Below are 144,179 nucleotides of genomic sequence, written 5' to 3'. Positions count from 1 at the left end.
TGTACTTCGCTGTCAATTGACATTGATATATGTCAGTCTGCTGCACAGCTTCCGCCAGTCTATTTTAATGAGCCCCACATTTGTACCTAACCATACATTCTCAATTTTCACTGTAACTTTGAAGTCATTGTCAGCTACTATCCCAATATTAACATGAATAGACCAATTGGTGGTTACATGATACATACTGGGGAACAGTAACATCAGTTCAAAAGTTCAGTGCCACATAGTCATTTTCTACTAGTCATGTGAGTACACATCTGGTTGTGTTACATGACTGATCTATGAAGCCAATGCAAAATGTGAATGCTGCTAGGATCATATATGTTCGTATACTCCATTCAAATATTTAAAAGGGAAAAAAATCTGTTTTAGATGTAGGATGTTCACAAGTAATGTAGTTGACTACAGGCTGGTACGAGTACCTGGGTGGGGCACCTTCACATTCAACAGGTGACTGTGGTGCTCCAAGGAGATGTCGGACACCCAAATTGGAACAGGCCGTACTGTTTCATGTTGAAGGACATCCATCAACAGGTACACAAGCAATTGCACATGCAATGGATGTTCCTACCGGAACTATGTGATATGTTCTGCATGACCAACAACTACGTTCATACTATCTCCAATGGATACAGTCACTAACACCAGCTGATTTTGCACCATACCTTGAGTCCTGTATGCAGTTTTTGTGCCAGTGCATCAATAAGTCCCTCGTATTCCCATGGTACATTCTCTTTACAGATGAATGTAAATTTACTAGGGGGTTTTGATCTCATTTATCGAAACAGCTGTATCTGGGCAGACGGAAATACACATGCCTCGCATTTCCATTGGTTCCAACACAGATTTGGTATCAGTGTGTGGTTAGGTATTCGGGATGGTCATGAGATTAAACCACACGTTTCCAACCAAGGTCATGGGTCCCATCTAGTTGACCTTCCTACAGCAAGTTGGTTCAAATGGCTCTGAACACTATGCGACTTAACTTCTAAGGTCATCAGTCGCCTAGAACTTAGTACTAATTTAACCTAACTAACCTAAGGAAATGACACACATCCATACCCTAGGCAGGATTCGAACCCGCGACTGTAGCGGTCGCTCGGCTCCAGACTGTAGCGCCTAGAACTGCACCGCCCCTAAAGCAAGTATTGGGGGTGTTGTTGGATGCTATGCCATTGAACATCTGTCAAGAGATGCGGTTTCAGCATGATGGCGCATTCGCTTACCTTTCACATAATGTTTGGCAACAACTGGATCAGCGATTCGGTCATAGTTGGGTAGGCCATGATGAACAAGTCGCACAGCCTCCACAGTCACCAGATTTGACTCTACTGGACTTTTCCCTCTGGGCTCGAATGAAGTGTTTGGTTAATGAGAGTCCTTTAGAGACAGAAGATCTGGTCGCATGAGCTATGGCTGCTACTGGACAGATTCTAGAGAAACTGATAAAGTGTGTGTACCACTTACCATTCGCAGATACAGTTTGTGCACCGGACTTGGTGGTCGCCACATCGAACCTCATTTGTAGCTAATTAGAATGCTAACCCCTGTTTGAAACGGACATAAATAGTTTGTTTAAATGTAAACAACAGTGTTTGTGAAAACTGATTTAGCTCCCTTTTTGTTTCTTTGGTTATTAATGTGTGGAATTGTGAAACAAGTGATGTACTAGGTAACACCTAATAAATTACCTAGAAAATTGGTGGCATTATCAATATGTTTTTGAATAGTTGTAGCACAGTAATAGTACATTTCCTGATGTGGGTTCCAGTTCAAAATATTATCTATTCAGTTTCAGCTACAAGTCCTAGAAGTTTCTAATGGGAATTTTAGAATATCCTGTATTTAAGTGTAGTGACCATAGGAACTCTATGAAGGTGATTAGGACATGTACAGGTACATAATTATAGAGACTCGTTTCATGGCCGCGTTTTGTAGGTATTATCAAAATTTCACGGTTCTGTCCTCGTATGCTACAGATGCAGCAGTAAGGGTTCTTGGCCATTGCACTGGAGAATTATTACCTTATGTTCTTGTCATTACAAACAATTGATATGACATACCGATTACAGAGGAGGTTAAGGTTTGTAGAGAGGCATATAGTCAGTCATTTTTTACTGAGTCATTAGATGTGTCAGTGGAGTAGGAACGAAAAAATCGATAACAATCCTACGTCACAGCACATGCTCTGCAGTGGCTTACGGAATATGTATTTAGATATAAGCTCTTATTTGTAGACACCAGTAGCCTTTTGTGATTTACAGACGATTGGGTCTGAATATAACTGTTGAATCAAAAATAGCCGAAGAGACTTGCTACAGTTCTATTACGTGACTGACTGCAAATCACTAGAAGCAGTATCAGTGATAAAATATCCACACGTAAGCATTCGAGCGGTAGTGAATTTCTTCCACTATGTTAGTGTGCTATTTTTTTATGATTATGGTGCTCTATTTGTTGCCACTGACGGGTAGAACTAACTAATGAAATGGTGCTGATGGGATTTACAGAGAATTAGCACGGCTCTGTAACTTGGCTTGGGGTATCTAGAGCCAGTCTCCCTCGTCAAAATCAGGTACATGCAGATGCCATGTATGGAAGACTGGAAGACTCGTAAGAATAAGGAAATGGGGGGGGGGGGGGGAGGGGGAGTAGGCCAACTCTTACAAAAGGTAGCCAGAAATGTGATCTCGTTACCACTTCTTACTTCTTATAAGTTTTGTGAGCAAAAAGATTACTCCCTCTCACATATGTCTTGCGAAGTGACTCCAATGAAAATATTAAAGGCTGATATTAAGGTCTCTGCCGACAGACATTCAGCAGGAGAAGTTCCGTCTACTGTTTGCTCAATAAATAAGATACAACATTCGTCCGTGAGTTTTGTGTGCCTGTAAATGGACTGACATCTTAATACGTATACTAAGTTTACACTGTTGACTCGTAGATAAAGTCCTGTGAATAAAGTAACAGCATTGTTCTGCAGTTAAAAATTTTGATCGAGAGACAGACATTCATTTCAACCAACAAAAAAGAGCAAATGAATGTACCAACCAGCAACGAAGTCTGGTTCTAACGTATTTCTATTATATTTAAAGTCCGTTTAGTGATGATTATGTAATAAATGACGCTGAAGAAATAGCCTGAAGCAACATGTAGCATCAAGCTAAATAGACAAAGGTTTTTCGATGATTTGTGGAAGGAAATGTCAAATATTTCCAGTACATAGTTAACTTGTAATTTAGCATTTTCCTTTTAACATCTCAGTTATGAAATGTAATTACCTTAGTATGATAATAATTATCAATCCTGTGCTAGGTTGAAGTAGGTAAATAAAGTGCTGGGCTCAGAGTGGACTGGGTGGACCGTACACACACATTCTTCCGCGAGTGCACATTCTTCCGTGAGTTTGGTCTGTCTGTTAATGAGTAGACTGACATCTTAATAGGCAGACAATATTTACTTCGTCGACTCGTAGATAAAATACAATGAATAAAGTTATTGTATTACTCTGTAGCACAAAAAATTCTGACCAACAGACAGACATTCTTCCCGCACATCTTTCACGGATCTACATCTACGTGATTACTCCGCTATTCACAATTAAGTTGTCTCTCTACCCTTTCACACTCGAACGACACGCGGGAAAAACGAGCACTTAAATTTCTCTGTGCGAGCCTTGATTTCTCTTACTTTATCGTGATGATAATTTCTCCCTATGTAGGTGGGTGCCAACAGAATTTTTTCGCAATCGGAGGAGAAAACTGGTGATCGAAATTTCATGAGAAGATCCCGTCGCAACGAAAAACGCCTTTGTTTTAATGATTGCCACTCCGATTCACGTATCATGTCTGTGACACTATCTCCCCTATTTCGCGATAATACAAAACGAGCTGCCCTTCTGTGTACTTTTTCGATGTCATCCGTGAGTCCCACCAGATGCGGATCCCACACCGCACAGCAATACTCCAGGAAAGGGCGGACAAGCGTGGTGTAAACAATTTCTTTAGTAGACCTTTTGCGCCTTCTGAGTGTTCTGCCAATGAATCGCAGTCTTTGGTTTGCTATACCCGCAATATTATCTATGCGATCGTTCCAGTTTAGGTTATTTGTAATTGTAATCCCTAAATACCTTAGTTGAATTTACAGCCTTCAGATTTGTGTGACTTACCACGTAATCGAAATTTAGCTGATATCCTTTAGTACTCATGTGAATAACTTCACACTTTTCCTTATTCAGAGTCAATTGCCACTTTTCGCACCATACCGATATATTATCTAAATCATTTTGCAAGTCGTTTTGATCATCTCATGACTTTAAAAGACGGTAGATGACAGCATCATCTGCAAACAATCTAAGACGGCTACTCAGATTGTCTCCTATGTCGTTAATATAGATCAGGAACAATAAAGGCCATGTAACACTTCCTTGGGGAACGCCGGATATTTCTTCTGTTTTACTGGACGACTTTCCGTCTATTACTACGAACTGTGAACTTTCTGACAGGAAATCACGAATCCAGTCGCACAACGGAGGCGGTATTCCGTAGGCACACAGTTTGGTTAGAAGACGCTTGTGAGGAACGGTTTCGAAAGCCTTCTGGAAATTTAAAAATATGGAATAAATTTGACATCCCCTGTCGATAGCACTTATTACTTCATGAGTATAAAGGGTTAGTTGTGTTTCACAAGAACGATATTTTCTGAAACCGTACTATGTGTCAATAAATGGTTCCAAGCAGCAGACGAAAAAACTAAACATGCTTGACGACTCCTAGGATTGACAGTGTATATCTTCCGTAATTGAAGTGTAATCCCATCATATTTTGGTAATGTGTATGCTGTGCTTTACTGCAGTGACATTGGCAGGGCAGATAACTTATAAAAGCCTCGGTGCATGTCTTGTTACGGAGAAAAAATGTGTCAGCATGGTGAAGTATTAATAAAGTCTCATTTATATACCTAGGAGACACGTTACAATAAAAAATTCATTGAGTGTGTGGGGGTAATTAAGACTTGCAGCTCACTTACTGCGCTGTATAGCAGAGGCACGACATACACAGGCGCTGGACCTGTGGTATTTTTATTTTTTTATCACACTACCATAGACTAGGGGGGATGCCATTTGCATATGCAGCATGCTCGAATATGTAGTGTTAGAATATAGGAGGTGCATCACTGACTTTTTAATACAGATACGATCACTCGTAGAGCTGTATCACCGGACACATCACCTCTCTGCCCTCTGAGTGGCTGGGATGGGTATGCGGGTTGGGGGAGGTGGAGAGCGCAACCGTCAGTCAGGACAGTGCGGGCCTATACTCTTCTGTTTAACCACCTGTGGTGCCCAAAGCACATTGGAGCTGCCCAGCCTCAGCACAGCGGCGGATAGGGCTTCCAGTCGCCAGCTGTAGCGAGAGCGGGGCAGGCGGATGCACTTCGAATTCTTCGCGCGACGTCCAGTCGCATTGTTTTTTTTTTCAATTCCAAATAAAAAAAAGTACTTTTCATCTTTCTTCCACAGGCTTAGTGATATAGAGACAAGCTTTCTGCAGCGTTTGGTGCGGTGCAATAGGAAAACACTGTTCATAGAACGGAAGCTTTCTTTTTTTTGTTCTCTAATCACGTGCCTAGCTTTCTCACTACTGCTCTTATGTCGGTGGTAGTGGTGCAAGAGTGGAACATACTAGCGAAGTATATACCTTTCTCTGTAGAAACGTCCTCCCCGTTTTTCTTTGCTTTTTTTCAGTCCCAGTATAATCATACAGTGTTAGGGGTGCGCACAATTATATCACACACTCAAAGAGTGGGTGATAAATTCGTTTTAAGCGAAACGTAGGTCTGCTGCACATTTCTTGTTGTGGTGTATGGGTATCTGCAGAGAATATCGAAAAAATCGTAAAAAATATAAAAAGTGTTATATGTTGGTGTCCTCGCAGTGTATGAATTGTGGTTTTACTTGTTACACATTTAAAGTGCCATATTTAAGTGCATCTTCTTGAAAAAGTAGGCAGTTGCGGATTGCTCGAAAAAAGTCGATAAATTTTTACCTTTTTGTCTAAATACTGTATATAGCATTATATGTTTGCGATGATCTTTATCAAACATTAATGTTACATTTGTTACGTGTGTAAGGTATATTTACGTGCCTCGTTTACAAAAATAGGTAAAACTGTTAATGAAACACATATTTACATATATCTTCTCAAAAAACGGCCGGATATAGCACCGAAACAAATGTTTACTTGTACGCCTTTAAAGAATGGGGGAAATCGGTAAAACAGCAATGAAATGTGCGTCTTCTTAAAAAGTCAGTAAAAATTAGTCAGTAAACCGTAAAAAGCGTCATGTTCCAGAAAATAGCGCTTGGTGCTGAACATTCACAAAAACTAGGCCAATACCGCTGGGTGCTATACTTTGCTGGATGTTTGCAATTTCAGCCAGATATACTGATGATGCACCTGCTTCAGTGAAGTCTACATGAAGAGTGCCTTCCTTGGGATGCTGGGCGGACGATAAGAAGCAGTGGGGGAGGTGGTGGTGGGGGAACGACCAATAGCAGCAGCACAGTAGCGGTGGTGGTGGAAGGACGTCATTTTCTTACGCCATAAATTACCATGGTTGAAACTGACATTTATCACTTTGCGCTAAAACCATTTCAACACATGAGTATGGACGAAGCCATGGCCACATTTTGCCTATAAATTATGGTAATTATCATGACAGTTATTTCCCATTATTATATAGTAAATAAACAAAACGTGACCAAGCGAACGATTTGTTTACATAAGGGTTATTTAATTAAGCTAGCACAACTGGGTGGTTTGTTTACTTACGGAGAACAGTGGCCCCATTGCGCTAGAACTGGTACACACACATCACTTACAGAGTCTACTGAAGAGACACATGCAACAGTTGATGCTGATAGCCACCAAATAATGGATCATTCCACAGCTTCATTTGGCAATGCTAATAGCTCAAGAACTGTTCAAGAGTCTTAGAGCTCTCCTCCGCTCATCCACAGACCCGCAGCAATAAGAAAAGAAGTTAAAAAAACGTTCTTGAGTAACAGTTTCCTACAGGAACTCGTTAAAGAAAGGCGTGAGGAGCGACAAACTTTTTCCAATTTTACCATTTAAATAATGGAGCCGGAAACTGAGGACGGAACTAATGTCTTCTGAAAATCCATGGCTGCAACACTCAAAAAATTTAGACCCGACCTTATACACTAAGCCAAAAACCAAATATGCATAGTGTGATGAGTTTGGAAATCATAAACCGGAGATATCAAGGCTACGCCAACAACTTGACGTGTCGGTACAAAAACCGCACATCGTCACCTTTCTCCATCTGTCTCAAGTGTTGACAGTGAGCAAGACCCGGCATACAACCATAGAAGCTTCACTAGTGCAGACTTCGCGACCTACAATAAATGAAACATGCTTTCTGTGTTATGCTACGTAAGCTAGTATCGTTGTCTTTCTTCCTGCTACAATATATTTTATTTAGAGTACAGTCAGTCCCATTCTCTGCCTTCGGAAACAGTAAAAACTACACTTATATACATTTCGATTAGTGTGGAAGGAAAACAATCCAATACGATCCAGTAAGGTCAACATTTTGGTTATACGGAATAGAAGTTCGGCATATCAGCATTTATTCTACTGGAACAATGACACAACAGTATATCCAACAATCGAGGCTACGTCACATTGCCTGACAATTTATATTAACGTTACTTATTAACGAGAAAATCACCTGAATGTAACTGCATGTCTTTCTGCTGGTGTAGTTGGTTTCGCCACTGGGTTACAGGAATTACTTCTTAGGTTGTCTTCAATCGACGAAATAACGTAATGAAACTACGTAGGTGGGAACCTGAAAAATGCCTTAAACTTGTTCACATAGCTGACCAAATTTTTTGTTACTAAAATTTTATACCCTACTTCTTCTTCATGATGTAAGAACATATATCTGACTGCTTTGCGCTTCCTGAGTACTGTTCCCAATAACATGAAGTCTTGCTCCTCTTCCCTAACTTCCATGTACTATCTGAGAGCCAAAATTAACAGCTTTGTAGGTCGAGCACTGCGCTGCGTGGTTGGCCCTCACTGCCTGTGCTACTACTGTAACGCCGCAGGCAACCGCATCTGGCAAAAAGTTACTCGCACCTCGCTGGAACACGAGTCGCGTCAATGAATGACAAATCCAAAAAACAGTGAAAATAAATTCAGATCTTTTGGAACCTTTTTCTCACTTTCACTCCCCACAAAAAATGTAAAGGGAAAAAGTTTGTTGCTTAATACATTTCGATTGTTGCTTTGGTAAAAGTTCCGCGTCAGATGTGAGATTTTAATTTATTACTTCACTATTACTGATTCTATTGGCCAGAAAGTTTTCAGACTTTATTGTCATATACTATTGTTTTGTGTTGTACGACACATAGTTTACGAGATTGGCATAATAAATATTGAGTAGCATGAAAAATCGACTTTTCTTAATAGCTTAAATATTTCAATAGCGAAAAATTTTCATTGTATTAAAAAATGTGCCACGAGATAGACCTATTATCACTCTATCATATCCTGTTGCCGCCCCTCGCCTAGAAAAATGTTTCACGCAGCCTTGTCCTGCGGGCCCGCATCCGGACAGCGGTAGACGCAATTGTAATCGGCAGCATTCTGAGTTACATTTCCGCACCTAGAAAGACGCAATGTAACATTCTCAAGGTTGTGCCTCCACTAACGTACAGGCGGGGACTGTATGTCTTCAACAAAGTGCTGGAAAAATCCGTGTCGCATCGCTAAGATCCGCTCGTGTGTAACCATCTAATTTTGTAAATACTCCCTGCGGAAATTATGTAACTTGCTTGCAACTCTCCAATCTCTTTGTCTTCTCCAAACCGCTCCGAACGCCGAATATTTAGAGCATTTCAGCTGAGAAACTTTCCTGCAGTTTCCGCCAACTTGACCACATACAAGCAGTGTAGTTGTGATTCTGATACTTGTGTCCTGGTACAACGCTACATTACACAACTGTCCAGTTAAGATTAGAACAACTGAATATGTAAAGATGCAGGGCATATGAATGAACACTACTAAATGCAGTTCACCGACCACCAGCGTTTTTGATTTTTTTTTTTTTTTACTGGGTTGTATGACTACGAGGGTTGAAACTTCAATAGAGGCAACTATTTATTTACAATTCGTACAAAATAGATACGTGGTTCAAAGTTTTACTGACCTTCAAAGTAGTCACCAGCATTGTATAGCCTATAACCCGTTGCCAGCGATGTGGAAGTCGTAGGATACTCTTAGCAGTGCCAGTTGTGTTGACAGTTCGAGCTGCGCGGTCTATTGCCCAACGAATTTGTAGCAGTTTTGAAGCGAATGCCGGGAAGTGTTTCCTTCAATTTAGAAATCGAGTTGAAATTACAAGGGCTTAAGTCAGGGGAGTGCAGTAGGTGGTATAACACTTAGCAGCCCCATCAGTCAAATAAATCAGTAATAGCATGCACAGTACGTGCTTCAGCATTGTCGTGCAAAATGATGGTCAGGTCCTGCAGAAAGTGTCATCACTTCTGCCTCTATGCTGTTCATTTTTGGAACACAACCTACGACCAGGTTAGAGACAGAGGTGATGACACTTTCTGCAGGACCTGACCATCATTTTGCAAGACAATGCTCACGCACGTACAGTGGAAGCTGTTACTGATTTGTTTTACTGATGGGGCTGCTAAGTGTTATACCACTAACTGTGCTCCCCTGACTTAAGCCCTCGTAAGTTCAACTCGATTACAAAACTGAAGGAAACAATTCATGGCATTCGCTTCAGAACTGCTACAAATTCGTCGGGCAACAGACCGCGCCGCTCGAAGTGTCAACACAGCTGGCAATGCTAAGAGTATCCTACGACATCCACATCGCTGGCAACGCGTTATATACTATGCTGGTGACCACTTTGAAGGTCAGTAAAACTTTGAAACACGTATCTATTTGGTACGAGCTGTAAATAAATAGTTGCCACTATAATAGTTCCAACCCTCGAAATCAGAATACCAAACACAAGGTGACGAAATTTTGATGCTACTGTTCTCATACTAAATAGATTCCACAGGGCCCAAGCCGAACATATTCCGATAGGCGTTTTCAATCAGAGAAAATGTTCAATTTATTGTTCCACAAAACTTGCTATAGGTGTTGTTTTGCCTATGCACCCTGTATCTTGTTCCTTTCACACTTCCTACAGATACACTCAAAGCTAGTTCTGTTCTGAGAGTGTGTCCCAATTTCTATGGAAGTGGGGGCTTCTGAGAGCTTCTGTCAATTAAATGGAGTAAGCTGAAAAACGATATAGGCCTGTTTAGCATGATGGGTGCGAACATGTTTCGTCTGTTACGTCCATGAATCTTCCTTTCGAATTTTTGACACTATTAGATAAGGGAAAAGAAAATTCTTCTGCTGTTATTAAACAAAACTACTTTTCACTACTCTGTACATGGTGCCGGTGGTCAATAGTGAATGCGTAGGATGTCAAGCTATCCACGTGTAAAGTGCATTTTGTTGACGGATTTGAAAGTGACTCGTCCCACATCATTATAATACGTGACGTATATAATCTGTGATAGGCCTGTAAATGAAACATTGGCGTTTGGACCAACTGGTAACGGAGCAAACCTCCCATTCTCGAGGTTACAGTTTCAAACCTACCAGTATTTCTCGAGTACGGCTGGTTTCTGAAAGACCGCTTATGATATGATCTACCTATGGCTTATAATTATTACATCCCATGCAGGTATTTGAGATACAATTGAAGAAACGATTTAAGAAAGTGTTAATTACAGTACCACAAAGACCTATAAGGTTTGTCTAGTGACTAGTTAAGTTCTATTACCAGTATGCACAAACTTTGAGTATTGTTCGACTACACAAATGCGGTATAAGGAGGAAAACACAATTTTGACTGTTAATGAAATTGGTAATTAAAATCATGTAATGTGTTGTAAGTGGTAGGTTTCTGCTATGGAGTGCAGACTCCCAATAATGACCATCCCGTTTATGCTTAAAAGGTAACGAAACAGAACGTTCTTACAAGTTTACTTTCCAATAGATTTTGCTAGTAATCCATCTCGAAAACATTTTTTTATTGTTTCTTTGTTTGCTGTAAAGGTATTGCGAACCGTAAAAAATAAACTGATGAGACGTGAAAGTTTGACTCTAAAATCTTTGTAGATCTTGAAACGATGTGTAAGCTCATAAACTTTGATTAGGAAACTTCTGCTACCTTATTTGAAAGAAGCTAATACCGTACCGGTACTCTGCTTTATTGTAATTTATTATAGCGTAAGTCTAACTCAACGTCATTTTTTTTTAAGAAGATGCCTGTTGATTTACTACTACTACGCGCAAGTACAACGTAAGTCGGCTCTGGTTACATTTTTATATTGCCTGCGTCCTTTTTATGATTATTTTTTTAACAAGTCACTTCCCACAAGATTCACAGAGCAAGTGGAAGTTTTTGTGAGTTTTAAGGACTTCGTAGCTAGCGATTTTTTGCGAAATGCGGTACCTTGTCAGACTAACGTTAATTCACATGTAGTTCATTAGCGGCGTACTGCATATTGGTATCACGGAGAGGCAATAATTTCGTTGCTTCAGAGATAGTATCTAGCTTCAGAGGCAGTGGACGAAATTTGACCAAAAAAATGGGACAAGATTGGTCTTCAGAAATGTGGTCACAGCACCATCGGTCACACAGAAATACTGAGTGCATGTGGATAAGATTTAGGTTTGTTTAGAGCAGAGTGAGAATCTTTAATGATTTTCTATGTGCGTAAAGGTTCTAATTCTAGACTTCTTCCCAGGAACTTCGTGTTGGAAGCGAAGGGATACTGTGTTCCTGAACTTCCAGTGGAAAGAGAAAATCTTCCTGGTCAGTCTCTAACAACTTGCAGGAAATGCCAAATAAGAATGGAAGGTATCCATAGTTTTGCCAGGGAAAACCACCTCAAAGCACTGGATCTGTATCGGCACAGCGACTCAGTGTGGCTCCTGTGAGAAGACAACTTCCTCTCAAGCCAGCAGTAGGATGCAAGATGTGCTGGGAATGCGTAGTGAGAAACGTATGGTGGAGGGAGAACAGACAGAACCTTCCGCACCAAAAGAGAACCGCAAATAATTTCTTGACATCTGTATGTATCATTTTCACCACATCTAGTCAGTGTGAAAGAGTGCTTATCTAATGATATTCCACGACTCTTTAATACTGGTACGTGAAATGTGAAGAATTTTCTCAACCCAGAAATCTGCTCTCCACCTCATTTGTATCTTCTACCAAGGAATAATTGAAGTAACCAGCTTAATTTTATGACCTTGATGAATCCATTTTCTATTTGGTCTGTCATTGTGTAATACATTTTTCTTCTCCAGCAATAACAAGTACTCTGAATGCCATTGGATTTTCTGGACGTGTTTTTTTTATTTGTTTATAAATTCTGTCATAAGATCTAGACGTTTACAAGATTTCTAATTGTTTTTCTTATTGTATCACGCAGTCCTAGTGACAGGGGTAATCATTTCTGTAAGTAGGACATTGCCTTTGTTCTGATATTTTACTAGTATGCTGGAAATACTTCAGATAATTCCATAACTGTAACTGTAACGTAGAGTATGTTTCCGATTTACAATCATTTCTTAATCTTGTAAGTATCCTTAATTTTATCAGCCATTCACAATAAAAATTAAATTTAGATGAACTGCATTTACAACATTGCAGTTCAAGACATAAAATTAATTTTCATGGGCCCTATGCTGCCTAATCCAAGGTTCACATTAAATCTTAAATTCTTGTACAAAGTTAGTTTATAGACTTCCAGCATGCAAAAAGAACGAACTTGGCTGAGTGTAAATCCAAAAGAAAACTAAGATCATATATTACTGACCATTATTTCTATAAACTGTTTGATCAATTTGACGTAGTACCCCTGTCGTTAGATTGATAACACACAACAATCCAATTAAAACGAATATCAGAAGTAAATAAACATCAGCTTCCTTCAATGTAGCATCTTTTCTTGTGTTTATATTATCTTTGTTTATTGTCATTGTAAGAATGTGTACAGTTTACTAGATTAATGCTAGTTAATTGTCAATACAGCAGCAAACGGAAATAGACTTTCTTAAATATGTAACTCAAAATGTATAATGTGCCTAATGCTACTCCATTTTATGTACTATTGAATGTAATGTGAGAGTGCATGTCTAAAATTAATGTTTTTTCTGATTTTAGTTAGTATCAAAATTTTTGTGACCTTGCCTGTGACAGCCAGTGTACTGAATATTGCATCTTAAAATATATGACTTATGAATGAAATTTTTCTATTATGAAGCAAAGCTACTACCTAAGATTATAAAATCAGAGTTAATCTGCACATATCTACAGTTTTGAACAGTTCTGTAGAACAAACTAAACAAACATTTCTACTGGCTACTACTTTGGTCATTTTCTTATACTCACTCCAGTTTTTTGTTTGTGCTAAGATCCTTTATTGTTGTATGTGTTCCTAGTTAGTAATAACTGTAACAGTCCTCTTCTGACTTTGTATTTAAATTTCTCTCTTCACTTCAAATTAACCTGCACTTTACTGTTTCCAAGTTATAATGTATTACGATAGCCATTAAGCCTCTCTCTCTCTCTCTTTCTTTCTTCACACACACACACAAACTCACACATGAATATGTACATAGATCAGTAACAGTTCGTAATATGAGACACATGATCGATGATAGAAGCGGTAGCTATAGAATAATTTTACAATCAATCTCAGTTATTGGTGCCACATATTTTACCAACAGTATTTCATTTAAATATATTATACAGATTCGCTGTTAAAACCTGTCAGAATCTCTCTAATGCTCTCAATTTATATCCACATGGCAATCAAGAAACTTCTCACTCAGCAGTTAGGAAATAGAATTTTGATGAGGACAAGGTCCACACCCTTTGTGAAACTTTTAATGAAGTTATTTCGCCTTAGACTGGTGAAATGTTATTTATTGCAACTGCAACTTTTACACATGGTTGTCAAGATTTGTGGTATAGTGCCCACCCACTCAACTACATAAAGTTGTGACTTCCGGGAACATAGTTCCCAACTGTGTAAAACCAAATACATGTGGTGCTACAAATCTACTTACTGTTCCATATACCAAGTGAGCACATGAGAGAAAGCTGATATAGTAATGCCAGTTAAAAGCTTTATGTTGCTGAGTGGGTCCTATTATCTCACAATGATTGACAATCACCATTTGTCAAAATTCCCATCACAATAACTAATATTTTAACAGTGTCAGCAGAATGACTTCATATGGAGATATAAAACAATTTAATTAGTAAGTAATGTGTTTTTTTTATTTCCAGCTGCTGATTTTTATTAATCTGCTCTTCAGCTATAAGTTTATTTGTCCATCTTTATGAATGCAAAATATTATGGTATCATACATTTTTTTAACTTGAAATTTACTTCCTACACATTTTTCAGAAACTTATGAAGATACAAAATCAGTTGCTATAATTCATGCTTTTGCGTTAGTATTTGTGTTTCTTATGGATCAGTTTGTTGTCTTTTGCCTGTGTAAACTCATCTAGGACTTTTTGAAGCAAAATTAAGGGACTTCAGTGATGAAAAAAATGCGAAGATAGCAAAAACTGTTTTTATGTCTTTGCACTCTTTATGTCACATCTCCTATGAAATGTAAATATGCTGGTCCAAAAATAATCGTGTCTTTGAACAGGGCTCTACATTGGGTCACATTAGTGTTTACTGCTTGAATTTTTATAATAATTATATGGTTTTGCTGAATTATGCAAATAATTTATCCCTTAAAACAACAAGAAAAGAAGATATATGCAAGATATACAGTATTGGTACTTTCTGTTTCCAGTTCAAAGTATTTAGTCTAGTTTAGTTTGCTGACATCAATCAGTATTACCTCTGCAGTTACATTTAGTTTATGACCATTAGTATTTACTCTGTTGTAAGGAAAGTTCTGGAAGATTGCAAAAAATTAAGAGTGAAGGAGCTCACTCACTGAACCCACTGAATAACAGAAGTGGTGGGTGGTGAGTGAATGACAGGCACCTTAAAAAGAATGAACACTTTACCAGCTTTCACACACAGACACACACACACACACACACACACACACACACACACACCCGTACACACATATCTGTTTACCTTTACAACTACATTGTGCTGGCAGAACACACGAAAGTGGAGGGAGTGCAGTTCAACATATTATGTACTAGGATGAGATATTGAGTCAGATGGACTGGGAACAGAGAGAAAGATGTGGGAAGTGGTTGGAGGGGGTAGGTGGAATAGCTGTTGGCCTAGAGGGAGGCAGCAGATGTGAGAGAGAAAAGTGTGAGGAAGAGGCATCAGTTTCCTGGGCACCAGAGCAGGTGAAGTTATGCAGCTCATAATGACAATGTTGTGGAGGCATGGATCGGAAGGGGGTTACAGGACATAGCACAGACTGTTGAGGAGAGGGTGTGGGCTGTGTGTATTAGAGGGGATTGAGGCCAGGTGGATTGAGGAAGCAAAGAACCTATTTTAAGAATAAGAATGGAAACATATACTCGTTGGAGTACATGTAGGAACTCTACCATGATAGGGATAAACTTAATTTCGACCTACAGTTTGGCACGTGGTGACAGGATGGCTCTAACTAGTGCTGTCTGGCTGGCCATGATAATACTGACGGCTGTACTTTGCTCTGCTGCAGCAGTGGAATGTGCAGGTGAGTCACATACAGTGCCACATGGACAGTACACTACAGCAGCCAGCCTTCCAGTAAGGTAATAGCCCTAATCTCTAAATGATTACCAGGCATACAAAGTGTACAATAATATAATTTTAAAGCTTAACTGATGAGACCTAGTGAAACCTAATACTGGGAAAGTTACACATTAATTTGTCTTGGAAACTGAGAGAACCTCTAGTAGGGAAATGCACTTGTAATACTATGTGTCACTAAGATGTTGAGTAACAAAAATAATATCCAAAACTGATTTTAAATCCCTTTTAGTACTGAATTTTTATTGTGTTGCTGTTTATCAATGTTACATTCAGTAATTATTAGTTGCAGCTAAGATCAGAATGTCACATTCTTGCATTTACATTAGTATCTGGTGATGATTAAGTTACATGTATATTACACTATTCATAAAGTGAAATAAATTAGCCAGTCAGAGTGGCTGTGCAGCCTGGAACTGCGTGACTGCCACGGTCGCAGGTTAGAATCCTGCCTCGGGCGTGGAAGTGTGTGATGTTCGTAGGTTAGTTAGGTTTGAGTAGTTCAAAGTTCTGGGGGACTGATGACCTCAGTAGTTAAGTCCCATAGTGCTCAGAGCCATTTGAACCATTTGAAATAAATTTTTATGGATGACACATATGTTTATTACGTATTTTTGGTCTAAAATCAGTAATTTACTATCGAAGTAGAGAACTTATCCCACACTTTTCTTAAAGTCTGAGATGCATAATAATGTACTGGGATATAATAAAGCAATTACTCCATAACTGAGGCCTGCATTGCACAGAACTTGAAAGAAAAATGTTGGCAATAGCTATGAATCATGTTAAAAAATGTGGTTACTGCCCTCTAATACAGGGATTGATATACCAGACATTAAATACTGTTTTTGAGCAGGATGACTTCCTGATAGTCATACCAACACTTCTCAAAAAGAGGTACAATTCAGTTCACTTCAATCTCATTATTCACCTGTTAAAGCGTTGTTATTAAGCTATTTTTAAACGTGTACAAGTGTTATAAATAAAAGTGTTGTTAAATTAGTGGAAGTGTTAGTGAAGTATAAAATAAGATTAAACGGCGTAAGAAGCGTACTTTTCTTCTCGCTCCTGTAGCACGAATCCCAGGCCCAACTTCACGCGCGCAGTGAGCAGTGAATTAAACTTATATGTAAACGTTTCCAGTTGGTATAAATATAATATAAGTGTTGTTACATTTGTGGAAGTGTTAGTGAAGATTAAACGGTGTAAGAAGTTTATTTATATCTGCCTGAATAGTTTCTATGGTCCTTTGCTTACGTTTTAGTCAGTACTTAAATCAGTTTATACGATTTATGTTTTTACCATGAGTGAGAAGTGTGTCACATGCCGCAGGATCGTTAGTTCCGGGGTATGGTGTGATGGGTGCTGTAGTTTCTTCCATTGGGGCGAATGTAGTTGCGTGGGAAATGGGGACATAAATGAGGCTCACCAGTGGTTTTTTAAGATCTCTAGTAGAGATAGGAAAATACTGGAGGAGGAAGGGAAAATTGCAGCTCTTCAAGCTGACCTAGACAAGGCAAGGGAGGATCTGGAAACGTTGAAGAGGGAGAAGGGTGAACAGATGTGGGAAGTGGCAATAGGTAATAGGGGCAACAGGCAAAGCAGAGCATCAGACAGCTTTGTCATAAATCCTGAAAAAAGATTTGATCTGTTGCCTCAATCAGAATCGGATGAGCCTCATGTAGCTGAAGCTGTAGAAAGGGCACTACAAGTTTTCAAGGACGTGAAAAACGTAGGGAAGTTTGTAAAGAGAAAGAAAGTTCAGTTGTTAGGTAGTTCCCATGGTAGAGGTGTTGGCCAACTACTGCAGGAAAATCTAGGTCCACAGTACCACGTCACAAACTTTTTCAAGCCTACTGCAGATCTAGGTCAGGTAACAGTGGATGTAGGTTCTTTATGCAAGGATTTTACAAAGGAGGATGTCGTGGTTATAGTGGGTGGTCCGTGAAATAGCATTGACAGAGGCTCTGAATATTCCATAGAGAGTGACCTGGTAAAGATAGCATCAGCAATGAAGCATACCAGTGTGTGGTTTGTGTCTGTTTTGAGACGCCATGATCGGCCTCATTTGAACTCTTCCATAGGGTGGGTGAACTTGGAGTTGGAGTGGCAGCTTTGGAAGGATATAGGGTCCCATATTGGTTTGATTCCTGTGGATGCTATCAATAGGTGGGACTACACTAGGCATGGTCTTCACCTCAGTAGGAAAGGGAAGGGAAAACTATTTGGGTTGATTGCAGAAAACGTAAGGTGGGACAGTGTCACAAGTAGTAAAATACCAATGGTCGCAGGTGTCAGAGGGATGCGTTGTTTAGGATACGGAAGGGGGAAAATAAAAGGGTTTTAAGAGAGATTGGCAGACACACTTAGTTTGAGAAAACAGATGAACAGGAGTCAGAATTAAGCCTACAGCCTCCATTTAAACAATGTTTAACAGAAAGTAATCAGTAACTGCCAGTTCATCTTTGCCAAACCAGTTATAATCCCATTAGTATGAAGTATCAGTTATCTTTATTACACCAGAACATTCTGTGACACAGAAATAAAGTTGATGAACTACTCATTTGTATCGATGAAATGAATTCATCTAACCAGATTGACACAATCTGCCTCTCTGAACATCAAGTGACCACTGGTATAGATATGTTAGACATTTCAGGATTTAAGCTAACTTCCTACTTCTGCAGAGTAGATATGGATGGAGGAGTAGTTGCCACATTTATTAAAAACTGCCATAAATTCAAGAATGTTAACATTAATAACTTCTGTTCAGAGCAGCATCTAGAAGCATATGCAACAGAAGTAGAGTTCCATAACAGATCCTATATAATAGTAACTATTTACCGAGAACCTGCAGGGAATTATAATCTATTCATAAATCATCTAGAAGCTCTTTTGGGTTATTTAACAGGAAGAAACAAAGAAATTTTGATTGCTGGGGACTTTAATACAGATTTTCTAATGCAATCTTGCAGTAAACATTTACTGCAGTTAGTAATGTTGTTTTTCAATCTAACTTACACTGTAAACTTTCCAATTAGGATCACTAAATCCTCATGGACAACCATTGATAACATTTTTATAGACAAAGCAAAGGAACAAAATCATATCTTAAAACCTGTTATAAATGGACTATCAAATCATGACACACAGCTCCTTCTTTTAGTTAATTCTAAGCAGATTATCAAGACTGCTAAATCTGAGTACAGGAGAGAAGTCAATCAACAAAAAATTGAGTGTTTCAGAAAACTGCTCAAAGATATGAACTGGAAAGATGTTTATAGTGCTCATGACATGAATGAAAAATATAACACATTCATGAACAATGTCAGTACAACGTTTGAAAACTGTTTTCTTCTAAAAGTTACTCAAATTAAACAGAAGTCTATAATAAAACCATGGATTACACAAAGAATAAAGGTTTCCCTTTTTTTAAGAAAAAAAAGGAAAATGTATCTGTCAACCAAGAAGAGCTCCAATGCTGATGATTTAGCTAAATTCAAGGAATACTGTAAAATATTTTAAAAAAGAAAGTAATTCAGACATCTAAACAAATGCACTACGAGAAGAAGATAGCAATGTCAGGGAACAAAATAAAAACAATATTGGATATAGTGAAAGACGAGACTGGTAGAACCAGAAAGGAACAGGAGCAAATAGCACCAAGGGTAGATGACACATTAATAACCGATGGGCATAGTATGGCAAATCTATTTAACAAGTACTTTATATCCGTTACTGATAGAATGGGATTGTCAGGATCAGTAAATATCTGAAACTAGCCTTTACAAATAGCTTCAGGTACATGAATATGTCACTCACTTCACCAAAAGAATTGTTATTTATTTATTTCATGTTCTGTAGATCTCGTATTGTGAGAACGTCACATGAGATGTGGAATGCGTCAAACATACAAAACAATGAACATACAAAAAGATACAAAACAGTCTTCATTAAATATATAAGAAAATGTTCTACATAACTTCTTATAGTTAATACAAAGTTTAGAGGAAAAACAGATATTGTACATATAACAGCAGATTTCTTTGAGAATACAAAATTTCATGTTTTAATTTGGAGAAAAATTGCAAGCACATTTTCTATCTAAATGCTATTTCCCTTTCTGCATCATAAAACACTTCTAATGTATAAACAGACATTTAAAAATATTCCTTTAGTTTTGACTTAAAAAGAGATTCATTTTCTTTTAAACATATTATCTGGTCAGGGAGATGGTTAAAAATTTTATTTCCTGGCAATTTCACACCTCTCTGAACAACTGTCAGGTTCTTAAGTTCACAATGAGGATTTTCTTTCCCTCTTGTATTATATTTGTGATAGTTCTTATTTGACGGAAATCGTGCAGGGTTCTTAATTACAAAACACATGAGCGAATATATGTACTGGAATACAATGGTCATTATTTGCAGATTTTTGAAAAGGTTACGGGAAGATGTCCTAGGAGGTACTCTGCACATAATTCTAATAGCGCTTTTCTGGGCCACAAAAATTTTCTTTGCCAAAGCTAAATTTCCCCAGAAGATAATTCCGTAACACATAACAGAGTGAAAATACTCATAGTATGCGGACTTCATAGTGGTTAAATCTCCAATGGAAGACATCACTCTGATAGCATACATAGCCTAGCTCAATTTTTAAGAGTCTCTTGTATATGGAAGGATCAGTTCATTTTGCTGTCAATATGTACTCCAAGAAATTTACACACATTCATTCTTTTTATTGGTTGATTTCCACATGTTATATTTATTTCTGTCACTTATAATTACATCTTTAAAAGCAAAGCATTCTAGTGGTTTCGATGAAATATCAGTCAAGTTAATTAAGGCATGTTCTTGTGAGTTGAGTACAGTTCTAAGTTACTTGTGTAACCAGCCAATTAATTATAACTGGGACATTTCCTGACTGGCTAAAATATGCAGATGTTATGCCTCTATTCAAGAAAGGGGATAAAGAGATACCATCAAACTACAGACCGAGTTCGCTTTTTCCAGCATTCTTAAAAATTTTGGAAAAAATAATGTACAGGCAGCTTCACAACCATCTGACAACAAATGACGTATTATCAAGAACACAGATTGGATTCCTGAAGGGTTCTGATATCGAGAAGGTTATTTACACCTAGACTGAAAATGTACTTAATTCATTAAATAACACGTTACAAGCAGCAAGTATTTTCTGTGATTTGTCAAAGGCATTCAATTGTGTGAACCACAACATCCTTTTAAATAAATTAGAATTCTATGGTGTCACTGGCAGTGCTGCAAAATGGTTCACGCCATACCTCGCTAACAGGAAACAAAGGGTGTCAGTGCAAGGGACTAGTGAATTAAGTCATCAATCATCATCAGAATGGGATGATATTACATGTGGTGTCCCACAAAGATCCATTTTAGGACCAATGCTTTTCTTGTGTACATTAATGATCTGTCATCAGTTTCACTGACATAAGCTGAGTTCGTTTTATTTGCAGATGACACAAGTATTGGAATAAATAGTATTTCGAGTGTAGTTCTAGAAAGATCTGCTAATGATATTTTGATGGATATTAATAAATGGTTTAAAGCCAACTCACTGACATTAAACTTCAAAAAGAGTCACTATATGCAGAACCTGTAAGAGGTTTCCACCCAGCATATGCATAAAGTATGAAGAAGAGCAGATAGAAAAGGTTGAAATTCTTAATTTCCTGGGATTACAACTTGATAATAAAGTCAGTTGGGAGGAGCACACCACAGAACTCCAGAAACGCCTTAACAAACCTGTATTTGCAATTCGAGTCTTAGCAGACATACGCAACATAATAATGAAAAAGCTTGCATACTTTGTCTACTTTCATTCCATAATGTCATATGGTATAATATTTTGGGGTAATTCTTCAAGTCAAACAAAAGTTATCAGAGTTAAAAAGCGTGTAATACCTATTATTTGTGGAGTAAATTCACAGACGTCCTGTAGAAACCTCTTCAAATTACTGGGTATACTAACTACTGCCTCTCAGTATATCTACTCCTTAATGAAATTTGTCCTAAATAATATATCTCTTTTTCCAACAAACAGATCAGTTCATACATACAATCCCAGGAACAAAAATGATCTGCACAAGGACTTAAAAACATTTACTTTAGTTCAAAAAGGGTCCGCTACTCACGAACACTCGTCTTCAATAATTTGCCAGACAACGTAAAACATTTAGTTACAAATAAAGATCAGTTTAAAAGAAGCGTGAAAGACTTACTAGTGGCCAACTCCTTCTACTACTTTGGCGAATTTTTTAATAGAAACAAATGATGTATTGTATACATTCATACTATTAGCACTGTTATTTCAGCTTTTTTAAAAAAATTGAGATGTTCCACATCCACGAGGATCTCCTCACCACGGATCTATGGAATGAAAAACTAATGTAATCTAATCTACATTGGATGAATATGACCAATTCATAGCCTCGGGTATTTAAAATTTAATTTCATTTGTTTTCTTTGCTTACATACTTATATATAAATACAATAATCTAAAACCAGTATAAGTACATAACTTTACTTTTTCAAAAACAGATATTCTTCAGTGTTTGTAAAAGGCATGTGTTATTAAAAACTGTTTCAGTTCTACTCTGAAGTATTTTGGTTTGATAACACTTTTATAGTAAAGCGCTTTTTTGTGGGTGTCTTTGTGAAAATCATCTGTGTTTCTGATATCGTAGATATGAACCAGCTTATGGTGAGCTTTTCAGGAAGCCCACATATTCATAAATGTATAATGTAGGAAGTGTTCTTATTTGAAATTATTTAAATATTTCCCTGCATGGCTTCTACAGGGGGCCCCATGCATTATTATAAATTTCCACTTTTGAATTTCGAAAGTTGTTTTGCAGTGTCTGTATTTCTGCAGAAGGTCAGACCATGTCTAAGCTTGTTGTTTATATAAACATAATACCAACCCAACAATGAATCAATGATTCAAGCCGCAGCTGTCCTGAAGCATTCTTTAAGCATAACAGCAATTGCTTAGTTTTTTATTCAAAACTTATAGATCCTTCTTCCAACTCAATTGACTGTTCACCTACATGCCTAGAAATATTGTGTATGAAGCTTGTGCAATAGCATAGTTCCACAACTCGACTTTACCCTGTTTCTAGCTTTATCTGAAATATATTCTTTGAATCATTTAAAGGCCAGTCAATGGACCCCATTACAGTCTAGTTTCATGAGCACTAATTCATGGCTGATTAGATCAAAAGCTTTGGATAAATCGAAGAATATCCAACAGCTTAATCCATTTACATCCAAGACATTTAGGACCATTTTCATGAATTGAAATACTGCTGTTTCTGTTGATCAGTTCTTCCTAAAACCGTTGTGAGTAATAACACATATCTTATTTTACTTCAGGAAGTCAACTAGCCTTTCATATTTTAGTCTGTCTGTTACTTTAGGAAAACCTAATGATAGTGGAACTGGTCTCTAATAGTGGAACTGGTCTGGTCTCTAATTATTTATGACTGTTGTACTATCATTTTTGTAGAGTGATTTTAATGTTGATAACATTAGTGTTAATGGAAAGACCCTTATCCTGAAAGATGTATCAATAACTCCAGTTACCGCTGATGGAACTATATTTGTTTACCGTGTCTGTAATTGTATCATTACAACCAGACATTCTATTTCTTAACTTATTAATAACATTTCTCTTCTCAGATTCTGTTACTGGGTACAGAAACATTATTTCTTCGCCAGTTGGATTTTGTTGTTTGAATTGAACATACTTTTAATTAGGTTTGGTGTAATATTCACATATTATTTTTGACTATATCAACAATCTGTTATTCTTCTGTTACTTTACTCTCCCTTTTGAATTTGAAGTTATTGGTTGTGTTTTTACATTTTCTTATGCTATTGTTTACAACTTTCCAAATTCATTTTGATTTATAAAACTTTCCCATAGACCCTCCAATATTTTCCATTGCACACTTTTATTGTTGCATTCATTGTGGCATGTCTGCTTAGGTTTGTAAGGGTGACCACTGATGTTTCAATCCCTCATGTTACCCATGTATTTGACCTCTCATTGACTTTGATTCTTTCTAATAGGAATTCCAAATCATAGCAATATTTGTAATCAGTGAAAAAGATTTCATACTTCTTGTCTACATCTTACCAATGCACCTATTTTAGCATACAATTACACACCCTTATGTTTTTATCATTAACAAGTCTATATATTTTTAGTGACTGTACATTCCTTATTGTTCTCACTTGTTATCATAATTTTTGAATTTATGTGATCAGAAAAGCCAATATCTTTTACTTTTATGGTACAGTTACAGTCTCGGTCATTGGTAAACATCTGATATAGTGTTGTTTTGGAGCCATCCTAATATCTGGTAATTTCCTGCAAAATTTATTGCTTGTTTATGAGATAAACAGATTTAATGATTATACCTTTTTCCCATTACTTTTGTTAAAATTAATGTTAAAGTTATCAAGCAGTGTTATGCATTTGGACCTACTTCACAATTCATTTCAAACATCATTTATATAATGTAAGAATAGGATATAGTCATCTGAGTCATTATTTCATATAACCACTTAGCTATAATATCTCATACAGACTAATTCTAAACTTTTATTAATAAGGTTCAGCTACAGGCAGTAATTTCACAGTAACTCCCACCACCTAAGGTCCTAAGCTGTATAGATATGGTTGTTTTCTGTTACAAAAGTGAAACAATTTTAAATGGTACAAAAATGTAGCAGAATAAAAGTATGAATTGTGCGCAAATTTTGATTCATTTCTGTCACATGAGTTCTGAATCTATGGTTCAAATCATTTGTCTTTAGCCAACAAAACATGCCTTCATTTAGTATGCAATAATTAATGATACTTCTCCACCCATTGTCTTTGCTGACATGAGACAACAGCAACACTTGACATTGATGGGAGACATGTGTATGAATACAATAAATTGTGATACACATGCACATTTCATACACTAATAATCAGCTGATTTTTAGACATAAAACATCAATTGTATATGCAAGGTCAATAAGTGACCTACTCCAGTAAACTAGAAACCATTCACATAATGTTTCAGTAAAATATAGATCGTTCACACAATATAATCTTGGCACTATCATAACTTTGCTGGTAATTTTCTGATTTATTTGATATCAGACACATTAGATAGATTTTCATGTGTGATTAGCTATGTGGAGATCCAGTGCTCTGTTTTGTGGTGATTTACATGACGGCACATCAGACTGTATCACTCTTACTGTTTCTTTAAATGAACGAGTTGACACTCAAGAAACCAGTAATATTCCAACAGTGAAACTGTGGACTGACAAATTTGTACTACACAACTGAGTGTTAAACTTACTGTTCACAGATACTGCACAGATGAAGAGTTCTACACTTGTAGTATGAACCAGACATATTTTAATGTATTCTTAAATGGAGGATTGTAACTGATCAATAATATGGCAGATGTGTAGGACACTTCTCCTTTGAGGTGTTGCAGGCACTTGACTGTTACACATCCTTTTGTCAAGAACAGATCATATCTACCTCAATCTGAAGAACACCACTGCTCCTAACATCAGCAACCAATGGCAGCAACAAGTTGATAACAAAGAGTGCTGTCAGTTTTCATACATTGCAACAGTGTACAGACACGCTGCTGTGCAGTTAATCACTCACTAATTCAATTATGGACAACAGAAGTGAGCAGGCTTACCATCCATAAAGACCTTCTTCCCCCTATTTTGTACAGAATCCGCAGACCTACTCATTTACCTGTTCTCGCTGGAAATCACAGTGAAATGGGATGGCAATGGATGCAGAAATTTCAGCATAGGGTGCTAAAAATCATAAAGAAAGTTCATTGATGGAGCACAATGGTGGTGGGGTACAAGTATATAAATAGCAACTTGTATCTCGCTTGCCAATGGGCCACTGTTTGGACTAATAGTATAGGTAGTGTCATTTGTGTTTGAGGAGAGTAGTGTTTCATCAAAACATCAAATGTATATGAACAAATTTCTATGGATAGGAGCTATTTGGGATAATATTTCTTAGTTACAGCCCTCAGTTTTCTCTTCATTCATCTGTAGGTCCGTCTGTATCATCACTCTTGGCATTCTTGCAATAATGTATCAATATCATCTGCATGTGCCACCACCTGAAATGATTTGTACAGGATATACACTCTTGTGTTTTGTTATCTTGTCCTAGGCTATATCACACAGAATGAAGACTAATGCTTGCTCCATTTTTTGTAATCACCTCACTTGATAACATAATTATGCATTTTAATTTGACTTTTTGTGTTTTACATATTGACTTTCATTAAGGAATCAGTGTATCAGGAATGCTTAAGTCTTCCATTGCTGTATACATTTCCCTTCTGTCAATTCTGTCATATGCTCATGTGAAGTCTAGAAAGAGATGACGTTTATCGGTTCTAAATTCTTTGCATTTTTCTGGTGTTTTGTTTATTGTGGAGATCTTACCAGTAGTTTTCTTTCTTGACAAAAATAACACTGATACTCACCAACAGAATTTTCAACATAGTGTGTAAGCCTATTGAAAAGGATGTTGCAGAACATTATACTAGCTATAAGTAATAGGCAAATTCCCCTTAGTTAGAGCACACCATAGTATCACCTTCCTTGTGTATTGGCCATATGATACCTAAGTTCCAATCTTCAGGGATACTTTCATGTATCAAAATCTTAACTACAAGCTTGTGGAAAAGTATGAGAAATTCCTTACCACATTTTATTGTGTTCTGCTTATATCAGGTCCATCCCTGGGCCCTTATTATTCTTCAGCTTCCACTGCTACCTTCATTTCTTCAGAAGTTGCTACAGGTTCCTCTGTGCCTGGATATTGTATTCAGAGAGGGTAAGATCTTTAGGTTCTCAGCTGTACCATCTTTCAGCAGTTTGTCAAAGTATTGAGCCCATCTTCTACATATTGATTCATCACTCCTAAAAGTTGAACTATCTGTATTTCTGCATAAATTCATCCTCAGCTGGGAATCCTTTTGGCTCTTATTTAATGTCTGATACAAGCCTTCACTCTGTTCATCCATTTTAGGTGTTCCATTGCTTCCAGTTCTTTCCTTTCATACTCACTTTTTTCCTTTTTGTGCAGCCTCCTTTCTTCTCTCCTTGCTATTCATTAACCTACTACAGATCTTCATGTGTGGTTTACATGATGCATTCTGCTGTAGGCTTTATTTTTAAATTCTGTTACTAGTGTACACTCTTCATCAAACCAGCCACTGTGTATGGCCCAATCTACTCTCTCTAGACCTTCATCGGGAGTTACTGGAAGGTTGTCTTTTAGGGTCTTCTACATTTCCTCGATATTCTCACTGTCGCGAAAATGTACTGGCTCTTCCTTGAGTAGGACAGAGAATCTTTGAGCAGACTCAGACTCCTTGAGCTTATCAATATGGAACTGTATTGCACGAGACCCATGTACCTTCCTTGCATTAGATATTCAACTTCTGATTGTTGATATTGTGAGTTAATGGTCAGAGTCAACATTAGCACTCAAGTAACTTGTAACATCCATTAGATTGAACAGACGTCTTGCATCTATTAGGAGATGGTCATCTTGATTAAAAGTATTCTCATATGGGTACTGCCCACAAGCATATTTCTTGAAGAAACAAAGTGTACAGATCTGATTCCATTGTCTTTTAATTTTTAGCTACTGTCAGCTGCTTTAATGTAGTGCAGGCCTTTCTGCACCTAACTCACCACCAGTCTGATACACTTGTAGCAAAACCATTTGTTTTATTCTCTATAGATGCAACTGTAGAGATAAAATCTTCCTGTAAAGAGATTTTTGTACATCTTTTTCTAAATATGAATCGCATTTCTTAGTAAATGGTTCCATGTTGGTAAATGATAGGTAGAGGAAGTAGATTTGTAGGAAATTTTATGTTGGGTGTTAAACTGGGCAAACCTGTTGTGCTTCATGGTAGGCACAGATAGTCTGCTCACAACTGGATTTATGGTATCTTTCATTTCTATTTTCGTTTTGGCCAATAACAACTCAAACAGTACAGAGATATTAACAAGTCCCAGTGAAAGTCAATGTCATAATTTAAGTCACTGTTAGTACAAAAGTAGTGGAATTGTTGTATTTGATGTATTAAGCTCACTAGACAACTACACTGTCTCTATTTTGGCAGCTGCCATACCTTACTCACATCAAAGTGAATGGCACATCTGGAGTGAGAAGTAATCCTTTGACCAGCAAGCTTAGGAACTTGTTAATTTTTTCATGAATAGGAATTACCTTACAAACCTAGTCTGCAAACTTATTGTATTGATTGGAAATGAGAAACATCATACTCACAAGACTTCCCACGCCTTCTATACAAATGAAACTCCATCAGTTGATCATGGCATGAAAGGTGCAAGAAATTTTCTTTCCCAGAGAGCTGGTCTCTTCATTTTTATACAAACTGGTTTTGTTGCATTATGGACACACTAATAAAATATTCTGACCATCGACCTACAGGCATGAATTTCCAGGAAACACAGAATTTTCTATGTGAACACTGCCCTGTAGTTGTAGAATTGTTGTGAATAATTTTGAAAGTCACCAGAAGAGCAAAGTGTTCTGAACATTATCACAATAAATGTTATGTATTCTTTGACACTGGGAGACTATTGTGGAAGCTTATTATTTTTCATTTTCACAACACATGTTGGTGACGAGCATATAGTTATCACCTTCTCTGAAGATACAGAAAACTCTCCATCTGCTGCAGAATATATCTACAACATACAACTGTGAAATCTTAAAAAAACATTTTGAGCACTGTCATTAAAGTCACCATGATGGTAAAACTGTCCAGATTAATATTTCTGACTGTAACAGACTATTTTTATCATAAATCACTCCATTGAATATCTTGAATTTTGCCAAAAATGTTTACTTGCTTCTTGGGGATCACCAGTGCAGATTTCAGGTAGGTGGCTAGCAAGACTGAATCTCTGTCTTTCAAAATAACTGTTCACATTCTCTCATTCCCAAGACCACTTTTCTTATTTCTTGATTATGATTGCATTATGGAAAGTTTCTGTATTTATTTGTTGAAGTGCTATCGTTTTTTATAGATAAATTCTCAGACCAGGTACATTTATTTTATCAATCACCTTAATAAATTTCAGTTTTTTCCATTAATACATTTTCATATTCAATTCAGTAGGAAATTCACCTTTCATATACACACAACACAGCTTGATGACAAAGTGCATAAGAATCAGCATACTAATGCAGTTTTGTAATTGAATCCTCAGTAATTCCCAGGAGTTTGTATGACACTTATCGCTTCTTTCATCTGCCTTAATTAATGATAGATGTTTAAACTTTAGACACATCTCAAACTGGATGATTTATTTATTACTCAGAAATATAGTAAGCTCTTTTCACAGGAAGAATAAATTCTTCAGCACTCTAGTAAAGTTATATCAGCTAAATTGATAATGGTAGATATAGACCATGGTATCCCGTTCACTTAACTATGATGAAGGTTTTAATATATTAATAACTGAGATACTTGGAGCTTATCATGTTTTTGATTATCATCTCCAAAGCGTTTACATCACTGAGATTTAATCACATTTAGCACTATTTTTTGTGAGATCGATGGTGTATAAGATGGCAGGCAAACCTATATCTTTCATTTTTGTTTTAATTTGTTCAGTTAAATGTGTAATTGAGCTATTCATAAATAGAACACCTCCCCTAATATTGAAAGCCAACATCCCTCCCTGTTGACGAAACCCTTGTGGAGTTCTTAAGGGAATAATAGCTGCTTGTCCCACATAACTGGCATCGTGCTTCTGTACAGTAAATAAGGACAAAGAAGAAGTTTCTACATTTGTAAAAGACTGTGGCACACTTAACAACATTGATGTTGATAAATCTCGCTTAACATGGCATTTAAAAGTGTGAGCATTGGAAGTAGGCTTTCACAAGAATTTTCTAATAATAATAATAACAGCAAATTGAATGCGTAAACAAAATTTCAACATCCATATAAATCACTTTGAAGCTCAATTGTTCAATTTATCAGATATGAACAAGTGATAATGGTCATTGGTGATTTTAATATACATTACCTAAAAATTTATTTTTGTAAGAATTTATTGCAATTTGTAACATTATCATTCAATTCCATTCACATTGTAAATATTGCTAATATGGCAGCTAACTGCACCAGAGCAGCCATTTATATACAGCTCTTTGAAAGATGTGTCAGAATAGTTGATTAGGAAACACATTAGGTTGTAAGTTTCCAAGAAATCAACAGAAAGTATCATAAAGCAACTAAAAATAGTTTTAATACAGTTATGCAGTCTTAAATGGAGAACTCTTGTTTGTAGCGACTTTTAAAGTGATACTCTGTCAGATAGTGTTCAGATAAGTTGCCTAGAGTTGTTGGCACTTGGCTCTGGATTGTTTTCAACGGTAACATTTACTTTCAGGATTAAAGGGCATAGCGCAACAGCCATAGATAATCTCTGTTGCATCCAACAACCTGCTCTGAATTAGCTGACTATGATGGCCAAATTTTAACAATGAAATATGCTGACCCACTATGTAAAGATTGTAGAAGAAATATATTGCATTGTCGAATCCTGAGCTAGGGCCTGATCGTAGCAATCAGAGGGGAGTTATGTGAAGAAGGCCAGGGAGAGATTTGTAAGACAGTCAGTAGCGAAAGAAATTTTACTTATTTTAAAAATATTCCTAGAGCACTTTGAAATTTCTTTTTCCCTAAAGAAATAGGGGCAGAATCAAACGTAACAAAGGATAAAGGACAGATAACTTACTTATTTTGTATTAGAAAGAGAGATTGCTAACTAATTCAGGATCAAGACTTAAAATTCCATTACCAGTGGTGTTGAAAAGCCTCCATTCAGTTATTAAAATAGCAATACTCATGTAACATGCTGAACAAACTGAAAACTCCAGGAATAAAACTAAAACTAGTTGATACATTAATAAACAAAAACAAAAAAAGCAGTCCCCATGAAATTGAGTCCACAGCAAATAGATCTGACAGAAATGGTGACTTTTCTAATCAAAGACCACTAATTTCAATGACTGCTTCCTCGCAGTGGCAGGGGACATTTTACACACTAATAAACAAGTAAATATAGATATATTAGATTTATTGGTATGAACACTGCATGTTCCACCAACAGATATTAGTTTCAAAATACAATTCTTGAGAGGATTGCAAAATTCATCAGACTACTAAAAAATAGGAATTGTAATGGTATGATGGTGTTTCTTGCAGAATACTAAACTCTTGTGCTGGTTAGCTATGAGTGGCCTACAGTTTTCTTTGTAATTAGTCAGTAAATCTGGGCATATTTACTGATATATTTAAATATGCTGTAGTAACAGTCATCTATAAAAACAGAGATAAATGGACTATCTCAAATTACAGTTGTCTTTTATTTCTTCCAGTCTTCTAATAAATATTTAAGAAAGTGGAATATGTTCATATATTTAACTGAACAGAACTTGTTAGCTGTCTCTCAGTTTGGCTTTCGTAAACAATTTTACCCTGAGAGATCGATCCAAGACCTGGTAAAACAGAGTTAAGAAAAGAAAATATCTAACTGATTTCTTGTGAGTTGGTTGTGTAGATAACAAAATTCTACTTGGTAAACTGACATGTTTATGGCTTTGATGACACCACACTTTCATTGATAGAGTCTTATGTTCATTGCACAAATCAGAAGGTCTTGTTTACAGTCTGTATCACAAGAATGAAACTAACCTCAAAATTAGAAAACAAAGTGCAGCTCATAAATTACAATGTTTCCTGATGATGTGTGTATGCTAATGAAGGATTCATACTGAACTGTAGAGGATACAACTCAGATGTTGCCTGAAAATGCCTAAAGATAGTTCACAGCTAACCTTTTTGTGTCTCATTCTTACAAAGGCACCTATTTTGTAATTTCAAACAAGCAATAATGGCCTGGTGACATCTATAGCTGCCCTCGGCAGTCATATCCTAAACAAAACACACTGTGTAAAATTGGATAGCAAGTTAAAATGTCTCCCTTGTAGGCAAAGCAAGTGGTTGACAGCAATTCACTGGCAGAGTACTACAGAAATGCAATCAGTCTACAGAGGAGACTGTAAATAAAACATTTGTGCGATCCATCCTAGAATATTGTTCAGGTGTGTTGGACCCATACTCAACAAGATTAACAGGTGATATTGAACAGATAAAAGGAAGACCAGCATGGATGGTAGCATTTCAGGTTTGTTCATCTCATGGGAGAATGCAATAAAGAAGCTGAAAGAGCTGAACTCACAGAAACTTGTAGATAGACACACGTTATCATATGAAAACCTATGCATACAGCTTATAGAAGCCATTTGAAGTGTTGAATCAAGAAATACACTCCTGGAAATTGAAATAAGAACACCGTGAATTCATTGTCCCAGGAAGGGGAAACTTTATTGACACATTCCTGGGGTCAGATACATCACATGATCACATTGATAGAACCACAGGCACATAGACACAGGCAACAGAGCATGCACAATGTCGGTGCTAGTACAGTGTATATCCACCTTTCGCAGCAATGCAGGCTGCTATTCTCCCATGGAGACGATCGTAGAGATGCTGGATGTAGTCCTGTGGAACGGCTTGCCATGCCATTTCCACCTGGCGCCTCAGTTGGACCAGGGTTCGTGGTGGACGTGCAGACCGCGTGAGACGACGCTTCATCCAGTCCCAAACATGTTCAATGGGGGACAGATCCGGAGATCTTGCTGGCCAGGGTAGTTGACTTACACCTTCTAGAGCACGTTGGGTGGCACGGTATACATGCGGACGTGCATTGTCCTGTTGGAAAAGCAAGTTCACTTGCCGGTCTAGGAATGGTAGAACGATGGGTTCGATGACGGTTTGGATATACCGTGCACTATTCAGCGTCCCCTCGACGATCACCAGAGGTGTACGGCCAGTGTAGGAGATCGCTCCCCACACCATGATGCCGGGTGTTGTCCCTGTGTGCCTCGGTCGTATGCAGTCCTGATTGTGGCGCTCACCTGCACGGCGCCAAACACGCATACGACCATCATTGGCACCAAGGCAGAAGCGACTCTCATCGCTGAAGACGACATGTCTCCATTCGTCCCTCCATTCACGCCTGTCGCGACACCACTGGAGGCGGGCTGCACGATGTTGGGGCGTGAGCGTAAGACGGCCTAACGGTGTGCGGGACCGTAGCCCAGCTTCATGGAGACGGTTGCGAATGGACCTCGCCGATACCCCAGGAGCAACAGTGTCCCTAATTTTCTGGGAAGTGGCGGTGCGGTCCCCTACGGGACTGCGTAGGATCCTACGGTCTTGTCGTGCATCCGTGCGTCGCTGCAGTCCGGTCCCAGGTCGACGGGCACGTGCACCTTCCGCTGACCACTGGCGACAACATCGATGTACTGTGGAGACCTCACGCCCCACTTGTTGAGCTATTCGGCGGTACGTCCACCCGGCCTCCCGCATGCCCACTATACGCCCTCGCTCAAAGTCCGTTAACTGCACATACGGTTCACGTCCTCGCTGTCACGGCATGCTACCAGTGTTAAAGACTACGATGGAGCTCCGTATGCCACGGCAAACTGGCTGACACTGACGGCTGCGGTGCACAAATGCTGCGCAGCTAGCGCCATTCGACGGCCAACACCGCGGTTCCTGGTGTGTCTGCTGTGCCGTGCGTGTGATAGTTGCTTGTACAGCCCTCTCACAGTGTCTGGAGCAAGTATGGTGGGTCTGACACACCGGTGTCAATGTGTTCTTTCTTCCATTTTCAGGAGTGTATATTACAATCTCTTGTGTATTACTCCCATAGGGAATGTAAAGACAAGATTATGCTAATTACATCATACACAGGAACATTTAAGCAATCATTCTCCCCACAATCCATACATAAGAGAAATGGAACAAAGGCCTAATAAGTCAAATAATAGGAGGTACCATTTGCCATATGCTTCACTGTGCTTTTCAGAGTACACATGGAGTATAGCTGTAGATGTTCAGAACAGAGTCAATGCATAGATAAACTAATCAAGAAGACTAGTTCAGCACATTTTTTCCCTTTGAAGCATGTCTCATTGTGTTGTCCCGTATACAAGAGTATTAGCATGTTTTCACTTACTGTTGTCTCAAGGAATTATCATGCAAAAGAAAATTAATAAGAGACTTCATTAGAACTCTGACACAAATTATCTGATTTGAGAACTGAAATGTTCTGTTAGCTACATGGCAAGAAGTAGTGAGTCCAAATGGCAAGAAGTAGTGAGAATTGTAAAGCTGTATGACTGGCAGTAATCTACTCTGAATAATGTTTTACAATTGCAAATATATCAGTTATACATAACCATTTTCTTGGAAAAATATCAATATCATCCTTTTATAGGGGATACATACAGCTAAATGTAATCACTGAGGATGCTGCAGCTTTTTTCTAAAAAGTACAGCTTTCTTTCTAGTTTATTTGACTAAATTTTAGTAGCATAAGCATTAATAACATTAAATAATGCAGTAATAGTTAGTTAGTAACATGCTCCATGTATCATTTGTATTTTTCTTGTATCAAAATGCTGTGAGATGAGTCAGTGTATGGGATATATACGAGAAAACTGATCTTTGGAGCAAGCGGTGCGCGCGCTTTCGGAGCTCTGGCAAAAGTTAAGTGTTCAGTAATAGAATAATATTAAACTTAGTGTAAATTATATTTTAGATAGTTAAATTAACGTCTGTGTTAGACTGTGTATTGAAGGTTTCGAGAATATTAGCGTATTTTACTCGTAAAGAAGGTTTTACTTAACGGCTGGTTTTCGTCAGTGTTTGTAGACGTAAATTTCGTGCGTGTGTAGACCTCTTATTATTACTTAACTTTGCGCCTATAATCTTAAATACTTCTTTGGTCAATAATTAAAGACTTTTTATCGTCGGATTGTAGATTATTCAAACTTATTTGTTCATAGACTTTCCATTTGGCGTTTGTTTACTTTCAGGTAACGATTGTTTAAATTCACGTAGCTCGTTAGATTACATCCATTGTAGGTTCATTATCTTACTGATTTAAGAATTTAGTTTGTTGTATTAAGAGATCATTGTTTAAATTTTATTACTGTACATTGCCATGAGTACTAAGTGTGGAAGCTGCCGTAGGAAGATAGAATCGGGTGTGGTATGTGGGGGATGTGGGGGTGTTTTTCACTGGGGCTCATGTAGCGGGAAATTTGTCGAGATTATGCTTTTCGCTCTCCCATGGAACTGTAGGTTCTGTAGTATAGAAAAAAGTTTCGTACAACAGGAGGAAAAGATGTGTGCCCTTCAGGCTGAACTAGATTCGGTAAAAACTGAATTAGCTAAGTTAAAGGGGGAAAAAGACTGCGGGAAATGAGAATTGGTAACAAGGAAATCTCGAAAAGGGACCAGCCATGTAGATGTTGTCGAAGTTCCAGTTGTGAATAGATTCTCCTTGTTACCTGAAGTAGGAAGGGAGGAGCCAAAAACAGGAGTAGTTGAAAGTAGGGTGCAGCAGACTACTAAAATTGGTAACAGCATTAGGTCGGGAAAATCTAGTAATAGGAAAAGAAAAGTCTTGCTGCTAGGTAGCAGTCATGGGAGGGGTGTAGGCCAACTAGTGCAGGAGAAATTAGGAGCAGATTACCAGGTTACGAGTTTGTTTAAGCCAAGTGCTAGGCTTAGCCAGGTGATAGAAGACATAGGACCACTCTGTAGGGACTTTGACTAGAATGATGAGGTGATAGTAATAGGTGGGGCAGGAAACAGCCTGGCTAAGGATAGGAATTATGATATTAAGAGTGACCTGGATAAAATAGGAGCTGCAACAGGATGTACGAATGTGGGTTTTGGTGAGGTATTGCAGCGTTACGATCAGCCCTCGCTTAACCCTCCTGTGTGGTGAGTTAACAGAGAGTTGAGCGAGCAGCTGCTGGACTGTGGAAAAAGACACATTTATACAGTGCCTGTTGGTAGCATTGGGAGATGGGGATACACTCGACATGGCCTGCACCTAAATAGTCTAGGGAAGGATAGATTAGCTGATTTAATTGTAGGTCGTCTAAAGGGGGCACTAGCACTCAAGGCAAAACACCTGTGACCCGAAAGGCCATAGGGGCACCTCTTTTAGGTTGAACAAGATGTCCAGACAGGCAGCTCTTAAAGGTAAAAAAATAAATGGTTCGAATAAAGGTAGAGGAAACAGTTGTGTTCATATATTTCACCAAAATATCAGGGGATTCAGGAACAAAATAGACGAACTAATAATTTGTTTTGAGAATATTAAAAATACAACAGAAGTTGATGTGCTGTGCCTGTCTGAACATCATATAACTACACAAATAGAAAATGTAAATATTAATGGGTATAAACTAGCAACTTATTTTTGTAGAGACAATATGGAGAATGGAGGAGCTGCCATTTATGTTAAGGGGGAACATGGTTTTAAAAACATAGAAACTGTAAAATTCTGTGTAGAACAGCACATTGAAGTATGCGCTTGTGAGCTTGAATTGGACAGTAGTAAATTCATAATTGTGACTGTGTATAGGTCCCCACTTGGAAATTTTCAAATGTTTCTTAAAAACCTAGATCTCTTGCTGCGTTATCTGTCAGAAAAAGGAAAACACATTATCATTTATGGAGATTTTAACGTAGATTTTCTTAAACACTCAAGCAAGAAGAACGACCTTGAACTATTACTTTGCTCTTACAATCTGACATCAGTCATTGATTTTCCTACTCGTATTGTATAAGACAGTAGCACCCTGATAGATAACATTTTCATAGACCAAGATAAATTAAAAGAAGTAAGCACCTATCCTATTAAGAAAGGGCTTTCTGATCACAATGCACAGCTACTTTCTATTCATGACTTTGCTCCATACAGTAATGTGAAAAAAAACAAACAAAATAATACACCCAATTAACCATATAACAATTCAACAATTTAAGGGAAGCTTGAAATGAGTAGATTGGGAGGATGTTTATCGGGAACCTGATGCAAATGTTAAATTTAACTTATTCCATGATAAACTTGTGGGTATATTTGAAAGCAGTTTTCCTAAGAAATTAGTGAATCATAATTCAAATAAACTTGATAAAAAACAATGGCTGACTAAAGGGATTAAAATTTCTTGTAGCCGGAAATGGGAACTATACCAAGACACTGGAATAAGTCGAGATGAAGAAAAGCTCAACCATTATAAGAAATATTGTAATATACTAAGGAAAGTTATAAAAAAATCCAGAAGTATGTGTATCAAGTCGGAGATTAGCACCTCTGATGACAAAGTTAAAACAATATGGAATATCGTTAAAAGGGAAACAGGGCAACCAAGGTCACAGGACAACAGTATTACTGTTAAGCACAATGAAAAGCTTATAAATGAAAAATCACAGGTTGAAAATATTTTTAATAATCATTTTATAAATGTAGTGGAAAATATAGGCACTAGCTGCATTCCCGATGCAAACAAATTAAATTGAAATCCTACCCATCTCACTGTCTGAAATTAAGAAAATAATAAATTCACTTAAGAATAAAAACTCACATGGAACTGATGGTCTCTCCAATAGAATACTAAAATCTTGTCCACACCTGATAAGTCGAGTTTTTAGCCACATATGTAATAGCTCATTGAATCAGGGAATATTTCCTGACAAATTGAAATATGCCATAGTTAAACCCTTGTATAAAAAAAGGTGACAAGACATACGTCATCAATTATCGTCCTATTTCACTTCTGACATCCTTCTCAAAAGTGTTTGAAAAAGTAATGTACTCAAGAGTAACTTTACACATCAGTGGGAATAACGTTTTAACAAAATGTCAGTTCGGTTTTCATAAAGGTTTTTCAACAGATAGTGCTATACATGCTTTCACTGATCAAATTTTAAATGCTCTGGATAGTAGAACATCACCAATTGGGATTTTCTGTGATCTCTCTAAGGCTTTTGATCGTGTGGATCATGAAATCCTCTTAGATAAGCTGAAGTACTATGGAATGAACGGTTTAGTACACAGATGGTTCACTTCATATTTAACTGGTAGAATGCAGAAGGTTGAAACAGTAAACCCACATAGTACACAAAGGGCATCAGATTATTCAGACTGGGGATGTATCAAGAATGGGGTAGCACAGGGTTCTGTCTTGGGGCCTTTATTGTTTTTAATATATGTTAATGACTTACCTAATTATATTCATGAAGATGCAAACTTGGTTCTCTTTTCAGATGACACAAGTATTGTAATCAAGCCTAAAAAGCAAGAATCAGCTGAGGAAAATGCAAATAATGTTTTTCAAAGAGTTATTAGGTGGTTTTCCACAAATGGACTTTCATTGAACTTTGAAAAAACACTGTACATACAGTTCAGTACAGGGAAAGGCATAACACCGGAAATAAATATAGAGTGTGGGGGAAAATCTTTAGCTAAAGCAGATTGTTCAAAATTTCTGGGTGTCTGTATTGATCAGAATTTAAACTGGAAGACACACATTGACAATCTACTGAAACGATTGAGCTCAGCTACCTATGCTATTAGTGTCATTGCAAATTTTGGAGACAAGCATATCAGTAAGTTAGCTTACCATGCATATTTTCATTCGTTGCTTTCTTACGGAGTCATCTTTTGGGGCAATTCATCACTAAGAAAGAACGTATTTATTGCACAAAAACGTGTTATCAGAATAATGTCTGGGGCTCATCCAAGATCATCTTGTAGACAATTATTTAAAGAATTAGGGATATTGCCAGTAGCTTCACAATATATATACAGCCTAATGAAATTTGTTGTTAGTAACCCAGATCACTTCAGAATTGACAGCACAGTCCACAGCTACAATACTAGGAGACAGGGTGACCTTCACTACCGTTCATTGAATTTGACATTGGCACAAAAGGGGGTGAATTATACTGCCACAAAGATTTTTGGTCACTTGCCAAACAATATCAAAAGTCTGACAGACAACCAATCGGCATTCAAACGTAAGTTAAGGGAATTTCTGAATGACAACTCCTTCTACTCCATAGATGAATTTTTAGACATAGGCTAAAGAAATACAGTAAGTATTAACAATTGTACCGTATATAAGACTAACAAAGATTATTTGGGATAAATGAATCTTTTGTACTTTGACACGTTCCGCATCATTACGAAAGAATCGTGTTCATGATCCATGGAACAAGTAATATAACTAACTAACTAACTAACTAACGATTAGTGTCAATATATTATTTTATAATCCTACTCATACAACTACATTCAAAACCAGGAATTTTTATTTTCCTCCTTTCTTTAAAAATACTGCCAGAGTTAACATAAAAATTTGTCCATGGAATAGAAAGAGTTGTCCAAAATAAATAATTTTGGATAGGATTTAAAGCTTCCATCAGACATTTTGTGTTATTGGGCAGATGATCAAAAGTGTTTGTTGCTGCATATTCAACTCTTTTCTGAGACATTGACAGCTTTATTAATGGATAAAGAAGGTAATTTTTTCCTCTAGTGTTGAAGTTTTGAACATCACTGTTTATCTCAAATTGTGATCGATTAGTTATAGTGAGGTGACAAAAGTCATGGAGAAGTGATATGCACTTATAAAGATGGCAGTACTATCATGTATACAAGATATAAAAGTGCAGTGCTTTGGTGTAGCTGTCATTTCTACTCAGGTAACTCATGTCAAAGATTTCCAATGTGATTATGACTGCATGATGGAAATTATTAGGGAATTCGGTATTCCAAGATCCACGGTGACAAGAGTGTTTTAAGTATACCAAATTTCAGGCATTATGTCTCACCAAGGACAACGCACTGGCCAACAGACTTCACTTAATGACAGAGCTGTGACATGAGCATAGAGTTGTCTGTGTCATCAGACAAGTAACACAGCTTGAAGTAACTGCAGCAATCAATGTGGGAAACCATTAGGACAGTGCAGCAAAATTGGTATTAATAGTCTATGGCAGCTGAGTGCCTTTGTTAACACGTGACATCACCTGTGGCACCCTTCCCGGGGTCATGACCATATTGGTTGGACCATAGAACACTGACCAGCTGTGGACTGGTCAGAAGAGTCTCAATTTCAGTTGGTAAGAACTGATGGCAGAATTCAACGACCTCATGAAGCCAAGGAGCCAAGTTGAACAAGGCACTCTGCAAGCTGATGTTGGCTCCATAATGGTATGGTCTCTGGTTCAACTGGACTGATCATTGACTCGAAATGGTTATTTTCAGCTACTTGGAGACCATTTGTAGCCATTCATGTACTTGATATTCCCAAACATTTTTATGGGTAACACTGCACCAAGTCACCAGGTGACAACTGTTTGCAATTAAGTTGAAGAACATTCCAGACAGTTTAAGTGAATGATATGGCTATCTGGACCACCCAACGTGAATCCTATTGAACATTTGTGGGACAGAACTGAGAGGTCAGTTCATGCACAAAATCCTACACTGGCAACACTTTCGCAGTTATGGATGGCTATAGAGGCAGTATGGCTCAACATTTCTGAAGGAGACTTTGAGCGACTTTTTTTAGTCCATGTCATCTGTCATACAACATTTATGATGGGACTGAGAATTTATGGCATTGAGGACACATCATGTTATCTTAGATGAAGACTCATCAACAGAAGTAGAGATAACTTCACTCATGCCCCAAGGAAGCGTACTGGAGCTCTTGTGGTTTATATTGAATGTCAGTTACCTGGCTGACAATGTGAACAGTACCATCAGATTCATTACATATGATACAGTTATCCATAAGGAAGCACTATCTGAAAAAATGCTGCAGTATTCAGTCATATCTTGATAACAACTCAGAGTTTTGCCTGAATTGAAAATTTGATTTACATGTGTGTAAATTCAAAAATTTCCACTTCACAAAATGTAGAAAAGTAGTATTCTATGGCTACAATATATCAGTAGGTCACAATTGGAATCAGTTGACTCATACTCTTGAAAAATTCCTTGTACGATTAAGGTTAGAATATTGCTCACGTTTGTGAGACCCATCCCAGATAAGAGTATAAGGGGATCCTGAGTATATATGAAGGAGGATGGCACAAATGATGTATTTTTGTTTGACTCATCAGAGACTACAGTGGAAATATTAAAAGGTGGAACTGACAGGCCCTTGAAGGTAAATACCAATTATTCCATGAAAACATACTTACGAAGTTTCAAGAACCAGTACTGAAATATTATTTATACTCTTATGCATCAGGTCCACAGGGACTGTGCAGACAAGATTAAACTAAATATAACACTCACAGAGGAATGTACGCAGCCATCCTTCCTGTGCTTCTTACATAACTGGAACAGAAAGATGAGCAAATGAGTGGTATGGAAAGTCTCCTAAAATGACATAGTCTGCTAAAATTACATGCCTCATATTTCTTGATACTGTCATATGAGTCATCACTTTTTGGAACAAGATTATGTTCTTGTGTTGGCAACATTGTTACATCAAAATGGTAAAGTCGTTTGCTTAGACAGTTATGTGGAAACGTTCCAGTGGTTACAAGTGAGAGAACATCAATATTTTTATTGTAGATGGGCAGAAACAAAAAATTCAGAGACAGGTTGAGAATGACGTTTACATTGATAAAACTGGAAGACAGAATGCAAATTTTAATATACACAATTCATACCACCAACTATAATTAAAACTAGAGATGTTCAGAAATTTACAGAAAAATTAGAACTATCCAGTTGTAATTCAGCCAATGCACAAAAAAGCTGTTGTATCAGAATACCTGAGGATTGAGGAGTAAGTTTAATGAATTGCTTATTTGTGTAGAAGAATTAGAGCTGACCAAACCAATTTATATAATCTGCCTCTCTGAAAATCATGTGACCACTTAAATGCTATAGAATGTAATTTAACCTTTTATTTCTATGGAGAAAATACAGAGAAAGAAGGAGCTGTCACATTTGTCAGAAACTGTTTTAGCTTCAAAAATACTGATATTAATAAATTTTCTTCAAAACAGCACTTAAAGAAAATTGTGCAACAGGAGAAGTATTTCATAATAAGCCCTTTATAATATAGTACATGCAAAGCACATTCAGGGAACTTGAACCTCTTCATAAAAGTCTGCAAGTTCTATTGTCCCATGTCACAGTACAAAACAAGGAAGTAGCTGTTGCTGGTGATTATAAAGTGGATTTCTTTAAAAGCTCCGTGAACGGACAATTATTGCAATCAGTAACATTGTTATTCTATGTAATCTATACTGTGAACTTTGCAACTAAATGTTCTGACACTTCTATTGATAACGTCTTTGTATCCAACTCTGGGGAGAAAAGTATTATGACAAAACCAATAAAAAAATGGGCTGTTTGATCACAACACGCAGCATGTTGTGATAAATCTTCAAACTTGTCAGGATATAAAATCTGTTAAATCTGAATACAGGAGGGAAATAAATCAGTCAAAAATAGAGAATTTTAGGAGATTGCTCAAAGACATGAACTGGATAGATGTTTACAATATTTTGGACTCAAATGGAGAATACAAAGAATACATTAATAAAGTTATTTTCTTATTTGCTTTTTTTTCTCCTAGGGGTATCTCAAATCAACAGAAGTCTAAAAATAAACCCTGGATTACAGAGATTACACGAGGAATAAAGGTATCATGTGGAATAAAATGGAAACTAAATCTACTATACATGAACAATGGTGATATTAGCACTGTAATACATTACAAAGAATATTGCAAAATATTGAAGCAATAATCCAGAGATCTAAGCAACTTTATTATGAGAAAAAGATAATTACATCAGGATACAAAATAACAACTAGATGGGATATAGCGAAGACAGAGACAGGTGGGGCCAGAAAGGAAGAAGATATCCTAGCTAGTTCCAAAAATAAATGAAACATTGGTGATAAGAGCAAGTATTATTGCAAACCTCTTAAAAAGTTACTTTAATACTGTCAGTTTGGCTGTATCAGGTTCAGTAATCAGTTCACTGTAATATCTGAGACCAATCTGTACAAATAAATTCAGTACCCCCAAAGAAGTAGCATCCATCGTAAAATCCTTAAAATCAAAATATTGTAGTGGTTTTGATAATGTATCAATGAAGTTGATCAAAGAGTGTTCAGGTGAGTCGAGTTTTATCTTACGTTATTTGTGTTATCAATCTCTTATCAGCGGAAAATTGCCTGACTGGTTAAAATATGCTGAATTTAAGCCTCTCTACAACAAGGGGGATAAAGAGATTTCATCAGACTGTTGACCAATTTCATGTTTGTGGTCTTTTTCATAAATGACTGAAAAGGCTTTGCTCAAGCATCATTGTATCAGACTGCAAATAATATATTGCCCAAGCCTCAGTTTGGGTTCCTTATGGATTCTGATATAGAGAAGACTACTTATACATAGAGTGAGACCGTAATTAATGGATTATTTAACAAATTAGAGACTAATGGAGTTTTCTGTGACCTGTCAAAAGCCTCTGAATGTGTGAATCACAGTATTCTCTAAAGTAAATCAGAATATTATGTTGTCACTGGCAGTGCTGCAAAATGGTTTGAATCTTACTTAACTAAAAGGAAGTGAAAGCTGTCATTGTGAAATAACTGTGGAGTAACCAATGAGTCTTCATCTGATTAGGAATTGATTGCATGTGGCATTCCTCTAGGTTCCATCTTGTGTCTATTGTTTTTCCCATGTATATTAATGACTTCTCATTTGTTGCATTGTCAGATGGAAAGATTATTTTGTTTCCAGATGATATGAACATTACAATAAGTGGCAAGTCAAGTATACATTTTGGAAGGTCTGCTAATCAAATTTTCACTGATGTTGATAAATTGTTTAATGCTAATTCACCATCATTAAATTTTTAAATGAACCACTACATGCAGTTCATAACCTGTAACAGATTTTCTTCCAGCATGCACACAACATATGGAGACATGCATATAGAACAGGTCACAAGCGTTAACTTTCTGGGTTTACATCTCAATAAGAAATTCAGCTTGGAAGGGAATATTATAGGAATGCTGAAGCGTGTAAACAAGACTGTATTTGCAATGTGAATGATATCAAATGTAGGAGACATAAATATAAAAAAACTTGTATAATTTGCATACTTTCATTGCATTATGTCATGTGGATCATATTATGGAGTAAACTTGTCAAATCCAGCCAACGATTATCCGGCCGTGGTGGCCGAGCGGTCTCAGGCGCTGCTGTCTGGAACCGCGCGACTGCCGCGGTCCCAGGATCGAATCCTTCTTCGGACATGGATGTGTGTGATGTCCTTAGGTTAGTTACGTTTAAGTAGTTCTAAGTTCTAGGAGACTGATGACCTCAGACATTAAGTCCCAAGGTGCTCAGAGCCCTTTGAACCATTTTTGAACCAGCCAATGATTCTAGAGTGCAAAATCTGGCAATAAGACTCATTTGTGGTGTAAGTTCAACAACATCATGTAGAAACCTGTTCGAGGAACTGAGTACTCTAGCCACTGCTTGTCAGCATACTTATTCCTTAATGTAATTTGTTGCAAATAATATGTCTTTATTTCCAACCAATTGCTCAGTACATAAAATCAATACTAGGAATTAAAAAAATCTACATGAAGACCTAAAATCAATTACCTTGGGCCAAAAAGGGATCCAATATTCAGGAAGACATATTTTCACCAAATGCCAGCGACCATTAAAAATGTTTCAGACATAAGACAGTTTAAGCAGAGTATGAAAGACTTTTTGGTATGATCCTCCTTCTACTCCATACATGAATATCTTAATAGGGACTGTTAGACCAGCTTAAGTAAAAATGTCCGAAAGATATCACCTTTGACACCACTTGATCTCAACAGCCAAGATCAGGTATTTTGCATGTAATAATTTTATTAAAAATGCATAACTATACTTCATTCGGTTAGTGAGTTATTTCTGTAAATATTAGCAGTTCCAGTTCACTGTAATGTATTCACATATCATGACAGTCTCCTGAAAAATTATCTGGAAACTGAGTATGATATTCAAATGTTCTACGACTTTTATATCATACTTTGTGACATGTTCCACTTCCACAAGAATCGTCTGACATTTAGATCTATGGAATGAAAACTAAATCTAATCTAATCCATTTTAATGTATGTGAAGAATCTTTAAAAATCAGGTCTTAGAAGATGTGAAAATGTTTCGTCTGTGGCATACAATGCCTGGATCATTTGTTTTATAATGTTTTTTACACAGAAGGTGAGGAAACACATCCTTGGAAAATCTTTTAAGCATTTTTGGGGTATGTAGGCCCAGGTGTTTATGAGTGGTGTAGTAGTACATGGAATGCAGTAACTGTGGGGAAAACAACACTTCATGAATGGTGGTAAAATGATATAGGTCCCAGTAAATCTTTCCAATGAAGTTAGAAATTGAGCTATTACAGCACTTTAAAGGCACTGAATCCAGACTATTTGGACTAACACTGAATGATGTGAGGAAATGGAAATTTGAGTTAGCTAAGACAGATGAAATTGGGAATGATGATTATGATGTTTCTTATCTATATTTTCATGATTTATTTAGTCACTCTAATCCAAAAGGGACATGGTGTAGGTGTGTTAAGTTCTCATTGTGGGCTCACAGTAAATGTGCTTGAGTTTCACAAAGGGAAAAGAAGTTTACTTTAGGAAATTTGCAAATAACAGTGAACAGCTATAGAAGATATAAGAGCATGTCATTTTGCCTAGCGACTCTCATGACATTACGTTGTGGAAACCCTCTGATAATACAGTGTAACAATATGTTGTATAATATAGTGTTCTTTCATGAACACTGTCTAGTTAACAGTTTTTAACCTCTTCTTACAAAAATAAATCTTATAATTGAAAAATGTACCTACAATAGACTTTTCCCCTTATGGATGTCATTTGATGGTACCTTCCCCTACCATGTTAAGTACTAACTGCCATGCACTTTATAGTGATTTTTATAGTATGCATGTAGATCTGGATACATAGGTGTTAAAAACAAATTTGAGTAAATAAAAAAGGAAGAATATTCTGTTTTGAAGAAGGCAGTGTTCCTCAAATATTAAGATATTTGAGTCATCAGTCATTTATCAGTGGAACACTTGTGCTTGGATGAACTATGTTGAATTTAAGCTACTGTATAAGAAGAGGGATGAAGATTTACTATCAAATATCTAGTCTCTTTCACTTTTGTGAATATTCTAAAAAAATTGAGAAAAGTTAATATACAAGTAAATTGTTAGCCACTTGACTGCAAACAACATATTGTTGCAGTGTGAGTTTAGATTTCTGAGTAGTTCTGACACTGAGAAGGTGATTTATGCATAGACAGGTAATTTATTTAATGGGTTAGACAATATATACATGCTGGTGCTACAGTCTGCAATCAGTCAGAGACATTTGACTGCATAAATCACACCATTTTAACTTTATTAGAATATCTACATCACTGTTATAGTATAATAAAGAAGTTATCAAAATGCCTTAAAATTTGCCAAGTAGGAAAGATTCTCGCATTTAGCCATCAGCTTTCATTAAAATTGGAATCAGTCACATGTGGTGACCTTCAAGGTTCCATCTTAGTGCTATTATGGTATATTCATTGAGATAAACAGCTAATCAAATATAATTTTACAAAGAGCTGTTAATAGGATGTCCCATTTATCTTGACCACCCTAAATAAATGTTTGTCCAAATGCAAATTGCAAAATGTTTCAAGTGAATGTTCTTTTACTGTTAGGGGGACATCAATAAGCATGATAGCATGATTGACTTTGTTGTATCTTTGTTTCTTACAAAGATGTGAAGAGCGATATGACTTTTTTTAAATGACACCCTGTATTTTTTATTCGTTAATTCATTTCCTCCCCTAAAGACCTATTAAAAATGTATCACAGTGTACCATTCACTGAAGCACAATGTTATTAATTACATAACGCAACATTGACTTTGAGCCCAGGGTCACAAACTCGGCCACTTGCTGGAGTTGTCAGAAAACCTAGTAAAAACATAACACAAAATTAACTTTGATTCTCCTGTACCACTGCCCAGGAGCAGAAAAATCAAAGGTGCTCGAAATGGTGATCCTGGACACCAATACACTAGTGCACTTGTTGAATGAAAGAATTATTTACTAATTCCAGTGCTGTCTACCGATGAGAATAACAAGCAAGTAAGATATGTTCCTCCATGTCCTTTGGAGCTGTTGGAATACCGGGATAGACAACGTCTTTATTGCATCCCCCCCCCCCCCCCAAAAAAATAGTCCAGAGGATTTAAATCGGGTGACCTAGCAGGCCAAGTAACTGTTCCTCCTTGACCAATCCATCTGGGAGGATACCTTCAGTTCAGAACATGAAGTGCATGCAAGGCATTATGTACTGGACATCCATCGTGTTGATACCACCTTAACATTCTGGTTCTTAGAGGCACTTTATCAAGAAGAGGAGGAAGAATTCATCAGAGGAAGTAGGCATATGCTGTACCGTTTAGACTACCATTGATAAAATAAGGGCCAATAATTGTAGTACCAAGTATCCCACATCAGACGTTAACTTTCCACTGACACTGATGTTCCACCTGTCTAAGCCATTGTGTGTTAGTGCAGGACCAATAATGCATGTTCCTTGTATTTACCTGTCCTTTCTTCGAGAAGGAACATTCAGTGGAAAATATAACGTTGGAGAAGATGTTCGGGTTGCTGAGGATTTGCTACTGTGGCCGTTGACAGAACTGTACACAATTCTGGAAATCATTCCCATGCAATTTTTGATGTAGGTGTACATGGTAAGGATGGAACTAATGATCTGTAAGACTGCGATCTATACTGGTTTTAGAAATGCCAATCTCATGTTCAAGCTGCTGTGTGCTCACATAAGGATTCATCGCAACAGAAGCAAGAACAGTAACTTCGGAAGCTTCGTCTGTGTGAGTGCTACGACAATTGCATTTCATGGATTGAAACTTCCCGTTTCGTGAAGCATTGAAACAAGGTGAGAAAACTACTGTTGGGAAGGTGGGTTCTTTTCAGGATATTACTATGTACAGTTGTGCTGCCTGCATAGCATTTCACCTACCTTCAACAACAACACAATAAAAGAAACATTTTATCGACCTAGTTTGTAGGAAGGACATTTACTGTATGCCTGCTCTACACAACAGTATTTAAAAGGACTAAACTACTGTACTAAATGTACCCGTATATAAGAAAACAGTATTGCTAACTTATATTCCCCATAGATGAGTAGCATTTCCACCTTCTCTACATTGGTGTACATTCTACTCACACAACTCTTCAGCTGACCACGGTTGATGGAATGATGGGTTTGCATTCTACTTGTGTTTACGTTTGTCCTCTGTCAATGTTAGCACATGGATCTGTTCCATTACCCCGAGTATCTGCACGAAACACTGGGTTCATAAACGTCAGTGTTATAACATTGTGTTTCAGTGAAAGGTACACTGTGTTACATTTTTGAATAGGTCTTTAGGAAAGGAAATGAATTACTGAATAAAAAATACAGGGTGCCATTTAGAAAAGTCATACCGCTGTTCATATATTTGTAAAAAGACAAAGCTACAACGAAGGCAGTCTTGCTTATTGATGTCCCTCTGATGGCTAAAGAACATTTGCTTGAAACATTTGGAACTTGCGTCTGGACAAACAGTTATTTAGGGTTGTCAAGATAAATGGGACACATATACACTCCTGGAAATTGAAATAAGAACACCGTGAATTCATTGTCCCAGGAAGGGGAAACTTTATTGACACATTCCTGGGGTCAGATACATCACATGATCACACTGACAGAACCACAGGCACATAGACACAGGCAACAGAGCATGCTCAATCTCGGCACTAGTACAGTGTATATCCACCTTTCGCAGCAATGCAGGCTGCTATTCTCCCATGGAGACGATCGTAGAGATGCTGGATGTAGTCCTGTGGAACGGCTTGCCATGCCATTTCCACCTGGCGCCTCAGTTGGACCAGCGTTCGTGCTGGACGTGCAGACCGCGTGAGACGACGCTTCATCCATTCCCAATCATGCTCAATGGGGGACAGATCCGGAGACCTTGCTGGCCAGGGTAGTTGACTTACACCTTCTAGAGCACGTTGGGTGGCACGGTATACATGCGGACGTGCATTGTCCTGTTGGAACAGCATGTTCCCTTGCCGGTCTAGGAATGGTAGAACGATGGGTTCGATGACGGTTTGGATGTACCGTGCACTATTCAGTGTCCCCTCGACGATCACCAGAGGTGTACGGCCAGTGTAGGAGATCGCTCCCCAGACCATGATGCCGGGTATTGGCCCTGTGTGCCTCGGTCGTATGCAGTCCTGATTGTGGCGCTTACCTGCAGGGCGCCAAACACGCATACGACCATCTTTGGCACCAAGGCAGAAGCGATTCTTATCGCTGAAGACGACATGTCTCCATTCGTCCCTCCATTCACGCCTGTCGCGACACCACTGAAGGCAGGCTGCACGATGCTGGGGCGTGAGCGGAAGACGGCCTAATGGTGTGTGGGACCGTAGCCCAGCTTCATGGAGACGGTTGCGAATGGTCCTCGTCGATACCCCAGGAACAACAGTGTCCCTAATTTGCTGGGAAGTGGCGGTGCGGTCCCCTACGGCACTGCGTAGGATCCTACGGTCTTGGCGTGCATCCGTGCGTCGCTGCGGGCTGGTCCCAGGTCGACGGGCACGTGCACCTTCCGCCGACCACTGGCGACAACATCGATGTACTGTGGAGACCTCACGCCCCACGTGTTGAGCAATTCGGCGGTACGTCCACCCGGCCTCCCGCATGCCCACTATACGCCCTCGCTCAAAGTCCGTCAACTGCACATACGGTTCACGTCCACGCTGTCGCGGCATGCTACCAGTGTTAAAGACTGCGATGCTGCTCCGTATGCCACGGCAAACTGGCTGACACTGACGGCGGCGGTGCACAAATGCTGCGCAGCTAGCGCCATTCGACGGCCCACACCGCGGTTCCTGGTGTGTCCGCTGTGGCGTGCGTGTGATCATTGCTTGTACAGCCCTCTCGCAGTGTCCGGAGCAAGTATGGTGGGTCTGACACACCGGTGTCAATGTGTTCTTTTTTCCATTTCCAGGAGTGTATATTGAATTATATTATATAAATTACGGTGAACTTTAATAAAACCGTCAAACTGTGGGGACAGATTCCTGACTGGCTGGAAATGGAGGAGAAAAGGTCATTTGAACATGTGTAGGCAAATGCATTGCCACTACAATGGATGGCACTGATGAATGAAAGTTCCCCTAACTACATGCTGTGTTTCTTGTGTGTTGCAGGCTGTGTGATTGATACAGCATATTGTGAGCAGCAGAATGGTTCGGTTTTCATATCTGGAATGAGTGAAGATGGTGTCTGTGTATGGCCAAGCAGATGGAAAAAGTTTGGGAGGCAACTCAGCTATACCAAAAGAAGTACCCTCACAGACACCCACTACATCATAAAACATTTCAAGCCCTTTTTCAACATTTGTGTGATCATGGGCCTTTTCAGACAGATGAAGTTTGTATGATTTTGTTGGTGTCTGTGAGGGTACTTGTTTTGTGTTGTTGGTGTCTGTGAGGGTACTTGTTTTGGTACAGTCTTGCTGCTTTTGACTGTTTCCTTCTGCTTTGTCATACCCTAACACCATCTCTTCTTGTTCGTGACATGCATAATGGATCATTCTGCTGTTTACAATATAGTGCACCAAACACAAAGCCACAACACACAAGGAACATACAGCACATGGTCAGAGGAACTCTTTCATTTGTCAGTGACATCTGCCATGGCAATGATGCATTTCCAAACACATGTTCACATGACCTGACCTTTTTCCTCCATATCCAGTCAGGAAACCTTCGCTGCAGTTTATTATTGCTTTTGAAGTATCATTTAGATAAAAAGATAATGAGTGACAGTGCTGGTTTTTTACCCACCCTTGAGCTGCATCTCACTTTGACTCTGTGGAAGGAACATAAACGTAGAATTGTTTCTTATTACACATTATTATATTTTTCACATCGGTTTCTCCACCACAAATCATATACATGATATGGATATGCACACACAACAAGAAAACACCTTTAGATAAACATTATGTAATATTGTTTTCTAGCATGTTTCTCATACTCAATGATGTCGTCATTGTGAATCTATGGAACAAACAGTGTATCAAATCTAATAAGTAACTAGTTTCATTGGTAAACATCTGAAATAACTTTATGAACTTCAAACATTTCGGTACCATTCTCATATAAGTGTCTACAAAAGAGTGTCTGAGTGTACAATGAAAACAGAGTGATGTTAGCCTTTTAATCTACATTCACAAATATTTAAATAATTTCTGTGTCTGAAACATCATAGTCTACTAAGGAACACCAACTAACGATATTGTGAAACTAAATACAAAGACAGCTTTTTGGACCATAAAATAACAAACCATTTGATGAAGTTCTCTTCATTACACAGTTTCAATTGAAGAGTTATTAGATATGCAATTCAGTAACTTACGTTTAATTATGTGCAGCATGGCAGCCTTCATAATGACTCTGTAAATTATCAAGAAGTATAGGAATATAGCAATCAGTCTCAGTCCCACTGTTTTTTCTATTTCTCTTGCATATCCAGATTTCAGCTATAAATAGCCATCTTCAGTGCTTCTGAGTGAGATATAATCCAACACATTCCTAGCAGTATATGTCAGCATATTGGCTTTATTGGTGTACAGGAAAGAGGAAACTGATGTTGCTGAACCTCAGTTTCCTTTTGCCTGTACACCATCTACTGCTGAGAATTTGTTGGATTCTAACTCACTCAAATGCACTGAAGATGGCTATTGATAGATGCAAACTAGATAATCAAGAGTAGTAAAAAACCAATGGGATTGTGACAGATTGCTATATCCATATCCTTACTTACAATAACATACAGTCACTGTGCACAACAGTTCCATTTGGAGTCAAAGTTGATGAAACCTCAGTAAATGATTTCTATAAGCATGAGCACAAAATTCTTGCCAGGGCAGATATTTAAAACAGCAACTGCCATTGAAAATGATAATTTCTCACAGAAATAATTATTGTGGGGCATGGAATTCCTGATCTCATAACTAAATCATTCTTCTGAGATTTCAGGACAAAATTAAGATTGTGAGATGTTGACCCTTTTGCAGTGATCTGCACCTTCAATTTTGCAAAGAAAATGCGTGCTTGAACATTCTGCTAAAACTGTGAGTTCTGATGGCAGCAGAATGTTCTGGGTTCTCAACTGCTATTGTTTGATGTAATGTTCTTAGCTACAGTATGAAATCTGTACTGTAAGTATGCACTAGCAGTTGCTAGGCATATTGCAATAGATTTACAAATTAGTATTATATGAAACTCATAATATATAGATATACTGACACATAAATGTGTTCAGGGCATCATGTATACCTAAGGTTTTATGTGATGGCTTTAGTTGTTTGGGTCAAAATGAAGAAACCGAGAGACCAAAATTGATAGCACAATAAAAGTTCACCTAGCAGCTCTCAGTGTTTCCATAAATTATGAGCTCTCCACAGTATTTATCATCTGTGGAGGATCATTTAGCACAATTACAGTAATACAGTGAAGTAGATAAACAGATTACTAATGTCCTGTTGAAGGATACAAATGCAGTAGTATACTGAATACTGATAGCATATATGCTGTGTATATTTAAAGCCAAACTTAGTGATAGAGTGAAGGTTGTAATGTGATCAAACATAATTACAATGGCAGAAAAAATTACAAACCCAAAAAATAATTAAAGCTGAGTAATGAAATTTTGAGAATACATTTGTCTGGGTAACTTATTTAAGTGATTAACATTAACTCAGGAGGAGCTAGGTCCGCTCAGTGTGGAATCACGTCGGGACCACTGGCGGCATGCATGGACTGCCGGATGGAAGGGCTGTGGTCATAAGGGTGCACGACCTCATCGTACACAAGATCCTGCAGGCTTTAAGATGAGTGCATTTCAATTCAAGCAGAGAAACCTCCACCACTGTGGCATCTCACAATTCTCCAGTGACTTGGGTTTGTGTTGCTGCATGTAGTGCCACCGAGGCAAACAGCAGCGAGTGAAGTGGATCTGATTAGCTTTCCTGGACTTCTTATTGCTATTTACTGCATTCAGCTTGTTACAAATGTTAAGTTCAACCAGCGGTATTTTTCCTGCCTGGTGGCCGCTAATTCCCCAGTTACCTGCCCTGGGGGTTAGTGTATATAATGGCAGAGTATGTGTATGTTTCCTCGCCTTGCCGCTGCTTTACAGTAAGGCGCGTAGTTTTGACAGGTTTCTTGATTGTAGGCCGTTTGTGATTCTTCTCCTCTGGTCGAAGTGATTCCTTTCTCATTCCAGGCGCTCTAAGGTCACTATTCTGGGGGCACTGTGCAGTCTGCCAGTTCCGGCTATAGCGTGTTGTTCCATTCTTGCACTTGGTTTAGTGGACATCAGGTAGCTTCAGCAAGATTGTCATTAGTCTTTCGTTAGACTGCCAGTTATCTGAGTTACCATCTTGTGAAGTGAATGCAACTATTGGCTGCCTATCTCATTGCTCGCAAAAGTGTTTGTTGCCGGACCTTCTCAGAGGTCGATTCCTGGAGCACCGTTTTAGACCCTTGTGTTTTATTATTGTATTATTTATTACCATACATTGTAATGCCTACATCAAAGGTTATGTATGTCTAATTAAGAGTTCCAGTTGCCTTCTACAATAATCTAGCAGTGTAAGGGTTGTGTTGCAAGCTTACCGTCATCTTATTTCACCCATTTGGTGGTCAGTTGCTTGTTTCTTTTAATTAACATTTGCTTGTATTTGCTGTTTTACAGCCAGTTTAAAAAAATTTTAATATAATTGCCGTTCCTGGTGTGTAAGGCCTTTAGCCGTGATTGTGGTCATTTGCTTTGAAAAAAAACATTTCGCTATTTTTATTTTTTCAGTAAGCCGTTAAACCTTATTTACTGTAATTCCTGGCACCCGATGCCTTCTGCTGTGTTTGTGGCCACTTACTTTTAATATTTCAGTACCTGTAAGTTGTAATTGCAGCAAGTTCTTCAACATTCTTAATTTATTGCCATTCTTGGCGTGTAAGGCCTTCAGCCGTGATCACAGTGGTGATCACGGCGATTTGCTAAACTGTAACGCACTGAAAACACTATTATTTCCTTCGTTAATCATATGTTGGGTTGCCAACGGGCAGATGTTGCCTCTGCATGGTTGGGTCAGAGGGAGTATTTTGGTTGGGGATTTCTTGTGTTCCATGTCTTTGGCCTTGGTTAAGGAGCTGGCGGTCGATTTGATTTTGGAATGTGATTTTATCGGTAAAACTGGTCTTGCCTTGGATTATTTGGGGTACACTTTTTTCTTTAAGTTCGCTTCTGGTCAGAAATTTGGGTTCCGTGAGTATACTAAAAGTAAGGTGCATTGAGATGTAGGAATGCTGGCTGTTGATGCGAAGGTTAGCGAGTTTGATCTCACTCATCTTTCTTCGCAGCAGGACTCTGAACATGGGGGTTTGTTGGAGAGGTGATTGACTGGGGGTTACTCATGTTCTTGACTACCATATTCATCTGTCTGACCATAATCCCGTCAGGCAGTCCCCATATCGTCTCTCACCACCTAAGATGAAGATACTAAGGGAAAAGGTCTCCAAAATGCTTGAACACAGAGTTATTAGGCCTTCTACATCCGCTTATGCCTCCCCTATATTCCTCTTTCCTAAGGATCAGGGGCGGAACTTTCCGCCTGTTGTTGACTACCGTCACCTAAATAAGAAGGTTGTCCTCGAATCTGATCCTTTACATGATCTTCATAACTCTTTTACTTGGTTTGCGGGGCTAATTGGTTTAAAGTACTCAACCTGATTCAAGCCTATTATCAGATTCCCTCAGCCGAAGAATGTAAACACGTTAAAGCATTTTGTACTGATTGCAATGTGTTTGAGTTTAATAGGGTCCCCTTTGGTTCGGCTACTGGCGCAGTCATCCTTACTCGTTTGCTGGATAATATTCTTGGAGACTTGAAATTTGTCTGTGTTTACAATTACCTCGATGATTTGGTAATTTATAGTCGTTAGTTTCAAGAGCATTTAGAACATATCCATCAAGTTTCTATTAGGTTGCACGGGGCCGGTTTGACTGTTAAACTCAATAAGGTGACATTATCCAGGCAGCAGGTATCCCTCTTAGGTCACCTAGCATACAAAATGTAAACCAAATATTATCAACATCTCTTGCCAGCCATTATTGTGTGTCTATGGTATGTGCAGTTATTAGTGCTGAAAAACCCATGAATTGCATTGCAGCAGCTTTTTAGAGGATGAAATGAACTGGTGTACTGAAATGAATGTACAGGACAGCACTAGCTTCCTTCCAAGAATATACAAATACAGAATTAGAACTGTACAATAGGCCTAAAACGAATCAGGATTTACACAGACTGGCCTATATCTGGGAGGACAGAGGCTGTAATATTCTTCTAGCCATTCTGACATACACTGATGAGCTGAAACATTATGATCTTTGGCTTAATAGAATGTTGGTCCACTTTTGTAATGCAATTAAGCAGTGGTTAAGCATAACATGGATTTAACCAGCTCTTGATATGTTTCTGGAGGTGTGTAACCCCAGACATCTGAGCACACTTCAAAAAAGTCCCACAAATTACAGACAGTGAGCTGTGGGCACAGAGCTGGCACTCAGTAGCATCCAGGATGTGTTTCACTGGATTCAGATCAAACAAATTTTGTCGCCAAAAATTCAACAACAGTTCAGTGTCATGCTACTTGACTCATTCTTGCCCTGTACCACGGTCAGTTACGTTGCAGGAGGACGCCACAATCATCAGGTAAGAGATCAAGTAAGAAGGATGCTAGTGGACCATAGTAGTGTTCCCATATCCCACAAATCTTATGTCACCTTCCTTTATTACCACAGGCCCATGAAATCCTAGGTTAATTCCCCCTCACAGTACCATACTGGCCTCACGAGCAGGCAGCCATGGCATGGTGTATGTTTTGAACTGCCACTCATCTGGATGACAGTGTACCCCAGACATGATCATCAATCTGGTGTAACAAGAAAAGATATTCATTCAACCAGGCAACATGCTTCCATTGATACAAAGTTTTGTTTCAATGATCTCATGCTCACTGCAACTGTAATTGTTGATGTCATTGGGTTAACATGGTAATATTGTGGCATTATCATATAGAAAAGAATGTGTGCAGAACCATGTGCCATGGAACACGTGTTCCAGCACCAGCATTCTATTCTGTCATCAAATCTGTCACAGATCACTGTCTAACCTGTGGAATTCTCTGGGTGTCTGGGTGGATTATGTCATAATTACCTCCATAATAGTTTAGCAAATAGACTCATTCCCGTCTTTGGGTGGTTGATGATGACTGCTGATCTGTTCCTGTCAGCATCCTATATATGTTGGCCATTATCTGCTCCATCACTCCAGCCCTTTTGCTATCCATGCAGCTGCCACAGTGAATGGTGATAGTGGTGGGGGTAATGGCATCAAGATCAAATCTCCGATCACCATCATATATGCCATCACCGTTGGGCTTGGACCTCACTGTGCAGAAATGCCTTTTGTTTTTCTGGGCTCAGTGCAGACCGACTCTGTTGCACACTGCTATCTTTATTATATAGACCATCTTAGGATCTAATTTCAAAGGCTTTTCAATCATGCAGTCCTAGGGAGATGTCTGTCCTCAAATCTTAGGCATTAATTTACAATTCTTTATTATATGAGTTACAACTTACATATGGGTATGTACATTTACATACATAAGTACATAGGTTTCAATTTCACTTAAAAATATAAATATACATATATAGCTTTTTCTGTTATCACATCCTTGAAATACGGATATGTACAATATGTAATCACATTTTTTCCGTGCCTCATCCTCAGTCCTCAGAATCTGGTGACAAAGAACTGGGATAAATGAGAAATTCACTCAGGAGGTGCAGTTCTTGAGAGATTTCCCATGAGCCAGATCACAGTTCACATGGATGTGTTTGTACCTCTTCTGGTCTTGCAGCTTTGTGCACAGGTTGCTGTGTATGGTATATCTGACAGTTACTCCTATGTTTATGAGGGTGGTGGTGATTATCTTACATTGATGGAAAGACATGTTTTCAATTCAGATCTCTTCACATCTGCTGCTCATTTTGGCAGCATTTAATTACTTTCTGTGTCATACATATACTGTCATACCCCTCCTGTTTGCTACTGCTGCCAGGGTTAGTCTAAATGAGGCAATGTGACCAGGGGTCGGCCTGTCTCTGGGGAATGACCACTCCGTCACCCTCACGTGTATTCTTGGTATTTCAATAAATAAGACCCTCTTTAATTGGTTTAAGGTAGAATTTAGCCTGTTCACTCTCCTTATATTCTGGAACTCATCAACTTGATTTTATAACAGCCTTCCATGTCCAAAATTAAAAGAACTCCTTTAATCTGTTTGCCAGCACCATTATAAACTCCTTCCTCATCAATTTGTGATCTACATTTGGTCCTCAGATCCTTACAACATGAACAGTTCCTTTCCAGGGGCTTTTTATCATCTTTGGCCATCCTCATATCACACTTGTTTCATGTAATAATAGCGTATCTCCTACCTTAAATTCCTAATGGTTTTGCAAACAATCAAGTTATTCTTTAGTCTTTTCTTTACTTTCCTCATTAAAAATCCTTGTCATCTGATGCATCACCTCTTTAATTTCTGTTGTGGAGTTACCATGGTAGTAATGTAAGATTTTCCCATGAGCCGCATCGCATTTCATGTGGACATGATCATACCTCTTCTCTTCTTGCAACTTTCTGCGGTGGGTGCTGCATTTGATATATCCAAGGATCACTCCTAAATCTACATCTACATGTACATGATTACTCTGCAATTCACATTTAAGTGCTTGGCAGAGGGTTTATCGAACCACAATCATACTATCCCCTTACCATTCCATTTCCAAACAGCGCATGGGAAAAATGAACACCCAAACCTTTCTGTTCTAGCTCTGATTTCTCTTATTTTATTTTGATGATCATTCCTACCTATGTAGGTTGGGCTCAACAAAATATTTTCGCATTCGGAAGAGAAAGTTGGTGACTGAAATTTCGTAAATACATCTCGCCGCGACGAAAATCGTCTTTGCTTTAATGACTTCCATCCCAACTCGCGTATCATATCTACTGCCACACTCTCTGCCCTATTACGTGATCATACAAAACGAGGTGCCCTTTTAACCACCCTTTCGATGTACTCAGTCAGTCCCACCTGGTAAGGATTCCACACTGCACAGCAGTATTCTAACAGAGACGAACGAGTGTAGTGTAAGCTGCCACTTTAGTGGACTTCTTCTAAGTGTCCTGCCAATGAAATGCAACCTTTGGCTAGCCTTCCCCACAATCTTGTCTATGTGGTCTTTCCAACTAAGTTGTTCGTAATTTTGACACCCAGGTACTTAATTGAATTGACAGCCTTGAGAATTGTACTATTTATCGAGTAATCGAATTCCTATGGATTTCTTTTAGAACTCATGTGCATCACCTCACACTTTTTGTTATTTAGCGTCAACTGCCACCTGCCACACGATACAGTAATCTTTACTAAATTGCTTTGCAACTGATACTGGTCTTCGGATGACCTTATTAGACGGTAAATTACAGTATCATCTGCGAACAACCTAAGAGAACTGCTCAGATTCTCACCCAAGTCATTTATATAGACCAGGAACAGCACAGGTCTCAGGACGCTTCCCTGGGGAACAAGGTGTCTGCAGTTACTGAAATTTTTGTGAATCTGTGAATGAATTGGGTAGCGGGGGTGTTACACTAAGTTCTTAGGTGATGGAGACTCAAAAGTGTATAACAGTGTAGTAGCCGCTCAGCCTTGTGGTGAGAAGATTGCCACAAAGCTAGAATGTGTTGGTCATGTCCAGAAGAGGATGGGCACCAGGTTGAGGAAGCTGAAACAAAGTTTGAGAGACAAGAAACTTTCTGATGGTAAAACCTATAAGAGGCAGGCTGACAGACAAAATGATCGATGAGCTACAGCAGTATTATGGGATGTCCTTTAGGAATAATACTGAGGATTTGTTTAAAATGAAGCAGGCATATGTGCTACCTTCTTACACAGACTGGCAACTGATGAAAAACCAGTATGCCACCTTTGCCCTCTTGGACCTGATTCATGGTGCAACTACCCCAATGCCCTGTACTCAAACAGTTCATACAGCCATAAACATTCCACCCCAGCAGCAGTCATGGATATCACAAAACCTGTTTACAGAGACCTGCCAAATCCTGAATTATTGAAGAAGTGTCTGCATGGTCAGACTAAAAATCCCAATGAGTTGTTCAAAAATCTTATATAGACTCACTTGCCAAGAAATGTTTTTGATGGAATGAAGACACTATAATGGAGGGTCAATGACGCTGTTATTGCTTTTAATGACGGCAACACTGGTAGGGTGAAAGTGCCACAGCATATGGAAATTCATCCTGGTGCAAACTGCATCTGAGAACTTGAATGAATGGACAAGGTTTGCATTGATAAAGCAGAGTATGCAGCACAGTTCGTCACTAAGGAGTCCAGAAAGAAGAAAGAATTGGAAAAAAGAACAATAGGATGAAATACAGTATGATGCACGGTGCTTCTGAGTTACTAAAAATAAAAAATTAAGAACATATTAAGTGAGTTACAGTGTTTTGAAACTTTAGAAGCCATTCCTGAAAATTTACATTTACTGTTCCATTTTCCCCTAAATCTCAGAAACCACTTGGAGTAGAGTATTCAGATTTTCAGGGAGTAATAAAATACATATCCTGAGTCTACTGAAATAAAAGAAGAACATAATGTTATATATTTTTAAAATTATTTAAGATAACGTACAAAAAAGTACACAAAATTTTAACTATGTAATTAAAAACTTGTATTTCCTAAAGCAGTGGCTGAACTGCAATTATTGTCGTTCAGTAGACTAAGAACATACAGTGTAACGTTCTGTAAAAGTTTCATGTCAGTGGCTACAGTGGTTCCTGAAATACATGGAAGCCAAGTCACTAAATCTGTCATTGTGGCTGCATTCACCGAATTTTCTCCTACAAGAGGGTTTTGAGGCTTATGTTAATGCTAGATCCATTGCTTTGGCTAATGTTAAATTCTCCTCTCTCGCTCTCACAACTGTTTTAATTCTTTCCATCTTCAATTCCCCTATGAATACTGATTGCACCAGCTTCCTAATTTCGGCTTGGCTGCCTGAAGTATCTAATTCTCTCGTTACTACTTGGACAGCAACTTGGAATTGGTAATGCAATGTGTTCAACATGGCAACAGAATTCGTAGAACTGTAGCTGCACTTCTGCCAATTGCCATCAAAAGCTACTGATATGTCAGTCATACCATCATTTATTTCAACAGCTACGTTTGCAGCACCCTTCATTGACTTACATGCAATAGATTCGACAGCAGCTCCAATAAAACCTGCATACTTGTCGATTACACAAGGTGGGTGTCCCATATTCATCACACTGCTGCAGTGCGTCCTTTACTAATAGCGCTCAGTCCATAAAACCACCTAACAATTACCTCAAAATAATTATCTTTACACTACTTAGAATTCTAAAATGAATGAGCATATTTACAAATCGCACAATCAGTGATAAGTTTCCTGACTAGTCGCACTTTCGACCATACTCTGTCTACTACACAATAAGAGAAACACACGATAATGCACAGTTTGTTTTGACTCGTATTTCTCCAGTAGCATCAACTTCACATTTGTTCAAGTTCTGGGCAAACCCCATATGAGTGACTTACTTCATGTTGGTCCCATGACCCTAGTTCTATTACATTTTGGTTACACTCCATATTTTCAAATATTAAATGCTCTGAATAACCGGACATCACCCATTGGTATTTTTTGTGATCTCTCAAAGGCCTTTGATTGTGTAAATCATGGAATTCTTTTAGATAAGCTAAATCATTATGGTTTGAGTGGGGCAGTGCACAAATGGTTTAATTCATACTTAACTGGAAGAATGCAGAAAGTTGAAATAAGTGGTTCGTGTAATGTTAAAACAACAGCTGATTCCTCAAACTGGGGTGCTATCAAGCACGGGGTCCCACATGGTTCGGTCTTAGGTCCTTTACTGTTCTTGATATACATTAATGACTTACCATTCCACATTGATGAAGATGCAAAGTTAGTTCTTTTTGCTGATGATACAAGTATAGTAATAACATCCAAAAACCAAGAACTAAGTGATGTAATTGTAAATGATGTTTTTCACAAAATTATTAAGTGGTTCTCAGCAAACCGACTCCCTTTAAATTTTGATAAAACACAGTATATACAGTTCCGTACAGTAAATGGCACAACTCCAGTAATAAATATAGAATTTGAACAGAAGTCTGTAGCTAAGGTAGAATTTTCAAAATTTTTAGGTGTGTCCATTGATGAGAGGTTAAACTGGAAGCAACACATTGATGGTCTGCTGAAACGTCTGAGTTCAGCTACGTATGCTATTAGGGTTATTGCAAATTTTGGTGATAAGAATCTCAGTAAATTAGCTTACTATGCCTACTTTCATTCACTGCTTTCGTATGGCATCATATTCTGGGGTAATTCATCGTTGAGTAGAAAAGTATTCATTGCACAAAAACGTGTAATCAGAATAATTGCTGGAGCCCACCCACGGTCATCCTGCAGACATCTATTTAAGGATCTAGGGATCCTCACAGTAACCTCACAGTATATATATTCCCTTATGAAATTTGTTGATAATAATCCATCCAATTCAAAAGTAATAGCAGTGTGCATACCTATAACACCAGGAGAAAGGATGATCTTCACTATGCAGGGTTAAATCTGACTTTGGCACAGAAAGGGGTAAATTATGCTGCCACAAAAGTCTTTGGGCACCTACCAAACAGCATCAAAAGCCTGACAGATAGCCAACTAACATTTAAAAATAAATTAAAAGAATTTCTAGATGACAACTCCTTCTACTCATTGGCTGAATTTTTAGATATAAACTAAGTAAAAAAAAACTTAATCATTAGTGTCATGCAATATTTTGTGTAATGTAATTTGTTGTACAGATATCTTTTATTAACCTGACACGTTCCACAACATTACAAAGTGTCGTATTCATGATCTATGGAACAAGTATTAATCTAATCTAATCTAATCTGTGGTTTGGTATTCGTTCAAGTACTAAGTCTCAGTCATCTACAGATTCTCTATTCCTTGTTCCCACAAAATCCTCTAGGAATTAGCTTAAATTCGTCACATAAGACTATTTGTGGGGTGTGGGCCTCGCTATCCTCTAGTTTCATATTAGGGGATTTTTGGTCCTTTCTCAGAGCCATAGACCTCATTCGCATGCTATGTTGTGATTGACTCACCACATTTTTTGGTCAGGCAGATAGCTCTGCATTGGTGACTCGTCAAAGTGTAATGATAGAATATGGTGTTGTGAGCACACACGTTACTGTCTCAGGTGTTGCTTTCCGTGCTCTCAGTGGGCATACATCTTGGAACATGTTTTCCACTGTTTGCAGCAGTGGCCTGCTAATGACTGTCTTATTATTCTACAACACAAGACAGCAGACAAGCTCCCAACTTGTTCTTCTTTTTGATTTACTCCTGCAGTACAATGAAAACACTTGCCCCTTCCTTTTTGCCTAATTTATCTCAAGAGCTCAAGCCAGTTCATCCCAAAATTCTGACACCAGATTATATGTTGTAACTCGATATGAGTCACAACATACTTACTTAGACTCTCATAATCAGGCTGTAGGTGATGAGGGATTTTAGGTAAACTGTCTCTTGCATGTGAGTGACCATGTGTGGGGCTGAGTGGGGACTGTGTTCAAGCTGAGGTTATTTAAGTCTCTGTGCCTGGAGAGAAAATGACTCATATGTCAGGCTGAGACGTAGATATGGTGATGTTATTAAGGAAAAGAGGCTCTGTTAGGCCATTTTGGCTGCTTTTAGTACTTCTTCATGCACTTATGTAAACCTCTACACCTGCATCTTCACCAACATCTGTACTCATCAAACCTCTGTGAAGTGCATGGCAGAGGCTACATCCCATTTTACCAGTTATTACGATTTCTTCCTGTTCCATTCACATATGGAGGGTGGGAACAATGATTGTCTGAATGCCTCTGTGAGTGCTGTAAACATTCTACTCTTATCCTCATGATCCCTATGATAGTAAAATGAAGAGCACAGACACTGATTGGTCGCTTGAATCCTAAGCTGTAACATGATAGATATCGTCAGAAATTTTTTTATCTTGATTACTCAAAAGCACCTTAGTTAAAGTGCTCAGCCAAGAATAGATGATGGACCCATCTGACACCTATTATATGTTGTATGCATAAATATTTCAAAATATTGAATAGGATGAGTTTCACTTGGATTTATTGTTAGGAATCTTATTTGTAATGTGCTGTATTTCACAGTGAAGTTAATTTTATAAAAGCCTTGTTAAAAAAATGGATAATTGAATTTCTCAATGCTGCAAGTAAGAGTAAATATGTAGTGAGCTCAACAGTAGCTCAGATCATACTGGCACCATCCACTAGAAAAGGTGACACCCCAACATTCCCATAAAGTATTTTTATTTATTTGAAACTTGTGGTGGTTCATGGTGTGGGTTCCTGTAGTCATGTCCTAGTTCATGAACCATGGGCAACGTATGAGTGGCCAAGTAAATGGTCCCTACAGTCGGGATACCAGTTACTTTGGGATAAGGCTGGCCATCTCAGACATATTCTGAGTTGTGGTCACCTTTGTGCTCATACGGCAAAAACTACCAAATCCACCAGTTAGTCCTTCAGCCGTTAGGGGTAAAACCCAATGGGATTCGGGGTAAGTAAGGCTAGCAACCTGCTTCCCTGGTACTTCAAATATGATGCTGGCAACAATCAGAGCAAAATGCCTCGGACCTTTGGAGGTGACGTAGTCCCACAACTGACAAAACAGGGACTCCTAAGATACGATTTGGCAAACAAACGGTAATGAGATAGGGAGCTATTAATATCAATGGGGGCTACTCTGGGAAGAAGGTAGAGCTGGCAGAGGCTGCAATTAAGATGGGGCTGGATGTTTTAGCTGTTAGTGACATTCGGGTAAGGGGTGAGAAAGAAGAGGAAGTGGGAGAATACAAGGTTTACCTGTCAGGAGTCAAAGCAGGAATAGCACAATGGGGTGTAGGGCTTTACATCAGGAAAGAAATGGAACCCAGCATAGTTGCAATAAGGTATGTAAACGAACGACTGATGTGGATAGATTTGACAGTGTCTAGCAAGAAAATTTTGATTGTGTCAGTATATTCGCATTGTGTAGGGACAGATCAAGATAAGATGGATAGTTTTTATGAGGCACTCAGTGATGTAGTTGTTAGAGTAAAGGAGAAGGACAGTGTTCTTCTCATGGGTGATTTTAACGCCAGGATTGGAAAGGGAAGGGTATAAAAAGGTTATGGGTAAATTTGGAGAGGATATGGAGGCCAACAGGAACGGGAAACAACTCTTGGATTTATGTGACAGTATGGGCTTAGTAATCACAAACTCCTTTTTTAAACATAAGAACATTCACCGGTATACGTGGGAAGGCAGGGGAACCAGATCTGTCATTGACTATATAATAACAGATCAGGAATTCAGGAAGGCTGTTAGGGACAGGGGATTCTTTGATGACACTGATCATTATTTAATCTGCAGTGAAATTGGGATGGTGAGGCCAAAAGTGCAGGAGGTCAGGTCCATATGTAGGAGGATAAGAGTGGAGAAACTTCAGGATAAGGAAATCAGGCACAAGTACGTAACAGCAATCTCAGAAAGATACCAGTTAGTCGAATATAGTCAATTACAGTCATTGGAAAAGGAGTGGACAAGGTACAGGAACACAGTACTAGAAGTGGCTAAAGAATGTCTTGGAACAGTAGTGTGTAAAAGTAGGATGAAGGAAACTGCTTGGTGGAATGACACAGTCAAGGCAGCCTGTAAAAGGAAAAAGAAGGTGTATCAAAAATGGCTACATACTAGAACTCAGGTAGAAAGAGAAATTTATGTTGAAGAAAAAAACAAAGCCAAACAGATAATTGCAGCATCCAAGAAGAAATCATGGGAAGACTTTGGAAACAGGTTGGAGACTATGGGTCAAGCTGCTGGAAAGCAATTCTGGAGTGTAATTATCAATCTTCCAAAGGGAGGTAAGAAGGTAATGACAAGTATTTTGGACAGGCCAGGAAAACTGCTGGTGAATCCTGTGGATGTAGGAAATATTTTGAAGAGTTGCTCAGTGTAGGTGAAAATACGATCAGTAATGGTTCAGATTTCGAGGTAGAATGGGATAGGAATGATGATGGAAATAGGATCACATTTGAGGAAGTGGAGAAAATGGTCAATAGATTGCAGTGCAATAAAGCAGCTGGGGTGGATGAAATTAAGTCGGAACTCATCAAATACAGTGGAATGTCAGGTCTTGAATGGCTGCACAGGATAACTGAAATGACGTGGGAGTCGGGACAGGTTCCATCAGACTGGACAAAAGCAGTAAACACACCAATCTTTAAACATTGAAACAGAAAAGATTGTAACAACTACAGAGGTATCTCTTTAATCAGCACTGTGGGTAAAATCTTCTCTGGTATTGTTGAAAGGAAAGTGCGAGTATTAGTTGAGGACCAATCGGATGAAAATCAGTGTGGGTTAAGGCCTCTTAGACGTTGTCAGGACCAGATCTTTAGCTTACGGCAAATAATGGAGAAGTGCTATGAGTGGAACAGGGAATTGTATCTATGCTTTATAGATCTAGAAAAGGCATATGACCCGATTCCTAGGAGGAAGTTATTGTCTGTTCTACGAGATTATGGAATAGGAGGCAAACTTTTGTAAGCAATTAAAGGTCTTTACATGGATAGTCAGGCAGCAGTTAGAGTTGACGGTAAATTGAGTGCATGGTTCAGAGTAGTTTCAGGGGTGAGACAAGGCTGCAACCTGCCTCCACTGTTGTTCATATTATTTATGGATCATATGTTGAAAACAATAGATTGGCTGGGTGAGATAACGATATGTGAACACAAAATAAGCAGTCTTGCATATGCGGATGACTTAATTGTGATGGCAGATTCGATTGAAAGTTTGCAAAGTAATTTTTGAGAGCTAACTCAGAAATGTAAGGACTATGGTATGAAGATAAGCATCTCCAAAACGAAAGTAATGTCAGCGTGAAAGAAATATAAACGGATTGAGTGCCAAATAGGAGGAACAAAGTTAGAACAGGTGGACGGTTTCAAGTACTTAGGATGCATATTCTCACAGGATGGCAACATAGTGAAAGAACTGGAAGCGAGGTGTAGCAAAGCTAATGCAGTGAGCACTCAGCTACGATCTACTCTCTTCAGCAAGAAGGAAGTCAGTACGAAGACTAAGTTATCTGTGCACCGTTCAATCATTCGACCAACTTTGTTGTATGGGAGCGAAAGCTGGGTGGATTCAGATTACCTTATCAACAAGGTTGAGGTTACGGATAGGAAAGTAGGTAGGATGATTGCAGGTACTAGTCGATAGGAACAATGGCAGGAGGGTGTCCACAATGAGGAAATCAAAGGAAAACTGGGAATGAGCTCTATAGATGTAGCAGTCAGGGCAAACAGGCTTAGATGGTGGGGTCATGCTACGCGCATGGGAGAAGCAAGGTTACCCAAGTTCAGCAGTAGAGGGTAGGAGGAGTCGAGGCTGACCAAGGAGAAGGTACCTGGATTCAGTTAAGAATTATTTTGAAGTAATAGGTTTAACATCAGAAGAGCCACCAATGTCAGCACTGAATAGGGGATCATGGAGGAATTTTATAAGGGTGCTATGTTCCAGACTGAGCGCTGAAAGGCATAATCAGTCTTAAATGATGATGACAATGATGATTGAAACTTGTGAGATAACTAACGTCTGAGCTAATTAACATGAAAGTTTGTGACTGGCGACATTTTTCACTACAGATTTTTCCTATGTGATTCTTAGATTCTCTTCTTAAGCTGATTTTTACGCACAAGATCACATAGTGCCACTTCAGTAATTAATTAAGATTTTAATAAAGATTTTTGCATAACTTATGATATGGTGCTTCTATTTATAGTTGAGGTATACCCAGTGTGGATGCATAAAATGGTTTCCTAAACTTTTCTAAATCATTAACCTTCAATGAGCTGCATAAACTAAATTACTGTTGATACGTATAGTCCATCCCCCAGTAACAAAAGACAATTAGGCGTTTTTCAAATGGTTATATACACTCCTGGAAATGGAAAAAAGAACACATTGACACCGGTGTGTCAGACCCACCATACTTGCTCCGGACACTGCGAGAGGGCTGTACAAGCAATGATCACACGCACGGCAACGCGGACACACCAGGAACCGCGGTGTTGGCCGTCGAATGGCGCTAGCTGCGCAGCACTTGTGCACCGCCGCCGTCAGTGTCAGCCAGTTTGCCGTGGCATACGGAGCTCCAGGTCAGTCTTTAACACTGGTAGTATGCCACGACAGCGTGGACGTGAACCGTATGTGCAGTTAACGGACTTTGAGCGAGGGCGTATAGTGGGCATGCGGGAGGCCGGGTGGACGTACCGCCGAATTGCTCAACACGTGGGGCGTGACGTCTCCACAGTGCATCGATGTTGTCGCCAGTGGTCGGCGGAAGGTGCACGTGCCCGTCGACCTGGGACCGGACCGCAGCGACGCACGGATGCACACCGAGACCGTAGGATCCTACGCAGTGCCGTAGGGGACCGCACTGCCACTTCCCAGAAAATTAGGGACACTGTTGCTCCTGGCGTATCGGCGAGGACCATTCGCAACCGTCTCCATGAAGCTGGGCTACGGTCCCACACACCGTTAGGCCGTCTTCCGCTCACGCCCCAACATCGTGCAGCCCGCCTCCAGTGGTGTCGTGACAGGCGTGAATGGAGGGACAAATGGAGACGTGTCGTCTTCAGCGATGAGAGTCGCTTCTGCCTTGGTGCCAATGATGGTCGTATGCGTGTTTGGCGCCGTGCAGGTGAGCGCCACAATCAGGACTGCATACGACCGAGGCACACAGGGCCAACACCCGGCATCATGGTGTGGGGAGCGATCTCCTACACTAGCCGTACACCTCTGGTGATCGTCGAGGGGACACTGAATAGTGCACGGTATATCCAAACCGTCATCGAACCCATCGTTCTACCATTCCTAGACCGGCAAGTGAACTTGCTGTTCCAACAGGACAATGCACGTCTGCATGTATCCCGTGAGAGTCGCTTCTGCCTTGGTGCCAATGATGGTCGTATGCGTGTTTGGCGCCGTGCAGGTGAGCGCCACAATCAGGACTGCATACGACCGAGGCACACAGGGCCAACACCCGGCATCATGGTGTGGGGAGCGATCTCCTACACTAGCCGTACACCTCTGGTGATCGTCGCGGGGACACTGAATAGTGCACGGTATATCCAAACCGTCATCGAACCCATCGTTCTACCATTCCTAGACCGGCAAGTGAACTTGCTGTTCCAACAGGACAATGCACGTCTGCATGTATCCCGTGAGAGTCGCTTCTGCCTTGGTGCCAATGATGGTCGTATGCGTGTTTGGCGCCGTGCAGGTGAGCGCCACAATCAGGACTGCATACGACCGAGGCACACAGGGCCAACACCCGGCATCATGGTGTGGGGAGCGATCTCCTACACTAGCCGTACACCTCTGGTGATCGTCGAGGGGACACTGAATAGTGCACGGTATATCCAAACCGTCATCGAACCCATCGTTCTACCATTACTAGACCGGCAAGTGAACTTGCTGTTCCAACAGGACAATGCACGTCTGCATGTATCCCGTGCCACCCAACGTGCTCTAGAAGGTGTAAGTCAACTACCCTGGCCAGCAAGATCTCCGGATCTGTCCCCCATTGAGGATGTTTGGCACTGGATGAAGCGTTGTCTCACGCGGTCTGCACGTCCAGCACGAACGCTGGTCCACCTGAGGCGCCAGGTGGAAATGGCATTGCAAGCCATTCCACAGGACTACATCCAGCATCTCTACGATCATCTCGATGGGAGAATAGCAGCCTGCATTGCTGCGAATGGTGGATATACACTGTACTAGTGCCGACATTGTGCATGCTCTGTTGCCTGTGTCTATGTGCCTGTGGTTCTGTCAGTGTGATCATGTGATGTATCTGACCTCACGAATGTGTCAATAAAGTTTCCCCTTCCTGGGACAATGAATTCACGGTGTTCTTATTTCAGTTTCCAGGAGTGTAGTTTCTGAGATTACGATACATTCATATGCCAATCTTTAAATAATATGATGCAATCCAAAATGTTCAGTCTGGATCTTCCTAGTAGTTGTGTAGTACCTACGCAAGATCTTGAGAAACTGCATCTAGTATGGGTTGTCTTAAGCTGGTTCTTTAGTTTGTGACATATTTCTACGTCACTGACTTCTCTATAGAAAATATGTGGCTCTCTATTACCATGTTGACATGTAAACAATCACTTACCATTTTTGAAGTTCATTTTTAACATTTCTATAAAAAAAATTTCTGACTATGTATGCATGACCAGCATATATGAGGCATGTCTAAAGAATATCCGACCTTTGGCGAGAAAAAATATTTTGAATATCTGACAGGGTTGTGACCCTAATCCCCTTCAAAGCAGGCCCCATGTGCTTGTGCACTCTTAGCCCACTGATCCTTCCACTGCCGGAAACACCTCTGGAAGTCTTCTTTTGCAATGGTATTGAGCTCTGCTGTCATTTTCCAAACTATCTTTTACCTACTCTCAAAACAGGATCCTTGAAGTGGCATCTTCAATTTTGGAAACAACCAGATGTCGCAAGGAGCCATGTCTGGAGAGTGGGGAGGTTGGCAAGTGGCTCTAATTCTATGTTTGGCCAAGAAAGTTTGGATCAAGTGGGATGAATGTGCGGGGGCGTTATTGTTATGCAGTTGCCAGTTTTTTGCCGTCAACATGTCTGGTCTTTTGCGCTGAACTGCATCATGGAGAACATATTGATAGTACTGCTTTGTTAGTGTTTGTCCTTCCGGTGTGTATTCATGATAAACAATTCCATGAACATCAAAGAAGACAGTCAGCATCACCTTGATTTTGCTTCACACATGCCACACTTTCTTTGGCCTTGGAGACTCAGGATGCTTCCATTGCGACGTCTGTCTTTTTGTTTCTGGATCGTACCTATACACCCACAACTCATCTCTAGTTATAACGGTGTTCAGAAACCAAGGATTAGTGTTGGTGGTGTCCATAAGGTTCTGTGCAACATCAGAATGGAGGTTTTTTGTTCCGGCGACATCATGCAAAATTTATCTTCTCCAAGAACCTGCTGAATCTTATGAATTGTTTTGCTTTGAGAGTAATGAATCTTTTGACAAAATTTGATGCAGTATCTTTGCTCAACACGTTCAGTCATCTTAAGAGAATCAGTGATCCAGCGAACACTCTGTGTAGCACCTCACTCAGTGACTGACAGGCAGTGACTGACGCAGTGGAAGGTGAGGACAAAATTCATGCATGCGCAAAAGGGTCTTTTCCTTTACTGTGTACACTGGCGTGGGCTATCATTTCTATTTTGCACGGAAAAATAATAAGTTGGATACTTTTTGGACAGACCTCACATGCATGGAATATCTGATATACATTTATCAGGCAGTGACTACATTAATTCTTTTGAATTAATGGATCTTTTTTATTCAGAATGTTATCATGTTTTATGCAATTGATGTTTTATCATCTCAGTGTGTGCACTGTTTACATGACGTATGGCCTTTGTGTTGTGTTGATATTGTGTCTAAAATTAGTGATCATGTTGTTAATGTCATCTGCATCAACAGTGAAGAGGAGAGGCAAAGGCACATACTTGTGTAAAATATGTGAAGTGAAGCTTGGTTTGGTTGCAACAAGGTTTGTGATGGTAATAAATGTGGGAAAAGCAACATTATTTGCAGATCAGTGTAGTCTACCTCATTTTCAAGATTCCTTGAAATAAATTTACATTCATTCAACAAGAACTTTATCATTGACACTCTGAGGCTTTAATGGAATGCGGGTAGACACTGTCCCATATGGTGCCACTGTGTGAGGACACCCACTTGTTTTGATATGATGAAATGAACACATCAGTGATGTGTGTCAACATTTTTTAACTTGAAAACTATGATAGAGAAATTTGAGTGGGCTTAGAAAAGTGTAAATGGGGGTCATGGCATGAATAAACAACCAGTGCACAGAACATTGAGTGACCAAATATTTGTTGACAGTACACATGACATTAGTAATAAGTACATTGCACTGATAATAGTAAGTGGACGGTGCCATAATGGTTTCACTGGTCTTCAACCAATGATAGGACAAGGATGACAAATGGGGTTAGTAATTATGTTGTTTCTGATACAAAGCAAGTAAGTACTGCTGACAGTTAAGTTCTTGGGGCAGTTCAGAAAGTTGTTGATCTAAATATTGATATAAGTAATGAAGCTGAAACAATGTGTGCAGATGATAAGTGATGTTCTTGACAAAGCAGCTGAAAGTCTGAATGACTGTCAGTTAAAAAAAGATTGTAGAATTATAGTAGTTAACAGTGATGTAAATGATTTGTAAGCAACTAAACTTAAAGTGGAACTAAAAATTAGGGTGTTAGAGTGTCACATGAGATTGTGGATAAAGTTGGAAAGGTTATAACAGATTGTCAGGTCTGAACATTTATGTAAAGCTTTTGTAATTAACAATTACCTACATGAAAAACAATCAGTTCCATCTAGTGTAAACAATGTTGTGATGAAAAGGGAGCATACTGAAAATGCAAAGGTTACCAAAATATGGGGGCCTAGTGTTAGATTACCAATGACTGTTGTTCCCAACTTTTTAAGTGAACTGTGAGGTAGGCAGTCTAGAAACAATTGTGTCTAATATAAATACACCATAAACATTTGTTAGTTTCTATACTATGTTTAAGGGAACGGCATTTCTGAGATGTGGTGTGGCCAAAGATTTTGTTGGTTTAAGTGGAATATCTTCAATTGTTTTGCATAATAAAAGTAATATTTCACCAAATGATCCAAAACTAGATGGAAGAGCAGGGGATCAATGTACCATTAACTGATGAGCATATAGAGAGTTTTTTTAAACTTTAGTAAACACACTATATGGCGAGTAGTGATTCTCCAGCTGGGTGATCTTATTCTAGCTTTCTTGGATGATTCTTTTTATTTTTTATTTATTCATCTATTATACAATAAATATTGTATGCATGTTGTCCAAATACACACGTAAATTTATGGGAAACCATTTCAAGGAAATGGAGCATATAATATGTACTTAAAAAGTACAATTTAAATAATTCAAGGTCATTCAATACCTAGTAACTCAACGTCATCCACACAAATGCTTGTTGTATTATAAATATGTAGTCTGTTTTTCATAGGTCTTTACTTTTATCCTTCATAACAAAAACTCCCCATATACACTACAGTATTTCAGTATACTAGATTTTATGTAGACAATAGCTCTTCATTACATATGTAAATATAGTATGTATAGGGGTAAAAGACGGTATTTTCAATTTTGCTTTAATATAAACATTATCAGAAAATGTTTATTGGCTCATACAGTCATTTACCAAATGAAAAGACTGTTGAAGTAGAAATTTTCAAAATTCTGTTTCAAATTTGTTTTCATCTTTTAACTTTCTCATGTTGACTGGCAGCCTGGTTGTAATGTTTTGTAGTCATATGGCTCACATGCCTTTTTGTGTTTGTCCTTTTTGTTCACTGACTGTGGTTGAGCTGTGCTGTTTTGGGAACTGTAGTTATGGAAGTCAGCATTTGTCTGAAAATTTGGAAAGTCAGCCCTGACTTATAAAACACATTTGAATATAGACAGTGAAGATGTTACTAGTATTTTAAGACAATTGAATATGGGTTTGCAGTGCGTCTATAATGGAGAGAAGAAGAAGATGTCTCAAGCAGCAAGAGGTGTAACCCCGAAATATTATTCCGTATGTTGTAACAGACTGAAAATAGGTAAAATACACCATTCTGGCTCCCCCTGAGGTACAAAATGTTGCAATAATTCTAGGAGAAAAATAAGATGAATTCAGTTTCTGCACAAGTTTCATGACATGTTCATTAAAATTTAGGTTTTCAACAACACAAATCCCCAGTAGTTTCGTAGAGGTCACTTATCTATGGCTTTGTCACCCAACAGCAGATCAAGATTTATGTTTTCACTTTTTTCCCAAGCTACATTTAACTTCTTTTGTTTGCATTTAATGTCAGTCTCTTTGTTCTGAACAAAGAGTGGCCATTCTTTAGCACTTGATCAGCTTTTGTTTGTATGAGTTGCCTTCTTGCATTTATTATTGCATTGGTATCATCTGCAAATAGTATGGCACTGCCTGCACCATCTGAGATCTGAGTGTCACTTATATAGACAAGAAACTATATGGGACCTACAATACTGCCTTGTGGTACTCCTACTTCCATTTATTTTGCACCTAATACTAAACTTACTTTGTAGTTGGACACAGTGGAGGACTGAAATGGACAATTGACACCAAAGAAGAGCAAACATTAGTTCATGAATAGCTGCGATGTAAAAGCTAGATTTATCCTTTTACTGGTCAATAGGACTTATAGGTTCTTTGGTAATTACTATGGTGTTGAGTTTTCTGTAATGTAAACTGGATGAGTATTCTATCTATAGTAAGTAAATACAATAAAGTGTTGACTACTAAAATAGTCATGTATATTATCAGTGAAACATTCTCATTCATTGGACACACAACACAATGAGTCCCAACACAACAATGGCTGTGAAGGCAGAATGCCTCAAGCTGCCATCTTCCAGAAACACTAAGCTGCAGGCAACTACTCCAAGTATCAGCATAGGCTCAAGCTACAGCAGCAAGGACTACAACATATACACTCCTGGAAATTGAAATAAGAACACCGTGAATTCATTATCCCAGGAAGGGGAAACTTTATTGACACAGACCTCACGCTCCACGTGTTGAGCAATTCGGCGGTACGTCCACCCGACCTCCCGCATGCCCACTATACGGCCTCGCTCAAAGTCCGTCAACAACACATACGGTTCACGTCCACGCTGTCGCGGCATGCTACCAGTGTTAAAGACTGCGATGGAGCTCTGTATGCCACGGCAAACTGGCTGACACTGACGGCGGCGGTGCACAAATGCTGCGCAGCTAGCGCCATTCGACGGCCAATACCGCGGTTCCTGGTGTGTCCGCTGTGCCGTGCGTGTGATCATTGCTTGTACAGCCCTCTCGCAGTGTCCGGAGCAAGTATGGTGGGTCTGACACACTGGTGTCAATGTGTTCTTTTTTCCATTTCCAGGAGTGTATTTCCACTGTTCTGACCAGTCAGGCCGCAATTTTGATTTATAAGAGTGGACACCAGTTTTCAACTGTATGGAATTTCATCTGATATGAAACAGATTACAATGCTTATATCACAGTTGGAGTTAAATGTAGTTGGAAAATGAGACAATGTTTTACAGCAAACATCGTATGCCATGTTTAAAGAGGCTGTCCTCTAATGATTTCTGCTACTGCCAGAATCAAGGCTACAAAAATTACTGATAGTAAAGCATGTGCAGTGATACCCCATCCTACATACTTCACTCATTATGTGTAGTGACAGCTATTACCATGATATCAGAGCACCCTTTAAAAATTTTGTGGCACAGATAGTTGCCACAAAACGTGAGGGTCACTGTCAGTACCTTTACAGTCATGATCACATACACAGACAACACAGCATGTGCCATTGTGGATGAGATTATTGCAGGAGGCTGTGGACCATACATTGTGACCACATCTACAACAGGGAGGCACAATGCACAGATGGCAGCAGTACACACTAGGCCCACAGGCAGAGACATCTACAGGGCAGTCAGTGAACAAACTAGTCACACTAAATGCTAGGCTGAGAAAGCTTGCCAGCGATGATGGGATTCAAGCCAAGAACAACCAGTGAAGCAGAAAGTGGTGTTGGTATCAAAGGCATTTTCCTGACACACTGTACAAGCCTCTTCACATACCCAAATAAGAGAGATGGGTGGCAGTAGCCACATGCACAGATGAAGAATTTTCACAATGACTAGAAGACAAAAAGAATGTAATGGTATCAGCTGTTATGGACTCCACTCCATTATTTATCAAATATAGAAAGCTTGCCATTGATGGTCTTGATGTTGGATCCAATGTCAAGGTTTTAATATCTCTCACTACAACATTGCTACAGTGGATGACTTCCCCACCCATTGAGGGAGACTATCACATTTGCATTTTGATATTGTAGGTCCTCTTCCTCCTTCAGAAGGTTTTTGTTCTCTAGTTGCAAAAGTAAATAGATTCACTAGGTGGTTGAGGCTGTCCCAGTACTGAATCTTTCAACAGTGCTTGTTGCCCACTCCTTGATTTCTGCTTGGTTCTCCAAGTTTGGCAGTCCTCAAATTATCACTACTGACGGGCAGGCAGTTAAGATGCTAATTATCTGAGGAGCTCTTGAGATTATGAGGAGCAAACACACAAGAATTGGGAGCTACCATCCCGCCAGCAACGGGATGTTAGAGCTTATGCACTGTACGCTGAAAGCTGCTTTGGCCTGTCCAATTATACTATGAAGAGCAACTGAAAATACCAGGTGCAGTTTCCTCGCATTCCTCTCATTACAGTATATCAGTTCAGACATATGCCATATTTTTACATGCACTGCAAACTTATATGAAACTCCAGAAACATACAAACCTATAGAAACATGGAGTCAAACTAATTTTGTTCCAGGAAGACTTGTCCAACTACGAGTTTGTGTGCATAAAAGACAACACTGCTAGATCTCCTCTTTCCCTTCCATTTATGGGAAAGATCAGTGACAGTGCTGGCCAAACATTTGTAGTTGAAAAAAAATGTCAAACATGAAGCAGTGTCAGGTGCCTGACTTAAGCTGTCATACTCTGAAACACATTCAGATGAACCACACGATGAAAGAGTCTAGTTGCTAGATTCCCCTCATTACATGTTGGACAAGAATAGAGGCATTCATCTCTCTGACCAGACCAGACAGCCAAATGTGTTTATGCATTCTGGCAGACAAGTACTCTGTTGCCACCCCATGGTCTGGGTGGCACACCAACTTTTCAAGTTATATCCAGCTGAGGAAACGGCAGGTAATGTGAGTAAAAATATGCAGCACACATGAATAGCTGAGCTGCAGATCTCCCAGAAACGTGGTGATGGGAGGTGGGGAGAGGAAGGGGGGGGGGTGTTGATGCTGCAGGCTAAAATGACAGACAATTGATATAATGTGTGCAAGCATTGATTCATGAATAATTGTGATATAAAAACTGGATTTGTCTTTGTATTGGACAATGTGACTTGTGTTGTTTAGCAGCTTTATTCATCCATAGATCTCTTTTTACAAGGATATATAGGAAATGTTACAGTATTTACAAGTTTAGACCAATTTAAAACAAGTTAATACATAAACACATATATTTACGGACTTCTGGTTAGAGACTACCATTAGATTCACTCCTGGTATACAATGCTTTTTTTACAAATAAATTATTAAATAATGTAATACCACACTCTTCACTCATATCTCACTATCAGTCATTGTACACACTATGCACACATAGTTTGAGAACACTTCACTCACTACTCACACAAACACCCACACACTGGTTATTTCTGGGCCATTTTCTGTACCATAGCTTCCCATTTGCTATCCTGAAAAACGAAGTCAGCATCCCTCTGTAATTAGAGAGATGTTTAGCACAGAAAGAGGGAAGAGGTGTTAGTAATCTACAATGCATAGTGTGGGAACAAGTTTTTCTAGAAAAGTAAACAGACATAGTGTGAAGGTGTTATGTGGAATGTTGTATTTTTATAACAATTGTTATTATATATTTGTGTAACATTTTTCTTACCAAATGCCTACTCTGTTTTATCTAAGTAGCCCTTTGACATATAAAATGTATTGCATTACAGGTGCTTATTTACCGCCTTTTTAAGTAACTGTATTTTTGTAATTAATTTTATTCCTTTGGTAATTTATTGTACAGTTTTATTCCTTGGTAGAAAATGTTATTTTGAGCTTAATGTTTATTTTTTCTTGGAAAATGTAAGTTGAGTCTAGCTCTTATTCTATAATCATGGACAGAACTGTATGTGCAGTAATTACCAATGTTATTTCTAATGTTTACAACTGACTGGTAAACATATTCATACAGAGCACTTAAAATCCCCAGTGTTTTGAACAGATCTTTACAGTGAGCTCAACTACCATTTTTGGTTATGATTCTTATGGCTCTTTTCTGGAGTTTGAAAATTGTGTTCATATTTTGTGCATTTGTTCCCAAAAAAAGAATGCCACAGCTAGAAATTGAGTGTACATATGAATAGTATGTGACTACAAGACACTGGATGTTACAAACTAATGATAGGATTCCTAGGGCATAACATGTTGATGACATTCTGGTTGCAAGTACTTTTGTGTGTTCACACCACTTCAATTGAGAATCAATTTTAACTTTTTCTTTTTCCCTCTTCAAATTGAAATTCTTGGCGTTACTCTTCTTTATGTTCAATATCACTTCATTGCTTATTGACCAGTCATAAACTTCCTTGAGAGATTCATTTGCTTTCTCTGCAAGGACTTTTCTTCTTTCCTCAGCGACTATAATATTGCTGTCATCAGTGAAGACAATTTTTTCACCATGAGTAACACTACTGGGAAACTCATTGATGTATATCAGGAATAGTATTGGTCCTAATTCACTACCGTGCGGAACCCCCATATTAATGTATTTTGGTTCTGATAAGTGTTTTACTAAATGTTTGGATCTATTTTAAGTATGTGCTATCTCTACTCTTTGTACCCTATCTGCTATGTATGATCGAAACCAGTCATTAGCATTATTCTTATTGTTTCTTATTTATTTAATAGAATATTATGGTCAACTGCATCAAAGGCCTTAGAAAGATCCAAAAAATGACTGTGACACACACATCTTTGTCAAGAGCTTCGAGTACAACCTTTGTGAATTCTACCATGGCTTACTACATATTTTTGCTATTTCGGAAACCATACTGTGATTCGCTTAAAACATGGTATTTATTCAGGTAATTCATTAATCTGTGTTTCATAATTGCTTCTATTATTTTTGAGAACAGTGACAAAAGAGAACTGGGCTGGTAAGTTTTTACATCTTCTGCGTTGCTTTTCTGAAGCAAATGTACAACTCTTGCCTATTTTAACTGATTTGGAAATGTCCTTGATGTGAAGGAATTATTTATTAGATTTGTTAAGGGGCCTTGTATAATTTCTATGCATTGTTTCAGTATGCACCCTGGTACTTCATCTAAGCCTACTGAGTTTTTATATTTTAATTTTTGAGCAGTGTTATTGACTTCATTCTCTGTGTTTGGAAGTAAAATCATTGTATTTAGTACAACATTATTTACAGATGCTATATTTGTTTTGGGGAATTTTTGCTGTAACATCTCTGCAATACTTGAAAAATGCTCATTTACATAGTTTGCTAAGTGTTGTGGATCATTACCCCCTCCCTTACCAGTACGTTATTCTGCGTTTCTTTGCCTCTCCCCACTTCCTTTTTGTAACATCCCAGACTCCTTTGCATTTGTTCTCTGCATTATATATTATTTTGTCATTAAATGACTCTTTTGCAGCAATCAGCACCTTCTTATAGATCTTTTTGTATCTATGATAGGAATTTAAGAATTCTGGATAATTATGACTCTTTTTCATGGAAATGAGGTATTTAAGTGCTTGGGAGGACTTCTTAATACCTGCTGTTATCCATCTGTTTTGGGAGATGTTGATACAGACATGCATACTTTTGGAAATGACTTTTCAAAGTTCAATTTAAATAATGTGAAGAATTTCATATTCACAATGGTTTCCTTACACACTTCATCCCAGCTTTGTTTTGCTAGTTCGTTTGAAAATTCTTTTATTTTGATTTCTGTTAGGTGTTGTTTGTAGGCTTGTGGTTTAGGAAATGATTTGATGCCTTATTTTACTGTTGTTAATTGACAGAGATGGTCTGCTAGTCTGAGATCTTTCACAGCTGCATCATATTTTTCCCTGGCCACATGATCAATTACTGATGCACTCATTGTAGTATCCCTTGTTACAATATTGACCGATAGGGACATCTCAAAATTTTGAGGGATATTTATGAGGGTGCTGCTGGATTCATTTATGATATTAGTGTTGATGTTAATGACCTCACACAGAATTATGTTGCCCTTTGTACTTGAGACTTTAGCTAGAACTTCTGTTAATTTAATGACAAAAGTGTCCACACTACCACTGTGAGATCTATACACACACAAAATGATTAATTTCTTGGTGATATCAAGCCCAGTTAATTCAGTAGCTGATATTTCAAAGTGTTTGTCTTCATTTGCTGTGCTGAGGTCATGTCTCGATTTGAACTGTGTTACTTTTCTGATATAAATGCATGATCTTCCACCCCTGAAGCAGTTCTGAAGCTAGAGTTTGCCCTTTCATACGATGATAACACTACATGTTGGATTTCTTTCTTTCTATACCAGTGCTCAGTAACACAAAATATTGTACAGTTCAAAGAGTGGAGCTCAACTTCTAATAGTTGTATTTTATTTTTTTTATTGATTGCATGTCTTGATTAGATTAGATTAGATTAATACTTGTTCCATAGATCACGAATACGACACTTCATAATGAGGTGGAACGTGTCAGGATTGTTAAGTCTGCAAAATGTCCCAAGTTACTTTTTCCATTTGTTTGTTTTTCTTTGTGACATCGGTATGTGTGATATTTGGAGTGTTAAAATCTGTCTTGCGAGTGATTCTTTCAGTATTTTTTTAAAGAGCTAGAAATATTCTTTAGGCAGGGACCTGTTGCCTGGATTTATCCTACGGTGTTGAGTTTTATACTGTATGTGTTATGAAAATGTGTTTAAATATGAGTCAGGTGCCAGTGAATCATCCAGTCAGCTACTTCTCAATATGTGTCTCTGTCTGCAAAACTCCGTTTGCGAGGTGAGGAACAGGGTTGGGGAGCAATGCGATAAAACATAGCATGTTGTAATCTCTGACCTGCTATTATTACACCTCTACAAACAATAATTTTGGTTGGTGTATTTATTGTTTTTTATGCAATTACCTTCATTGTGTACACTAATACATCCATAAATGTTTCAAAATATAAACTAGGATGAGTTCCACTTTGGTTTATTTATGAGTTTTATATCTAATGTGCTGATTCTTCACAATATAATTAATTTTGCTAAAACCATTGATTATTAAAAAATATGGGTAATAGAACTTCTTAATGGAACACATTAGTCTTTTCTAATGAACCAATCAGGTGCTCAGATCATAGTGGCACCAACCATTGAAAAGACTTGACACTCCTACTTTCCCATAAGGTATTTTGATTTATATGAAACTTATTAATTTATGAGATAATTAAAATTAAAGTTTGTGATCAACAATATTTCCCATTGTAGATTTTGTCTCTCCTTGTCAGATTCCAACCTTTGCCATTATGCTTCTGTTGAGCTGATTTTAATGCACAATATGACATGTTTGTACATCACTAATTGATTAAGCTTCTAATTAAGATATCTGCATAATTTTCAATATAATGCTTATACTCATGATTGGGGTATTCCCAACAAGAATGTGTAAAATTGTTTCCTAAACATTTCTAATTTATTGACTCACAATATGTTTCATGAATCATTTTTTCAAATGATTACATACCTTTTGAGAGTGCCACATGTTTGCATGCCAGTCATTAAATAATTCGAAGCTACTCAGAATTTTCAGTGAAGGGACAGCTAGCACATGTACAATACTTATGTAAACTCTTGAGAGACCGCAGCTATTTTTCTTTGTGCGAAAGTCAGTTCTTGAGTTCACAGCTCACATTTTTGGTGATTACTTCCATTCAGAAAACTTCCATACAGAAAACCTCCATACAGAAAACTTCCATACAGACAAGTGCTGATCACTCCCTACCTTACTTATTTATTTTTGATTCCATGTAAACACTCTAAGAAGGAAGCTGTAGGCAAGTCATTATGTGATGGTAGATTTAAAAATTGTGAATATAGCATGTGAAAGGAAATATTACATAAATAGGGTATAAATAAAGATACATATTGACATTTATTTATCCAAAAATAGCCACATGATTTATATAAAGTATTCACAACTTTTCCATTTCATGATTTGAAGAAGCAGGTTCCACAGATGGCTTGTGGTGGAACAAAAAATGGCAGCAATACCTAAAAAATATCATAGAGTACTTAACAATTTGGTGTTAAAAATTTTTACTCGATTCGAGATGTGCTGAAAATGAATATTACACAGTAATGTATGACATTCCTGGAAACAGTTTTGGTTACCGGTCTTAAAAGTGTGTCATAACTTGCTTTCATCCTTGTATTTGTGAAGCAAATGATACATAAATCAAACGTTTTGATAAAACAAAAAAATGTAATAGCACTGTCACTTGATGTGTTTTTCTGATCTGAAAGTGAGTGTCTGAATTACCACATGATTTGTCTGCAAATACCAGACACTGTTTTAGCAGAGAAAAAGTGAAAGCACTTTTCTTAACCAAATTGTTTTCCTCATGTGTTAACTTATTTCATGTATTAACTTATTTCCAGTTTCATTCTATCTGTTTACCTTTGAAGTAAAAGTCTTTTCACCTATTCAAACTTATCTGCTACCATCTCTTCCACGTACTGACCAGTCTTTAGTTTAATTTAGATATATGCCTGTTCAGTGGGTCATAATTGTCACCACACATACAGTTCTGAATGAATCAGTTACAGTTATAATATACTTTCTCAATGAAAAATGTGGCAGCATACTGATCTTTTATATAGTTTTCATACACTACTCTTTTTGATCACAGTAATTTATAATTAAACAAGTTCAGTCTCTCTTTCACTCTCTTAAATACACCCCCCCCCCCCCCCCCCGCCCCACCCTCCCCCCAATGAACCATGGACCTTGCTGTTGGTGGGGAGGCTTGCGTGCTTCAGCAATACAGATAGCCATACCGTAGGTGCAACCACAATGGGGGGGGGGGGGGGGGGGGGAGTATCTGTTGAGAGGCCAGACAAATGTGTGGTTCCTGAAGAGGGGGAGTTGCAGGGGCAACAGTCTGGATGACTGACTGATCTGGCCTTGTAACACTAACCAAAACAGCCTTGCTGTGCTGGTACTGTAAACGGCTGAAAGCAAGGGGAAGCTACAGGCATAATTTTTGCCAAGGGCATGCAGCTTTACTGTATCGTTAAATGGTGATGGCGTCGTCTCGCATCAAGGTAAAATAGTCCCCCATTCCGATCTACTCAAGAGGACGTGTTTATCAGGAGAAAGAAAACTGGTTTTCCTACGCATCAGAGCGTGGAGTGTCAGAGCCCTTAATCTGGCAGGTACGTTAGAAAATTTAAAAAGGGAAATGGATAGATTGAAGTTAGATATAGTGGGAATTAGTGAAGTTCAGTGGCAAGAGGAACAAGACTTTTGGTCAGGTGAATACAGGGTTATAAATACTAAATCAAATGGGGGTAATGCAGGAGCAAGTTTAATAATAAAAAAAAAGGAGTGCGATTAAGCTACTACAAACAGCATAGTGAACGCATTATTGTGGCCAAGATAGACACGAAGCCCACGCTTACTGCAGTAGTACAAGTCTATATGCCAACTAGCTCTGCAGATGATGAAGAAATTGATGAAATGTATGATGAGATAAAAGAAATTATTCAGGTAGTGAAGGGAGATGAAAATTTAATAGTCATGGGTGACTGGAATTCGAGAGTAGGAAAAGGGAGAGAAAGAAACATAGTAGGTGAATATGGATTGGGGATAATAAATGAAACAGGAAGCTGTCTGGTAGAATTTTGCACAGAGCATAGCTTCATCATAGCTAACACTTGGTTCAAGAATCATGAAAGAAGGTTGTATACATGGAAGAATCGTGGAGATACTAGAAGATATCAGATAGATTATATGATGGTAATACAGAGATTTAGGAACCAGGTTTTAAATTGTAGAACATTTCCAGGGGCAGATGTGGACTCTGACCACAATCTATTGGTTATGAACTGTACATTAAAATTGAAGAAACTGCAAAAAGGTGGGAAATTAAGGAGATGGGGCCTGGATAAATTGACTAAACCAGAGGTTGTACAGAGTTTCAGGGAGAGCATACGGGAACAATTGTCATGAATGGGGGAAAGAAATACAGTAGAAGAAGAATGGGTAGCTCTGACGGATGAAGTAGTGAAGGCAGCAGAGGATCAAGTAGGTAAAAAGACAAGGGCTAGTAGAAATCCTTGAGTAACAGAAGAAATATTGAACTTAATTGATGAAAGGAGAAACTATAAAAATGCAGTAAATGAAGCAGGCAAAAATGAGATCGACAGGAAGTGCAAAATGGCTAAGCAGTTATGGCTAGAGGACAAATGTAAGGATGTAGAGGCTTATCTTACTACGGGTAAGACAGATACTGCTTACAGAAAAATTAAAGAGATCTTTGGAGAAAAGAGAACCACTTGTATGAATATGAAGAGCCCAGGTGGAAACCCAGTTCTAAGCAAAGAACGGAAAGCAGAAAGGTGGCAGGAGTATATAGAGGGTCTATACAAGGGCAATGTACCTGAGGACAATATTATGGAAATGGAAGAGGATGTAGCTGATGATCAAATGGGAGATACGACACTGCGTGAAGAGTATGACAGAGCATCGAAAGACCTGAGTCGAAACAAGGCCCCCAGAATTGACAACATTCCATCAGAACTACTGACGGCCATGAGAGAGCCAGCCCTGACAAAACTCTATCATCTGGTGAGAAAGATGTATGAGACAGGCGAAATACCCTCAGACTTCAAGAAGAATATAATAATTCCAATCCCAAATAAAGCAGCTGTTGACAGATGTGAAAATTACCGAACTATCAGTTTAATAAGACACAGCTGCAAAATACTAACAAGAATTCTTTATAGACGAATGGAAAAACTGGTAGAAGCTGACCTCAGGGAAGATCACCTTGGATTCTGTAAAAATATTGGTACACATGAGGCAAAACTGACTCTACGACTAAGGAAATTCAAAGCTATGTTTCTAGCATTTGTAGACTTAGAGAAAGCTTTTGGCAATGTTGACTGGAATACTCTCTTTCAAATTCTAAAGGTGGCAGGGGTACAATACAAGGAGCGAAAGGCTGTTTACAATTTGTTCAGAAACCAGATGGCAGTTATAAGAGTCCAGGGGCATGAAATGGAAGCAGTGGTTGGGAAGGGAGTGAGTCAGGGTTGTAGCCTCTCCCCAATGTTATTCATTTTGTATATTGAGCAAGCAATAAAGGAAACAAAAGAAAAATTTGGAGTATGTTTTAAAATAAATGGAGAAGAAAGAAAAACCTTGAGGTTCACTGATGACATTGTACGAGGGTTGTTTTTTAAGTAAGGGCCATTTTTATTTTTAAAAAAAAGATACAAATACTTTTGAAAAAAACTTTTATTTTTTGATTCTACACACTTTTACCTATTTTTCTACATAGTTGCCTCGTTTATTTAAGCACTTGTCATACCGTACAACTAGCTTTTAGTTCCCTCTTCAAAGAATTCGGCCACCTGCTCCGACAGCCAAGAGTTCACGGCCGCTTTCACTTCATTGTTGTTATTGAAGCACTGCCCGCCAAGATGGTGTTAAAGGTACCGGAAAAGGTGAAAATCGCTAGGAGCAAGGTCGGGGCTGTATGGTACATGGTCCAAAACTTCCCAGCCAAAAGTATCAATCAAATCCCGAGTCTTTTGAGAGGTGTGAGGCCTAGAGTTATCGTGCAGGAGCAAAACTCCTTTTGTCAGCATGCCGCGCCTTTTGTTTTGAATTGCTCTGCGGAGCTTCTATAGAGTTTCACAGTAGGCATATGAGTTGATTGTTGTTCCTTGTGGCATAAAGTCCACTAGCAAACCACCGCGCAGGTCCCAGAACACAGTTGTCATAATATTGCACTTTGACAGCATCTGTTTGGCTTTGACCTTGACAGGTGAGGCTGTGTGTCGCCATTCCATCGATTGTAGCTTCCTTTCGGGAGTGATATGGAATACCCATGTTTCATCTCCAGTGACAATATGACTCAACATGTCATCCCCTTCTTCCTCGTAATGAATCAAAAAGCCCAATGAAGTGGCAAATCTCTTTCCTTTGTGGGCCTCTGTGAGGAGACTGCGTACTCACCGAGAACACAGTTTATTAAAGTTTAGGTTTTCAGACACAATTTTGTACAAAACTGATCTTGAAACATGTGGAAATTCCAAAGAAAGAGTAGAAATTGTGAATCTCCTGTCCTCACGAATCTTTGTTTCGACTGCAGCCACTAAATCATCAGTGATCACAGAGGGCCGGCCTGAGCGTTCTTCGTCATGGACGTTTTGACGGCCATTTTTAAACTCTGTAACCCAATGACGCACTTCACCTTCACTCATTGCATTCAAGCCATACACTTCTGTTAACTGACGATAAATTTCTGCAGCTGATAGGCTTCTCGCGGTCAAACGTATGACTGACCGTATCTCACACGGGGCGGGCGATTCAATAATCGTAAACATTATAAAGTAGCACAGTGATTCGTACACATCAGCTACAGAGCTGCAACTTGCATCAGTGTGAACGGGAAGGATGCCGGCAAGTGTCGCGGTGGCTTGTTGCAGCGTCTGCGGGAACTACGGGACTATACACGCGAACGGCCCTTACTTAAAAAACAAGCCTCGTAATTCTGTCAGAGACAGCAAAGAACTTGGAAGAGCAGTTGAAAGGAATGGACAGTGTCTTGAAAGGAGGATATAAGATGAACATCAACGAAAGCAAAACAAGGATAATGGAATGTAGTCGAATTAAGTCGGGTGATGCTGAGGGAATTAGATTAGGAAAAGAGACACTTAAAGTAGTAAATGAATTTTGCTATTTGGGGAGCAAAATAACTGATCTTAATATTTAGGTTATATAGGAGTATACCTGACACAAAATTTGCTATACAAGCTGCCACCTATAGCAACAACAATGGCTCTAATCAGACTGAGAATTGAGTTAAATTGAGTTTGGGTGTCACATACAGGTTTGGCATTTCATGTTGCTTGTACTCTATACTACAGTTCATCAGTGGCATGTGGTGACATGCCAGCCTCTCTGTAATAAATAGTGATATATTTTCAATGGGTGAGATATTTGGAAAATGTGCTGGCCATTGCAACAGTCAGATGCCATATGTATCAAAATAGGTCAGGATAGCAATGGCAGCACATAGTTTTGCAATAATTTGTTGAAAAATGTGTCCAGCAGCCCTAGAAAACAGGGCACAACCATGGCCTTAAGGTGCCAGAAACATAATGCCTTCTGTTCAAATTACTGGTTACACGAACTAGAGGTGACCGTGTTGTGTACCCAATGACACAACATACTATCACACCAGGTACTGGTTTTATATGATGGAAATGGTCATTCTCCTAAGAGGCTCTACACATGGGTGCAACCACCGTAATGTTTTACTCAGACCACAGAATCATGAGCAGTGGTGGCTTGTTAGTATATATTCTGGCTATTCACATATTTTTAGATTTAGGTAAATATGGGAGTGTGAAATTAATAGTATATGCTGTATAACAGTTATGCTTATCAACATATTTATATAACTACAGCCACTGCCAAGAATAATAATAACTGTAATAATAATAATAATAATAATAATAATAATAATAATAATAATTGGAAATATGCAAAGTAGATCCTAAATTAATACAGTTCCTAAACATAGTAATGAAAAATTGGAAAACCACACTTAATATACAAACAAATTCAAATAATATCACATCACAGCCAATACAGATTAAGCGTGGAATATACCAAGGAGACTCATTAAGTCCTTTCTGGTTCTGCCTTGCTCTGAACCCACTATCCAACATGCTAAATAATACAAATTATGGATATAATATTACTGGAACATACCCCCACAAAATAACACATTTGCTACACATGGATGATCTAAAACTACTGGCAGCAACAAATCAACAACTCAACCAATTACTAAAGATAACAGAAGTATTCAGCAATGATATAAATATGGCTTTTGGAACAGACAAATGTAAGAAAAATAGCATAGTCAAGGGTAAAACACACTAAACAGGAAGATTACATATTGCATAACCACAGTAACTGCACAAAAGCGATGGAAAAAACAGATGCCTATAAATATCTAGGATACAGACAAAAAATAGGAATAGATAATACAAATATTAAAGAAGAACTAAAAGAAAAATATTTACAAACAGTAACAAAAATACTGAAAACAGAATTGATGGCATGAAACACGACAAAAGCTATAAATACTTATGGTATACCATTATTGACCTTCTAATTTGGAGTAGTGAAATGGAGTAACACAGACCTAGAAGCACTCAATACAGTTACACGATCACAATGCCACAAATATAGAATACATCACATACATTTAGCAACAGAAAGATTCACATTAAGCAGAAAGTAAGGAGGAAAGGGATTTAGCCACATAAAAAAAACCTACATTATGGACAGGTAGACAATTTAAGAAAATTCTTTATAGAATGAGCCGAAACCAGCAAAATACACGAAGCAATCACTCATATAAATACATTAGCTGCAACAATGCAATTTCATAACCACCTCTACAACCCTTTAGATCACATAACTTCAACAGATACAAAGAAAGTAAATTGGAAAAAGGAAACACTACGCGGCAAGCACCCTTATCATCTAACACAGTCACACATCGATCAAGACGCATCTAACATATGGCTAAGAAAAGGCAATATGTTCAGTGAGACTGAAGAATTCATGATTGCTCTACACAATCAAACAATAAACACCAGATATTACAGCAAGCATCTTATTAAAGATCCCAATACCACAACAGATAAATGCCAACTTTGCAAACAACAAATAGAAACAGTAGATCACATCACAAGCAGATGTACAATACTAGCAAATACAGAATACCCCAGAAGACATGAGAAAGTAGCAAAATAATTCATCAACAACCTGCCATACAAAACAAACTAATTAAACAACACTTTGCCACATACAAGTATGCACCACAAAATGTACTGGAGAATGATGAATACAAATTATACTTTAACAGATCCATTATAACAGATAAAACAACACCACATATAAAACCTGACATCATACTCACCAATAAAAAGAAGACATTAACACAAAGAATTGAAATATCCTTACCCAATACAACAAACATACAGAAGAAAACAGAAGAAAAAATTGAAAAATACATCCAACTGGCTGAGGAAGTCAAGGACATGTGGCATCAGGATAAAGTTGACATTATACCAATTATACTATCAACTACAGGAGTCATACCACACAATATCTACCAGTACATCAACGCAATACAGCTACATCCAAACATTTCAATACAACTACAGAAATCTGTAATTATTGATACAGGTTCAATTACCCGAAAGTTCCTAAATCCAATGTAACATATACCGTACAGTTAAAAGGATGTCACACTTGATCAAGGTCCACGTCGATTTCCATTTTTGACCAGACATAACGTCTCAGAAAAGAAAGAATAATAATAACACAGTAATGGACTCAAACATCCCAGAGCAAACAAACAAAGAACAACACACATCAATTAAACAATCAGAGGAAAACTAAATCTTAAGACAGCCACCTGAAGAAGCCCAAATAGAACACAAAGTGACATACATGTTAAATGTAGAAGAAAAATTTCAGCTGACATATATAGAATACAAAGATACAAATACAGACATTAGACCATTCTTGCATAGTCCAGAAAATAACGCACAAGTTGAAACAACAATAACAACTATCTACACAATCATACACAATAAAATAAATGAAAATACAACTATGGAAGAGTTACAAATACTGGTTTATATAGGAGCATTCACTACACTAAATATACACACTACGCAGAGATCAGAACCAACCAACACACAGAAGAAACCCACAAAACCAGCATTGGCTACACAGGCTACAGATCAGAATAGAAAAACTTAGAAAAAACATCAAACATCTAACACAATTTATAAGAAATGAAATATCAGACAAAAAACAAAAAAAGGTTAGGTAAAATCTCACAACAAGAAGTGGTAGGGCAATTAGATGAAAAGAAGTAGAAATTACAAGCATTGGCCAAACGACTTAGAAGATGCAAAAAAAGTGAAAATAGAAGGAAACAAAACCAAACATTCAACACAAACCAAAAGAAATTTTACCAGACAATAGATAACACTCACATTAAAATAGACACTCCACCAAACATAACAGACATGGAACACATCTGGAGTAACATATGGTCAAACCCGGTACAACATAACAGACATGCACGGTGGATACCAGCAGAAACAGACACATACAAGATGATACCACACATGCCTGAAGTGATAATTTTGCAACATGAAGTCACCCGAGCAATTAATTCTATGCACAATTGGGAAGCCCCTGGAAAAGATAAAATAACCAATTTCTGGCTAAAGAAGTTCACCTCAACACATTCACACCTAATTAAATTACTTAACAGTTACATTGCAGACCCATATACAGTCCTTGATACACTTACACAAGGGATAACTTATCTGAAATCTAAAGATCAAGCAGACACAGCAAACCCAGCAAAATATCACCCCATAACATGCCTACCAACAATATTCAAAATATTAACTTCAGTCTTTACAGATAAATTAATGACACATACAACACAGAACAAAATTATAAATGAACAAAAAGGCTGCTGTAAAGGAGCACGAGGATGTAAAGAGCAACTGATAATAGATTCAGAGGTGACATATCAAGCTAAAACTAAACAGAGGTCACTACACTACGCATACATTGATCACGAAAAAGCTTTTGATAGTGTACCCCACTCATGGTTACTAAAAATATTGGAAATACGCAACGTAGATCCTAAATTGATACAGTTCCTAAACATAGTAATGAAAAATTGGAAAACCACACTTAATATACAAACAAATTCAAATAATATCACATCACAGGCAATACAGATTAAGTTTGGCATATACCAAGGAGACTCATTAAGTCCTTTCTAGTTCTGCCTTGCTCTGAACCCACTATCCAACATGCTAAATAATACAAATTATGGATATAAAATTACTGGACCATACCAACACAAAATCACATACTTGCTATACATGGATGATCTAAAACTACTGGCAGCAACAACTCAACAACTCAACCAATTACTAAAGATGACAGAAGTATTCAGCAATGATATAAATATGGCTTTTGGAACAGACAAATGTAATAAAAATAGCATAGTCAAGGGAAAACACACTAACTAAGCAGATTACATATTGTTTAACAACAGCAACTGCATAGAAGCGATGGAAAAAATAGATGCCTACAAATATCTAGGATACAGACAAAAAATAGGAATAGATAATACAAATATTAAAGAAGAACTAAAAGAAAAATATTGACAAAGACTAAAAAAATACTGAAAACAGAATTGACAGCAAGAAACAAGACAAAAGCTATAAATACTTATGCTATACCAGTATTGACCTTCTCGTTTGGAGTAGTGAAATGGAGCAACACAGACCTAGAAGCACTCAATACACTTACACGATCACAATGCCACAAATATAGAATACATCACATACATTCAGCAATTGAAAGAGTCACATTAAGCAGAAAGTAAGGAGGAAGGGGATTTAGCGACATAAAAAATATACATTATGGACAGGTAGACAATTTAAGAAAATTCTTTGCAGAACGAGCAGAAACTAGCAAAATACACAAGGCAATCACTCATATAAATACATTGGCTACTCAATTGCAATTTCATAACCACTTCTACAACCCCTTAGATCACTTAACATCAACAGATACAAAGAAAGTAAATTGGAAAAAGAAAACATTTCATGGCAAGCACCCGTATCATCTAAGACAGCCACACATCGATCTAGACGCATCCAACACATGGCTAAGAAAAGGCAATATATACAGTGAGATGGAAGGTTTCATGATTGCAATACACCTTCAAACAATAAACAGCAGGTATTACAGCAAGCATATTATTAAAGATCCCAATACCACAACAGATAAATGTAGACTTTGCAAACAACAAATAGAAACAGTAGATCACATCACAGTTGGATGTACAATACTAGCAAATACAGAATATACCAGAAGACATGACAATGTAGCAAAAATAATACATCAACAACTTGCCACACAACATAAACAAAAAAATAACACTTTCCCACATACAAGTATGCATCACAAAATGTACTGGAGAATGATGAATGCAAACTATACTGGAACAGAACCATTATAACAGATAAAACAAACCCACATAACAAACCTAGCATCATACTCACCAATAAAAACAAGAAATTAACACAACGAATCGAAATATCCATACCCAATACAACAAATATACAGAAGATAACAGGAGAAAAAATTGAAAAATACACCCAACTTGCTGAGGAAGTCAAGGACATGTGGAATCAGGATAAAGTTGACATTATACCAATTATACTATCAACTACAGGAGTCATACCCCACAATATCCACCAGTACATCAACACAGTACAGCTACATCCAAATGTATATATACAACTACAGAAATCTGTAATTACTGATACATGTTCAATTACCCGAAAGTTCCTAAATGCAATGTAACATACACCGTACACTTAAAAAGAAGTTATGTTTGATCAAGGTCAATGTCACTTTCCATTTTTAACCAGACAAAATAATAATAATAATACGCATAACCTATCTGAAAAAAGAAATACTTATTTTTGTCGAATTTTGTTGTTTTGTACATAATTAAGTACAGTTTAGGACAATAACAAAATATTGTTTAAGCTTTCACTTCTCTCTGCCTCACTATTTTTTTTAACTGGGAGTTTCCATGCTTTTTATTTTTTTCAGAAAAATATATAAAGTCTCTAACCTATGCATTAGTTAATGAATAACTTCCGGGCTGAAAATCAAACATTCTTACATTGCACCCATATAACTCACACTTATTATACACATCTTTGTTAAATGCTCATTGGTTGTACAAGAGAGTTCATGTTGACACCAACGAGGGAGGTGGCGCAGTGGTTAGCACACTGGACTCGCATTCGGGAGGACGACGGTTCAATCCCGTCTCCGGCCATCCTGATTTAGGTTTTCCGTGATTTCCCTAAATCGCTTCAGGCAAATGCCGGGATGGTTCCTTTGGAAGGGCACAGCCGATTTCCTTCCCAATCCTTCCCTAACCCGAGCTTGCACACCATCTCTAATGACCTCCTTGTCGACGGGACGTTAAACACTAACCACCACCACCACCATGTTGACACCAAACATGAAAGCCGATTCCTACACAGTAAATGACCAACTCCAACTACAAACTGCCATTTATGGAAATGATTAAATTCAAGTAATAGTGTCTACCACCATGGTTACTGACTAGAATACAAATGCGGTACTGAGAACCATAATGGCCAAAAGCACACCATCTTTGTTCCCATATTGGAGTGAATATCAGAGAAACCAGTAGGACAGCGTTTCATGAATGTTTATACATAAAACGAGGACATACAGCAAAAATAAGCATGACTCATCATAAATCAACAGATCTGAGCCTCTGAAGCATGAATAAATGCTACAGTCCCTTAATCGACTAATGGTTCTCAGTGGCTCAAATGGATTAGTATATGATAAAATCCAAAACTTAATACACTGTATCTCATCCAGACTCCCAATAAACAGGTTTTTGTATAACATAACTATTACATTACTGATATCTGATGTAGTTTTATTACATAGTGAGTGAATTGACATATCTGAGGAGTGTGCTACCACCTAGCGGGATTTATGCCAAGTGAACTGGGGTTAAAGTCTATTGCAGTTTGCTAGCACCTGATGGCATTGATGTAAACTTGTAATTGACTGGTATGGGCTAGATGTGCATGCTGTGAATCCTGCACATTGTTTATCAGATCTGTACGTATTTGGCGGGTAAGGCAATTATGTCATGCCAGCTCCACATGCCCAAAAGTTACTTGAAATATGCACAACTGTATGTGTGCTCGTGAACCTGATGCCAAGTTTCATGGAATAGCCATGTAGCATAGCATGATACATTTAGTGGCGTGTATTTCAGATTACCGCATCAACTTAGTTTAACAGCATTCAAAGAAAAATGGCCAATAAATTCACAAGGTCTCAGAAGTTCTGATGTTCACATGCTCTAGTGCTCTTACTAAACAGCTGCCACTGATAGCCGAAACATCACATAATGAAAAACCACAGTCTCAATAAGCCATGAGCCTTCTGCTGTAGAATTCTGATGTGCTACTAGGAGTTTCTCTGTCTTACATGAGGCATAACACGATCTTCTCTCTAAAAACAACATTCACTTGTGATATCTGAAAGAGGAAAAAGTTGTGTAATTCTGCTTTATAAAAAGATGTACATGGCATTACGCCTACCTACTCATGGTTGCCTCAAAATGGTTGTCATTTGCATATCCCAGCATGTGCACTTTTAAATGCATCTTAATTGTAAATAAAATTACTTTACCACTTCTAAAAATACTGCAAACAGAATTGCAGGAAATATTAAAGGGAAGTGACATTGAGTAAAATGTCATCATACTTTCACAAATGCTATCTACATATATGGTAATATAATGATAATGGGAACAATATCAGTTTGGAAACAATGTAAAAAAATGTCAAGTCAGGAAACGGTTCACTGCAAGTGAGTGGTTCACCGACACCCAGACACTCATCTCTACTACTATGGCACGTGATGTGTGTATACTAAAACTGTAAGAACAGTGACAGATGTGCGACTATCTGATCTCGTAACTGTGTGTACATCACTCACACTGCATCTTGCAGGATTTGGAACACAAAACTGGCAGTCACAGGCATTCCTTGATATGATCATAAATCACTACATTTGGAAGGAATGTAAATCTTCAAAAACTTCATTCTCACGCTTGAATGAATGGGTATTTGTGAACAGAATGTATTATTGATGAAATATGGGATATGCATTTGATGATAAGAAAGGTAAACACCCAGAAGCAGAAAGGAAACTGAAATGAAACTTGAAAGGATGAGGAGGTATGTGGTGTTATTTCAATGACTGCAAAATGGAGTGAAATTTACAAAGATCATGGTGGTATAAGCCCACATATCAGTACAACCTTGCACCATCTCTGGCCTGGATACATGCACTGATTCAGGTGGGAAGGGTATCACAAAGCCATTGTCACGTCTTCTGAGGCAAGCTGGCACACAATTGTTGTAACTGTTTCTTGGTATTCCTGATAGTGGTACAGCAATTTGGTACATGTCTGATCTAATCCCACACATATTTTACTGGGTACAGATCTTGGGATACTGCTGGTCATGGGAGTACTTCAACATCCCACAGACAGTTTATAGAGACATGGGTCATGTCTGGACAAGCACTGTCCTGCTGAAAAATGGTATTGTAATACTGTCACATGAGAGGTAACACGTGAGGGTGCAGGCAGTCTGTGATGTACTGTTGTGCCATCAAAGTTCCCTTAGTCACTGACAGCTATGATCTGAACATATATCCGATGACTGCCCACACCATGACAACAGGAGTAATACCCCTCAACCTCTACATAGCTCTGGAAGAATGGGACCCCTCCCTAGGTTGCTGCCATACTCACCGACGATTTCCATCCAAGGTATTGCAGAACTGCAGTTTGTTGCTGAACACAATGCAATGCCATTGATCAGCAGTCCAAGATTTCCTGGCCACAGTTCCATTGCAAACACAGGTGTTTGTGTTGTGGTGTTAATGGCAGCATACACATGGGACAATAATCCCCTAGTCTGGTTATTGGTAGATTCGGACCAATATTGTGGGATGACACATAACACTGTATGGAATCTGTAACTTGTTTGTAGGTGGAAAGAGCAGACGTGAAATAGTTATGAAGTGTTTGGTGCACCATACATCGATCCTCACTTGTGATGGCCAGATGTGATCAGCCAGAACCTTGGAGATGGATATGTTTGCCTCTAAATTCCCATGCACTTAACATCAGGCCATGAAATAACCTCAAACCTGATTAAATCATTATTCAACCAGGTGGCCAAATGGTCACGGGCAAAGAGATACCTGTCGAACTTTGTAGGGTACTTACAATGCTGTCTCACAATCATTACTAAACATCTGATACTGTTCATCCCCCCTTACAGACCCTAAGAAGCTGATGATAACAATATACACAAACAACAGCACTACACTCTGGGACCTGTTGTACCTGTCACAGGCAGTAAAAAAACTGATCATTTGCATATAATGTGTATGTCTACAAAGTTCCATTGACATCCATCATTGGGTTGATGGGTGCTTCAGCGTTTTTGTCAGGCAGCGTATCTGGTTTAGAATACACTCAGAACTCAACTCTCTGTCATGGATTCTACAAACCATACATTGTATAGCTGATGAAATGGGACCACCATTACAAACTTTGAGATAGGTTTTGGAGAGTTTTTCCCCACTCATTATTGTGATTCACAACAAATATCAATTATTAAATAGTATTGTAGGTCTCCATGAAGCTTTAAGAAAACCAACAGAAACTGTATGAAAATAACTCTTGAGCAAAGCTTTAAACAATACCCAGGAGATTAATTGGTGATGTATCTTCAACCAGCCTGAAGTATGTTTCAAGCTAAGTACATTTGTGGATTGTAAGGCAGGAGTAATAATATATACTGAAGTATAGCTGGTAGTGATATTTGTAGGACAGCTGAATACCTGCTAAACTCTTTCAAACCTACCGCAAGTTACAATTACTTTGAAACTATAAGCAAAATGAATAACAAATACATAAATTTTCACTCTTGTAAAATGGTAAAAAGCACTGGATTCAGTTAACAGTTCAGCTGAAACTCAAAGATAGTATCTGCAATTGGCTGTTAGAACAGTTATGAGTAAGGAGTTTTCCAATCAGAGAGCACAGAAAGAAGTTGTGTAACAGGGACAGTATATCCAAAAAATAAAAGTTAAACAAACTTTTCTATATTAATACAAAATTATCACCTAACTCAGCTAATATTATTATTGATAAACCCGTTGCAATACATTTACTCTGTTATGAGGGTTAATATCAATGAACATACACTTAAAAGGTGTAACTGTCATAATTTAATAAATAAAAGAAAGTCCTCTGCTAGTACAGACCTGACCTTTTGCTAGTTTTTTTTAATGTGCACTGCTGTGAAGATTATAGAGTCAATATTTTTCTATAAGGGTAACTATAGTGAGAAGAAAACCTTGAATTTTTAAATTCAAAAGGTGATAAAATGCAAATTTCTACTAAGCTCTGCATATTATTGTTTGATTAATTTTAGGACAGTTTACTTTGTTGTCCAAAGAAAGAGTAGAAATAATACTGAAACATCATCAGAGTACTTCCAACTCCATTGTGTAGCCTTATAACCTCTTAATTGTTATGTCCTCACTTTGCTAATGCATGTCTTGCTTCTCCAAAAGATTTTCACAGTAGTATTATTGCATGTTATGTGAGTGATCTTACATTATTTAAAATTTAGGAGCCAACTAATGGAGTGTGAAGAAGTTTGTAGTGTCATTATAATGAGATCATATGAAGAAATTGACTATGAAAATACATTAAATGAAATGATGCATTCAATTTTGATCTAGTTTTTGCAACACTCAAGGCTAATTCTTTCATAATACCATTCAATGTGAAATGAAACGATTATCATCTGCAATATGAATTTTATGTTAGGGGAAAAATATCCATCTACATCCACCAGCACAACAATAGGCTAGTGGCAGTTAAATAATAAACTTACACTACAGAAGTTATTGTTAAACAGTAAAAAAGCACGTGCTATAGATAGAAAATAAACAATTTGAATGAAAATAAAATAGTCTTCATCCCATATGTTTATTTGAACACTGTAGTACTTTGTTAAGGATTGTTCTATTGGAGACAGTACACTCTTGCCTTCAACCAATCTTTGACACCATGTTTTTTCCCAGTCTTATAAAAAAATTATAGGACCAGCCCCACTTAGAACCCATACTTCTTGATTTTTAGTTTGGCGCTAATGCATCTGGTGACCATGTTTTATGATAAAATGAAAACCATGTGGGAAATGATCAGATATCACATAGTCTTCATATCAGAACTGTTGAAAATTATTACATGTTTTTACCAGTGTTATAAACAAAATTATTCTGGATGTGGTAACCATGGAATCCAGACAAAAGTTCCTCATTCTCAGAATAAAATTTAAATAAACAAGCTACAGTTCACACTTGAGCCCCAGAGTTTCTCAAGCACAAACAGCAGAAACAAACTGATTCATGCAACTTCAAACATATAAATGCAATTGATGTAGTTTTTTGTTTTTCTCATCTTTGCTTAAATTGTATAAAGCAGAATATTAAAAACCTACATTCATGTAGCTACACACTGAATACAGCTAAGATGAAAGCAGCACAAACAGCTGTTTATGACTTTAAGTGTATGGTGCAGCTTATGGGAACAAAGTAGAATATCTGCCTGTCTAGAAATGAATCAAGGGTAATGAAACTATTATTATTTATCTGTTTATGATGACTGTATTAAAAAGCAATAAACTAACTTAAAATCAAATTTGCTATCTAATAACATCGTGTTTTTGGGCATTTTAAGTATTGTGGCACAGTACTGAATGTATATTTTACCTCATATTTATATAACTGAGCAAGTTCATATCACTATGGTCTCTTCTTACATATATGGGCTTAAGTGCTTGAATAGTTTCATAACAGGCAATGTGAATCCAAATGCTTCACAAAAGTGAAACAGAAATTACTAATATAAAATAACTGATGACTTCATTAAGCAGTTTACAAGAACAAGATGTGAAATAAACATAATTTCCTTCTTTCTCAAACTGGTCATACATTTTCTGAATTTACTTCACAAAGCTATAAATTACATACATTCCATCAGTTGCATATCATCTAAAAGGAATTTTTAATTTTAACTACACTTTTCTTCTACAAAAAAATTCTCATATTTTCCTTCCCTTGTATTGCGCAGCATGAAGACTGACTACCAAATTCGATCAACAGCAGGATATAGACAAGATACAAATGAGAGCTGTGCAATGCATTTATGGTTTGATTTGCCATAGGAACTGCAAGAAACTCAGGTGGAAAGCACATTAAGGCATTGTGTGGCACATGAAGAGTTTTAATATCCATCTCCTGTGAATTGTAGAACAATGCTTATTTGCATTCCATGTAAAAGTCCCATAATGACATATATGCAGAGGGGGACAGGCAGTTATTCACTCTGCATGCCATCTGTGACTGGTATGGGAAGAAGAACTAATGGTATGGCTAAACTGTATGTCCTTTATCATACACTGCTCATGGAGTACATATCTAAAATGGTCATATTCACCCCAGTCATTACTCTGACAACTACTTAAATTTACTTGCATTGAAGTAACGCCCAAAAATTAATTAAGTAATAGATAATTCAAAGGATGCTGAAATGACTGCAGGTAATGAACATATATAAAAGTAAGTTAACTGTGATCAACCTGATGCTTTCTCTAGAGATAAGAGTGCTCCACTAGGCTTTTTGTAATTGGAGATGGTAAGATCTTCCTTTCTTTTGAGTGATGAGTTCGATGAAGTATCAAGTTATTGTAGACATACAACTGAACATGAATGCTTAACAATAATCTGACTTTTAGTACACAGAAAAAAGGCTTGTCATTGCTGAAAAAGATTAAATGCCACAATAGAACTGTCAGAAAAATATGATTCATGATTACAATCCAAAATATTAACTTTTCAGTCTGATGTTTAAGAAAAAGCCCTATCAAACCAGATCGACTGCGTACAAAGCCTATACATCAACTAATAATAAAAGTATACATAGGTAAATATAGCGGAATTTGGAGTATAGATGTGAGCAAAAATGAAAATGCTGTTGTTTTGAACAAATATGAAAAATGTGGAGGAGTAGAAAGTAACATATCCTTTGACCCCACAGAGCTCAAAAATAGTGAGCACAAATCAAGGGTGCCCGTGCTACAGTTTGTAGTGGGCAGCCTAGACTAGGGTGTATGGAGTATTTTAATATTTTAGAAGACCAATTACACATCCAGGTATTTATAAAAAAGTTTCATTTTCCACTCTGTGAAAATCCAGCATAATACCTAACATGAAATCATGTTTTGAGAGAAAAAGCACCTGTCCACACTCCATTTTTTTCTTTCCCTGAGAAATGGGGGTGCCCCCGGCACCAATAATAACAGCAGAATTCTATAAATACTTGGGGAGAAATATTACAAGATTAAATAGAAGAACTCTTAGGATATTGTTGCATATGTCATTTCAGTTTTTCTTAGGATTCTGTCAGTAAAATACAAAATCCATTGTCAATGGTGCATATTTTATATTTCAGTAACACTGTGAGAGCTGACATTTGGTTCTTACTGTTCATATAATGATTCTGATGGGTTTCTTTATTGCTATTTTGTTTATTAAAATGTCGACTGAATGTTTATGGATTTAATAACTGAGAATAAAAAAGAGAAGAAAACACTGTTGATTTAGGTGTTGGTAACGAAAAGTTCTGGAAGTCGCCAGGAGTGGTTAAAAAATTAGCGAACCTTACTGAGGCTTATTTCATATCAACTTCACCAACAAACACAGGTTCATTTGAGGCGAAACACCAGAAATTTATTACTAAGAGCCATTAACTTGTATGTATACATTAGCAGTACCTAGTGGAAAAGTCTCTTTATCATTTACTTGTACAAGGGGCAAATAATCCTGACATCTCTGTCCTTCTGATTCTCCTCTTCATTCTCTGTACCCTGTGTTGAATGGATGAAAGACATTCTTCTATACACTTTGAAATGTGAAGCAGAGTGTTACTGCATATTACTGATATTTAAATTTCAGTTGCACAGAATGGTTTGATTCTAAACTTTTCTCTAAAGAGCAAATAGTTGCGGAAGTAAATGAATGAAGTTACCTGCGGGTCCTCTTTGTGAGCTCTACACTCCATGACTTTTGATGGCTGCTCCATGGCCTGAGTAGTAGCCGAGTGCTGTGCAGATCCTGCGGACTCACTGTAGACCCATTATCAAGTGCTGCAGCTTCTGCACTGAATCTTCTGTTTCAGTAGCATGCAAGGACTGCGCTGGAGACTTGGCGCTCTGTGACTGTAGGCCTGTCATCAGATGATGTAGCTCCTGCACAGAGTAGTTTGTCTCATTAATACTTGAGGGCTGTACAGAGCCTTGGGATCTGGCATCCTGCAACTGGTGCTCCATAAGCAGATGCATTCCATTCTGCATTGAATTCTCTGTCTCAGTATGGCAGGGCTGTGTTGGAGGCTCTGTGTTCAGCATCTGTAGGCCTTTAATCAGATTCTGTAACTCCTGCTCAGAGTAGTTTGTCTCACTAAGACTTGAGGGCTGTATAGAGCCTTGGGATCTGGTGTCCTGCAACTGCAGGTCCGTAAGCAGATGTTGTAGGTTCTGCACTGGAGTCTCTGCGTCAGTATGGCAGGGCTGTGTTGGAGGCTCTGTGTTCAGCAACTGTAGTCCCATAATCAATTGCTGCAGCTCCTGCACTGAGCACTGTATTTGACTAATATGCAAGCGATGTACAGATCCTGATGAGTTGATGTCCTGTAATTGCACTTCCTTAATTAGCTGATGTAGCTCCAGCACCGAGTCCTTAATTTTTACTGTTGACTGTTTGATCTCGTTTTGGGTAACAAGAGGCTCTGACAGCCCGTTTATTGACTTCTGATTCATAGTAGCTACTGTGTGTACAGGCTGTATTCCACTATTCTCCATGTGTTCCCCCCACTTCCTGCTGCCTGTTGATGAGAAAAAGGTGAGAAGTTCAATATATATCACGTAAGGAGCCTGAGAGATAATCTAAAACTAGGGGGCAACAGACCTGCTCTTTTGTTACATTGGCTTTAAGGTCCGAGTGTAGTTATAATACATTTTACGTCTGGCAGCCCTTTTCCGCTCTTTACAATTATTCATTTTCAGGTAAAACATCTGAAAAACAAAAGTGCCTCTGCAGTAACAGGCAAGTGTAAAAACTACCATTCAGTTCATTTAATCCCATGGTATGTAATGAGATCTGCAACTATTAACAATCTCCCATTCTTGTTGTAATATCCATAAAAATGCACACTCTCTTTCTTACAAATGATGTACCTTCCATCCACATTTGGTGTAAAGCTCAACTTCTCTTGAGATACTGTAGCCACATCATCAGTGTTGTTTGTACCAACACAGGCACGTACCAAGTTATTGCCTATGTTAAGCTTTCTGTCTGGAAAGGTCCCTGAAGTTTGATGTATGGTATGCATCACCACAATAACATTGAAACTTGAATCAGTGTCATTTGACATTTGTCTTTATGGATCCACATGATACATAAGCATTCTTATTAAACTTCCTTCTTCTGAATAATCATCTTTTAGTGTTTAGCGAATAATGCACTATCCTCTACTTACTTCAAATGTTTTTCTTTTCTTTTTTTCAGTCCCCGCAGCTGTTACGTCCTCTTCAAAGCTTTTAACATTCTACAACTCAAAACAGTCCAACATTTCCTAAGATACAGCCATTATTAGTCAAATTGGAAAGTGTTTAACATGCCTTAACTAGTTTCCTCAATACAAGATGCCACCATTGAGTTGTGACTGCACCTGATTGGTATTTTTTATGCCTCCTGTTGTCATTTCTACCTGACAAACACAGCAACATTGTGTTGAGTATTATTCATTCTCTCTGTGGATGTGCAGAACTGTAAACCTTTCTCAAAAACATCTGTCAGTAGGCTATAGCTACTTTGTACCTTGTTGTCGTCTGTCTTATACATGTACACACAAAAGAAGATTGTTGTTAGGTGCTAAGTATGCCTTTGTCCTGTTTTGTCCCATTGAGTGCACCACACTTTTCATGCAACAATTGTATTCTTTTTTTGTCTCATTAAGTACAAAGACAGAGACAGATCAGTGGTTGTGAGATGCTAGATGTACTAATTGGATATGCTTTTTCAACTACATCAAACAATTTAGAGCTAATACTGGCAATTTTCCTACAGGATGAGGACTCTTAGTTGGTGATTAAGTGTGATGGTTGAGTCACTCAAACTGTGCTTCTTTTGGCTGAGCTTTACTTGGTAGTAGGTGCTGAAACACATTATTGCAACTATATGGATGATGCTAGGCTTTTACCTTAGTTTCACAGGGCACTATCACTTTTAAAGTGTGTGCTGAAGTAATTATAGTATCAGACCTGCAATACAACTGGACAAAAGTGTAGTTGTTGCACAGTTGTGCTGCATTCAAATACACTCCTGGAAATGGAAAAAAGAACACATTGACACCGGTGTGTCAGACCCACCATACTTGCTCCGGACACTGCGAGAGGGCTGTACAAGCAATGATCACACTCACGGCACAGCGGACACACCAGGAACCGCTTTGTTGGCCGTCGAAAGGCGCTAGCTGCACAGCATTTGTGCACCGCCGCCGTCAGTGTCAGCCAGTTTGCCATGGCATACGGAGCTCCATCGCAGTCTTCAACACTGGTAGCATGCCACGACAGCATGGACGTGAACCGTATGTGCAGTTGATGGACTTTGAGCGAGGGCATGTAGTGGGCATGTGGGAGGCCGGGTGGACGTACCGCCGAATTGCTCAACACGTGGAGCGTGAGGTCTCCACAGTACATCGATGTTGTCGCCAGTGGTCGGCGGAAGGTGCACGTGCCCGTCAACCTGGGACCGGACCGCAGCGACACACGGATGCACGCCAAGTCCGTAGGATCCTACGCAGTGCCGTAGGGGACCGCACCACCACTTCCCAGCAAATTAGGGAAACTGTTGCTCCTGGGGTATCGGCGAGGACCATTCGCAACTGTCTCCATCAAGCAGGGCTACGGTCCCGCACACCGTTAGGCCCTCTTCCGCTCACACCCCGACATCGTGCAGCCCGCCTCCAGTGGTGTCGCGAGAGGCCCGAATGGAGACGTGTCGTCTTCAGCGATGAGAGTCGCTTCTGCCTTGGTGCCAATGATAGTCGTATGCGTGTTTGGCGCTGTGCAGGTGAGCGCCACAATCAGGACTGCATACGACCGAGGCACACAGGGCCAACACCGGGAATCATGGTGTGGGGAGCGATCTCCTACACTGGCCGTACACCTCTGGTGATCGTCGAGGGGACACTGAATAGTGCACGGTACATCCAAACCGTTTTTGTACCCTTCCTAGACCGGCAAGGGAACCTGCTGTTCCAACAGGACAATGCACGTCCGCATGTACCCCGTGTCACCCAACGTGCTCTAGAAGGTGTATGTCAACTACCCTGGCCAACAAGATCTCCGGATCTGTGCCCCATTGAGCATGTTTGGGACTGGATGAAGCGTCGTCTCACGCGGTCTGCACGTCCAGCACGAACGCTGGTCCAACTGAGGCGCCAGGTGGAAATGGCATGGCAAGCCATTCCACAGGACTACATCCAGCATCTCTACGATCGTCTCCATGGGAGAATAGCAGCCTGAATTGCTGCGAAAGGTGGATATACACTGTACTAGTGCCGACATTGTGCATGCTCTGTTGCCTGTGTCTATGTGCCTGTGGTTCTGTCAGTGTGATCATGTGATGTATCTGATCCCAGGAATGTGTCAATAAAGTTTCCCCTTCCTGGGACAATGAATTCACGGTGTTCTTATTTCAATTTCCAGGAGTGTATCTTTACACTAAATGTGTTGTAAAGGCAACAGGAAACCATATACGCTCATGGTTTTGTGTGTTCTCTCTTTCTCATTAATTGGGCAGTGAGTGTATTTCTGTAAGCAGTATTCATGCTGCAGGGTCATATGAAGTATTCAGGACATTTTAGGGTAGTATGTGTCTTTTCTGATACAGTCTAGAATTTTTAAAAGCAAGATCAGGAATGGTAATGATTATTATCTGATACATTCACTTCCCATGTGGCTTAATTGACTTTATTGCCCTGTTTTTATTATAGATAAATGAAATGATCATAGGGCATTGTTGGCCAGGAGGCCCCATGTGGGGAAGTTCGGCCGCCACATTGCAAGTCCTTTTTAGCTGACACCACTTCAGCGACTTGCAAGTCAGTGATGATGAAATACACAAAACGCCAAGTAATCTCAAGGCAGAGAAAAGCCCTAACCCCGCCAGGAATCGAACCCGGGACCCCATGCACTGGAAGTGAGAACACTACCGCAAGACCACAAACTGCGGAAATTATAGATAAATCAAACACTATTACATTATTTTAGGGTATTTCTCAGATGGTCGAACTACTAGGTAATAACAGCAGTCATGATCACCCATGGCAGTACTGAACAGTGAATAGTTTCCTGTACAATTCTTGTTTCTGCATTTTACTCCATATGTTATATATACAGTTTGCTAACACAAGTTCACTAGGAAGGTCCAATGCAATGTTGATGCAGTTTTAGTTGCATCACTACATGGCTAATATTAAATACACTCGTTGTCTCCAAAAACCACACAGTTTGTGGATCACAGGTGGCAGGTGTCAAATCATTGTACTGAGTGTAAGTTGGCTGCAGAAAGCAAGTCAGCAATTTACGGTCAATTCTTGTGACCTTGTGCTAGATTACACAGATTAAGTCAATACCTAATTGTGTCATTGCACTCCACAGTTAATGAATGTAAAGTGAAGGAAAATAATGTTCATAATTAATAATTGCACTTTAAGACACAAGTTATCTGGAAGCAGCCATTCTACAAGCAAGAACTTTGCTGGGAATTCTACCAAAGAAATACTGCGCAATTAAAACATTTTTGGTATTCATTTAAAACTCATTCTGAAGGTTGGCAGGGCCCAAATACACCCAATGGTATATTTTAAAAACACTGTCATGTTTAGTCAGCCGGCCGTGGTGGTCTTTCTGTTCTAGGCACTGCAGTCTGGAACCGCGGGACTGCTACGGTCGCAGGTTCGAATCCTGCCTTAGGCATGGATGTGTGTGATGTCCTTAGGTTAGTTAGGTTAAAGTAGTTCTAAGTTCTAGGGGACTGATGACCTAAGATGTTAAGCCCCATAGTGCTCAGAGCCATTTGAACCATTTATTATTTTTTTAGTCATATTTATGGCATATTAGAGGGATTAAATTGAAGATTACAGTGATGAAAGTGTAAAAGATTTTGCATAGATTCTTGTGACAAATGCATTTGTTCTTAGTAGATGACTTAGTTTTAAAAGTAAACTGTGAGTAACAGTTACAATAATGGTGCGCTTTTGTTGTCTTATTGTTTAGGTACTGGTACCAAGAATAAAACTAAGACAGGCTATTGATTTGTAGAGCTGGTTGTACTACTTGCTCATAACACTTTAGGGCCAATAGTGTGTATTTCCACATACATTATTGCATTGCCCAACAAGGCTGTAGCCTTGGTAACCTCGTACTGTTGAGCCATTCAGATTCACTCACATAAGGATGTAGAGGACAGTCTCCAAAACAAGGTAGGGACTAGTAGGGATTGGCAGCACAGGAGCTATCAAGGAAGGATTGGTGCGGAACCAAGACCAGGACTACCAGTAGACAGACATTATGCTTGACTGTTGTTTCTTTAGCAGTGTCAAGACATATGGTTGAAAGGCTCCACTGTAAATTCTGAAGCAGCCACATGTCTCTGTGGCTCTTGTTATCAGTATTGTAGGTACACAGTTGTATGGTACATAATTTGAACAAGAACCGAGGCTGGGCTCAACATCTAACACAGCTCACTCCACAACTTCCTTAGGTAACCTCACCATATCAGTGATGTGTCCTAGGATATTTAAGTGTTTCAACCGGTCTGGATGGGCTGCTGTATACAGCTGGATGTAATTTTTGACTATCCTGAAATCAGATTACCTTTGATTAACGATGCACAGCCAGGAATGTTTCAGACCCCAACTGATGTATAAATGCTGCACTAAAATTACCCAGTGGCAGGAAGTTCCACAAGAATGGTGTTGTGCACTCTGGATTTATAGATTGACTTCAATGATTCAGTTGTTAATGTGACTGTAGTGATGTATACTATACATCAAACTTCTGGGGCCTATCCAGATAGAGAATACTATTTAGGCAATGGCTTGTTATGTATCTGCAGACAAGTAGTCAACACTGATGATCTCATTGGAGGAGTTACAGAAAAGTTTATCTTGTTTGCTTATAACAAACCATGATTACAAGATTTCTAAATCAATCTAAATTTCAGTTTTCATCCTGGGTGAACAGATTGTCATTCTACATCATTTTTGGCAATGTCATTTCCGATTTTGATCATATGGTACAAAATTCATTGTGTTCATTAAAACACACTATACTGTGAAGTATTTATGAAATGACACTGTTTTCCAAATGTTTTATAACATCTGAAATTTTCCAGAAGAAAAAGGTTTGTTAACGTTTTTACACATTTTGGTAACCTATTATGTAAATATATTTCAGTACAAAGCTTTATCATTCTATAGATTTATTTCTATCATTTATAACTACAGCCATGTAAAACTCATAAATTTCTAATTTTAATTTATATAATGGCATGTTAAATCTTATTATCCATCAAATTAAGTCAGTATTATATTTCAGAAATACACGTAATACACGTAATGTCTGATGGTACCCAACGTCACGCATGGTGTATTACACCACAAAACTTCTCTTGGAAACATGTTAGTAATACCAAAGGCACTCCAGTGTCATGTCATTGGTCAATGCCATGGTAACATCCAAGCTGGTCCCAGTGACAAACAAACCACTATTGCTCATGTAGTCACCAGCTGTTGGTGGTGGAATAAACTGTGATGTCCATAAGCGTACAAGCACTGCTTGTTGTGCACAAAGTTGTCCCAACGTATGAGGCTGTGAATTCTATTGCGGACCTTACTGGAAGTTGTAAGTGCTACAAAATGGATTCACATTTTGGAAATCTGGATTGGTATCAGCTGTTTGCAACACATGAATATTTGTCTTGGACCAGCAGTTGAACCCACATTTCCCTCTTATCACAAGTTGTCACCTTAATAACTTTGGCTCTCTGAGTACACCTCCACAACCATTCTAAACTTCCATATGTCATGGAATAAACAACCCAAATGCTTGCACAATTCATGATTCCTGTACAGAGAAAAACAAATGTTTTTACCATCATTGTTACTCATCAGGGCATGCATACAGTAATGATGCTTAGAATGTCTGTGTTTATACAGTGCTCATATGTTTACATTAATGCATGGATGTCCAAACGAACAGACATTGCTCTAATGATCACAGTTGTGGTAAATCATTTTGAAGTGGATTTGCATTTTGTGAATCTCAACTGACATCAGCTGTTGGCTATAGATGAAAAGTTGAGCCGGACCAGGACTCAAACCCATTAGTGGTAGCATTATTCACTCTGGCTATCTAAGCAAGGCTGGATGACTGATACAAATTTCTATACATCATGGAGTCCACAACCCTTATGTTTGCACATGTTGTGATTCCTGTACAGGGAAAGACAGATGTTTGTCATCATTTCAGCCCATCCAAGCATGGATGTTTTTATCATTGTTTTAACCCATCAAGGCACACATAGAATGTCTGTATTATGCAGTGATTGTATCTTGAAATTACAGTGCCCTTCATACATGGATGAGTGTCTGAAGCAAGAGACACTGTTCTGATGATTACACATAAGATAAATATTATGAAATGGATTTGTATTTTGCAAATCTCAATTGTTATCAAGTATTTATGTCAAATCAACATTTGTGTCAGACCTAGAACTGAACCCTTATGTCCCACTTTTCCTAAGTGGTCACCTTAACACAGCCATTGCACCCATCAGTAATAAATCAATGCCTAATTGGGCTAAAATGATGATAAAAACATTTGTCTCCTCATGTGTGGGAGTCATGAAGTGTTCGAGCATAAGAGTTGTGCACTCAGGCTTAGATAACTGAAATGGTTAAAGCGATTACTTTGTTTTATGAACTTGCTGGCTGAAGTCAGCTAACCATTTTGGTAGTAAAATGTGTCTCTCTATTCCAACTCCTGCCAATGCATTTTGGATATAGTGCCAGTCACCTGATGGAATGTGCTATTTACTATACAGTATATGGCTTTTGTTGCCTGTTTTATTACCCTAAATGTACTGTGTACTAATTTATTATTTGGTGACTGGTGACCCAACCATGAGTTTCTATGTTTGGACCAGATACCATTGTGGTGTACCTGCATGCCATTTAATTGTTATGTCCTTCTGAATGTGCTACCTTATTCTTCATACCATCTTTCACCTCTGGGTTCACTATTAGCTGTTAAGCCACAATGTCTACACTTAATTTGTATCCATGATTTGTTAATAATAAATGAGACTCTCTATCAGGAAACCTGCAGCTGGGTATGGTGACAAAGATACCAATGTAGCATGGTCTTTGGTGTGGGTCAGGGGAGAAAGAAAGAAAGAGGAGGCAAGTATACACAAACTACACTAAGCTTCAGATATGCAACTCATTAGAGGCGGTGGTAGAGGAGAAGGTAGGACAAATGTATGCAGTTTGACATGAACATGTACATTACATTTATCAGTTCTTGAGCACAATGACATGAAGCAATGTGAATTAAAGTGTTTGAATGAGCTTCATCAAAACCTGGAGGGCTTCCTGAATTTGGAGAACACTAACGTTGAAATAATTCTCCTTAAAATGAGGAAACCATTTTGAAACTACCTATCAGATTAAAACTATGTGCCAGACAGACTCCAGCTCAGGACTGAAAATTCATTCTGGAGGAAACCATTTTCTGGTCATGCTCTATCTAGTGACATGATCCCCACCCATGGTGCAAATGTTTCTGGCTACCTCCATAGCTGTCACCCCTTTATAGAACTCAAACAGAAGAAGATGTTGGAAATTTTCTGATTTCTTCACTTGCCACTCCATTTTATAGTGTCTACACCTCCACTCACTCTCTCCAAACGACAAAATGACAATATGGAATCTCAAACAACAACAGTGAACCACAAATAAAAAATGACAGTCAATAAATAAACCTATAGCAACCACAGTACCGACATGAACAACACAAACACAACTAAGTTATGCAAAATCCTAATAGAAATGGCACAGTTAACATGTATTTGTGAAATAGTGGAACCTTATTGAGGGAATGTAAATATACAGTGCCAATGAATTAAGGGAAATGGGTAAGCTGTTACTATTTCTGTTTTATAACAGAATATGAATAAGTTTATTATCATTTTACATACCTAAAAACCATTAACAGGATTCTGTTGCTGGCGTATTGACATCATCATTAGTCACTGCCTACTATAAAGCCCATTTACTTTTTCTTAAAGTGTTCAGCATGTTCCATGCTAGTGCAATGGCAGGTTGGTGGTTGGCAAAATCATGGCAGTAGTACCTTTCTCTTCATTTTTCATTTCATTTCCCCTCCTTAACACATTCCATACTATTAATGAAGATTTGTTAAACATTTTAGTGTTCACGATGGGGAGGTTGACAAAAGGCACAGGTGCTGCTTGTTCATTGAAAGACCTGTGACAGAAATAACTGTCATATTTCTAAAATCATGTCTTGAGAGTGGCAACATTGCTTATGGCTACTTTTACATAGTGCAAAATCTAAAAATTATAGTTACTGTCAGAGGATCTCATACAACAGTGGAGATCATATTTCAGCTACAGTTGCTAAAATGCAGTTGTGGACTTTGTGAGAATAGTGATAGATACCTGTCATAGTTTCACTGAAGCTCTCTGGTACTAGTTTAGAGATAAAGATCAATGGTAACACTAGCAAAATATGGTCTATGTTGCATAAAGTAATGCTGGAAAATGTTTCTCAGTTAATAGTCTATGCTCACTTCACTCACTTGTCATGGTGAAACTTAAGGAATTGACAAAAATTGAGTAATTTGTTGTCTGTCGGTAAGTATCTAAATTTGAACACTAAGAAGAAGGAGTAGCTGGTTTAATTGTACTTAATTTCATGAAGTTCAAGCCTTGGCAGTTATCTCCCAGGTGGCTCCTTCTTGTGCAAGCTTATTAGAATATGTTTCTGGGAGCTTGTTTACATATGATGTTTCTTTTTAAATAAGCAGACAAGGCCATAATGTTATTTTAACCATAGATTGCTAAAAGGGGAAAATGTTACATTGCTACTACGCAATTGTCACTTTTACTATTCCAATTTTTTGCAAAGGAAGTCGTAATTTAAAGGTCATGCAAAAGGTAAATACAGTTCTTAGGTTTCCAGTGGTATGTTACTTACAAAATGAGTACAAAAGTCCTGTTTTATATGCTATAATGACAATTATCCTGGTCAAAAGGTTAAGCGAAAAGAAGTCGGAATTTATGTTATCCACTATTTATAAATTATTACAATTGTTATAGCTCCAAGAGGAGTGTACACACAAAATGAGTAGAGGGTCTTTGCTTTAGACACTTTCATTACAATTGAAGCAAGACCTAGCTTGGTGTTCTGCTCAGACTGCTGCTGAGCAGTGATTATGAAATCTCATTGTCATTCTGTGGTTGTCTGAAAGACAAAATGAGCATATTTTGTTGTTGGTTCTGTTGCTGCTTCTGGTTCTGTTGCTGCTGCTGAAGTGAAGTTCCCAGAGTCTCATATATCTTCAGTTGTAGGCTACGTAGGATGTCTGGTGTATTCAGACACCATTCCATTTGGGTTCTGCACAGTGGATTGTCATCTTTTTGCGAATTTATTTATGTAAAAAGGTCCCTCTTTATCAGCGTTTTCCAGCATATGACCCAGTTTTTAACGTCAAAATCAAACTCAGAACCATCCATATGGTGATAATTTTGATAGCAAAAGACATGATTAGCATTGTGGAGGACAAATGTGATAAAAGGAAGCCCTATTATAACTGTGGCTCATTCATAACCACATCACAATGAATTAGCAAGCAGGTACACCACAGTTGTAGGTTGCTCTATCGTCAAAACCCATGGGTGTGTCATACACAGTGATACATCAAGCTCTGAATAATGAATTAGTACATTCAAAGTAACAAAACAGCCAAGGATAATCATGTAATATATTGTAAATAGCACAGTTTATCAGGTGACTGGCATTATATCATAATACATTGGGAGGAGTTTGTGTATAGACCCCTTTTACCACTGAAATGGTCAGCTGACTTAATTCAGTGAGTTTGTAAAACAGATCCTGCTTATCAGGAGTGGTGTCCTTAACAGCTTAGGCTATCTGATCCTGCTTCCAACACCAGTACAAACTTCCATGCAATGAAGATTCCACAACCAATATGAATGGACATTTTGAGACTCTTGCTTATATAGAGACAAATGGTAACATGATTTTTTTTCTTTTCTTTTATGACATTGAGACATGGATACATTATTGATAGTGTTAAGTCAACTGCTCAAGGTAGGCAGGAATTCTGAGTCTGAATCCTGGTCTGGAACAAATTATCATGTGTCACAAGCACTCAACATCAACTCAGGTTCATAAGATACAAATCCATTTCAAAATATTTGCAATGTAGGTAATTGTGAGAACAGTACCTCTCCCTTTTGACATGGATACACATCTGAAGGGCATTAAAATTTGAAGCTGTAGAGACTCTATAAACAAAAACAGGATGATGTACTCCTAAGCATACTTTACGTTGGATGCTCTTATAGTTTTAGGTATGTCATGCACTTAAGCATAAATGAAATATTTACATCACAGAAGATTTGTTCCATTTGGTGGGTTTATGGGCCTTGCTACATGGCAGGACTATGATGAGAGGAACAAAAAGAGCTTAAAAGAGCCATAACACTCATTTCTTCTTATGTTTAATGTAGTGGCTTTGCTCCTGAAGAAATGTTGTCTATTTCTCAATCAGTTTTTTTTCTCGTGTTTCATTAGGTATCTTGTGAAGAGTTATTCATGAGTACTAAAGATACTTTTTCTGAATACATTCATTTGCTACTTTTCTGCATTGACTTCAATATCCCGTACTTACTGTTCAACAATCATTAATTTTAGAAGATTTTAGATGGTAATTATTGCCTGAGATCAGTTCGTGTTATTGACATGGTTGTCCTCAGATACTTAACTGCATACAGAAACTTTAATGTCTGTGGTAAAATCAGTATCTCACATTCCACTGTATGAGAATGACATTAACAATTATATTTTTGACCAGGTGGTGCTGTAACTATAATTATGCTGTATTGATGTTGGAGGTAAAAGTCAAATTGTGCATTTGTTATAGATCACTTGTTGGACAGTTTGGGGGTGAAAGAAAAAAGACTTAAATATTAATGAAATCACTAACAAAAAGGATTTTAACATCCCTTCCCCCCCCCCCCCCCCCCCCTCAGTCATGTAACCATGAGAAGCAGTCATTGTTCGATACATGGTTAGCAAGAAATGTACATATTTTTGGATGTATGTGCATAATCAAACAAAAGGCACGATACTTCAGTCATTCAGAGAAATGTCATAGGCTGCATGACAAGCATGTCAATTTTTAACTAAACAGTTATTGCACCACAAGATTTGCAGAGAAACCTGTCTGATATTAATTCAAATAATACCTTTAAAGCAGTATTTGAAATGCAGATTGTATACCTCTTGAAATGGATCGCATGTCGAATGAATATTCACATATAAAAACAACTAATAAATAACATTATAATGGAGTTAATCAACAGCTGCCAAACAGTGCTTCATAAGTTTTAAATAACCATTTGTCATGATTCCAACACTGCAATTAGCCTAAAGAAACAAAGGGGACCAATTATCACATTCATGTCTACTTGTAAAAGTGCTTGCAAAAGATAAATTTAACAATTTTCTAAGATGAGTTGTAATTAATCAGAGATTTAGGTATTAAGTTCTTACATAGTAAAATCAGTATCATAGCAAAGAAACTACATACAAAAATATGAATATATTAATTTTGTTGGTAACTTAATAACTATTGTGTTCAAATATTTAACAATGATGCAGCCAGGTGAGGTTGTAAACAAACAACAATCATTCCACATGGGCATATCCAGGATTATTCAGGGAAAAAGTTCAGTTTTCCTTGAAAATGACTGGGTGAGGACATTTCAAAATACCAGCAGTTGTATACAGCGTCACCCAGCTGGATACATGAACACTAAGGATTCTAAAATTCATATTTGCTAAGAAAAACATTTTCATTTGGCCAATGATGCATGCAAAGGTTGTTAAATTATAACAGAATCTAATATGTTATGAAGTCTTACACGTCGAAGTCCTTGCATAAAAAGTTCCTGGTTTACTTGCCGTGTCAAATTTGGATAAAACCCCAAGCTTTTGATGACTACCTCCGTCATCTTAGTCAGGAGAAAAACTGACTGTTGTGGACCGGTGAGGATTCCGCTTTTATGAGCTGTGGATAGCTTCTCATTCGCTGGTTGACGTCACGGCAAAAATGGGGTGTACAGAGGTGGCAGCATCTATGTCCACAGATTTTATCTGCCCACTTGGGATATTATCCAAATTTGACATGGCAGGTAAACCAAGAAATTTTTATTTAAGAGAAAATGATTTTAATTTGTACAAACTGATTAAGCTTTGATGTACAAGATACATTAGTATACTGTAATTAACAACATACAAATTTATATGAATACACCTAAACAAATGTATAATTCAGATAAATGAAGAAAAGATTAAAATAATTACCACAAAGTCAATTGATGCAATTGTCCTTGAGCTTCATACATGCCTCATTGCATATTTAGTTCCCAAGTCAGTAACATCCATTTCCTATGACATGTCTATCCCCTATCTTTCTCAATGCCTCTAAACTATTGTTTTAAATCATATCTGTAGCATTCCTGTCTTTTCAAGGCAAGAAGACAGCTTTTCTGTAGGGGTCAGTAGTTACAAGAGCTTTTCCACAATTCAAATGAATGACGTAGTGAAACGAATTGATATCATATATACTGTTGTGACTGTGTATTCTCCTGTCTTGAAGCACAGTAAGTATTCTTGTTTACAGTGGTGAGAGTGTCTTTCTTTGGGTTGGTCACATAGCCACAGAAATACATTGTCCCCTGTGTGGAGTAGTAGCTAAATGTCAAATTAGGGGTGCAAACATCACTGGTACAATTCCCAAGCAGTCCTAAGGTTTTTGCACACTATGTATCACGTCTTGCTCCTATGGTACCTTTTGTTAACATGAGAACTGCTCAATGACACCATGGCTCAGAATTCACGTTAATCTGTTTATCCCACTATTTTTCGATGTTTAAGTTCCTCACAGTTCAAAGGAACACAATGGCACACAGTCTGTGGATGTGCAAACCATGGTAAAATGTGGTAGTGTTCATACCAACCACAACAGCCACTCTGTGGCGAGCATGACACTGTTCCAAAATTGTCAGTCACAGGTATCCAAAAGAGTTGATCAGTGGGAGAGATCAGTAGAAAAAGGGTTAAAATTTTTGTACCTTTACGAAAAAGTGGAGTTTTCGGAATGTACCTGAGAGATGATCATGATTGCAGTCTGAATGTAATATTTGGAAGTGCCTTTTAGACTACTCTTAACAAGTCATTGCCACTACCGGTGATCCTGTACCAGGTTGGTGACTACTGTTGCACGTTAAATGATTTTATTGTGAGACCATGTTTGTGGAGGTGCTTTCAATCACACGTGTTATATTTTTGAATCTATGGCAAAGCCCTATTTTATTCTAAGGGTAAAAGTGTTTTTAGCAGGTAGTATGATTGACATGATGATGTCCACATAGTCTGACGGGCCACATCCATTATGACAGTTTGGGTGGTGGAGGTGGTGGGGGGCTGTTGGGTGGGGTTGTAGGTAATTATGTTGTCAGATCATCTGCATTACTATTCATGACTCCAACGGTTGCATCCTCGGTTATGACCAGTTTTTCTTTCTTTGTTAATTGCAATCCCAGAATACATTGTTGATTAATTTGTCATATTCATGGTTCACAAGTTTGTATCTTGGTGATCAAATGGAGCTCACACTGGGCAATACTTAGCTGTTCATTCATACAACTTTTCAGAAGGCGTAATAAGTGGGTGGTCATGGTGCTTTGCAGAGCAGATCTACCTGTGATGATTGCGTCAGAGCTCTGATGTACTCCTAAGCATACTATAAGTTGGATGCTCTTATAGTTTTTGGTATGTCATGCACTTAAGCATAAATGAAATATTTATATCACAGAAGATTTTTTCCATCTGGTGGATTTATGGGCTTTACAGTACGGCAAGACTATGATGAGACGATCACAAAGAGCTTAAAAGACCCATTACACTCATTTCTTCTTATGTTCAATGTTAGTGGCTTTGATTCAGAGGAAATGTTGTTTATTTCACAATCAATTATTTTCTCAGGTTTAATTAGGTATCTTGTGAAGTCTTATTCATGGGTACTAAAGATACTTTTTCTGAATACTTTCATTTGCTATTTGTCTGCATTGACTTCACTATCATGTACTTATTGATCAATAATCATCACTTTTAGAAGATTTTAGATGGTAACTATTGGATGAGATCAGTTCCTGTCTTTGTGCTTCACACATGCCACATTGCATATTTAGTTACCAAATCTGTAACATCCCCGATTTAGGTTTTCCGTGATTTCCCTAAATCGCTTCAGGCAAATGCCGGGATGGTTCCTATGAAGGGCATGGCTGATTTCCTTCCCCATCCTTGACTCATCCGAGCCTTGCGCTCCGTTTCTAATGACCTCATTGTCAACGGGACGTTAAACACTAATCTCCCCCTCCTCCTCAGTAACATCCATTTCTTATGACATGTTTATCCCCAATCTTTCTCAATGCTTCTAAACTATTGTCTTAAATCATATCTGTAGCATTCCTGTCTTTCTAGGCAAGAACACGGATTTCCTGTAGAAGTCAGTACTTACGTATAGCAATTCCAGAATTCAAATGAATGACGTAGTGAAACTAATTGACATCAAATATATTGTCGTGACTATATATCCTCCTGTCTTGAAGCAGAGTATGTTTTCTTGGTTACAGTGGTGAGAGTCTCTTTCTTTGGGTTGGTTACATAGCCACAGAATCACACTGTCCCCTTTGTGCAGCAGTAGCCAAATGTTAAATTAGGGGTGCTATAATGCTAGTACAATTCCCAGGCAGTCCTAAGGTTTTTGTGCAATACTTATCACGTCTTGCTCCTATGATAACTTTTTTTAACATGAGAACTGCTCAGTGGCACCGTGGATCAGAATTCCCATTAATCTGTCCGTCCCACTGTTATTCGATGGTTAACTTTGCTCACAGTTCAAAGGAACACAATGGCATACTGTGTGTTGGTGTACAAACTCTTGTAAAATGTGGCAGTGTTCATACCTACCATAACAGCCACTCTGTGGCAAGCATGACACTGTTCTATAGCACATTGGTTCCAAAACAGCCAATCACAGATATCCAAAAGAGTTGATCAGTGGGATTGATCAGTAGAAAAAGGGTTGAATTTTTTTGTATCTTTATGTAAAATTAGAGTTTTCAAAATGGACCTGAGAGATGGACTGATGATTGCAGAGTCTGAATGTAATACTTGGAAGTGCCTTTTAGACTACTCTTAACAAGTCATTGCCACTACTGGTGATGCTGTGCCAGGTTGGTGACTGCTGTTGCGAGTTTAATGGTTATATTGTGACACCTAGTTTGTAGAGGTGCTGTCAATCAACCCTGTCATATTTTTGAATTTATGGCAAAGCCCTATTTTATTGTAAGGGTAAAAGAGTGGTTAGCAGATAGTATGGTTTACATGATGGTGTCCACATAGTCTGATGGGCCACATCCATTATGACAGTTTGGGTGGTGGAGTTGGTGCGGTGGGTGGGGGGGCTCTTGGGTGCGTTTGTAGATAATTATGTTGTCAGATCATCTGCATTACTATTCACGTCTCCAACAGTTGAATCCTTGGTCATGACCTGTTTTTCTTTCTTTACTAATTGCAATCCCAGAATACATTGTTGATGAATGTGTCATATTCATGGTTGGCAAGTTTGAATGTTGGTGATCCAATGGTGCTCACACTGCGCCATACTTTTTTATTTATTTATTTATTGTTCTGTGGGACCAAATTAAGGAGAAGTCTCCATGGTCATGGAACAAGTCAATACATGAAATTATGACACGATATTAGAAACAGATAAAATGAAATTTAAAACACCGATTCAGGTGACAAGTCATAAGTTTAAATAAAGAAAATCAACAATGTAACACTGGAATTTGCTTAATTTTTTAGCTCTTCCAGGAGCTCCTCGACTGAATAGAAGGAGTGAGCCATGAGAAAACTCTTCAGTTTAGACTTAAAAGAGTTTGGGCTACTGCTAAGATTTTTTAGTTCTTGTGGTAGCTTATTGAAAATGGATGCAGCAGAATGCTGCACTCCTTTCTGCAGAGTGAAGGAAGTGCATTCCACATGCAGATTGGATTTCTGCCTAGTATTAACTGAGTGAAAACTGCTAACTCTTGGGAATAGGCTAATATTGCTAACAACAAACGACATTAAAGAAAATATATACTGTGAGGGCAATGTCAGTATTCACAGACTATTGAATACGGGTCGACAAGAGGTTCTCAAACTTACACCACATATAGCTTGAACAGCCCGTTTTTGAGCCAAAAATACCCTTTTGGAATCAGAAGAATTATCCCAAAAAATAATACAAGCGTATGAAAATATGCGAAGTAGACTTCTTTTCATGTTGAAGTGTCACTTATTTCAGATACTGTTCTAATGGTAAATAAAGCAACATGTAGTTTCTGAACAAGATCCTAGACATGGAGTTTCCACAACAGCTTACTATCTATCCAAATGCCTAGGAACTTGAACTGTTCCGTGTCGCTGATAATATGCCCATAGAAATATCGGTTCTTGTTGAATTGTGAGTTAGAAACTGTAAAAACTGAGTATTACTGTGATTTAGCATCAAATTATTTTCCACAAGCCATGAACATATTTCATGAAGTACATTATTTGATACTGGTTCAATACTACACAAAAGATCCTTCACTAACAAACTGGTGTCATCAGCAAACAGAAATATTTTTGAATCACCTGTAATACTAGAAGGCATATCGTTTATATAAATAAGAAACAACAGTGGCACCAGCACCGACCCTTGGGAAACGCCCCACTTAACAGTGCCCCATTGGGACTGAACATCACTACCACTCTCAATATTGCGGAGAATTACCTTCTGCTTTCTGTTCTTAACGTAAGAGGCGAACCAATTGTAAGCTACTCCCCTTACTCCATAATGGTCCAACTTCTGCAGTAATATTTTGTGGTCAACACAGTCAAAAGCCTTGGTTAAATCAAAGAAAACACCTAGCATTCGCAACCTTTTATTTAATCCATCCAAAACCTCACAGAGAAAAGAGAATAGAGCATTTTCAGTTGTTAAACCATATCTAAAACTAAAATGAACATTTGACAGCAAATTATGTGAGTTTATGTGCTCCGGTAACCTTGTATATACAACCTTCTTGATAACTTTAGCAAACACGGATGGCATAGAAATAGGTCTATAATTGTCAATATTATCCCTGTCTCCCTTTTTATAAAGTGGCTTCACTACCAAGTACTTTAATCGGTCAGGAAACCGACCACTCCTAAAGGAAAAGTTACAAATATGGCTAAGTACTGGGCTAACACACATAGAACAATACTTCAGTATTCTGCTAGAACCCCATCATATCCATGAGAGTTCTTGGTCTTTAGTGATTTAATTATTAACTCAATCTCCCTCTTGTCAGTATCGTGGAGGAGCATTTCAGGTAACAGTCTCGGAACACTTTTTTTTCTGAGAGCGCTATATGATTCCCTGTTGGGACTAGGTTTCCATTTAGTTCACCTGCTATATTCAGAAAGTGATTATTAAATACTGTACATATATGCGACTTATGAGTAACACGGACATTCCCACTATGCACTGATTCTATATCCTCGACCTGTCTCTGCAGACCAGCCACTTCCTTTACGACTGACCATATGGTTTGAATTTTATCCTGAGACTTCGCTATATATTTGTATATGACATACTTTTTGCCTTCCTAATAAGTTTTAAACACCTTACAATACTGGGCTGCTGCATTTAGATTCTGACTATTCCTAACGTTTTGATATAATTGCCACTTTGTTCTACAAGATATTCTTATCCCTCTAGTCAGCCATCCAGGCTGCCTGTTTGTGCTAGTACCCTGTTTTGAACGTTCTAACGGAAAGCAACTTTCAAAGAGCACGAGAAATGTCTTGAGAAAAGCATTGTTTTTATCGTCTACTGTATCAGTGCCATAAACATCTTGTCACTCTTGTTCCTTTATAAGGTTTACAAAGGTCTCTACAACAACTGGATCAGCTTTCCTAAACAGCTGATTACTATATTTAACACGTGTTACAGCAGAAAAATCTTTTAGAGTTAAAATTTGTGCATCATGATCTGAAAGACCATTCACCTTTTTGCTAACAGAATGCATTTCTAGTAATGAGGAATGAACAAAAATGTTGTCTGTGGTTGTTCTACTGTTCCCTTGCACTCTCGTTGGAAAGAATACGGTTTGCATAAGAATATATGAATTAAGGAGGTCTAGCAGCATCCTCTTCCTTGCACAGTCACTTATACAATTAACATTGAAGGCACCACATATAACTAACTTTTTTTATTTCCTATAAAGTGAACCAAGAACCTCCTCTAGCTTTAGCAAAAATGTTGTGAAATCGGAGTCTGGGGATCTATAAGTAACAACAGTTAGAAGCTTAGCTCCATTAAATTTAACCACACCTGCACAACATTCAAATACCTTTTCAGTGCAGTGCTTTGAAACATCAATTGACTCAAATGGGATGCCGTTTTTCACATACACGGCTACTCCCCCACACAGCAAAGAGCTCCTCGAAAAGCTGCCAGCCAACCTGTATCCTGGTAAAGAAACCTCTGAATTATCTCCTTATTTAGGAAGTGTTCAGATATACCAAAAATTTCAGAGTCAACATCTATAAGCAATTCACTAACTTTATCTCTAATACCTTGTATATTTTGATGAAATATACTACTTGCCTCATTACTCAGATACCTAAGCTTTGTCAAAAGTGGTTCCTTTGTTAGAGAGACTTCCCTTAAGCAGGAATATGTATCAGCTGACTTCAATCTAAAAAAGGTGCAGCTCTAACTCCCACTACTGCAGAAATTTTGCCATAAGTGATCCCACCAACCCCACCTATGCTGTCACCTATAAGCTTTGCTAACCTCCCCTTCCAATACCTGTTGAGGTGCAGGCCATGTCTAGTGAAACCTGTCCTGCTGATAGACTCCACCGACACCACTGAAATGTGACCCATGCTTTCTGTCATCAGCACACCCCCAAGTCTCACGTTATTACGCCTGAGGGCTGTATTAAGATGAGGCCGATCGTAACGCTGAAACAGTTCCATGAAATGCACATTGGTGTTGCCAGTCTGAGTGGCTATCTTTTCCAGGTCACCATCTATGTCATACTCCCCATCCCTGTCAATACTATTACCAGCCCCACCCACTATCACTACCTGATCCTCTTTAGTAAAATCCCTACATAACCCCCCTATGTTAACAGTCACCTGAGCCAATCCTGCATTAGGGTTCACAATGCTGGTGACCTGGTACTCACTGCCCAGCACTTCCTGCAACTGCTGGCCTACACCTTTGCCATGAGAACTACCAAACAGCCGAACCTTCTTCTTCCTCTTCGACTTTGCAACTGTTCTAGTCACCGTAACTACTGAGGTCTGCTGCATACTTCCTACATCTACAGCTACTAGAGATTCCTCTCCACTAGACTCTGACAGTTGGTCATATCTATTGTAAACATCAATAGTAAAACTATCTGAAAATCTTCTTCTCCTAGCACATCTCTTGCCAACATCCATCTCTCATTCCCCAACCCTCTTCTCCCTCCTCATCCTATCTAGCTCCTCCTGTGCGTTTTTCAGCTGCACCTGAAGGGCACAGATCTTACATTCCTGCTTCTCTATTAACTTACTCTTGCTACATAACCTGCAGTTCCAGGATAGGATCTCACCAGAATGCCCACTGGCTTCCCCACTGCATTCCCACCAGTGAAAATACTTCGAACAAGTCTCACACCGCAATCCACTACTCACGAACCTACGGCAAAGCCCACACTTCTCACTCGTGGTAAAATTTTACTTTTTCTAAGTTCTGCTACTACAATAAGAAGATGTTAAAAACTGACTACAATAATCACAAACTTACTCTAGAAGGGAAGTAACTACTATTATTAACAGTATTAATAAACAACAAATGTGGATATAACAAAAGACTAATACAGAAAGAGAATCAAACGTCTAATTACACAGTAAGAAATCTGAAAACAGTTCCCAAAAGTTTCTTGTGAACTTATTTCAACAGAAAACACAATAAACATCTGTTGAAGACTACTAAAGCTCCTAAATAAAGCACTATACACAAACAATTAATAGGTACTTAGGTTTCGATGCCCAGCTGCAACTGGTCAGCGCAGAATGTAAACACAGGTAAGAGGTTACATTGCTCGATACGAAACACTCACAAATATCAGGTCACAACACAAGAAAGGCAGAGGTGAATGAAGAAACCACTAATAAATCACTTATATAGTAGATATTATCACAAAAACCGTTAAAATATGTATCTGAAATTTAAAAATATATAAAGAGAGTGATCTCACACGCAGTCACTCGCTTATGACGTCACACCAAAGAGACAACTTGGCTGTTCATTCGTACAACTTTTCAGAAGCTGTAATAAGTGGGTGGTCATGGTGCTGTTCAGAGCTGATCTACCTGTTATGATTGCCTGAGAGCTCTGATGTACTCCTAAGCATACTTTATGTTGGATGCTGTTATAGTTTTTGGTATGTCATGCACTTAAGCATAAGTGAAATATTTACGTCATAGAAGATTTGTTCCATTTGGTGTCTTCATGGGCCTTACAAGATGGCAGGACTATGATGAAAGTTGCACAAAGAGCTGAAAAGAGTCATTACACTCATTTCCTCTTATGTTCAATGTTAGTGGCTTTGATTCTGAAGAAATGTTGTTTACTTCGCAATCAATTATTTTCCCATGTTTCATTAGGTATCTTGTGAAGTCTTATTCATGAGTACTAAATACTTTCATTTGCTACTTGTCTGCGTTGACTTCAATATCCCATACTTATTGTTCAACAGTCATCACTTTTGGAAGATTTTAGATGGTAACTACTGGCTGAGATCAGTTCCTGTTAATAATATGGTTGTCATCAGATACTTAACTGCATACATACATCTTAATGTCTGTGGTTAAATCAGTGTCCCCCATTCCACTGTATGAGAATGATATTAACAATTATATTTTCGACCAGGTGGTGCTGTAACTATAATTATGCTATATTGATGTTGAAGGTAAGAGTCAAATTGTGTAATTGATATAGATCACTTCTGGGACAGTTTGGGGGTGAAAGAAAAGACTTAAATATGAATGAAATCACAAATAAAATGGATTTTAAAATCCCCCCCGCAGTCATGTAACCATGAGAAGTCGTCATTGTTAATTGTGTGGTTAGCAAGTAATGTATGTATTATGTATGTGCATAATCAAACACAAGGCATGATATTTCAGTCATTCACAGAAATGTTATAAGCTGCATGACAAACATGTGAATTTTTACTAAACAGTTACTGCACCACAAGATTTGCAGATAAACCTGTCTGATATTAATTCAAATAATACTTTTAAAGCAGTATTTGAATCGCAGATTGTATACCCCTTGAAATGAATCACGTGTCGAATGAATATTCACATATAAAAAGAACTAACAAATTAAATTATTATGGAGGAGTCAACAGCTTCCAGACAGTGGCTTCATAAGTTTTAAATAATCATTTGTCATGATTCCAACAACACAATTAACATTAAGAAACAAAGGGGACTAATTATCACATTCATGTCTACATGTAAAAGTTCTTGCAAGAGATAAATTTAACAATTTTCTAAGATGAGTATTAATTTATAAGAGCTTTAGGTAATAAGTTCTTACATAGGAAATTCTGTATCAAAGCAAAGAAAATACATACAAAAATAAGAATATATTAATTTTGTTGGTAACTTATCAGCTATTGTGTTCTAATAAAGACATGGATACAGCCATGTGAGGCTGTAAATAAACAACAAACGTTCAATATTTGCATACGCAGAATTATTCAGGGAGAAAGTTCAGTTTTCCTTGAAAATGACTGAGTGAGGACATTTCAAAATACCAGCAGTTGTATACAGTGTCACCTAGCTGGATATATTAACACTAAAGATTTTCTTAAATTCAAATTTGCTAAGAAATACTTTTTCATTTGGCCAATGTAGGCTACGAATATTGTTAAATTTTAAGAAAAACTAATATGACTACGAAGACTTTTGCGGCAGAGTCCTTGCATAAAAAGATCTTGGTTTATGTATTTGAATAGAGATGAATAATAAGAGCACATCAAAGACCAATATATTTGTCCTGCTCAAAAAGGTAAGCATTTCTTTCAGCTTATGTAACTGGTGTTATTCTCTGTATGCTGCATAGCAATACCAATATTCTGAGTGTGGGGCTGACCAGATGGTTTGCCAGTCTAAGTGTTGTTGATCCTATGGTGCTCACACTTGGCCATAGTGGGCAATTCATTCGCAAGAACGTTTCGGAGGGCATAATAAATGTGTGGTCGTGGTACTTTGCAAAGGAGATTTCTAAAGTCACCCTTTACCTGTGATGATTCCCAGAGAGCTCTGACGTAATCCTAAGCATACTTTATGTTGGATGCACTTATATTTTTTGGTATGTGATGCACTTAAGCATAAACAAAAACTTTACATCATAGAAGGTTTGTTCCATTATGGTGGCTTTATGGGCCTTGCTAGATGGCAGGACTATGATGAGAGGATCACAAAGAGCTGAAAAGAGCCATTACACTCATTTCTTCTTATGTTCATTTTAGTGGCTTTGATTCTGAAGAAATGTTGTTTATTTCTCAATCAATTTTTTTTTCTCTTGTTTCATAAGTACCTTGTGAAATCTTATTCATGAGTACTAAAGAGACTTTTTCTGAATACTTTCATTTGTTACATGTCTACATTAACTTCACAATCCCGTACTTATTATTCAACAATCATCACTTTTAGAAGATTTTTGAAGGTGATTATTCACTAAGATTAGTTCCTGTTAATAACATGGTTGTTCTCAGATACTTAACTGCATAAAGTAACTTAAATGTCTGTGGTTAAAACAGTGTCTCACATTCCACTGTTTGAGAATGACATTAACAATTATATTTTTGACCAGGTGGTGCTGTAACTGTAACTATGCTGTTTTGATGTTGGAGGTAAAGGTCAAATTGTACAGTTGATGTAGATCACTTGTGGGACAATTTGAGGGTGAAAGGAAAAACTTAAATATTAATGAAATCACTAATAAAAGTGATTTATGCCCCCCCCCTTTCCCCCAGTCATGTAACGATGAAAATCTCCAAATAGCAGAATGAATGGAAGTACATATTTTTATCCCAGTATCACAAATAAATAAACATTTCCTTTTGACAGTACACAGTATACATCTGTGTAAGTCATACCTAGGTACAAATGTAGTGTTAACAAAGGGCTGATTATGCAATAAAACGCCTTTTACATCCACAGTCTACTATAATGGGTAAATCATGCATGGGAAACAGGCCACTTTATGCAGAAGTATTATAAAACAGCCTCAGATGTAGAATGTGAACTCGCCACTATTTTGCAGGAGGAATGGTATGAGATTTCCTTGACAAGCAAACAAGACCACCATTCATGCATTGTGAGGTGACTGGAAGCGGGTTTGAATGCCAACAGGTTTCCTACAGCATATTAGGAATGCTAATGTGTTGTGTTTTTGGTGTTTCCATATTTTTGTCCAGCCCTAGATTGCTGTTGGCAATCCTACAATTTGGATGCTTAATAATAAAATTGTCAGATACTAAACTGATTTAGTCTGCAGATGGTAAAAATATTATGCTAACCAAAGAGATTAGTAATGTTTTGGAAACAGTAACCAATTAAATGTTAATTATTTTAACCACTACAACATTACTAAAATTATGGAATGTCTTATCACAGTTTAAAATCTTTGAGAGACATCCACCCATAGAAAAGATGTTCATATGATCCCACTAAACTCTTTGGAATAAAACTTCATAACGAAGTCATTTAGACAGCACTTACCACAGAATTACTGAAATGTTAAATGGAACCCTTATCTTCAATGTAGATTTTGGCAGATATGAGACACACAAAAGAAACATTATGATACTTTGCTCATTCTTATTTCATGATGTTATACAGTATTGTGTTTTGGGAGTACACTACAGCTCAGGAAAAAACTGTTCAAGCCCATAAGCATGTAATACAGTTAATGTAGGGTATAAATTGAATACTGTGTAACAGAAGCTTGCTCAAAGGACACTGTTACTTTCAGCACTTTTTTCTTAAAGACTAGTGTCACAAATAAGTGATCCCAGTTTGCAAACAACAGCTCAGTTCATAGAAAAAGTCCTAGAAGATAAAATAAATGTATAATAAAATTTAAGGGTACACACTTTTCATAAAAAATTTATGCCATGTCGAATTAATTTTCCATAGAGTAGAAGAAATGATAAAACGTTTCGTCAATAATCAAGTACAGTGTATAAGGTATTTGTTTTGTTCGGTTATGGCCCACTACTTCCAATCTGCTGAGGCACTCCTCTGCATAAATAACTGATGTATGTACATACTCATAATAGCATTATGTAGTGTGTAAGTACTTTTTGATGTACAATAGATAGCTACAACAGCCAAGAAATTAACTTGCATGTCATTTATTTGTTTATGGTAACTATTGTATTTATCTGTAAATGAAAATGTGTTGAACATTTTGAAGTATTCCGTATCTCTGCAATTCACTTCACTGAGACTGTGATGAATTCACAGAAAACCTAAGCATATTACTACCTGCGTAATATACACATTTACTGCCATTCTACATTTTCCTGAAATATTCTCCAGAATGTACAACTGGCTTTTGGGTATATAAAATACGTAGAAAGACATAGCTAAAAGGAGACTTAGCTAAAATGAAAATTTGGATGGTATTTTTGTTCTTGAATTAATACTACTGCATACAGCTTTGATTAAATGACATACTTGAATTAACTGGGTTGAAAATTGATAAAATTTATATTTCACTCATTTTTGATAGAGTGTACAGTCAGCCATTATAAGTAATAACTGATGGCACAGTATGAATGAATCCCATTTACATAGCTGCCCCTTTTTGAGAATATTTGCAAATGAACGTTGCAAATGCTACCCAACCTAGCAGCCACATAAATGAAGCCCTAGCACCTCTCTCAAAAATGCATAAGTAATTCCATAATTGACTGCTGTTTAATAACTGGCTTCTTTCAGAAACCCTATATATTCTGCACATCTAAAATGAACTAATGGGAAAAAATTGTAATAAAATCCATGTGATGTAGTGTTTGATGATGTATTTATTGCCTTTTACTTTAAGTATACATTATATTTTACTTCCTTGTTAGTCAGTATCAACAGACATGAGCGATATATGGTAACAGGACTGAAAGGCTGTGATTTTCATGTCATGTGTCTGTTATAGAAATTTGTGTTTATATTAAAGAATAAATGAACTGTTAAATATTCTATGTATTGTATAGCTAAAAAGTTGATCACTATGAACCTATGTGGTTTGTTAGCATAAATGTCAAGTTTAACTGACCATAATTACATGGTTGAACAAAATACAATAATCAGTCTACGTTATTTGAGATAATTTGTCATGTCTTGTACCTTTAAAACATTAAAAATAGTGCTTTTGAGGTGCTGTTTACATCAATTTGCAAGTAGTCTTTGTGGAAGAATACAGATAGTTAAAAAAATAAACTCTAATATCATTGTTCACTAAAAGTAAAACTAAACATTGATTGTTGCACAGAGCTCTATTATAGATTTTATACATTCGACACTGACCACCTTTCTGAGCACATAACCATGCTAATTTTTTATGTCTCAGTAACACAAAAATTCTAACACCCATGGTAAAAGCTTACTTTAACTGTAAATGAGAGTGGTTGTTGTGTAAAAGTTTATTTTGAGGGACATATTATGTTAATGAACACCAAAAGGTCCTTCACTAGGCTCTTTTGCACTAGTTAAAAGAGTGTTATATCTCACCTATTAATACATGTTGGTAGAAGCAGTAGAAATACATCATATTTAATAGACTGCATATCAACAACATATTACCCTGGCAATTGCATATAAGAATAGTGGCAAAGAAATTCATTCACTTACTGTGATAAGCAAGAGATATAACAGACATCCAAAAGCGTGTCATCTGTGTTCTATGCCTGTCTGATATAATGCTTGCCCTGAGTGTCAGAGCAAATAGCTTGAAACTCAAATCATTTTAATATAAAGAAGAAAGCAGTAAGAGTGATGAAAGCAAGTACACCAGTAATTATAATAGCTGAAAATCACGCCACAATTTTTTTCTTTTTATTGTCAGTAGTATTTATTAGCCGTTATAATCTTCTATGAATATCAGACAAATACACAGATCATAGTTTTTATGATGTTAGAGAAAGGAGTCAATTACTGCACTGTTTAAAATTGTATGTAAAATGAGGAAGATTAGTGTTAAAATAGCCTGTCTCATTCCATGTAACTTTATAAAAGTCAGAACTCTAATGTAGTTTGAATGTCATATGAATAAAAGAGCCGGTAGTTAAATTAATGCCTATGCTCCCTTAAAAGAACTTACAGACGCTAACTTTGTCTTTAATTCATGTGTTCTTTAACTATCCATAAGTTATGTTAAATGACTTATTTAAGTACTGTAATAAAGTTCCTCAAGACTAGAATCTTGTGTTTTAAGTAATTTATTGGTTTTCATTGTTAGTGATGTATAGTAATTAAGATTTATATCCATCAATAAATGTGAAATGTAATAAACTCATGTATTAAAATTTACATTATATCAGCTGTACCATTTATCTGCTGATCTGATCTGTCTAATAAATAATAGCTGATTAAAATGAAGTAAATTGTCTACTTCAAAATGACTCATTAAATCCACTTAAAATGTAACAGAAGCATACATTTCTCTGTTTGGATGCAATTGTAGTTGTTTATATGAAGGAGGTGGCATTAGTACATATCCAGTACCTGCATATCAGCTTCAGTTCTTTAAAATGTGCTACTTATTTTCCATTAAAGCAAAATGTGGGTGAAGGAATTATAACACAAACATCCAAGCTCAGCGTATCCTGATGTTGCTGTGTCCCTTTAGTCTCCTACCTCTGAATGTTATGTATGCTCTAGGATTCTGGTTTCAAAGTGTCATCAAATCATCTCTGTTTTGAGCTTTCAACGACATGTAGCATCTGTTACAGTGTGCCTTCCTAGGAAACTTTGTAAAATAAAAACTGCTGATTGTTCTGTAATATTTCTTGTTTGTAGTGATGAAAACCATATTATTTTCAACAATATTAAACTGCTGGGTAATGTATTTATCAACCTAACTCAAGCATTTCGTGCTGTGCCAAAATATCTTAAACAACAAGCATAATAAAGATGAGATGTGGGTTAGAAGCAGCAGCAAGAATCATAACTACAATGTAAACACACAACAGCAAAGTAGAGTGTAGCACTGGAATTTTTGAAATAGTAGGTAGACCCTGGGATAATAAAAGCACTGATTTAATTCAAGACATAAAACACGTTACTAATCAATAAAGAGAGTAGTATATCTCTTAAAATAGGCTGGATAATATGGCAGACAAACATGATCACAAAATGTTCCACAGGCTAGACATACACCATATTTACATAGATCTAATATGCCCTTGAATGTAATGTGGACCCCAATTTTAAAAACTGAAGTCATAAAACTAGGGTTTGTTGGCACCTCATTGGTAAGCTAAACTTATTTTACATATATGAACTACAAAATAACAACATTTGTTATGGGACACAGTCATTGTTAAAAACGAACACTTTTCTTCATTACCTAAATTATGTGCAAACAAATACACCATAAATTACAGGTCCAGCTCATCATTATTCACTAGCGTCTGTCTATATTACAGGTATCCTCAGAGGAGTCTACATCAGAAAAAGCTTCATTTCCTCTTTTCCCATCACTGTTGTTTCAGCACACGTCATCTTCATTGCCATCCAGAGAATTTGAAATACGGTATTTTTTGACTGGTTTTGTGGTCATTGGTGCTTTAGTGCTTTTCCATCCAATGAGCAATAATGTGGAGTGTGGTACATTTAATTTTTCCTGTTGGAGTCAATTCATGGTTTGGTTCACAAAACGATTTTCTGTACTGCGCTTGAATGTAACTTTTATTTGTACTAATATCCAGGGTTTGTTACACAGAAGTCATTCCTCCAGGAAAAATTAGGTTATTGGCTAGGCTGTGGATTCTATTTCTTACCTTGTCAGTGAGATAATCACGAAATGCACAAGCACAAAACATTTATGGTAGTTAGGAAAGCTCACCAGGACAGAGTTCTCGTACTTTGTAGAGCCATTCCAGCATTAAAATTTTACACCCATTCCTTTTCTTGATTTTGAACAATGATGTCATGAGAGTACAGATTTTCATTTTTAGGGGTCTTGGCCCTCGTTTTCCACATTCAGATTAAGAATGTAGTAAGTCTTCTCCCATTTTCTGTGAGTGACAGTATCACAGTTATGCACTGTTTCTCATACGCTTACGGTTTGATGTTAACTTCTTTTCAGAATGAGATTTTCACTCTGCAGCGGAGTGTCCGCTGACACGAAACTTCCTGGCAGATTGAAACTGTGTAACGACCAAGATTCGAATTCGGGACATTTGCCTTTCACGGGCAAGTGCTCTACCAACTGAGCTACCGAAGCAAGACTCACGTCCGGTACTCACAGCTTTACTTCTGCCAGTATCCGTCTCCTACCTTCCAAATTTTACTGAGGCTCTTCTGCGAACCTTGCAGAACTAGCACTCCTGAAAGAAAGGATACTATGGAGATATGTCTTAGCCACAGCCTGGGGAATGTTTCCAGAATGAGATTTTCACTCTGCAGTGGAGTGTGCGCTGATATGAAATTTCCTGGCAGATTAAAACTGAGTGCCCGACCGAGACTCGAACTCGGGACCTTTGCATTTCGCAGGCAAGTTCTCTACCAACTGAGCTACCGAAGCACGACTCACGTCCGGTAGTCAAAGCTTCACTTCTGCCAGTATCCGTCTCCTCCCTTCCAAACTTTACTGAAGCTCTTCTGCGAACCTTGCAGAACTAGCACTCCTGAAAGAAAGGATACTGCGGAGACATGGTTTACCTACAGCCTGGGGGATGTTTCCAGAATGAGATTTTCACTCTGCAGCGGAGTCTGCGCTAAAATGAAACTCCCTGGCAGATTAAAACTGTGTGCCCGACCGAGACTCGAATTCGGGACATCGGCACTTCACGGGCAAGTGCTCTACTAAGTGAGCTACCGAAGCATAGCTCACGTCCGGTACTCACAGCTTTACTTCTGCCAGTATCCGTCTCCTACCTTCCAAACTTTACAGAAGCTCTTCTGCGAACCTTGCAGAACTAGCACTCCTGAAAGAAAGGATACTGCGGAGACATGGCTTACAGACAGCCTGGGGGATGTTTCCAGAATGAGATTTTCACTCTGCAGCGGAGTGTGCGCTGATATGAAACTTCCTGGCAGATTAAAACTGTGTGCCCGTCCGAGACTCGAATTCGGGACCTTTTGCCTTTCGCAGGCAAGTGCTCTACCAACTGAGCTACCGAAGCACGACTCACGTTCGGTACTCACAGCTTTACTTCTGCCAGTATACGTCTCCTACCTTCCAAACTTTACAGAACCTCTTCTGCGACCCTTCCAGAACTAGCACTCCTGAAAGAAAGGATACTGCAGAGACATGGTTTACCCACAGCCTGGGGGAAGTTTCCAGAATGAGATTTTCACTCTGCAGCGGACTGTGCGCTGATATGAAACTCCCTGGCAGATTAAAACTGTGTGCCCGACCGAGACTCGAATTCGGGACCTTGGCATTTCACTGGCAAGTGCTCTACCAAGTGAGCTACCGAAGCATAACTCACGTCCGGTACTCACAGATTTACTACTGCCAGTATCCGTCTCCTACCTTCCAAACTTTACAGAAGCTCTTCTGCGAACCTTGCAGAACTAGCACTCCTGAAAGAAAGGATACTGGGGAGACATGGCTTGGCCACAGCCTGGGGGATGTTCCCAGAATGAGATTTTCACTCTGCAGCGGAGTGTGCGCTGATATGAAAATCCCTGGCAGATTAAAACTGTGTGGCCGACCGAGACTCGAACTCGGGACCTTTGCCTTTCATGATCAAGTGCTCTACTAAGTGAGCTACCGAAGCACAACTCACGTCCGGTACTCACAGCTTTACCTCTGCCAGTATCCGTCTCGTACCTTCCAAAGTTTACAGAAGCTCTTCTGCGAACCTTGCAGAAGTAGCACTCCTGAAGGAAAGGATACTGCGGAAACATGGCTTAGCCACAGCCTGGGGGATGTTTCCAGAATGAGATTTTCACTCTGCAGCGGAGTGTGCGCTGATATGAAACTTCATAGCAGATTAAAACTGTGTGCCCGACCGATACTTGAACTCGGGACATTTGCCTTTCACGGGCAAGTGCTCTACCAACTGAGCTACCGAAGCAAGACTCACGTCCGGTACTCACAGCTTTACTTCTGCCAGTATCCGTCTCCTACCTTCCAAATTTTACTGAGGCTCTTCTGCGAACCTTGCAGAACTAGCACTCCTGAAAGAAAGGATACTGCGGATACATGGCTTAGCCACAGCCTGGGGGATGTTTCCAGAATGAGATTTTCACTCTGCAGCGGAGTGTGCGCTGATATGAAACTTCCTGGCAGATTAAAACTGACTGCCCTACCGAAACTCGAACTTTGGACCTCTGCCTTTCGCAGGCAAGTACTCTACCAACTGAGCTACCGAAGCACAACTCACGTCCGGTACTCACAGCTTTACTTCTGCCAGTATCCGTCTCCTACCTTCCAAACTTTACAGAAGCTCTTCTGCGAACCTTGCAGAACTAGTAATCCTGAAAGGAAGGATACTGCGGAGACATGGCTGACAGACAGCCTGGGGGATGTTTCCAGAATGAGATTTTCACTCTGCAGCGGAGTGTGCGCTGATATGAAACTTCCTGGTAGATTAAAACTGTGTGCCTGACCGAGACTTGAACTCGGGACATTTGCGTTTCACGGTCAAGTGCTCTACTAACTGAGCTACCGAAGCATGACTCACGTCCGGTAGTCACAGCTTCACTTCTGCCAGTATCCCTCTCCTACCTTCCAAACTTCACTGAAGCTCTTCTGCGAACCTTGCAGAACTAGCACTCCTGAAAGAAAGGATACTGCGGAGATATGGTTTACCCACTGCCTGGGGGATGTTTCCAGAATGATATTTTCACTCTGCAGCGGACTGTGCGCTGATATGAAACTTCCTGGCAGATTAAAACTGAGTTCCCGAACGAGACTCGAACTCGGGACCTTTGCCTTTCATGGGCAAGTGCTCTACAAAGTGAGCTACCGATGCATAACTCACGTCCCGTACTCACTGCTTTCCTTCTGCCAGCATCTGTCTCCTACCTTCCAAAGTTTACAGAAGCTCTTCTGCGAACCTTGCAGAACTAGCACTCCTGAAGGAATGAATACTGCGGAGACATGGCTTAGCCACAGCCTGGGGGATGTTTCCAGAATGAGATTTTCACTCTGCAGCGGAGTGTGCGCTGATATGAAACTTCCTGGCAGATTAAAACTAAGTGCCCGACCGAAACTCGAACTTCGGACTTTCGCCTTTCGCGGGCAAGTGCTCTACCAACTGAGCTACCGAAGCACGACGCACGTCCGGTACTCACAGCTTTGCTTCTGCCAGTATCCGTCTCCTACCTTCCAAACTTTACTGAAGCTCTTCTGCGAACCTTGCAGAACTAGCACTCCTGAAAGAAAGGATACTGCGGAGACATGGTTTACCCACAGCCTGGGGGATGTTTCCAGAATGAGATTTTCACTGTGCAGCGGACTGTGCGCTGATATGAGACTTCCTGGCAGATTAAAACTGAGTGCCCGACCGAAATTCGAAATTCGGACTTTCGGCTTTCGCGGGCAAGTGCTCTACCAACTGAGCTACCGAAGCACGACCCACGTCCGGTACTCACAGCTTTACTTCTGCCAGTGGCCGTCTCCTACCTTCCAAACTTTACTGAAGCTCTTCTGCGAACCTTCCAGAACTAGCACTCCTTAAAGAAAGGATACTGCGGAGACATGGTTTACCCACAGCCTGGGGGATGTTTCAAGAATGAGATTTTCATTCTGCAACGGACTGTGCCCTGATATGAAACTCCCTTGGCAGATTAAAACTGTGTGCCCGACCGAGACTCGAATTCGGGACCTTGGCATCTCACGGGCAAGTGCTCTACCAAGTGAGCTACCGAAGCATAACTCACGTCCGGTATCACAGCTTTACTTCTGCCAGTATCCGTCTCCTACCTTCCAAACTTTACTGAAGCTCTTCTGCGAAACTTGCAGAACTAGCACTCCTGAAAGAAAGGATACTGGGGAGACATGGCTTCGCCACAGCTTGGGGGATGTTTCCAGAATGAGATTTTCACTCTGCAGCGGACTGTGCGATGATATGAAAATCCCTGGCAGATTAAAACTGATTTCCCGACCGAGACTCGAACTCGGGACCTTTGCCTTTCATGGGCAAGTGCTCTACGAAGTGAGCTACCTAAGCACAACTCACGTCCGGTACTCACTGCTTTACTTCTGCCAGCATCTGTCTCCTACCTTCCAAAGTTTACAGAAGCTCTTCTGCGAAACTTGCAGAACTAGCACTCCTGAAGGAATGAATACTGCGGAGACATGGCTTAGCCACAGCCTGGGGGATGTTTCCAGAATGAGATTTTCACTCTGAAGCGGAGTGTGCGCTGATATGAAACTTCCTGCCAGATTAAAACTGACTGCCCGACCGAAACTCGAAATTTGGACCTTTGCCTTCCGCACGCAAGTGCTCTACCAACTGAGCTACCGAAGCACGACTCACGTCCGGTACTCACAGCTTTACTTCTGCCAGTATCCGTCTCCTACCTTCCAAACTTTACAGAACCTCTTCTGCGACCCTTGCAGAACTAGGACTCCTGAAAGAAAGGATACTGCGGAGACATGGCTTAGCCACAGCCTGGGGGATGTTTCCAGAATGAGATATTCTCTCTGCAGCGGAGTTGCGCTGATATGAAACTTCCTGGCAGATTAAAACTGACTGCCCGACCGAAACTCGAACTTCGGACTTTCGCCTTTCGCGGGCAAGTGCTCTACCAACTGAGCTACCGAAGCACGACTCACGTCCGGTACTCACAGCTTTACTTCTGCCAGTATCCGTCTCCTACCTTCCAAACTTTACTGAAGCTCTTCTGCGAACCTTGCAGAACTAGCACTCCTGAAAGAAAGGATACTGCGGAGACATGGCTTAGCCACAGCCTGGGGGATGTTTCCAGAATGAGATTTTCACTCTGCAGCAGAGGGTGCGCTGATATGAAACTTCATGTCATATTAAAACTGTGCTCCCGACAAAGACTCGAACTCGGGACCTTTGCTTTCGGGGGCAAGTTGTCTACTAACTGAGCTACCGAAGCACGACTCACATCCGGTACTCACAGCTTTACTTCTGCCAGTATCCGTCTCCTACCTTCCAAACTTTACAGAAGCCATTCTGCGAACCTTGCAGAACTAGCACTCCTGAAAGAAAGGATACTGCGGAGACATGGTTTAGCCACAGTCTGGGGGATGTTTCCAGAATGATATTTTCACTCTGCAGCGGAGTCTGCGCTGATATGAAACGTCCTGACAGATTAAAACTGTGTGCCCGACTGAGACTCGAACTCGGGACCTTTGCCTTACGCGGGCAAATGCTCTACCAACGGAGCTACCGAAGCACGACTCACGTCCGGTACTCACAGCTTCACTTCTGCCAGTATCCGTCTCCTATTTTCCAAACATTACAGAAGCTCTTCTGCGAACCTTGCAGAACTAGTAATCCTGAAAGAAAGGATACTGCGGAAACATGGCTTAGCCACAGCCTGCATGATGTTTCCAGAACGAGATTTTCATTCTGCTGCGGAGTGTGCGCTGATATGAAACTTCCTGGCAGATTAAAACTGAGTGCCTGACCGAAACTCGAACTTCGGACTTTCGCCTTTCGCGGGCAAGTGCTCTACCAACTGAGCTACCGAAACACGACTCACGTCCGGTACTCACAGCTTTACTTCTGCCAGTAGCCGTCTCCTACCTTCCAAACTTTACTGAAGCTCTTCTGCGAACCTTGCAGAACTAGCACTCCTGAAAGAAAGGATACTGCGGAGACATGGCTTAGCCACAGCATGGGGGATGTTTCCAGAATGAGATTTTCACTCTGCAGCAGAGGGTGCGCTGATATGAAACTTCATGGCAGATTAAAACTGTGTGCCCGACAAAGACTCGAACTCGGGACCTTTGCTTTCGGGGGCAAGTTCTCTACTAACTGAGCTACCGAAACACGACTCACATCCGGTACTCACAGCTTTACTTCTGCCAGTATGCGTCTCCTACCTTCCAAACTTTACAGAAGCCATTCTGCGAACCTTGCAGAACTAGCACTCCTGAAAGAAAGGATACTGCGGAGACATGGTTTAGCCACAGTCTGGGGGATGTTTCCAGAATGAGATTTTCACTCTGCAGCGGAGTCTGCGCTGATATGAAACGTCCTGACAGATTAAAACTGTGTGCCCGACTGAGACTCGAACTCGGGACCTTTGCCTTACGCGGGCAAATGCTCTACCAACGGAGCTACCGAAGCACGACTCACGTCCGGTACTCACAGCTTCACTTCTGCCAGTATCCGTCTCCTACCTTCCAAACATTACAGAAGCTCTTCTGCGAACCTTGCAGAACTAGTAATCCTGAAAGAAAGTATACTGCGGAAACATGGCTTAGCCACACCCTGGATGATGTTTCCAGAACGAGATTTTCATTCTGCAGCGGAGTGTGCGCTGATATGAAAATCCCTGGCAGATTAAAACTGTGTGCCCGACCGAGACTTGAATTCGCGGCCTTGGCATTTCACAGGCAAGTGCTCTACCAATTGAGCTACCGAAGAACGACTCACGTCCGGTACTCGCAGCTTTACTTCTACCTGTATCCGTCTCCTACCTTCCAACTATAACAGAACTTCTTCTGCGACATTTGCAGAACTAGCACTCCTGAAAGAAAGGATACTGCAGAGACATGGCTTAGCCACAGCCTGGGGGATGTTTCCAGAATGAGATATTCTCTCTGCAGCGGAGTGTGCGCTGATATGAAACTTCCTGGCAGATTAAAACTGAGTGCCCGACCGAAACTCGAACTTCGGACTTTCGCCTTTCGCGGGCAAGTGCTCTACCAACTGAGCTACCGAAACACGACTCACGTCCGGTACTCACAGCTTTACTTCTGCCAGTAGCCGTCTCCTACCTTCCAAACTTTACTGAAGCTCTTCTGCGAATCTTGCAGAACTAGCACTCCTGAAAGAAAGGATACTGGGGAGACATGGCTTGGCCACAGCCTGGGGGATGTTTCCAGAATGAGATTCTCACTCTGCAGCGGAGTGTGCGCTGATATGAAAATCCCTGGCAAATTTAAAAAAGGTGTGCCCGACCGAGACTTGAATTCGCGACCCTGGCATTTCACAGGCAAGTGCTCTACCAAGCGAGCTACCGAAGCATAACTCACGTCCGGTACTCACAGCTTTACTTCTGCCAGTATACGTCTCCTACCTTCCAAACTTTACAGAAGCTCTTCTGCGAATCTTGCAGAACTAGCACTCCTGAAAGAAAGGATACTGGGGAGACATGGCTTAGCCACAGCCTCGGGGATGTTTCCAGAATGAGATTTTCACTCTGCAGTGGAGTGTGCGCTGATATGAAACTTCATGGCAGATTAAAACTGTGTGACCGACAAAGACTCGAACTCGGTACCTTTGCCTTTTCGGGGGCAAGTTCTCTACTACCTGAGCAACCGAAGCACGACCCACATCCGGTACTCACAGCTTTACTTCTGCCAGTATACGTCTCCTACCTTCCAAACTTTACAGAAACCCTTCTGGGAAACTTTCAGAACTAGCACTCCTGAAAGAAAGGATACTGCGGAGACATGGTTTAGCCACAGCCTGGGGGATGTTTCCAGAATGAGATTTTCACTCTGCAGCGGAGTGTGCGCTGATATGAAACTCCCTGGCAGATTAAATCTCTGTGCCCGACCGAGACTCGAGTTCGGGACCTTTGCCTTTCATAGGCAAGTGCTCTACCAAGTGAGCTGCCGAAGCATAACTCACGTCAGGTACTCACAGCTTTACTTCTGCCAGTATCCGTCTCCTACCTTCCAAACTATACATAAGCCCTTCTGCGAACCTTGCAGAACTAGCACTCATGAAAGAAACGATACTGCGGAGACATGGCTTAGCCACAGCCTGGGTCATGTTTCCAGAATGGGATTTTCACTCTGCAGTGTAGTGTGCACTGATATGAAACTTCCTGGCAGATTAAAACTGAGTGCCCGACCGAAACTCGAACTTCGGACTTTCGCCTTTCGCGGGCAAGTGCTCTACCAACTGAGCTACCGAAACACGACTCACGTCCGGTACTCACAGCTTTACTTCTGCCAGTAGCCGTCTCCTACCTTCCAAACTTTACTGAAGCTCTTCTGCGAAACTTGCAGAACTAGCACTCCTGAAAGAAAGGATACTGCGGAGACATGGTTTACCCACAGCCTGGGGGATGTTTCCAGAATGAGATTTACACTCTGCAGCGGACTGTGCGCTGATATGAAACTCCCTGGCAGATTAAAACTGTTTGCCCGACCGAGACTCGAATTCGGGACCTTGGCATTTCACGGGCAAGTGCTCTACCAATTGAGCAACCGATCCATAACTCACGTCCGGTACTCACAGCTTTACTTCTGCCAGTATCCGTCTCCTACCTTCCAAACTTTACAGAAGCTCTTCTGCGAATCTTGCAGAACTAGCACTCCTGAAAGAAAGGATACTGGGGAGACATGGCTTGGCCACAGCCTGGGGGATGTTTCCAGAATGAGATTCTCACTCTGCAGCGGAGTGTGCGCTGATATGAAAATCCCTGGCAGATTAAAACTGTGTGCCCGACCGAGACTTGAATTCGCGACCTTGGCATTTCACAGGCAAGTGCTCTACCAAGCGAGCTACCGAAGCATAACTCACGTCCGGTACTCACAGCTTTACTTCTGCCAATATACGTCTCCGACCTTCCAAAATTTACAGAAGCTCTTCTGCGAACCTTGCAGAACTAGCACCTCTGAAAGAAAGGATACTGCGGAGCAATGGCTTGGCCACAGCCTGGGGGATGTTTCCAGAATGAGATTTTCACTCTGCAGCGGAGTGTGCGCTGATATGAAAATCCCTGGCAGATTAATACTGTATGGCCGACCGAGACTCGAACTCGGGACCTTTGCCTTTCATGGGCAAGTGCTCTACGAAGTGAGCTACCGAAGCACAACTCACGTCCGGTACTCACAGCTTTACTTCTGCCAGTATCCGTCTCATACCTTCCAAACTTTACAGAAGCTCTTCTGCGAATCTTGCAGAACTAGCACTCCTGAAAGAAAGGATACTGCGGAGACATGGCTTAGCCACAGCCTGGGGGATGTTTCCAGAATGAGATTTTCACTCTGCAGTGTAGTGTGCACTGATATGAAACTTCCTGGAAGATTAGAACTGCGTGCCCGATCGAGACTCGAACTCGGGACCTTTTCCTTTCGCGGGCAAGTTCTCTACCAACTGAGCTATCGTAGCAATACTCACGTCCGCTACTCACAGCTTCACTTCTGCCAGTATCCGTCTCCTGCCTTCCAAACTTTACAGAAGCTCTACTGCGAACCTTGCAGGACTAGCACTCCTGAAAGAAAGGATATAGCGGAGACCTGACTTAGCCACAGCCTGGGGGATGTTTCCAGAATGAGATTTTCACTCTGCAGCGGAGTGTGCGCTGATATGAAACTCCCTGGCAGATTAAAACTCTATGCCCGACCGAGACTCGAATTCGGGACCTTTGCCTTTCGCGGGCAAGTGCTCTACCAAGTGAGCTACCGCAGCATAACTCACGTCAGGTACTCACAGCTTTACTTCTGCCAGTATCCGTCTCCTACCTTCCAAACTATACATAAGCTCTTCTGCGAATCTTGCAGAACTAGCACTCCTGAAAAAAGGATACTGCGGAGACATGGCTTAGCCACAACCTGAGGGATGTTTCCAGAATGAGATTTTCACTCTGCAGCGAAGTCTGCGCTGATATGAAACTTCCTTGCATATTAAAGCTGTGTGCCCGATCGAGACTCGAACTCGGGACCTTTGCCTTTCGCGGGCAAATGCTCTACCAACTGAGCTACCGAAGCACGAGTCACGTCCGGTACTCTCAGCTTTACTTCTGCCAGTATCCGTCTCCTACCTTCCAAACTTTACAGAAGCTCTTCTGCGAACCTTGCAGAACTAGCACTCCTGAAAGAAAGGATACTGCGGAGACATGGCTAATCACGGCCTGGGGAAGTTTCCAGAATGAGATTTTCACTCTGCAGCGTAGTGTGCGCTGATATGTAACTTCCTGGCAGATTAAAACTGTGTGCCCGACCGAGACTCGAGCTCGAGACCTTTGCCTTTCGGGGGCATGTTCTCTACCAACTGAGCTACCGAAGCACGACTCAAGTAAGGTACTCACAATTTTATTTCCGCCAGTATCAGTCTAATACCTTCCAAACTTTACACAAGCTCTTCTACGAACATTGCAGAACTAGCACTCCTGAAAGAAAGGATACTGCGAAGACATGGCTTAGCCACAGCCTGGGGGATCTTTCCAGAGCGAGATTTTCACTCTGCAGTGGAGTGTGCGCTGATATGAAACTTCCTGGCAGATTAAAACTGTGTGCCCGACTGAGACTCGAACTCGGGACCTATGCATTTTGCGGGCAAGTGCTCTACCAATGGAGCTACCGAAGCACGACTGACATCGGGTACTCACAGCTTTACTTCTGGCAGTATCCGTCTCCAACCTTCCAAACTTTACAGAAGCTCTTCTGCGAACCTTGCAGAACTAGCACTCCTGAAAGAAAGGATACTGTGGAGACGTGGCTTAGCCACAGCCTGGGGGATGTTTCCTGAATAAGATTTTCACTCTGCACCGGAGTGGGCGCTGATATGAAACTCAATGGCAGATTAAAACTGTGTGCCCGACCGAGACTCGAATTCGGGACCTTGGCATATCACGGGCATGTGCTCTACCAAGTGAGCTACCGAAGCATAACTCACGTCAGGTACTCACAGCTTTACTTATGCCAGTATCCGTCTCCAACCTTCCAAACTTTACAGAAGCTCTTCTGCGAACCTTGCAGAACTAGCACTCCTGAAAGAAAGGATACTGCCGAGACATGGCTTAGCCACAGCCTGGGGGATGTTTCCAGAATGAGATTTTCACTCTGCAGCAGAGGGTGCGCTGATATGAAACTTCATGGCAGATTAAAACTGTGTGCCCGACAAAGACTCGAACTCGGGACCTTTGCTTTCGGGGGCAAGTTCTCTACTAACTGAGCTACCGAAGCACGACTCACATCCGGTACTCACAGCTTTACTTCTGCCAGTATGCGTCTCCTACCTTCCAAACTTTACAGAAGCCATTCTGCGAACCTTGCAGAACTAGCACTCCTGAAAGAAAGGATACTGCGGAGACATGGTTTAGCCACAGTCTGGGGGATGTTTCCAGAATGAGATTTTCACTCTGCAGCGGAGTCTGCGCTGATATGAAACGTCCTGACAGATTAAAACTGTGTGCCCGACAAAGACTCGAACTCGGGACCTTTGCCTTACGCGGGCAAATGCTCTACCAACGGAGCTACCGAAGCACGACTCACGTCCGGTACTCACAGCTTCACTTCTGCCAGTATCCGTCTCCTACCTTCCAAACTTTACAGAAGCTCTTCAGCGAACCTTACAGAACTAGTAATCCTGAAAGAAAGGATACTGCGGAAACATGGCTTAGCCACAGCCTGGAATGTTTCCAGAACGAGATTTTCATTCTGCAGCGGAGTGTGCGCTGATATGAAAATCCCTGGCAGATTAAAACTGTGTGCCCGACCGAGACTTGAATTCGCGACCTTGGCATTTCACAGGCAAGTGCTCTACCAATTGAGCTACCGAAGAACGACTCACGTCCGGTACTCGCAGCTTTACTTCTACCAGTATCCGTCTCCTACCTTCCAACTTTAACAGAACTTCTTCTGCGACATTTGCAGAACTAGCACTCCTGAAAGAAAGGATACTGCAGAGACATGGCTTAGCCACAGCCTGGGGGATGTTTCCAGAATGAGATATTCTCTCTGCAGCGGAGTGTGCGCTGATATGAAACTTCCTGGCAGATTAAAACTGAGTGCCCGACCGAAACTCGAACTTCGGACTTTCGCCTTTCGCGGGCAAGTGCTCTACCAACTGAGCTACCGAAACACGACTCACGTCCGATACTCACAGCTTTACTTCTGCCAGTAGCCGTCTCCTACCTTCCAAACTTTACTGAAGCTCTTCTGCGAATCTTGTAGAACTAGCACTCCTGAAAGAAAGGATACTGGGGAGACATGGCTTGGCCACAGCCTGGGGGATGTTTCCAGAATGAGATTCTCACTCTGCAGCGCAGTGTGCGCTGATATGAAAATCCCTAGGAAATTTAAAAAAGGTATGCCCGACCGAGACTTGAATTCGCGACCTTGGCATTTCACAGGCAAGTGCTCTACCAAGCGAGCTACCGAAGCATAACTCACGTCCAGTACTCACAGCTTTACTTCTGCCAGTATACGTCTCCAACCTTCCAAAATTTACAGAAGCTCTTCTGCGAACCTTGCAGAACTAGCACTTCTGAAAGAAAGGATACTGCGGAGACATGGCTTGGCCACAGCCTGGGGGATGTTTCCAGAATGAGATTTTCACTCTGCAGCGGAGTGTGCACTGATATGAAAATCCCAGGCAGATTAATACTGTGTGGCCGACCGAGACTCGAACTCGGGACCTTTGCCTTTCATGGGCAAGTGCTCTACGAAGTGAGCTACCGAAGCACAACTCACGTCCGGTACTCACAGCTTTACTTCTGCCAGTATCCGTCTCATACCTTCCAAACTTTACAGAAGCTCTTCTGCGAATCTTGCAGAACTAGCACTCCTGAAAGAAAGGATACTGCGGAGACATGGCTTAGCCACAGCCTGGGGGATGTTTCCAGAATGAGATTTTCACTCTGCAGTGGAGTGTGCGCTGATATGAAACTTCATGGCAGATTAAAACTGTGTGACCGACAAAGACTCGAACTCGGTACCTTTGCCTTTTCGGGGGCAAGTTCTCTACTACCTGAGCAACCGAAGCACGACCCACATCCGGTACTCACAGCTTTACTTCTGCCAGTATCCGTCTCCTACCTTCCAAACTTTACAGAAACCCTTCTGGGAACCTTTCAGAACTAGCACTCCTGAAAGAAAGGATACTGCGGAGACATGGTTTAGCCACAGCCTGGGGGATGTTTCCAGAATGAGATTTTCACTCTGCAGCGGAGTGTGCGCTGATATGAAACTCCCTGGCAGATTAAAACTCTGTGCCCGACCGAGACTCGAGTTCGGGACCTTTGCCTTTCATGGGCAAGTGCTCTACCAAGTGAGCTGCCGAAGCATAACTCACGTCAGGTACTCACAGCTTTACTTCTGCCAGTATCCGTCTCCTACCTTCCAAACTATACATAAGCCCTTCTGCGAACCTTGCAGAACTAGCACTCATGAAAGAAACGATACTGCGGAGACATGGCTTAGCCACAGCCTGGGTTATGTTTCCAGAATGGGATTTTCACTCTGCAGTGTAGTGTGCACTGATATGAAACTTCCTGGCAGATTAAAACTGAGTGCCCGACCGAAACTCGAACTTCGGACTTTCGCCTTGCGCGGGCAAGTGCTCTACCAACTGAGCTACCGAAACACGACTCACGTCCGGTACTCACAGCTTTACTTCTGCCAGTAGCCGTCTCCTACCTTCCAAACTTTACTGAAGCTCTTCTGCGAAACTTGCAGAACTAGCACTCCTGAAAGAAAGGATACTGCGGAGACATGGTTTACCCACAGCCTGGGGGATGTTTCCAGAATGAGATTTACACTCTGCAGCGGACTGTGCGCTGATATGAAACTCCCTGGCAGATTAAAACTGTGTGCCCGACCGAGACTCGAATTCGGGACCTTGGCATTTCACGGGCAAGTGCTCTACCAATTGAGCTACCGATCCATAACTCACGTCCGGTACTCACAGCTTTACTTCTGCCAGTAGCCGTCTCCTACCTTCCAAACTTTACTGAAGCTCTTATGCGAACCTTGCAGAACTAGCACTCCTGAAAGAAAGGATACTGGGGAGACATGGCTTGGCCACAGCCTGGGGGATGTTTCCAGAATGAGATTTACACTCTGCAGCGGACTGTGCGCTGATATGAAACTCCCTGGCAGATTAAAACTGTGTGCCCGACCGAGACTCGAATTCGGGACCTTGGCATTTCACGGGCAAGTGCTCTACCAAGTGAGCTACTGATCCATAACTCACGTCCGGTACTCACAACTTTACTTCTGCCAGTATCCGTCTCCTACCTTCC

Source organism: Schistocerca gregaria, chromosome X (assembly GCF_023897955.1).
Source record: "Schistocerca gregaria isolate iqSchGreg1 chromosome X, iqSchGreg1.2, whole genome shotgun sequence".
Taxonomy (NCBI): domain Eukaryota; kingdom Metazoa; phylum Arthropoda; class Insecta; order Orthoptera; family Acrididae; genus Schistocerca; species Schistocerca gregaria.
This window is presented reverse-complemented; position numbering follows the sequence as displayed.